The 144,179-nt window shown below is 29.0% G+C and overlaps 3 protein-coding genes across 5 annotated transcripts in view; 2 read left to right on the top strand and 1 right to left on the bottom strand.

Annotated features, from left to right (window-relative positions):
• The window catches only part of LOC136075454 (uncharacterized), a 78,826-nt gene extending 76,346 nt beyond the window's left edge, over positions 1 to 2,480 (top strand). For both annotated transcript variants that reach the window (XM_065788711.1, XM_065788710.1), the window contains exon 8: positions 2,247 to 2,480. In XM_065788711.1, the coding sequence (XP_065644783.1) occupies positions 2,247 to 2,420 (174 nt within the window). In that variant the 3' untranslated portion in view covers positions 2,421 to 2,480. The remainder of the gene's footprint in view (positions 1 to 2,246) is intronic.
• A 39,876-nt stretch (positions 2,481 to 42,356) lies between these two features.
• Positions 42,357 to 82,936, bottom strand: LOC136075453 (uncharacterized). Of its 2 annotated transcripts, none has more exons than XM_065788709.1 (3): positions 81,842 to 82,936; positions 75,132 to 76,245; positions 42,357 to 43,558 (listed from the first exon to the last, which is right to left on the bottom strand). In XM_065788709.1, exons 1-2 carry the CDS (start codon positions 82,814 to 82,816, stop codon positions 76,234 to 76,236), a joined length of 987 nt encoding a protein of 328 aa, XP_065644781.1. In that variant the 5' UTR covers positions 82,817 to 82,936; the 3' UTR covers positions 42,357 to 43,558; positions 75,132 to 76,233. The 2 variants fall into 2 exon arrangements, with proteins under 2 accessions (XP_065644781.1, XP_065644780.1); XM_065788708.1 differs by lacking the exon at positions 42,357 to 43,558 and adding an exon at positions 70,637 to 71,479.
• A 17,986-nt stretch (positions 82,937 to 100,922) lies between these two features.
• On the top strand, positions 100,923 to 143,028 carry LOC136075452 (uncharacterized). The gene is made up of 7 exons (XM_065788707.1): positions 100,923 to 100,999; positions 109,461 to 109,826; positions 110,089 to 110,370; positions 121,147 to 121,524; positions 128,734 to 128,824; positions 128,962 to 128,989; positions 142,789 to 143,028. Exons 1-7 carry the CDS (start codon positions 100,954 to 100,956, stop codon positions 142,966 to 142,968), a joined length of 1,371 nt encoding a protein of 456 aa, XP_065644779.1. The 5' UTR covers positions 100,923 to 100,953; the 3' UTR covers positions 142,969 to 143,028.
• The last annotated feature ends 1,151 nt before the right edge of the window (positions 143,029 to 144,179 follow it).

Raw genomic sequence — 144,179 nt, 5'->3', positions numbered from 1 at the left:
TGAATCTACGAAGTTATGTTAGATGCACATTTGTCAGCAGGAAGACGAAAGATTTCTACCCAAGTGTCATCACGAAGAAAATCACGGAAAGAGTCCCAGTCAGCTTTAAGGTATTTGTATGAGGTGCAATAATAGAGAGATTTTCATGATGAAGAAAAATAAGATATTAGTTTAAGAGAGATCAAAACGTGATCAAAAGCATCTCAGGGTAAATGTAGAGAATCTGAGAACTGACTAGGATCAGAAACAAGACATAAGTTGAGTAAAGAAGGTAAATGATTCGGGTTGTCTGGAAAGCGAGTTGGAAAATTGACTACATGAGACTGAGAAAGGCAAAAGTTTCGGGTCTTAAAACCAGCTGAGTCACTGACTCTAGAGCCAAGTCATTCAGTGTGATGAGCATTAAAGTCACAAACAACAACGGTATTGGTTGTTAGATAAAGAAAAAGTACTTGGCCAATTTGGTTAGAAATAACATCGTAAAGAGTTCAGTCTTTAGATGAAGGAGAGCGATTTAAAACAAAAAGGAAGGCGATCGAGTGAAGAGGTGCAAAAGGCAAGAACTTATGAGAATAGTCTGTGGATTCAAAATAGTTTCACGACAAATGGGTGAGTTCTTACGAATGTAAATGCCCAGGCCAAGCATGTAACTATTGGAGTCTTTACGAATTAAATAAAGATAACCATCAACACTAAGGTCATAAGATGAGACAGCTGAACTCAAATTAGTGACACAAAGAGCAATTAGGTCTGGTGAAACTTGCAAGTAAAAATACTCAACAGAAGAAAAGTTACTTCGAAGACCACGAATATTATTGAATGTTTTAGAGAATTTGGTGATGACGATGATTTTTTGTGTTTTATAGTTTTTAGTTATTTAGCCATTTTTTAATTTTTTAAAGAAATGACTCAAAGCATAGGTAATACTCAGTACACTATTTATTAGTCGAAGCAATCGCCTCATTACTTTCAATAAACTCTAAGCGGTAACAAAATGCTAAAAATGTGACCTCAACAATGTACACCAAAAGTACGAACAGGAACACTATCTATGCGCAAATGGCATTGTTAATCCTCTTATATTTTTTAGCTGTTGATAGAATCAGCCTCTCTGAGTGCTATGACAGAGTTTGGGAAACCTGACAACAAGCCGGCCTCAGAACTATAAAACTGAGTTTTAGAGCACATCTCATTAGGAGATAATAGAATGAGTTAAGAGACACAAATCCATGCATTGAGTCAAAAAGATCCAGCATTGAGTCAAGAAGATCCATGCATTGAGTCAAGAAGATCTAGCATTGAGTCAAGAAGATCCGTGCATTGAGTCAAGAAGATCCAGCGTTCAATATACTAAACTGGAAACAATTTAATAAAAATACATCTGCGCTAGCCTAATAGATGAAGGTGTGCGAGACTAGTCAACAGATAGAACCTGTTTACCCTTCAAGTCTTTTCATAGGAGGCCTTCTACAAGACAATAGCCGAATGTATTTAACATCTGCCCAAGATGAGTACTTTTATCGAGACACCATCTCAAGCCTTTACTTAACCAAGAGCCCCAAGGCAGTGGGTGCTTTAAATTGTAGTTGATTTCTCCTAGTCTGTGCCTTAAAAAGCGTATCCTACAAAGCAGCAGGACATGATACAGGTTATTCTGGGTTACATGTTACCAGTAGCAGAATAACCTTAGCTGACATTAATAGTTATTGAGAAAGACAGTCGGCACCTGACTGGCTTTTTCCATAACTATTACCGAGGTTTAAGTCCAGCTTTTAACTGTTGCTAGTAAAAACTTTCAAAATTTCTGTTTTTCTTACAGTCAATTATATATCGCTTGCTCCACAGTTGGAACACAAAAAAAATTTATGTTTACATACATACCAAAAAAATTAAAAACATTATTTATCTAGCATTAAGATGAAAAAGTGTCAACAAATAAACAAGATTTAATTTTTAATCAATAAACAAACAAAATGTATTTCTTTTTCTAGTATAGTAACCAGTGCTTTGAATTTGCCAGTTACAATTTAATAAAATGAAAAAAATATTTTACACCATTTTCAAAACTTTTGTTACTTTTTTGTTGTCAATATATTAGTTCAAATAATTTTTCATTTTTACAAAAGTATAAATATATAATTTACGGTAAATAAATTATTTAGCTTAAAACTATCAAAAATACTTTTAAATATTTTAATACAAGAACTATATAACTTTATAAATATTTTATAAATATTTTAATATAGGAGGTGAATAAAGACAATGGTTATCAAGAACTAGTAACTAGTAATATGGGTTATCAAAAGTCGGATGCAGTTAATTCAGTTAACGAAAATAATACAAGTCTGCCCAATATTGATTATCAAAATATTGCTGTTTCGGAATCAAACTATAATTATGTCGACCCTAAATTTAGTTGAGGCTTGTTATTTGTATTTGGATGCTGTTGATACTGATAAATATGATGTTTATTTATTTAATTTGAAGTTTATATAACTTGCATTTTTGAAATGATATTAAAAATACCACAAATAGAGGGCATAAGACGTATATTAGACAACTTTAAACAAATTGAAACGTTTTAAGACGTGTTTTAGACGCTTTAAATACGTCTAGCACCTACTAGAGAAATAAGGTTGTTAATTGGGTTTATGGCCGACTTAAACTACATGGCATGATTTGTTATATTTTCCGGAAAAAATCAAGATTTTTTTTAGTGTGTTTGTTATACTAGATTTTGGCCATACAAGGTTTTCTCTACCCACCCACCCCCTACCTCCTTACCTCGTTTTTGTTATTATTAATGATGAAATACATAATAATGAATTTTATCATTATCAATCATAAAAGCGTATATTTGCATGTATCAGCATAATTATGCCGATTAAGAATCGTATAAAAGCATAGATCTGATAATATAAAGAAATAACTCTGAAAAAATTACAAATATTTAATTTTTTTTATTCTCGCTTTGATTAAATTCTTTATCTAAGTTATTACCTTATAATCACTTTGGCTTCTATTGACACTAAAAAGAAAAACCGTTTTAAGTAAAATGCATCCCCCTCTAATTGATCTCTGATCTTAATATAAACCTAACCAAAACAGCCTACTTTTGTTTACCCCAATCCTTGTTTATCAGCTGATGTATGTACGTTTAATTGCGTTAATCCTTATTCGGATGCTTTAAACGGAATGGGACCAAACGCCATCTGTATGGTTTTGAGAAAAAAGTTTTCTTTCTGTTTGTTACCGTGTACTCGATACAGCTTATCCATTTTTTTAAATTCTCTTCCTGCTTATTGAAAACACTATACTTAAAGCAGGTTTTTAATACTATATAAATTTGACGATTCTTTACAAGATAGCGCATATAATTCAATTTAGTTAAAAATGGCGCCTGGTTACTTTCCGTTTAAAGACGTCCATTGGTTAGTGGATGTATGTGACTCTTAAAATGTACATTGAACATAAATATATTTTATTTTTGACTACAATAAAAGCCTGATTGCATAATCAATATTTTAAATGACTGATTTCTTAATGAAAGTATTGTTAAATAATATTTTATTAAAGTAAATATTAGCGTTTTCAATGTAATTAAAGTACTTTCCTTATCTAATATTTTTATAAGATTCCGAATCAGCATAATGCATTTTAAAATATTCATTCATAAAAGCAGGAGAGGGAGAGAGATTTGAATAGTTTTTTCAAATAACACAGAATACTAAAAAAAGATTTCAGATAGCCAAATATCAACATGCTACTTAAAATAACCTTACATGGTGCTAAAACTAGGAGCAACTCTCCCGTGGAATTAAAATCAAAGGGTTTATATTTTGTTTTCATTATAATTGCAATTAACTAGGATAAAAAGACACCATTTTATTAAGATTATTTAAACTGCGAAACATGCAGCAAAAATAAAAAAGCAATAAATTAAGCCATGTAAACTACATGGTCTGATTCGTTTCATTTTATTTGTTGATGATTTCTTTTATAATTATGTCTAATGTTTCATTTTATAAATCAATCGTAGTTATAGTTACCAACTATGGTTGATTCAATAACTGTTAAACTTTTCATTTCATGTCTTATAATGACTTTCATTTTTCTTTACCTAAATAGTTTTGCAATGGCAAAATAACAAACTGTAGTATGTTAAAAAAAGTAAATATACATATATACATACAAATATATATATATATATATATATATATATATATATATATATATATATATATATATATATATATATATATATATATCAGGCCTTGTTACGAGATTTCGCTGCGTAGCGAAAACGCGTAACGCATTTTTAAGTAACTCAACTCAGCAAATATATTTTGCATCGTTAGAAGTTATATTGTGTCACTAGGGTCTTTACAAGTACCGCATTGTAATTAAAGTTATTTTATTAACGCGTTAAAAATCATACAAAAAGTTTTTTTTTTCTCACTATAACAAAAGTTACAAATAAAATCAAAGTTCTTATTAAAAAAATCATTTTTATTATTTTTTTCAAATATAAACTAAATTTTATTTTGAAAAAAATATTTTTTTCATGAAACGTAAAATATTTGTTTATTTTATTATGATTTTAATTTGGTTTTTGGTTATTTTATCAATTGTTAATAAATTTTTTCTTATTTAATTTGTGAACTCTTTTTTATAATGTTTTTAAACAATAGAGTTTTTTTTTGTTATTTATCAGTTACCGATACCATATTCGTGATCGTAATTTATTTTCATAAATTAGATGAACGTCATTAAAACTTTACGTTATTGAATTAACAATAAACAAAATATGTTATTAATAAAATTTTTACATCAAAATAAATCGTGTATTTTTTAAACTATTATGACTAAAAATAATTTTTATATTTAAAAGGAATTTATATATTTAATTCCTTAAGATAAAACTTAAACACTTTATTTTTTTTAACTAATTTTTAATTAAAAAAAAAAAAAAAAATGAAACAAACTGTTTCTTTAACAAAAAAATCTATTAGTTTACCATTGCGGTTAAATGCTTTTACTTACGACTATTTCTTCTGAATAAACGTCACGTTAACGATAATCAAAAGATAATTTAAATATTCTAAAAGATATAAGTTTTTGCGTAGCGCAAAACTGCTGAGCGCGTTTTCGCAAGCAAAATGCGAGCTGCGTAACGCTTCTTAACAAGGCCTGATATATATATATACATATATTAAAAAGAATTGTGAGAATTGAAGATAATTATACATATATATATATATATATATATATATATATATATATATATATATATATATATATATATATTAAAAAGAATTGTGAGAATTGAAGATAATTATACATATATATATTTATATATATATATATATATATATATATATATATATATATATATATATATATATATATATTCCAAATTTTATGAATTTGAATTTTTGATTTTATTATCCAATTTAATCAAAAAATAATTGGGGTTATTTTTGTTAAAACTGCTGGTAGCGAAAGCCTTAATTAAACATGCTTCATCTATTCTCGTCCCTCCGGGCGAGGTTGAATGGATTGCGCGATAAAGTATTAATTCTGTCGGCGAGATTTATTTGGTCAATCGAGCAAAAAGTAATTTTATACATTTTCTACCATTTCAAACAGTTGTAAATAATTAAAGAATAAACTGTGCAGAGCAAAATAAAATTAAATACTAAAATGCGCAATAATTAGTTTACTTGGTAGAGGTGCATTATAAATCATTTCTAACTTGCTAATATTAGGCTAAGTTAAGTAGCAAAAAACATACCAAAAACGAAAAAATTTTCTCTAAAAGACTTTTCTTGATTTGCAATTCTTTTAAGGTCAAAGTTGTATTGATCTTGAAAAGGCTATTTTTCTGCTCTAAATGAAACTCTTTTCAATGGTGCAACCCGTGAATTAACTGACATAAAATCATTAGAAGATAGTGGGCGAGATTAAGTGATGGGGAAAAGTATGTTATATTACCCTACACTAATGGTAATAAATGTATTGTAAAAATTTGTTGCATTTTTTTTGTTTTAGATTTGAGTTACTTTCAAATTTGCGATCAATAAACTACTTATACATCACATGAAATTATTTCTCAATAAATATAGAATTTATTTTAAATAAAGGCTTTATTTCATTTTCGTTATAGAGTTTTCACGATCATTAATTGTTTTCATTTTAGCGGATCATTATAATACAACTTGATGAATCATTGGATATAAATAAACGGCCATAATACTTTTTAGCATTTCACTCACTAAATAGCATAAAGTTGCCTTTCAATATAAAATTTCAATTTTGAACTAAAAAAAATGATATGTTAACTCTAATTGTTCAAAATATCGGACGAATCTTATTAATAGAATTTGGCGTATTGTTTAGTACAACTTATTGAGGCGGATCTCTTGATTATAACATACATATATATATATATATATATATATATATATATATATATATATATATATATATATATATATATATATATATATATATATATATATATATATATATATATATATATAGAGCGGAGAAAATAGAATTAGCCTCACCTTTTTTTTTTGTTGTATTTTAACAAAAATTGCTGGTAAACAATTATGAAATCTACTTTATTTCTTGTTACTTCTACTACAACTAAAAAGTTTATAAATTGGTATGCTTAATTAATTCCAAATGGAAAAAAAAATTAAAAATATTCAATTTGTGGAGAAAATAGAATTAGCCTCATTAGCGTTATATACAAAAAATAAAGAAAATATTTTGTTTTTTCGCTCATTTAGTATTTAGTATAGCTTCCTGAATTTTTAATGACTTCAAATATGCGGTTTGACATACTAGTCACAAGATTTTGGATAGTTTCTATAGATATTTCATTCCAAGCTTCTCTGATACGAGTTTTCAGCTCCAAAGTGCATTCAAATTGCTTACCATTTTCATAAACCTTTCTAGAAAGTATTCCCCATAGATTTTCAATTGGGTTAAGGTCTGGACTACGTGCGGGCCATTCCATTACGTGAATATTTTTTTCTCTAAACCAAGCTTTTGTAAGCTTTGAATTATGGATAGTAGCATTATCTTGTTGGAAAGTGAAAGTTTCACCCATCAATTCCTCACCATGTTCAAGTAAACTTATTTCTAATAAGTCAATGTAGTCCTGTGAATTCATTTTTGTTGAAATCCATGCCAGTGGAAGTTTTCCAGCAAAGGAAAAAGCCCCCCAAACCATAACATTTCCACCCCCAAAGTTACGACTCATCCGAGTTTCTTTCTCTTTTCGAAGATCGTGCCAGTAATATTGATAGCCATCAGGACCATCTAGATTGAACTTTTTTTCATCACTGAAGAGAACTTGATGCCACTCTTCTTGCCAAGACATGTGTTCTTTCGCAAATTGTAATCTAACTTTTTTATGACGAGCAGTAAGTTTTGGTTTTGGTTTACGCTTTTTCCAAACTGTGTTTGGATCTTCATGTAAGATTTGTCTCACACGTTGAACAGATACAGGTAATTGTAAATTAGCACGAATTTGAGATGCAGTCATGTGCTGAGCAGCAGCACGACGTACAATAACTCGTTTAGTACGATTATCAATTTTACGTTTGCCACCACTTCCCTTATAGGCTCCATAATTAACGCCAATCTTGAAGTAATTGTTAACCACTTTTGGAGATCTTTTAATTTTCTTTGCAATTTCCCGATTAGATAAGCCTGTATCTTTGTATGCTTTGATTACTGCTAATTCTTCATTCGTTAAACGCTTACCACGTCCCATTTCAAATAAAGGTATCAAAAACCAAATGTTAAAAACTTTATGAGCACTGATTTCACAGTCTTTGTTTAACTTACAAATAATAATAAAAAACTAACTCACAAATGCGTATCACCAGATCAAAATATACAAGTAAACTGAAAATAATTATTGATGAGGCTAATTCTATTTGTTACCGCAAATATCAAGTATTATACATTTTATGGTTTTATCAAATGTTCCGCAATTTAATTATGCTATATTATAATCTAAAAAGTTGTTGTTTGTAACAGTAATTATATGTGTGTGGATACAAAAGTTGTACCGCACAAACTTGTTTACAGATTTACAAAATATTGGATCAGCACATGGTGAGGCTAATTCTATTTTCTCCGCTGTATATATATATATATATATATATATAGATATATATATATATACATATAAATATATATACATATATATTTATACATATATATATATATATATATATATATATATATATATATATATATATATATATATATATATATATATATATATATATATACACATATATACAAATTTATTTATTTAGTACCAAGATAATAAATATGCGTTTAATTGTCAATAGTTTTCGAATTAACATGTCAGATTTCAAAAAATAAATTATAAGGTTTTCACTTCTTTGTAACAATAACAATGAGAAGTATTGTTACTTACGAATTACCACAGAAGTAAATAAGTTCCATGTTTCACAAATAGCTTGCGAGCACTGGTACATATGGATAATCTAAATACAGATAAAATGTAATCCTATGTGAACCCTGTGTTAAGGCCGACGATGGGCCTAGCTCGGGCCGAGCTAGTAACATCGGTTCAACATCGGCTACACTGTTTTCAACAAAACAATATCGGCTGAACGTCGGTTATATGTCTGTTCGCCGACGAATAGCCTAACAGACATTCAGCCGAAGTTCAGCCGACGTTCAGCCGATTTGGTTCTGTTTTTTATTTCAATGATACAAAAAAATACAAATAAAAATCCGAAAATGTTTCTATTAAATTTTAAAAATGGCAGCATCTAAATATTAATACGCTGATTTAATAGTACACACTAAAAAAAAAAGGTAGAAATTTCTACCTTAGGGTAGGATATGTGATATACCCTTAGTAAGGTATAATTTTCTACCTTTTAGGGTAGAAAATTATATTAAAAACAATTATTTGTCATACAAATTTCTAACTTAAAGGTATAATTTTTTACCTTATAAGGTAGAAATTGTACCTTACTAAGGGTATATCACATGTCCTACCTTAACTAAAAATTTCTACCTTTAATTTTTAGTGTGTAGTAGTTTTCTACTGCTTTTCTACACGCGGATCAGTACTACACGCGGTCTTTCAAGCGAGGTCTGCAAGTGAATAAGAGCTGATAAATTTTTAGTTTCAACAGGAATTGATGTTGTTCATTGTTTAATTTTACTATAAAATTAAAAATAAATGTTTGTTTGTTGTTGGTGGTTTGTATTTTTCTAATTTCTATAGCCTGTTCCTTTTCTTTAAATAAAATAAGACTGTTATTTGTGGACATGTAAGCGTATTTACATAAGTTTATAATGCGTATATTTCAGTATATTTTATATTTCTCTGTATCTATATGTATATTTTCTTTTAGATTAAAAAACAAGGTATAGAAAATGATAAAATAGAAAATAGAGAAAAGCAGTAGAAAATAAAAAAAAATTATGTTGGAAGTTATTAAAAGAATGTTGTGTTATCCTTCTTTTTAAGGTATCTAAATATATATTTAGATTTTTAAATTTGTTCTTAAATGGCGTTATCTTTTTTTTTACTTTAGATAAAAATATACTAACTGAAATTGCCAAAAAAATATAAATATTAATAAATCATAAATTAAATTGTTAGAGGTTTTTATTTTGAATAATAATTGTAATAAATTGTTTTAATTTTTGTTTATTAATTTTTGATCCAATGGTTAAGCTAATGAGTTAAATTGTAGAGGTTTATATATCATATATATTCTGAACTAATTGCATTTGATTCTTTTTTTAAAATACATTGCTTAACATTAGGCATTTTAATTTTTTTTCTTTTAAATAGTTAAATAAAATTGTTTTATAGATGAGAAACCAAGTAAGGTTCAACATTGTGTATTTGTTTTTGTTATCAAATAATATCTTTTTGTAGATATTATCTATCTTTTTTATATTATTTATCTTTTTGTAGATATGTTTAACTTTAGACTATTAATATTTGGATATTTTTATTTAATTTCTTTTCTCTTTTTTTTTTTGGATGGTTGATATTAGGCTTAAATAAGTTGTTGAAATGATTAGAACTAGGCAAGCTGATATTAATTGTTGTCAAAATATAAAAAATGCTGCTTGGTAAGAAGAAATTAATTTATACCTAAATTAGAACATCATGGTTAGATGAGTTGAAAGTAATTATCACATAAATGAAAGAGATAGCCTAGGCAAGATTAATCATTCTCAAAATGTACGAAATGCTCCTAGACAATCAGAATATATTGTATAGCAAGAAATGATACTATTCTAGATTATAATTATTAAGGAGAAATGAGTCAGATCTGTCAGCATTGCTGTGCTTAAAATTTTCTTGATGAAACACATTTTTTATATTGCCATAATAGAAGGGTAGTTTTGCTTCCATTTTCACTATTTCTGCAAGATTTTCAGGAAGTTATATATAATTCCAATATCAATTTTTTAAAATATATTAGAATTTATTATGCCTGTCTTTATTTTGCTTTATTTACTGATAATGTGGTTTAACTTATAAATCATAGGCTGCCATGTTTTAAAATGTGCGTCAAGTTTTTTGTGTAGGTAATCTTAGACCAGATCAAGATATTCCGCCAACATTATCAACTGTATATCTCTGACCCACTTGTAGCAGTTAATTTTAGAAAGTAATAACATCGCAATCAACTTTGCTTACATAATTTAATGTTTCAGTTGCAAACTATAGTTAGTGAAGTTGCTGTTGTACTTGTTGGAGATGGTTCACCTGCTTCCAGGGAGGTTATTTACCCAAAAAGTCATTTAAAAGTTTTATTGAGAATGTCAGGTAATTTAGATCCTACGGTTTATAATAAATTTTAAGTTGAAATATAGTCTTTGATTAGAAAAGATTGCAATTTTTATGATTGTTTTATGTTTATTTATTATTCAGTTGTAACAATAGTAATTTTTCTTAGCCTTTAAGGAGAATTGATGTTGTTCTTTGTTTAATTTAATTTGTTTAAATATATTCGTTTTAATAAATAAATGTTTGTTTGTTCTTGGTTTTTTACTTTCAGATTCTTAAGAACTAGGCAACTTAGCTAAGCAAGTTTTGTTTTATTTTTTAGTGCAATTAGAAAGAGCTGAAAGCTATTTTTTAGTGCAATTGGAAAGAACAGAAGTGTTTTTTAGTTACTTCACACAGTATAACTGGTACTGATTTGAGTAAATTTATTAATTTTTTTTTCTTTTATATTGGATTTATTTTATATTAGATATATATTTTATGTATTTAACACAAAAAACTGACTGTAATTTGTTGACACGAAAGTGATCAACAAATTACAGTCAGTAATTTATTGATCACTTACTTAAATAATTTTGTGCATTGTAGTCTAGATTATTTGTTAAATTAAAAATAATTGATGTAAATAAATATTGTTTAATATTTTTGAAAAGCGACTTATGTATATAAACATAAAAAGATATGGATTTCAATAAATGTCAAGTTTAAATATAGTCTTTGATTAGAAAAGATCACAATTTGTAAGATTCTTTTACATTTTTTTATTATTCAGTTGTAACAATTGTAATATTGCTGGTAATATGTTTAATGATAATAGTGAAATTGAAATGGATAATATTAGGCTCAAAGAAGTTATTAATGTAAATGCTAATAGGCAACTTGAAAATAGTTGTTGTCAAGTAAAAGAGATAGATCTAGGCAAGATGAAATTAATCGTTGTTGAAATATAAGAAATGCTGCTCAGCGAGCAGAAAACTTACTTGTCAGAATTCAGTGTCAAGCAGTGTTAACAAAGCAAAGTATGAATTTTACTATTTATAGTAACAATTAATAACAGTTTTAAATTTAAATGATTTTAAATTTTTTTATAATTTCAAACATAATTATGTTCTTTTTTTTTTTAGTTGCCTTTGTCATTACTTGATTAGTTTGCTTACTGTTGAAACATGGTTTTAATTATGTAAATTTAATATGATGTGAAATTTACTCTATTAATCATTAGTCAACAGTTAGAGAGAAGATGGAGCTTAATTAAGAAATACTGGAAACTAAATCAAGGTAAATATAATTTTGCTTACTGGTAACATAATAAAACCAGTCACTACAATTTATTGCATGTTTTTTTTTACTTTTTTAACATGCTGCTTTGGAAACACTTCCTTTCTCTCCCTCTCTCTCTCTCTCTTAGATGAGAGGGGGAATTAATAAAATTTATGTAATTACTGAGCTCTTAAGTATTTCTTAATACCGCAATTGATAATGACCATTTATAAAAAACATTTTTTGAGTTTCTTGAAATTTAATGGTATAATTGTTTAAATTGTTCAACTATAATTATCAGTAGTGAAATTGAAATGGATAATAGACTCGATGTTATTAGTGTAAATGGTAATAGGCAACATAAAAATAGTTGTTGTCAAATAAAAGAGATAGATCTAGATAGGATAAAATTAATCGTTGTTGAAATGCAAGAAATGCTGCTCAGCAAGCAGATAACTTACTTGCGAGAATTCAGTGTCAAGCAATGTTAATGTCTGTTAATTCCATTTTACTTTAGACATTTGAGAACAAAGCAATGTATGAATTTTTCTATTTATAGTAATATTATTTATATATTTATAGTAATATATTGAGTGATTTATAGTATATATATTTATAATAATATTTAGATTAATAACAGTTTATAACAACAATTTATGAACAAACAGTTAATAAAATAAATGGTTTTAATTTTTCTTCATAATTTCAAACATAATTGTTCTTTTTTTTTTATAGTTTCTTTTTTTTAAAACATCTTCACTTCCAACAAGGCTGCAAGCAACCACTAATTAGAGTTGGAAGTTGTCTTTGTCATTACTTGATTAGTTTGCTTACTGTTGAAACATGGTTTTAATTTTGTAAATTTAATATGATTTTAAGTTTACTCTATTAATCATTAGTCAACAGTCAGAGAGAAGCCGGAACTTAATTAAGAAATGCTGGAAGTTTTAATCAAATGCTGGGATCTTTTAATCAAGGTAAAAATAATTTTGTTTTCTGGTAGCATAATAAACCAGTTACTATTATCTATTGTGTGTTTTTTTACTTTTTTTAACATTCTGCTTCGAAAACATTTTCTTTCTCTCCCTCTTTCTCTTAGATTAGAGGGAGAATTAATAAAACTTATTACATATTTTCTAATATAACAATTGATAATGACCATTTATAAGAAATATCTTACAAGTTGGTTGCTATTTTCTGATATAATTGATAACAAATTAATAACTAAAATTGTCCCTTGATTGTTCAAATATTGTAGCAAATGAAATCCTTTCAGTTCAAGTATTTTAGTTAATAAAATATCTTATTAAGTTGTGGTGTTATTTTTACGTTGTATTGTCTATCCTTTACATAATATTTTCTTTTTTAATTATTCTGGAGACACAGTAATGTGTGCTTACAAATATCTTATGCTATGCGCTATTGTTACTGTGTTTTGTGTTGATAGAACTAGGCTGTTATAGCTATTTTTTTAATTATTTATTATTTCTGTAATATTATCCTAATTCTACTAACAATAAAATGCAATGAATACTTTTGTATTAAAAATTGTAGTTTTTTTTGCATTTCTTTTTTAAGGTATTTGCAGGCTTTACTTGACGTTCCTTTACTGGTACCTGCTGTGTTGTGACATATTTTAAAAAGAACTTAACTGATGTTAATGCAGTTTTTATGTTGATAACTATAGGCAATAACATTGCTGATCAGGAGTCAAACTTAAGATGTTATTTATAGATAAATTTGTCTTTAATTTTTCATATCAAGTTATTAATGTGTTTGTTGTTATAAATGATTTAATTATTAATATCCTGTATTACGGGTTGCTTACTGCTAGTACTTCAATGAATGGCGAAATTCTGAAATAATGAAATTTTTTAATGCATAGAAAAGTTGATACTTTTATTTTGTAAAATAATTTTATTTGATAATATCAGTTAGTATTTATAAGTAATAATTTTTTTTTCTTTATTTATAAATAGATGTTTAAATCAAAGTTTATATACCATTAATTTGATGGTATATAAATCAAGATTATTTATAACACTTAAATTTTAATGATTAAAATTAAAGAGTGTTAATAATAATCTTGATTTTATTAATACTATTAATATGAAGAATTGTTGTCAAAATAAATCTAAGTATATTGATAATTAAAGTTAAAAAGTTTGGTGCACAGAGATTAGAAGTACATAAAGTTCAGGTATTTATAAAATCTGATTTTTTAAATTTATTTTTAAAAAAATTTAATAATAAATTCTGTTAATAATTTATTTAGAGTTCGTCCTAATAAACGCACACCTTTGCAGCCGTTGGAAAACCTAACCAGTGGAACTGACTCTTGGACTCTTTGGAATGCTTTTACAGCACTGTTTCTTTAACCGCTGAATGTTAAAAGTAGTGAGCCACTATCGCCACTTTGTTCTCCACCATTAGTTCCAATGCATATATCTACCCCGGTTTCTTCTAAACAACATGTTGATAAAAACCAATCACAAATTTCACCTCCTAACATTTCAAATTTTTGTAAACCTTTGAAAGACAAAGTGTTCGCATCAGCTTCAGTTGGTCCAAAAAAAGCACAAGCAAATAGTAATTGCATTTAACAGGTGTTAAGCAATGCTAAGGATGCAAATGCTTATGACAGTGCACATTCTGATCCAAAATGCCAAAGTAACTTTTTATTTAATTAACATAAGTTTAACTTTCAACTTACAAACAAATTTTTGACAAACTGATTTCAGTTGCTTACTTATGTCACTATTTATAAATAAAAAATTAACATTACCTATTATAAAAAACAATTTCAAAATGTTATTACTTAAGTAATAAGTTTTAAAATTGATTTTTATAACAGAAAACAATGGAAATATTCATACTTAAGTAATAATATTTTATATTACTAAAGTAATAATATTTTTAAATTATTTTTTATAATAGGTAATATGTTAATTTTTTATTTATAAATAGTTATTAATAAAAATATCTAAGTTTAGGAATTGAAATATAAAAGGGAAGAGACAGGATTGCAAGGCGAAATTCTAAAGATCCTAAAGGTTTAAGTATTTTGTGAAATGTTGTTTTAATTGTTATTTGAAGTCATTACTATTTTTTAAAATGCTTTTTACAACAATGTCCCTATGTAGTTATGTAGGAATCCTTGGTATGAATATTTCCAATATTTTATGTAAATTCTTGATGGGTGCATTTAGCAATTAAGGATGCATTAGGCCAATTTATTTAGGTGCTTTTGAACGTGATAATTCAAAACAATTGTAAGTATTATATTTCTAAGTAAAACAATTTTTGTTAATAAAGTAAAAATGTTTTTAAATTTTTTTTTTATAATAGGTTATATGCTATTTTTTTATTTATAAATAGTTATTAATTTAGATGTAAAAAAACTTAGGGATTTGAATAAAAGAGAAGAGGCAGGGTTGCAAGGCGAATTTCTAAAGATCCTAAAGGTATAATTATTTCGTGAAATGTTGTTTCAATTGTTTATTTGAAATCATTATTATTTTTTAAAATGCTATATATAACAATATCCCTATGTATTTATGTATTTGTATTTAAGAATCCTTGGTAATAATATTTCCAATGTTTTCTATAAATTCTTGATGGGTGCATTTAGCCATTAAAGCTGCATAAAGTCAACTTATTTAGGTGTTTTGAATGTGATAATTCAAAACAAAAATCCATGGGAAAAAAAGGATGCAACCTGATCCAATACATTTTAAAAGCTTGTATTTTTTCCATAAGTAATAAAATTGGTAATGCATATATAGTTTGTAATATATATATATATATATATATATGTATATATATATATATATACATACATATATACATAGATATATATTTAATTTTTATAGGTTTAATTATAAAAATAAATATTATATATTATATAATATTTATTTTTATAATTAAACAATGCCAAAGATATATTTTGAACGGTGCACATCCTGATCCAAAAATCCCAAGTAACTTTTTAATTAATTAGAAATGTATTAATTTTTATATTAGAAATATAAAATAATTGCTTTGTTCTCTGAAATCGAAAGTAGAAACTACGTTGATTTCTACGTTTCTAAGTTGAAATCTACTTTGTGAATTATATTATTTTAGTATAACACATATCAATAATACATTTACATATATTATTGATATGTGAAAATTTAATTTTATACCATTTTTTAGATGTACACAGTGAATTGTCAGTAAACAAAAAATGTTGGAAGTTCACCGATCAAATTTATTTGATGATTCAACTGATCCAGATTTATTTATTTAAATAGAATATATAATTTTATTTTATATTTGTGCTTTAAATATACATCAGTTAGTTTATCCTTTTTTCCGTAGTTATCTTACATGATATATTAACTCTTACATTAAACTGATTTTGGTTGCTGATATTATTCCGATTTATGTTTTTGTGTAAAGATTTGTTTACGATAGTTCATCGTCTGGTCGAGCATTTGTGGCTTTTTTTAATCCTCGGGCCTAGATCAGCTGCTGACATTAGACCGCCATCCTTCGTTTCCTTACTAAATCGCGTCGGGGCGAGATCGGCCAGCCGATGATATAGGCGGTATCGCGTCAGCTTAATATCGGTCAACCTATGCATCGCGATAGTTTAGGGGGCTAGTCGATGTCGGACCGACATCGATCCGTACGGACAAAAACGATGGCGGTCCGATGTCGGCAGCCGAGCTCGGCCCGACATCGGCTTTAACACAGGGAACTAAATAGAAATATAGATCATGAAACGAGTCTTTTTTAAAAAAATACGGTATCTGTTAACCATGTAAAACAATTATCTGATCTAAGTAGTAGAAAATCACTTAACAAAATTTTTTTTCATTTAACACTTTCTATCAATAAAGAGTCATCAGAAATAAATGATCAAATTAATAAAAATTCCATTTATTCCAAAAAGTAAATTACAGGAAGTTGCAAATGACTTAACTACTGCAAATTTTCACATATTTGTGAAATATGCTGACACTATTATAAAAAGAATTCTATAGAATTGATTACTTCTGCCTTATCAAAAATATATTTTTTAAAATGGGGGAGTTAATGTAATTATGATTTGAGCTCACTTATTTTTATAATATTTTAGGAAAAACTCATTTTCGTGCCTGCATTTAGAAATCAATTTCTATTTTTTGTTCAATAAACATTCTTGGTTTGCATGTGTAATAATTTCTAATTTTTCTTGTTGGCATAGTATGCATTTTTTGGAAATATTGTTATATGCAGGAACTTTTTTAAGGATGGACCAATTCTAAATAAAATCATCCATAGTTTTATCTTTTAATTCCCATATATATTTTGACAGCATGGTTTCTTTTGAATAGTTTTTATTTTTAAAGGATTGCTTATGATTGGCAAAACGATTTCCATTTACCCTCTGTTATGCCAATATATTGTTTATCAGGTACATTCTTAGAGGAAACAACACATTTATATACCACATTTTTTGATAAACAACTTCCACTCATTGGACAATTGATTTTTTGTTTACAAGTACAATTTTCTGTAGCTTTTTCATTTAGGATTTCTTTTTTGTTTACTAAAGCATTATTGTAATCTTTTATAATTTTTTCCATATTTTTGTGCACTGTAGCTAACTTTAATTGTATTTTGATTAAAAATTTTATGTAATTTATAAGAGGGCGGGAAATGCATATTGACCAATTTTAAAAACACTTTTCCTATGTTAGTGGAAACATTTCTGCTATATGGGGAGGGGGGGGGGGTTGCACCAAATTAATTTTCTAGTTCTATTTTGCTTTTTTGTATTCTTTTTTTCAGGGTCAAATTTTAGTTCAAAATTTTTAGAACCACTTTTTTTAAGTGCATCCTTAAATATTAGTTTAAAGGAATTGAATACATTTTCATTAAAGGAGTTTTGGTTTAACCGGTTATTAACTGAAATCGAGATTTGTTATAGAATTTGGGATGGACAATTTGAGTTAACATTAATATAGAATAATTCATCGTTTGGTTTTTTGAAAGGCTTATATGAATTTTCAGAGAGATTAGATGTGACGTTAAGGAAGATGTAACAATAAAAAATTGATATATCAATGGGTAGTTATGATGGCCATCATAACTGCCCATTGCTATATCAATTGTTATATCAATAACAAAAACCAAATGTTATATCTTAACAAAATATGGATTGGATGGGCAACAAAAGTTTCTATATGCTCTAATACAAAGCCCTTTAGAGGTCACATTGAACTTTCTCTGTTGAAACCATACCAAGCATAATTAGAAGATTTTGGGCACATTTTGTTACAAAAATATCCTTGTTTTTTTGTGTGTAGTACTTCAAACTAAACGTAATTTAAGAGTTAATTTTAGATATTTTTGAAATATTGTTAATTTTTTTTTGGTTTTTAGAGAATATCTAAACATTATCATTAAACACTTGAATAACGCTTTTTTTATGTTTTCTACTAAAGAGTCATTTTAGTCTAAGAAAAGTTCTTAAACCTTCTTTTTTAACGTAACCCTTCAAACTTCATCTTTAATCAAAGAAAAGTTTATTTTAGCCTAAGATAAGTTCAATTTAAAATATTTTTTCATTCATTTTGATGTCAATTTCTTAAACAAAAATAGCATAGTAAAAGGCACAAAGTGACAAAACTCATTTAGGAATTAATATACAGTTTAAACAATAGGAGAGAAAAACCTCCACTTTGGTGCAATAAAGAAGATTGTAAATTCTTGAAATGTGTCACAATAAAAGTACTCGGTTTTAATATTTGGATCCGTTAGCAAAAATCGAAGAAAATAGAGTTATGAGAAAATGTGATATTTAAAAGAGATGAAGAGGCATAAACACAAAATTTAAAAAAACTAAGTGGTAAATAGATACAAACTCTTTAAATTTTTTGTATTGTAGCGTGTTTTAATTAAATTTAAAGAATCATTCAGCAACCATTATTTAAAAAATATGCTTATTGCCAAACAAAAAAAATCATCATTTGTTGGCATTGAAACGTTAAGATACGGTGACAAAAACAGAACGAAAAATAGTTAACGGAGCTGGCTAATGGAGGAGTTTTAACTGAAAAATTTATCAAAGCGGACTTCTAAGATTTTTTTTAGATTTGCTAAATATGGTAATAACTTTATATATTTCTTACATTCGAGTTCAATACTTTAATTTTTCCCGTTGGATTAATTCAACAAAGTTAGCAAATTATTATAACAATACTATAAACTTAAGCATTAATATTGAGCTCTTTTCACATAATAATAGTAAAACTTTTTAAAATAATTATTTATTAGTCATTATTTCTTGACTACGTACAAAACAACAAATGTTGAGTTTCAAGAAAAAAATATTTTGGCTCTAAATGCAAAAAAGTAAACAAATGCTTTTATTTGAACTTTGAAGAAGTTATTTCTGCTGCCAACAAGAAGTTAAGAAAAGTATATATTTAGGTTAGAGTTCTCAAAATGAATTTATTAAAGAGTGCGGACAAATTGCCAATGTTAACATAATTATGATGTTTAAACGGCTATTTACTATTCCATTCTCGTTAACTGAGCAGTTCTTTTTTGTTCGAAAAAAAAAAAAGACGAATAGTTAAGGAAAGTTTTCTCAAGTTGAAGAATCTCAAGGCAAGGTAATAATAGACATCTTGGATCAAAATGAGATCAAATTAAAAAGCTGCGGAAGTCATAGGTACGATAGTGGAACCAACATGTCTGATGTTTACAAAAGAGTAGAAACGGGTATACTTCAGAAGAACCCTCAAGCTCTTTACATGACATGCAATGCTTATAACTTTAATCTTGCCGGTGTTTATTCCGCTGAAACTTCCGTTGAAGTTTATTTTATTTTTTTTTACCATTCTTTATAATCCATTTTTTATAATACATTCTTTATATATCATTCTTTTATTATCCATTTATCATAAATAAAAGAATAATGGAAGGAGTTCAGGAAGATTTAGGGGCGGGGTTTAAGGGGGGGGGGGGCTTAGGGGTAGTAGCTCCCCCCTCCTCCCCTTGGGAATCTGTTATATTATTTTTTAAAGCGAGTAATAAAATATATCAATGATCTTTATATGCATAAGTTATGCATAAATGCATATACATAAGTTATGCAGCATAACTTAGTTATTTTTATTGCATAAACGCTAGAATGCTTCATGCATTTTTAAGTTAATAAGTTTTTAAACCATAATACATTGATTACTTAGATTGATATTATAAAGCGGATGGTCATAAAGTTTGCATTGTAGTTTATTCTTCTGTATTTGTTTAATTTAAATAATCTGTCATTTATAATCATATATTTAATTTTATTAATTTTAAATTTAATTTTTTAAGTTATAAGTGATATTTTAAAGTTTTATGTGTTGAATGTCCAGTGTTATCTTAAAGTTTTACTCAAAATTTTTAACAAATGAGCAATGCCAATGGAGATGGTAAAAAACCAGTTACTGCAAAAAGAAAACAAGTCAATATTTCTACATATTTTAACAAGAAACATGTTTTATTAGAACGGGTTAATAAAACAGAAAACTCAATCATTCCGATACCGTACACTTCTCAATTATCTGAAAATAAAAAAAAACTGCTTCCAGTATCGAAAAAGATATTTTAAAACCTTCAACTTTTATTGAGGATATTGGATATTATATAAACTTAAAGTCTTTAAATCAGAATAAGAGATATGGATTAGTTAAAAAAAATTGGTTGCTTGTATCTGATTTGTATCTGATTGAGAAATAAAACGATACATAAATCAATCTCACTTAACGAAATTTCCTTGGTTAGCATATTTATCAATAAAATCTGGGTTATTCTGTAAACTTTGTGTACTTTTCCTTGTTAATAATACTGGAGGATTAAGAAATACTAAACCTCTAAAAATATTAGTCACTCTACCATTAAGTATATTTGCTTAACTACTAGGAAAAGTTGGCGATCTAGAATCCCACCAAAACAATTTATATCACAAAAATGCAATTTTACAAGCTAATGAGTTTTTAATCCGTTTTGAGCAGCCAGCAAAAGAAGTTCTTAACTTGCTTGAAAGTGAAAGAAAAAGACAAATAATTGAAAATATTAGAAAATCATCTTAACACAACTCATGCTAAAGCTACGTATACAAGTTATACTATTTAAGAAGAATAAATAGAATGCTGTAAAGAAGAAATTATTTATCAAATATTGGCAGATATTCAATGTAATAAGTTTTATAGTATTTTATTTGATAAAACTACAGATGTATCACATTCATCTCAAATGACACTAATTTAAAGATATATTTTTGATTTGAAAAATAAAATTTGATTTGAAAAATAAAAGAAGATTTTGTTTTATTCATAAATTGTCACACACACTTTTATAATAAGCAAAGTCAAACCAGGCGGAACATATCACCCATAGTGAAGAATCTGTAGAAAATTATGAAAGCACTATTGTTGAACCAAAACTCACAGGTGAAGTTCTTGGAAAAATAGTTTTTAATATTCTAAAAGGTTTAAATTTAAACTTGAAACACTGTGTTTGAATTGCAACAGATGGTTGCTTTATAATGACATCCACAGTTCGTGGTGCTGTTAAATGTATTCAATCAAATGCAGCTCCAAATGCAGTTTATATTCCATGTACAAATCATTGTTTAAATTTATCAATTTCTAAATCATCTAGTGTCATGGAAATTAGAGACTCTGCCGGTATTATAAAAGAAACTGCTAAATTTTTTAATATGTCAGCCAAAAAAAATCATGTTCCTAAAGTAGTTTTTAATGAAGAAAAAAATTTAATAAGTTTATGTGAAACAAGATGGATTGAAAGACACGATAGTGTTTTCATATTTAAGAATTCTCTACACAATATCATTAAATCTCTGAACCTTATAACTGAATGGCAAGATAATGATTCATCAGTAAAAGATTATTTTCTTTTAAATTCATTAACTACATGTCAATTCATAATATCATTATTTATGCTATCAGATTTACTCAACTTAACGTCACCTGCATTTAAACTACTTCAAAGTGTTCAAAAAGGCCTACATTTTGTAGAAGATTGCTTTGAGGATATTATAAACATTATGGAAAATAGGCGGTCTATTTGTTATATAAATTTAAAACAATATTTATAGAAAGTAAACAACTTATGAAAAAATTATATGTGGAAGTAAAGTTTCCTCGTATTACTAAGTATCAAATACACAGACCAAATATAAAAACTTTATTTGTTGAAGAATACTTTAGAATTTCTATTTATAATCCACTTTATGATCATGTCTTTGCTGATTTAAAAGTTAGATATTTAAGTAAAAAAAATTTAACTGTTTATAAATTATTACTTCTTATACCAAGCCTCGTTGTTGTTATTAAGTTGCATGGTATGAATAATATTGCAGACATTGTTGCTAAAGAATACTCATTTATTTGCATAGAAAAATGACAGATTTATTCGGAACTTGATTTGTGGATTACAAATCGGACCAGAGTTAAAAATGAAGCTAAATATAAAATCTATTAAAAACTTTTTTCAGGCTAAATTATCTAAATTATAAGAAGTTAATCTCTTAATTTCAAGGAGATTATTGTTGCTAAAGAATACTCATTTATTTGCATAGAAAAATGACAGATTTATTCGGAACTTGATTTGTGGATTACAAATCGGACCAGAGTTAAAAATGAAGCTAAATATAAAATCTATTAAAAACTTTTTTCAGGCTAAATTATCTAAATTATAAGAAGTTAATCTCTTAATTTCAAGGAGATTATCTACCATCTACAGTAATTGATCGTTTGGATTATTGTTCAGATATATTATTCCCAAGTATTAAAACAATACTTTTAATTATTGGTTGTCTTCCCATTAGCATTGCATCAGCTGAAAGAAGTTTTTGTACTTTGCGAAGGTATATCTACATTAAAAATTACAATATCAAATTAATAACCAAATAATCTTATTTTTAACTAAAATAATTTGAGTCTAGATTAAAAGATTGGTTATTATACCCTATAAGTCAAGATAGATTGAATGGTTTAGCTTTAATTTATGTTCATCGGGAAAAAGAAGTATCAACAGGCAGCGTTATTGAAAGGTTTTCAAAAGTTAAAAAAAGAAACATTGAATTTATAATCTAATGTTCAGAAAAACGACTCATTTTAGTTATTATGCTTCTTTTTTAAAGATAGTTTCCGATAAAAATTGAAATCACTTAAACTTTTGTTGATAATAAATAACAAATCAATAAACAGGTGGTCTTAATAAGCTTGGCGTGGGTAAGAAAAGTTAGTAAGCACGTATTTAAGTTCTTCCCTATATTAAGCACGCGAGAGAATGAGCAAAACCATTAAGGGTACTACATAAATTACGTCAACCAACATTGACCAATTTTACCCCCATCGTAATTCTTTTGTAACAGGATCCGTAGGAGTCGTCACAAAACCACTAAACCCTTCCCCTTGAGTGTGGCGTAGTTTAAAGACGACCCTTTATGTGAATTAATATGTTAGAGTTAAATACGACAAGATAGATAAGCCCCCTCCCTCCTTCCTTGGTAAGTGACCAAACCCGCCCCTGAGAAGATTATATAGATCTTATCACAAAACCCTGCATAATTTATAGTTTTCGCAATATTTAAATGATATAATTTTACAACTTTTGTGAAGTTATAGACATTTCAGTTAAATACATTAACAAAGTTAAAATAAAAACTAATAATAGGTTGTCGTTAGAAATAGATAAAGATGTTTTGTTAGTAAAAAATTAATGCTTTTTAACTTTTTTTTGAAACAAATATACGTAAAATAAATAGAAAAAATGATATTTGATATGAATGTTTTTATTCTATAGATATGGACCACGATAAGAAATACAAAATTAATCATACTTATTTCGACAAAAATTGGCATTGAGATAGTCACCAGAACTTAAATCAACTTTTTGTTTTGATTTATGACGCACTAAGGTTTTGGAATATACAAAGAAATATGTTTTCTTTACACTTAAATATAAAGTATAAAATGTTACAAACGTTTTGGAAGTGAAAAATTATTTTGACTCGCTTCATTTACCTTAGAATCTTTTTAGAGGAAACCCTATTTAATGAAAAGTCTTGGCTGAGAAAACTGATATGTCTTTTTATCAAACCTTGCAAACACAATATAGTGCACACATTGAGGTTGTGAAACCGTTGGTTAACCTTATATCTTTGCAGAAGCTTTTTGACGTTATTCTAAATGATAAAGTATTGAATAAAGTAAAATCTCAAAAAAAATGAAATCAGTCATTTAAATTCATCAAGCTATGGTTTAACCTTTTGGTTAAAATATTTTCAAGCAATAAACTATATTAGTGTCTCAATTCAATCAAAAATTATTTTCTCAGATGATGAGATGGATATTATGAAAACTTTTGTTAAGAATCTTGGTCTTTTAGGTCCAAACTCATTAATAAAGCACATTTGATTATCTCCTGTTTACTCGTGGTTTTCAATCAGACTTTTTTTCAAAAGAGGAAAAAAAGGGTAAAGATCTGTAAGAAAAAGCCACAAACGAAGTTTAATTCTAAAAAAATGAAGAGAAGCAGTTTGAGGTTAACGTATTCAATACCGCTCTCAAAACTCTAGTTCAACAAGTCTTTACGGTCTTATCACAGAGCACCGCGGGAGAGTATTTAACTAGAAGATCACGCCTCCTTCCTTACCAATGTCGCTTATTGGGCTAAAGCCGGGATCGAACCCGGGACTTCTGGGTTCTGAGCCAGAACTCTAACCACTGCGCCACGGTTGCTCAAAATCAAGAGATAGCATTTAAGCTGCAGAAATTCAACGAACAGATTTTAGTTCATATGGCTCTTTGAATTTGATAATACGTTAATTGAAGAAGTTGAATCAAATAGACTAGAGAAGAGGTGCAAAACTTAGATGTAAATGAAAAGAGCTATGCAGATGAAAAGTCACTTATTGGGGTAGTTTGTCATCAGAATACTCTGAAACGTGTCAATTTTTTTCGGCTAAAAATACTCTTAATACAATGAATCTATTGAATAAGATCTACCAAAAAGGTCTATGCTCTCTATTCGAATCAATATGCATTTGCATATTTAACACGATTCCGGTTTCCATCACCGAAGAAGAGCTTTTGTTTAGTAAGCATCGTTTAGTCAAGACAGCGTTTTGATCTACAATGACCCAAGACCGACTTACCAATCTGCTAGTAAGTAAAATCTCATCAAACTTCTGCGCTTCAACACAGTTATTGCAAATTTTGATATGAATCAAGTTTGGACAGTTAGTTTCTCATGATTGTACAATAGCTATTACACTTTAGGCTTACAGTTACTAGCAAATATAAGTTACTTGTCAGATCTCATCGGGCTCAGGAAACTTAAAAGAGTGCAAATTATATGAATTGAGAAAACAAGAATAAGGGAGCAAATTCCAAAGACCTGATGTTCGAGAAAAAAAAGGCTCAGGCCCACAAGCTGTTGAAGAATGAGTGATACAAAAACCAAGCGATGGATAAACCATTTATATCAGGTACGATATGATTATTGGAACCAAGAGGTAATATTGATAAAAAGTTCTTAGCAAACAGTTCGATTTTGTCTCTAGCTGAGGAAACAAAATCTGAACCACGGAAAAGAGGAAGAATAAAAGATTTACACTTTTTTAATTTTAGCTCAGTAAAATTGGTAATTTATTCATATCAAAATCATCATCTTTTATTGCAAATGTACCCTTGGCCATAGGTGTAGGTTGATTATCTGAAACAAAAACTTCTGTTTCTAAAATAGAAGTGTTATTAGGATGCAAAGAGTGATTTGTACCATATTCTTCAATGTTGTTTTATAATGCTCCAGAAGATAAGCAACCAGAACCCAACAAAACAATCAAGTCCGTATTAAATGTATTGGAACTTTCAGTTTTTAATTAATATCGTTTCTAAAATACTAATTTTTTGAAAAATTAATGATTAATATCTAAAGCTTGATTCAGAATTCAGCATTAAAAAGAACACATAAAATGAGTATCAAAGTTGCTTATTGAAATAAAAGTTGTATATTTTATTTTTAATTAGTATTAACAGCAGTGACGATTCCCGGTAGTTTAGAAAACACTTCTGTCAAATTAAGGATTTTTTTTTATTTTTTTATTTTTTTTATTTAGCTTTGGTATCAACCTATTCCATACCCCCTTTTCTCCTACCATCAAAAATGTCTGCATCCGTCACTGATTACCAAAAACACAAATTAATACTAACCGTAGAACAATTGACTTAACTAGTTTCATTTTCTCCAGCCAATACTTTATTTTGTTGTTCAGATAGGTTTTTGGGCATGCTGGTTTTAACTAAAATTTCAGTTCACATCAGCTCACAAACCCATTGTTGCAAAAAAAAATCAAAGCCGTTTTTAAACAGATATTTTAGCTCATCAACTAAGCAGGATTCATTTTAGATTCTATTACTTGTAAAGATTGTAATGGAGTTGGAATCATTACATTATTCACGTTGATAAAAAAACTTCTTTCAATTGCATTCTCATGTAGTTCAAATTTTCATTCTCATTTATGCTAATCAATGACTCATCAGTACCATTAGTTACTGATATGTCTTCAACGGTTGAATTAGCTAAAATATTAGAGTGGGCGCATTTATGCATATTACATGTTATTCTACTGGCTTGTTTTTGTTTAATATATATATATTTCAATCCTGAAGGAAAAGTACTTGTCCAAGCAATACTACAATAGCTTATGTAGCTTTGAATAAATGAGTAATATAAATATATTAAACATTATTAACTTAGTAGGTGTTTTTTTTTTATGCATAACGCCTATAGTTTTAGAAATTTTGTTTTCAATTAGTTTAATACGATTTTTCCAGTTACGATTTTGGCTGAGGAAGTTGCAGAGGCAAGTTATCGGATTTCGATTGGTGACGAAACAAAATATACTCAGTTTATGACATACAGAACATGTTTAATAATAAGAGAGTCCTTGTTTCCTATTTTTAAGGTAACTTTATAGCCGTTTTAAGTTGCTATTTATTACTCCATATGTTTCTAGTTTGTGCAAGAGAATTTCATGATTGACAGGGTCAAAAGCTTTTGACAAGTTGATGAACATGCCAAAAGTATAGTGTTTTTTTTGGCTAACTTATCTAGAATTTAACTGGCTAAATCAGTTATTGAATGATGAGTTGGTAGCCCTTTTTCAGAAACCGAATTGTTTGCTGAATAAAATGTTATGTTTTTTAAGATAACTCTATAGTCTGTTATAAATAATACGGTCAAGCTACTTTGAAAAACAAGAAAGATCCGAACCGATTATATGTATAGAGCGATAATAATCTTTTAGTGGTTGAACATAGGTGCAATTGCACGGGAGAAGCCAGCTTAATGTGTTTGAAGGCATTTCAATGATATAAATTTGGTTCTCAGTAGCAGTATCAATTAGGTCAAGGAAGTTATAAAAACCGTGCTCATCCCAAATCAACAACTGAGGATGTTGTTTGCTTTTATTTTCAAAAAATGTTTTGGTGAACCATAACTTTGCTAAGCCCTGTTTTGTGCAACCATTGGTCGTGCAGACTCTGTCTTAAAACCCATAAAATATCTGGATGTTTTTCCTTTTACTATCACCTGAGGTTGAATGAACTTAGCGAGTGCATTCACACAGTCGAAAGCAGTAATTGACTCTCGATTTTCATTTAATTGATTATTTAATTGATATTTTATATATTCAATTAAGTGGAAATCGGTTTTTGTACTTACTCAATATACTTAAATACTCAATACTTAATCAAGTTTGTGCCTTTGGTGCAGCCACGGAAAAAAATTTAATTTAAATGTTCAAAGTAAGTGAAATTTAGACTTTATAGTGCGACATTAAAACATCTGTAAAATGAGAACAGCTTTTCATAATTTGATAAAAATGAGTGCAAATGTAGCATATGGCTGCACCAAACTCAGAATAAAATTTCAGTCGGATTGGTTAACTGGCTAGGAATTTATGGCAGTTTTAAATTATATTTTGTTAGTTTTTAGCTACTTATACCTCAAAGCCTTACCGATTACTGTGATATTTGGTCACTATGATCAAAATAACGTTAATTACGTGAGTGTTAATTACGTGAGTGTTCTAATACCAACAATTTTTGTTATATTTTTTTTATTGCTACAACTACTTTTTTCATTCTATAGACCAAAATATTGATTTGATTTATATTGGTTTGACTTTACTCATGCATTGCATGAAAATATCAGCATTTTTAAAAGTAGAAACTGCTGTCAAAACCCATGAAAATGTTAAAAAATGGTTGAAAAGCTTTTATAAAGATAGTTACATAAAAAAATGTATAAACATTTAAATAAGATAACTAAAATAATTGACAAATAAAAAGTTTGGAGGTAAGAAAGAAAATCTTATGAAAGGGAGAATAGTCTTTTGAAGAGCAGTGAAAATCTTTTGAAGGAATGCGTCATGAAATAAAATATTTTCTAAACTTTCAATAAGTATAAGAACTGTCATTAATTTAAATTATAATTTCCTTTAAAGATAAGAATAATGTAAGCAATATATTTTTGTAATTTAAGTAACCATTCACTTGATTTTAACTTTTTGTAATGGATAATATTTGAGGTATGTTAATCTATTGTTATCCTTATAAACTCAGGGTAAATTTTGTAAAAGGGTTAGTTTGATTTAGTAAAGTTGGATTTTGTGAAATGCTACAATGCCAAATAAAGCAAAGGTTTAAAATAAAATAAAAAAATTTGTGTGCTTGCTCTGTCTGAAAAAATGTTTAAGACAGCTTACTACTTCCCAAACAGATGTCAACTGTATGAAACAAAGATTAAAACCAGTGATTCTCGGGTACCACAAGGACTCTGCGAATTGTATAGAACAATTTTACGCAGAAAACAAGAGGGGAAAGAAGTTATTTCCCCTCCTTTATTTAATTTTAATTCAATACAAGTGAGACTTGAAACAAAAGGAACGATGTGTTATTGCCTAATTTGCCAAATTTGTCGTTTAAAGCAGAAAGAAAAACGTCCTCTTGAAGAGCAAATCACCATTGATGCGGAACAAAATGTATGTTGCAGCACATGCCTTTGCCCTTTAGGAAAAGATTTTCTCTACTAATTCTTTCAAATACAGTTCAGGAAAAACCTTCAACTTTGGCAGCAAAAGGTACCAGAACAGCTGAACAAATTGCCTTTCGATTTATTTCCAACATTGAATTATCCCCTGAAGGAACTTTTCGACTTACTAAAGCATCTGGCGGGCCTCCACTTACAAATACCCAGGTAAATGTTTATGTTTAAATAAGTTTTACATGTATTCAAAAAAGAGTTTTAAATAAAGAGACAAGATAGGTTTTGCGAAGTATATTTTTAACAAGTTTTTAATGACTACAAAAACGATTAGTTTGAATGTTTTAAGCAAACTTTCTGAACAAAGTTTAATACAAGGATAAAATATGCATGTTTTGGTTTCAAGTCAAGGTCGTGCCCAGCCTCTATTAAGCGCTCTAAAATTGACCTCTCTAGCTCTTTTATATGTACTAATAAATATGGGACTATCAAACAAAGAATTAAAGAAACTGGTTAGAACTGTAATCCAAACATCAAGCAGCAAGATGGTTGAGACAAATTTTTATAAGAACTCCTTTAAAGCAGGTCAACACTTAAAAAAAATCTATAAATAATAGTATTATATATCTATAAATATAAAAATAATGATATAAAAAAATCTAAATTAATGATATTAGTATTTCATCATTAAAACTATTCTCAATAACGTATGCAGAAGATACAAACTCATTTCTTACCAATAGTCATATATAACATCTATATGCGGATATAAAAATGAAATTAATCAAAGTAAATAGTTGGTTTTGGACAAACAAACTCTCACTTATTCTTGAGGAAACAAACTATAATCCCCATGAAGAAAAATTACGTTAGCATTACGTCTTCCGTATCGTTGGAAAGCCGTTGGTATGATGTTAAAAATGAAACAGCCGGAAAATGTCATTTTGCCAACGTTATTGCAACGAAGAAAAAATTATGTTGTAACAACGTTACATTTGAGCTAACTGACTTCGAAAAGAATGTTAATTTGACGACGTTGGCTAAACATTTTAGGAAAAACGGCCTCAAACGTTTTTCTAACAATTTCACGATGTTATTTCTACACTGCTAAGAACAAAAAAGCACAATGTTACACTGTATAACATCGCGCTGTAAATTTCTTTTTTTTTTTTTTTTTTTTATTAAGATCATACACGGTAATTATATTAGTACAGGCAAAAAATTGAATACGGAAAAATAAATATTGAAAAAAAAAAATTAATTAAAAGACTAAAAATAAATAAACTTTGCTATACTCCTATTTTGAAATTTTAAAATTATATACAATAATTTAGAGTGAAACTAATTTAATTTTTATTATCTTTTTAAATTTTAGCCATATCTCAAATATTCGCGTATTTTTTGTTTGACACTAAAAGAGCAAAATATATAAAGAAACATTAAGTTACAAACAAATCCAATTATAAGCATTTTCAAGAACGACATAAAAAAACATTCGGAATGAACCAATAGAAAACGATGAATGCCAGAAACTGGGCTATTTGATGCTCACTTGAGTTTTTTCTGCTTTCCAAAGATTATTGACTACAAATTGTTAAGCAACATCATCTGAATTAGAAAAAACAATTCCTCAATAAACTTCAAAACTATTGAAACTGCCCCCAAAATATTTTTAATTGAATAAATAAACAAAATTTATTTAAAACACGCAATCATGACATAATGAAAAAAAAAAACATTTATTGTTTTACCCTTAAAACAAATATTTTGTGTTTGAGTTCAGATATGTGTAAATTTTTTTTTTTTTTTTGTATAGGGGTTTCGCAAAGACAATATATTTTTATATAACTTGAATGTACTATTACTTAAAGAACAATCAATAAAATTTTTAGGTGTGGTTCTGGATGAAAATTTAACCTGGAGGGACCACATAGGTCTAATTGAAAATAAAATATCAAAAAATATAGGTGTTTTGTATAAAGCCAAGCAGTTTTTAAATCTATCTTGTTTAAAAAACTTATATTTTTCTTTAATTCATTGCTACTTAAATTATGCAAACGTTGCTTGGTGCAGCACAAACGCAACAAAAGTAAAAAAACTGTTTAGTAAACAAAAACAGGCTATAAGGATAATTACAAACGTAGACCGTTTCTCTCACACTCAAACATTATTTAATAAACTTAATATTCTAAATGTATATAAGCTAAACCTTTACCATATTCTTATCTTCATGTTTAAACTTGATAAAAAAATATCACCAATGTTATTTAATTCACTTTTTGAAAAAATAAACCACATATACCCTACCAGATTTTCAAAAAACAATTACATTCAATCCAAAACACATTATTCAGCAACCAAATTCTCAATTGCTAACCGAGGTCCTAAGCTGTGGAATACAATATTAAATAATGAGCTGAAATCTAATTATTCTTTAAACCAGTTTAAAACAAAACTTAAGCAATTACTGATGATACATGAAAATGAATTAAAGTTCTTCTAAAAAGCTTTTTAAACTAGCAAACAAAAACAAAAATTAACCTACTAATTACTCTTTAATATTATATTTAATATTCTAAACAATAGTCTGCTATTGTAAATGTATTTCTTATCTTATAAGTTTTGAATTTACAAACGATTTTTTTAAGTTTTATTATTTGAAATACTAATTACTAAAAATATTGTAAAATTTTATAATTTCAATTTTTATTAAAAAAAGTTATTGTAAATTCTTTTTGTAATATTAATACTTATATATCATCTTATTTTACTAATCAGTTCTTAAATATAAATACTCTTTGAATTACTAAATATTTTAAACGTTATATATTTTACTTTTTGCATTTTTTAAAACATTTTATTTGATGAATATGCATTTTTTTGGGGGGGGCTTAATGATAAGATGAATTTTGTCTTCTTCAAGCCCCAGTCATGTAAAGATTTGTTTTTATAAATTACGAGTGTAAATTATTTTCAATCGGCAAATACAATACTAAAAAAAAAAAAACAATAAAGGAGCTGAAATATTTTCATAAAGTGGAGAATCAAAAGCCGTTTTAATAAATAGCACTCCATAACACCAGTGATTACTTTGTTGGATGTCTTCCAATCCGAGCTACTAATATTTCACGTAAAAGCTTGATGGTTTGAGCATGAGGCATTATTTTACCAAAAACAAATAATTTCAGATTCAACAATTTTTAAATGAAAAGGCAGACATTTTAAGAAGCGGTCATTCAAAAATTTTTAATAAATTAATGAGTTTATGTTATGAACCATTGTATTTTGTGAGTGTTGGACCATAATAATCCACAGCCTCAATCATTGAGCCATCCAAATTCAATAGCCTTAATTGCATAACCAATGCATTGATGCTGTTAATTAAGTTAGTATCTTCAGTACGAAGAAACAAGTAAAAAACATAAATTAACTGTGTAGCTTTTTATCTTTTAAACTCTACCAGTAATCTAGACTGACTGACAAAATGAGATAGCTTTTTACCGGATAAGTCATTTGACTTCTCAAAAATATGATTAATCTAAACATATGACAAATGAAATATCTTTGGTTTCTTTTTCAAAATAGCCATAATTGACCGACAACCTCAAAACAAATTAAGTACATAAAGTCCAAAACGAATCTAGAAATGCAAAGTAAATCAATCAAAAGACTATTAAATACTTCATATTCTGTATTAACACATCTTAGCAAACAGTGTGTTTGCTAAGATGTGTTAATTATAAAGATTATGAAGTATCTATAAGTAAGAAAAAAATTAGCCTGATTGAGAACAACTCTTTCTTTTTACACATTTAATATTTTGCTTGTGCTTGAGTATTACTTAAATTTTTAACATTGTTATATTTCAAAAAATAGTCTTTGCAATCAAGACTCTTTTCTGAAAGCATATGGAACTTTCCAAACAGATACAAACATAATATTGATCTAAAATCATCGTGTATTTCATTTTTCTTAGATGTTTTATAAAATTATGTGTAATGATAATTATTTCCTTCTAATTGATTTGTAGGCAATATTTCTTGTCCAAGACTAAAAACCATCAAACATTTTTTTCAAGTTTTTATCATTTTAATAATCGTAATGTTTAAAAAATAGATGATGCTCGAATGCCTCTTTTTCCTGATGTAAACGACGCTTTAGTGGGTTTCTTATTTTTTAAGTTTTTTTTTCAATAATTTACCTGGAAAATTGAATTGCTTATGAAATTTTGCCTTCAGATGTTTCTTCAGGATCTGTACCATGGCTAGTTATTTTTCGAAAGATTTAAAAAAGCCAAAAATGTTTTGAAAAAAAAACTTGAATAGCATTTGAGCGATAATTTAAATTGCTTTTAACGTTATCGACAATTTTTTTTTTAAACAATGCAAATATGTCTAAAAAAAAAATTTTATAACGTTTTATCTTCAGTGCTCCCATTTTAGATGATTTTACAACTTGTTAGTAATAGTATTTTTATTTCAAAGCGAAATAAATTTTTTATTAATTTTTAAGAGTCATTACGCAGCCAGTACTGTTTCCGCTAAATCTGATGATAAAAAACCTCTTACCCAGCAGTATGCAGAACTTGGTCAAGGTGGTGGACGCGATGGTCCAAAACCTAAACACACTCCTTCGCATTATTCTGATGTGAAAACAGACGATGTTGGATATCCCGCGAAAGGTCCAACTGCTCAGTCAAAACCAAACAATTACACTGATGACGAACCTAACGTAGATGATGCTATTATTGTGTAACTGATCTTAGTAGTTCTTATTTGAGTTGTTTTGCTTTTCTTTTTTTCTTTTTTTTGATGATTTTTACATGATTTTTAATATTTTTATACGAAAATAATATGATAATTTGGTTTTTATTTCGCTTTTTATTTAATTTGGTTTTATTTTTATTTTCAATAAGGGATCGTCCAAAAATTACGCAACGCTAAATTTCTCTAATAAACCAAACAAAAAAGATCAAAAGTTTTCCCTCTCATAACCGTAATTTAAATAAAAACTCCAAGTATCTTATTACGCAACGCTTAATATAAAATAAATTAAGCGTTGCGTAATTTATGGACAATCCCTAAAGTGATTTTTTATTAAATAATTAAATTTTTCATTATTCATATTTAAAATTATTGTTTTGCTTTTTAAAGTGTGATTTTTAAAATATTTCTAAGTATTTTTTTAAGTTGTATATTTTTAAAGCACCAAAAAAATATTACTTTTATGTCTTTATTTTCAAATTTATTTTAAAAGATGGTGGGCATGAAGTTATTCAAGTTCTATTAACGTTTTTTGGATTTAGTAGTCAGGGATCGTCCACAAATTACGCTACGCTAAATTTCACTAAGGAATCGTCCATAAATTAGCCAACGCCAAATATATTTAAAAAACAGAAATAGGAGATCTTTACCTCTTATGCGGCGATTTTAATTAAACCTAATAATCTATTTTGATTCATTATTTAAACTAAGGGTCTGCGAAATAAAAACTTTTGATTTTTTTTGTTTTATTTATTAGTAAAATTTAGCGTTAGCGTTGTTTATGGACGATCTCTAATAAAACAAAAAAGATCAAAAGTTTGATCTTTTTAAACTCTAACTTGCTCATTAAGTTGAATGAAAATCGCCGCACAAGGGGTCGTCCATCAAGTACGTACGCTCAAAGGGGAAGGGGTCTTCAAATAGCATATAAAAGCGTATGGGGGAAGGGTTTAATTTAAAAGTACGTACTTCACTTTTCTAATTTATCACAATTAACCAGCATTAACCAATAGTATAGTTCAAATTCTGACTAAAGATCCGTCGGTTGCAGCTCTATAACTGCCATTTTAGTTAGGCCTAATATTTTTTAAAGATTTTACTAGGGGCCCTCGACCAACCATTTAGCTATATGTTTAAAAATTTTGAGGCTTAAATCTCAAATATTACTCAAGTTATTTATGTTCTTGTAACTGGACGTTTTTTGCTTTTTTACGCTGACTCAGCATCTTTTGACAACAATTTTTTATTTTAATTATGTTTTTTATATTTATAAAAATCTCCCGATTGCCAGTTTGCGCATGTTTTCCCACTTACAGTCATAGTGGAAACCATGTAAAAATAACAGTAAAATTTTACTAGTCCGTTCAATATCAAAAGTTATTGCGATTAGTTTCTATCGGTACAGACATTTTGCGCTAAATTGAATTTAATTTATAAGAAAACAAAACGTATGTTCATGTACCTCATCCTACCATTTTTTAAATTATATCTTGAGATTATACTTTTACATTAATAACATAATATCAAATCGATATTTGCAGAAAAAATGTTACAAAAATTGGACACTAATTATAATTGTACTTCTGAATAAAAATTAATTATTAAAAAATTAAAAATCTAGGGCAAAGTAAGGTTTTTCAAAAACAGTGGTTTTGAAAAAACAGCTGTTACTGTTTTTTAATTTAAAAAAAACAGCTGTTTTTACTGTTTTTTAAAATTTTATAAGAAATTAAAATAATGACACAAGTTAAGGAGCAAAAAATGTCAATGTCCTTATATTTGTCAATGTCGTTTACAAAAATAAGTTTAGAAGCTTTACTTGAAGAAGACTAAATAAATAAAGCTATTAAAAAACGCAATTTTTGAATTTTATTAATTTATGAAAAACTATTATTTATTATTATTAATTGATGAAAAACTTTAACTATTTATTCAGCTATTCGAATACAAACTACAATTTTTTCTTCATTTTTTATAATAAAATTTTAAAAAGACAAGAGCTTTAAGTGACTCGTCGGACCAACGCGATCTAATTTTTGTGCAAAAATTTGTGCAAACTGAAAAAACACGCTCAAAGTTAGTTGATGTTGGTTTAATACTAAAAGTGCATTGAATAATTTTTGAAGGTTTTCTGTACGTTGTCCAGTGTTCTTATAAAGAGTGAATTCCGATTTTAACCATTTGAAACCTGATCCAGTTGTTGTTGTTGTATGTTCTTTACGAAGAAGCAAGTTTAATTCGTCGTTTAGTGATAGACTAACATTTTCAGATTCGGATTGTATCGACTCATCTATTTCAGTTTCTTCATCAAATCCAAACAATCGAGAAGCAAGACGACCGGCAAATATCAATGCTTTTGTTGAAGTGTTTGAAGGATCTTTTAAACTCTTTAAAAGATTCATAACATCCTTGTTCAATCTTTCATGAGTACGGATTTTCAAGTTATTGTACAATTCTTCACTGATTTTGCTGTTGATCATTGACAATTTTTTAAACATAAACTCCAAAATTATTTCAGCACTTGCTAATGTTGCATCTTCCTGACTTAAACGTTGAACTGCAAGTTTTATCGGTTCCATAGCATCATAAAGATTACGAAGAGCAATAAAATCAATTGAATCCAAAATGTGTGTCGCATTGAACTCAAATAAAGTCTCTCGAATTGCCATTTCAGTCTTAATAATCGAGTCCAACATGGTTGAAATTGAATTCCAGCGAGTTTTTACATCAAGATGTAGTTCAATTTCACGTCCTGTTAAAGCTTTCATTTTACTCAAAAAAATGTTGTTGCGAACTGTTGAATTTTTTATGAATTTGACAAGCTTTCGAGAACTTTTAAGCAATTCGTGATAACTAATTTCAGATTGTTCAATGTCGTCATCATTTAGCAAATCAAGGCAATCATCAAAGCAATCACTTTCATCAGATTCATCGCTATCAAAATAGTGTTCCTCAATTTCATTCTCTTTCTTATATAAAGTATCGCAGACACCCAAATGTAGAGCATGGTTTAGGCAAAACTGGCCAATTATATCCACAAGTCTAATGAATTTTTTATTCACTGCTGCTCTATCCTGAGTTGAGCCAACAATATCTTTGTTCATGTCAATTCCAAATTCAGTTAAATGTTGTTTCATAGCGACAACCATGTCTTCAGCAGAACAAGATCCAACAATGCGAACAAGACCAGTTTTAATAGTGACTTTATCATCGCTGCTGTATATTAATTCCAAAGAATCGTCTTCCTCTTATTGTTGTATATTCGTCTACGCACATACTGAATTTTGCTCCATTAGCAAGTTTTTCCTTAATTATTTCAACAACTTTTGCTTTCTTCTCGTTAAAATCTTCAATTATTAATTTTATGACATCACGTTCATTAGCTGGAAGTTTGTAACCATCTCGTGATATAGATTGACGAATATAATTGTTTCTAGTTATTGCTCTAATTGAAATACCATCAGTTGCCATATCTGTAACTATTTCTTTGAGGGATTTTCGATTGAAAAATTCAAAAACTGATTTTGTTCTTTTCTCTGCTGTTGGTTCTTCGTTGGATGTGCCAGCTGCTGACCTTTCAAAATCAATTCGATGTGTCTTAAGATGTGCTTTCAATGTAGTTGTAGAATTTCCAGAACAGACAATGATTTTGTTGCATCGCGAGCATTGTCCTTCGAGAGATTTTGTTTTTGGATTTTTTCGTTTTGTAGCAAAATCCCATACTGACGACATTGCTGAAATATATAAGCATTGTTATTGTATTCTTAAATCAAATTAAAATGATTTAATACGTACTGTTAAATGTGTTACTTTTAAAAACACCCAAGATTTTACTTTCTTCTCTCTGAAAAACACAAGGAAAAACACTAACTTATCACCAATACGTAATATTTTTTAAACATGAAAAAGTCGTTAAAAACAGTAAAAACAGTTCTGAAAAAAAAACTGATTACTGTTTTTCATTTTTGACCAAAAAACAGCTGTTTTACTGTTACTGTTAAACAGTAATGAAAAACCGAGTCTACTCTTTTCTTGTTGAAAATAAAATTTTATACGAAAACCAATTTAGTCTCAAAAAAAATAATTCAACCGAGCATGCCATTCTTCAACTTACGCGCAATATAACTGACTCTTTTAAAGACTCTTGTTTTACACTAGGAGTGTTTATTGATTTGTGTAAGGCATTTGATACCGTTAATCATCAAATCCTGTTAAAAAAACTAATATCATATGGTATTAAAGATAAAACCCTGTTATGGTTTGAAAGTTATCTTATTAACCGTAAACAGTTTGTTTACAATAAAGATTCTATATCTCATCTATTAATGAATATAACATGTGGTGTTCCACAAGGATCCATACTTGGTCCACTTATTTTTTAATATACATAAATGATCTTCATAAATCATCAAACTTAACAACAATAAATTTTGCAGATGGCACTAACTTGTTTTTGTCTCATAAAGATATTAATATGCTTTTTACTAATATGACATATGAATTAAAAAAAGTATCTGTTTGGTTTAAGCAAAATAGATTGTCTCAAAATATAGAAAAAACTAAATGGACACTTTTTTATCCACCTTCAAAAAAACAAAATCTATCTTGGAGAAATTATATTGATAATACCTCCAATAAAATTGCTAAATGCATCGGAATTCTCTATAAAGCAAGAAATATATTATGTAAACACCAGTTAACACAATTATATTGTTCATTTATACATTGTCATATAAACTACGCGAATATTATATGGGGAAGCACTCATAGAACAAAACTAAAATCTCTTTACCTTCATCAGAAACACGCAGCTTGCGCATTAAATTTTAAAAATCGGTTTTTTTATACGAAACAACTTTTTAAAGAAAAGAATATTTTAAATGTATATCAACAAAATGTCTTTAATATTTTGTTTCATGTTTAAATGTAGAGAAAATTTGTTGCCAAACGTATTACAAAATCTTTATTGTATGAAACCTAAAAACAAATATAATCTTCGAATTAATAACAATCTTATTGCCCCTTTTGGCAACAAAGTCAAATTTGTTGCCAAACGTATTACCAAATTTTGATTTTTCTACCCAACTGACTTTTGCTTCATTCAAACAAAAACTTAAAAAAATTATATTTTTAATTGAAAATATTTTGATTTATTTTTAATTGTTTTTTTGTTTTGTTTTTTTGTTTTTTTGTTTGTTGTTCGTTGTTGTTCTATTTTGTATATATATTTATATTTTTTTTTAATATTGGCTTATTAAAATTTTATCTTGGTATTTACATGTTTTTGCATAAAGTTGTATTATTATTTCACTAAAGACATTGTATTTTTATCAAAAATTAACCATATATTGTAAAGGGCTTCATGACAAGATCCACATGATCTTCTAGAAGTCCTGTCGTTACTAATGTAAAAATTGTAAAATATAATTGGTTATTGTAATATTTTTAAACGGCAAAATATTAAAGAAAAGAAAAAAAAGAAAACTTCACTTTTTGAAGGTACTAGTAGCCTACAAGAGATTTTCAAAATTTGGTTTATGATCTTTTAGTGTGATAAACGCTTGCGCTGGTGCGACTGATTTAATTCTAGCTTCTAAATTAATTATTTTAGCAATGTTTTGGCCTTCTAAGTTAATTGACCTTCTAAGTTTTTCGGGGCTTTTGCGTAATTATTAGAAATATTATCGCAGTTGTTTATAGTGATTTTCTGGGGCAATTTGGTATATGTTGTTTGTTTTATCAGCAAAAACTAAAAAATTAGAGTTCGATTTTATATTATTAATGTCTAATTTGAATTCTTTTTGGAAAATATTGTTAATATTTCGAAATTTTACTGTTTTAATCAAGTGTAATAAATCGTTTTCAAAGTTTTCAAGGTTGGGAATAAATGGTGGGTTTTTTTTTGTTTTGAATCAAAAATTTTCTATTTGGTTATTTTCAATTATAGGATTTTTATTGTTATAGACTCTAAGAAAAAATGGGCTTTCCAACGAGTTTTTTTAAAAAAGTGTTCTATTTTTTCAATTAAATAAATAGTATAACTTTTTTGTCTATTTAAGGCAAACAACTTATAATAGCCTTGCTGTGTCGTCTCTTAATAAAAATGATATTGAAAAATTTATAAATAATTTTTTTTTCATGCAAATAAAAAAAACAAAATAAAACTCACGTTAAATTGTCATTTCTTGAACTAAAACTCTACTTTCACTAGTTTTACTTAACTTCTCAACGCATTTACAACTTTTTTTTATTATCATCTCAATAATTTCACAATTACATTTTTACAAAAAATAGCTACTTTCTCTTTTTCTTTAACTTTCAACTTGTTTAAACCTAAATTCATTATATATATATATATATATATATATATATATATATATATATATATATATATATATATATATATATATATATATATATATATATATATATATATATATATATATATATATATATATATATATATATATATATATATATATATATATATATATATATATATATATATATATATATATATATATATAGGTAAAGCTAATGTTAAGCAACCTAAAGTTTATTTTTTCGCTTACTGCGCTCTCGTGTAAAGACTTGCTCAAAGTAGTGACTTTTTAATATAAACGTAAGGATTATTTATTGACTTCAGCACATACATCAACTATCTTATAGCCTGCTGCTACAAGAGAGTGTTGCTACATCGATCATCTTATCCCAGATGGTAACAATACGCGCTATTGAAGTTTTGCAATACCACGTGATTTTCCGACTGCGAGGGTGTTTACAAAATTTTTTAACGTCATCTTCTATCCCTTTTCAGTAATACCTCTCTGAGAGTTTTGCCAACGTTTTGTCTCGGCTAAAGTGACCACCTCCAAGTTTTTCCTAATGACAACCTTCAAGAATCATAGTTATATGACTTGTTAGAATGACTTGCAGATCAATTTTTTTTTTATCATATTAAAAAAGAAACCCATCTTTTACTACAAAAATCTTTAGACTTTCTTCTCAAGCTATCTTTGAAAACTTTATCTATGCCTTGAGGGTATATTCCTTTGACAATTAAATCAATAAGTTTGTTGTACTCTTGGTCATCCATACTTTTTTTAGTTTAAAAATAAAAGCGGCATAATATCCTGCCAACGGCATTTTTCCTAGGAAATTATGTAGCGGGGTAGCAAATTATCCTAGGAAATAATGCCGTGGCGGCAAAATTTCCTCTGACACCGCCACCATCTTTATAATTATAATATTTGTATATGACACTACGCTAGCGTATAATAACTTTCCATTTTATCTAAACGACTATGTAATACATAATTGATTTTTTTTTTGCACAAAATATAAATTTAAAAAATAAATTGAACTTGATAGAAAAATATTCCCTAGTTTTTTTTAACTATGTTTGATTGAATCATAGGCGATGCATACTGCAGGGGTTGCCATCGTAAAAACGGTATATCTGAGGAGGAGGGGAAAAGGCCAGGTCTATTTATAACTATCCTTAGTTATAGATGTTATTTTAGTGGTATTTAGATATAAATATTAGATATTTTATGATTGTACCTCACTTATTTGTTAAAAAGTAAATCATATAATTAAAAGCTCTCAGTTAATTAATTTTCTAAAAAAAAAAAAAAAATTCTCTGCGGAATCTTTTTAGAAAAAATATTTGCGAAAAATGCTAATACAGGGTACTTGCATTTTTTGCAGTTCAATTTAATTTCATGGGAAAGATACAACTTTGATTAACAATTAAAACATTTATTTCAAACTAAATCAACAATTATATTTAATAGAACTATATAATAAATATTTAACTAAAATATAACGTTAATAGTTATCTATCCTTTCATTTCTGATTAGTAAATCTAACTGTAGCTTTTTAGATAAAACAATTATTATTTTTGAACTTTTTATAAAATTTCACTTCTTCTGAGTACCAGGCTGACCTACTTTTGAAGAATTTTTTTTCCTAGAATATTAAGGGCCTTATGAATGTTCATGGGACTTAGGGCACCTCTAAAAATATTTTTTTTTGAAATTTTTTGTTAATCCAGTGATATTTTATTATATCGCATATATTTAGAGCTATTACAAGATAATTTAAAAAAATTTCTGTTTTTCAATGCACCCTACTACCGTAGATCATTTTTTGTGAAATTTATGTCAGGGAAAATATTGTTGCTAAAGGCGTTGCTGTAAATAAAATAATAAACTACTTGTATTAAATTCTAATTTTGAAGACTTTACCTAGGGTTTTGCTAAAAATTATTACGAAAAAGTGAATCTAGTGTGATTTTAAAATCAAATAAGCATTGTTTTTAAGAGTTGCTTTTTTAAATGTTATTTACTATTGGAACCTCTTAAAAAATTAAAACAAAACTTTGTTTCAAAAAAAAAAGACAAAAAAATTAATTTGGCTTCGAATATAAAAAGTTTAAAACTTAATCTCCGCTGTATAAATACATCATGTTATATAATAATTGATATAAAAGTTATTTTAAATAATTTTGCGCCTGATGTTTACAACAATGTAAAATTATCATAATTAACTCTTAGTGTAAAATTATCACAAATTAAATCCAGTCTTCTTCTTTTAAAAGAAGAAAATTGGATTAAAGCTTATCCATGACGTGTAGACTGGATTGAAACAATCCATAACAAAATCCACTTTCTAGTTCGATCCAATAAAGAGAAGGGAAAAGTATACTAAAGTATATAAACGAGGATCTTTATAAATATTATCATCTACGATATAGATCCTGATAACTATACTGAGAAATAAATTATGACACCAAACCACCTAATAATAAGTCTACTGTTTCTAAATATTTTCAACACAATATTTTTAAAGCAGAATTTTAAACTTTGTCAATTAATACAGTACTTGACTTAATTGAAGCATTAAACAAACTTAACTTGAACGACGTAAACAATTTTCATACCAAAATCTAACATCAGATAAACAAAATAATTTTTTTTCAGGCTTATCTTAAATGATAATGTACCTCTTTAAAAAAAGTAAAAACTTACTATACTTATGCTTGATGTTGGAGGACCATCTTTATTTTGCACTTATAAAGCACAATATAATAAAAAATTTAACTTTATGATAGTAAACTTGGTTTAAATATAAACATATCAGTACCATTGAATGTCTAATTGGTATATAATTTAAACCAGCTGGGGCAGCTAGTTTTTTATCTCCTGATTGCGTATCAGACAGATCGTTGCGTTGGTTTGACAAGGTTTTAACTGACATTTTTTCCAAAATGGAGATTATGACTTTATTGTACTATTAGTATCACAACAAACAATATAAACTAAAATTTATTGCGATCCAGCGTAAAATAAGCAAACTACCAATAACAGGTTAGGGTAAATCCTAACTGCAGACTCTTCCAAATTTTTTTTAGTTAAATATATTATGATAGAGAATTTCATGCTCATCAAAAATCATATAAACACATTGATCTCAATATCAACGTATATTATTCCAGTTAGACGTTGATGTAAAAATAAAAATATCAAACAAACGCTAATATTCGCTATTTCTTATAACGTTACATTGCACAACAAATTGTACTGGTTTCTATCAGAGTTGAAATAACTACTAAAAACAAAAATTAATGGCTTTTATTAGGTAAAACTCTTTTTTAAATTTAATAATGACAATTCAGTCTTCTCTTATACTTACCGTTGATCTAAGTAAATTTTGCTCCGCATATCCTTAACTGTCAGTCAATGTAAGGACATTTAACAACAGTCAGTCATGCATGTTTATTACCTGTCGCTTATTGTTTTTTAAGTTATGATTTTGTAAGGAAAAATATTTTGCAATCTTATTTTGATTGTCAATTCAAATTATAACTTATAGTTTGAAACTTAATCAATAAGAATTCCCTGAGTTTTGCATAATTTATTTAATTTCCTGACTTAAGAAGGATGTTCAAGTTGCTGGTCACCCTGATTATTTATAAATAATAAAAGTAAATTTATTGAAAAGCATTATATTATTATTTACAGATTAAAAATCTAAATAGGGTGGGGAGGAGTAATATTTCAGTGTAGGTTGACTTGGGCTAGGTGTAAGTACAGAATCGATTGCTCTCTGAAGGTTTTTACAACATTTTCTTTTTTGTTAGACTCATCTACTTCCTCGTGCTTTGGTTGCATATTGACTATCTTTTTTATAGGTTTTGTTTTGTCAACAGGATAAAGACCACTACCATTAAAACCACTTTTTAGGAGTTTGTTATCTATCTTACTGACAAGAGCTTTTAGTGAAGTTGGAAATACAGATTTGTCAACATTTTCATGTCTGCTTCTCTTAACCAATTTTTAAGGATTTTCTTCCAATGGGATTTCAATGGAGCAAAAAAACCAAAATCAAGAGGTTGTAATGCATGACTTGTGATCGGAGGTAAGCAAAGTAAAATTATATGATTGTCCAGAGCCTTTTTTTCAGTAGAATTTGTTATATGGCTATTGTGTCCATCACACAGCAGCAACACAGGCTTTTCATAATCCTTCACATGTATAATAAACATGTCGATCCAACTTTCAAAAATATAGTCTCCATCCAACTGTATTTTGTTACACCATACATTGCATTTTCTGGTTCATTTTGACACCATGCATCATAAAGGTGGATGGCTTTGTTGACGACAAAGGGAGGTAGACACTGACCATTTGCTGACCCACAAAACAGTACAGTATGCATGGATTTACCACATGATGGAGCAACGTAATAAGCTGTTTTCGATGTTTTACGAACAAAGATTTTTCCTGCTGTAGGATCTGTACGTAAACCTGTTTCATCTAAATTAAATATGCAATGTGGTCTATCAAATAAATTATTATCGTTTAATGTCTTCTCATATAGCTCAAAAAAATCTGTCAATGTTTTTAGAGAAAGATTATTAGCTTTTTCTTTTGTCAAAAGTTCAGGTTTTCTTTTTCCAAGAACTACATTCCATCTTTTTTCAAAAGACATGCACCAGTCTTGCCCTGGCTTGTCATCTTTGAATGGAGTTTTTTTGCCAGTAAATGTTATATAGGATTTAATCATCAGTTAGATATCTTCTCTATCTTGCGGAAAACCCTTATCAGCTAAGTACCTCAGGGCTTCTACTAGAAGATTTTATTTAAAACAAACCCACGACGCTTCCAATTCTTTTGTCTGTATAATGTCCCATAAGGAATTCCGGAAGACTTTGATACACTCTATACTGACTCTCCTTCTTTAATAAGCTGCACGGCAGCCATAAATTTGCTGTGATCATATGTACCAATAGTCTTGCGTTGGTATTCACAAGACATAAAAATTTATTTCAGTCTTATTATTTTATCTAAAATATTTTGAAACAAACTTTAATTATATAAAGTCTATAATTTAGTTATAAAGTAAAGAGGAATACAAAAATAAAATATAAAACATTTAGATAGGAGTTTAAATTTTACCTTAGCCGTTCAGGGAAAACAAATTTGAACTATGATCTTAATATAAATATTTCAGAAGCATTATATAAAATTATTATATATAACTGAAAAATGTATAATACTATATTAAAAAGCAAAAGTGAGCATTAGTGTATATTTGAATGTCGTGTAGCTTATGATTTTGTAATAAAATACTATAATGTTAGTAAGATTTTATATATTTTATATATAATATATATATAATATATAAAATCCTACTGACGTTATAGTATTTTATTACAAAATCATATAATAATAGTGGGGTAAAATGGATATGTAATATATCCATTTTACCCCACTATTATTTTACCAGTATATCCATTTTACCCCGTTTTAGATTTTTGTTTGTTTATATATATGGGTTAAAGAACTTATAAATTAAATTTTACATATTGTTACATCATGGTCCAACTAATAAATATACATCATCAAACTTCCATAAGTAATATACTGAAGTCTGCAGACAAAAGTTTTAAAACATAGTGTTTTTTATATTTTTTTTCAAAACAACATGCTTTACATATTACCTATTCATTTAAATCAAATATAAAGATTGTTAACGCAAAAAAAATAGAAGCCAATTATGTGTAGAAACTGTTATTAATTTTCAAGTTTTAGAATTATGTATAAATAACTTACTCCATGGATACTTATTGAATATATCCATACTACCCCAACAATCCATATTACCCCACCCTGCCCTACATTTCAAAGGAGGGTATAAGTTTTAATTCGTCTAATGTCTGGTTGAAAAAGCTTTTAAGAATTTTTATTGTTGTTTTACGCGATGAATCTGAATATATAACTTACAGAAGAACATAAAATATATACGTAAATGTTTTTAATTGCAATCAAAGTTTTTAAAAATAATAAAGTAAGTTTTATTTTTATAGTGTAAAAAAAATGTAACTATTTATGTAATTGGTTACATTTTTTATGTAACTAATTCTTTCAATCATTTTTCAAAAAGACCACAAAGCTTAAATGTAACTAGGTATTTCACTCATTTTTCAAAAAGAAGACAAAATTTTGCCTAATGTTATAAAAGAAATGCAAAATACACTTATAAAGCGTATTTATTATTATGAACTTAAAATAAAGAGTGTTCATGTTCCGAGACCTGCTCACTCCGTTTTTGGTAATGTAATGACGTTTTCTTTCAACGCACCAAAATAAATACCATTTTGTAAACAAACCTAGCAATTTTGTTTGCCAGAAGTAAAATCTGAGTGTGACCAATGTGTTGTAAAGTAAGTAGTTTTATTATTCTCTAGAGACAAAGTTTACATAAGTTAACTTTGTCTTTAGTTTAGAGAAATTTTTTGTTAATCAAATAAGCTTTTATAAGGTCAAATTTTTTTTTTTTTTTTTTAATTTAAGTTTACAATGTTAGTCGTGTTACATAATTCATAAGCCGTAATACATAAACATAAGTCGTAATACAATTACGCAAATAATACAATTCAGCGTACTGACAATATAAAGCTAGGTTTCCAAAAGAAGATCATAAGGATCTTATCATCGGAACCTTAAAAAGTAATGTTTATAACGTATATATATAAAATAAAATATATACATATATATATATATACGCACATACACATACATATATATATATATACATATATATATATATATATATATATATATATATATATATATATATATATATATATATATATATATATATATATATATATATATATGTAAAACATATATATATATTTATATATGTAAAACATATATATATATACATATATATACACACACACACACATACAGTATTGGACAAAACATTTGCAACCAACATCGAACAATGCTAAAAAGTGTTCCTAATTTTACATGTCTTAAAAACAGAAACGAACTTTACTACCACAACAAAAATTTCAGGAGTCAAGAGTCATAGCATGCCATCACATGAGCAATCAGCTGTCAGGTGACAGCACACAGGCAGAATTTCGTTGACAAGTGCCATTTTGCAGCGGACAAAACAAGTGCAACTTTTTTGGTTTGTTTCATTTTCTTAAGTCTGATCAGTGTCAACGTCACAGAAGTTTATTAATAATTAAAGCAAGTATCCAGAAGTTTCCAGAAGCATGCAGAAGCTTCCAGAAGTTTCCAGAAGAAGCATCTGGAAGCATCAAGTAGCATCCAGAAATATCCAGAAACATTCAGAAGCATCCAGACGCATCCAGAAGCTTCCAGAAGCATCAAAAAGAAGCATCTAGAATCTTTCAGAACAGGTTCACACAGGTTCATTTTACTTTATAAGAGACATGTAAATCGACATGTAATTCAGTCAGTATATGGAAATCAATCAGTCAGTCTTTTCAAGACGGTTTATCGAAGTGAGTTTTATCAAAGTGTTTTATCGAAGAACATTAATACAAGAAGTGAAATACAACAAGTGTTTCATTACATCAATACAGTCCACATCCAACCAAGACGTTGTGTTCCACAGAGCATTATTGTATCATCACAAGGTAAATGTAATACGGTAAGCTTTGAGAAGCGTGATTATTTATTTTTATTATTTTTATAACTTCAAGAGCAAAAATGGCTCCCGACAGTCTTGGATTGAATCTAAGAAAGAAAACTATTGGCGATTACGTAAGTGGAATGTCACAAAAAAGTATTTGTGATAAATATCGCGTGAAAAAATGGACCGTATCAAGACTATGTTCCAAATATTGTTCTACGGGCAAGTTGGCAGCAGATAACAAAGGTGGAAGACCGCGTTCCACCACTTCTAAAGAGGATTCTATGATCGCCAGATTCGTCTAGAAAGATCCATGGATATCATCAGTCAAGATACAAAAGCAATTAGAGCTGCCTGTATAGGACCGAACAATCATACGACGTGCTGTTGAAGCCGGATTGTTTTCTCGACGCCCTGCAAAGAAACCGCTGATTTCACTAAAAAACCAGAAGAAAAGACTCCTGTTTGCGACATCTCATATTGACTGGAATATGCAGAAATGGCGAACTGTCCTGTTCAGTGATGAATCGAAGTTTAACATCATTGGGAGCGATGACATTTGTCGTGTACGTCGACCGGCCGGAACACGCCTCGATTTACGTTGCTGCCATAAGACCGTGAAGCAATGTAATGGTCTGGGGTGTTTTTCTGCTAACGGTCTAGGTCCAATACATCGAAACGATGGAATAATGGACCGTTTCATGTATAAAAATATCCTGAATGATGTTATGTTACCTCATGCTAAATGGAATCTGCCAATAAAATCGGTTTTTCAGCAGGACAACGATCCGAAACACACTGCAAAAGTAGTCAAGCAGTGGTTTCAAGACAACCACTTGTCGGTGATGGATTGGCTGCCTCAATCTCCGGATCTCAACCCTATCGAGAACCTGTGGGAGATCGTCAACCGCAGAATTAATCGTGAAGGTGTTCGTAATAAGGATCAACTGTTTGAACAAATCCAAAAGACCTGGGCAGTGATTTCACAAATTTTTATTGATCACCTGATCGAATCTATGCCTCGAAGATGTAAAGCTGTGATCAACAACAAAGGATTCGCCACAAAATATTGATAGCGAAATACAGCTTGGTCAACATTTTGTCGAGTTGCACTTGTTTTGTCCAGAAAGAAATCAACTTTTTTAAATACTTTTGATTAATTTATTAGGTTTCGTGTACAATTAATGAACTTTGTGATGAATAAAACTTAAAGAACTTTGTCCCAAACAGTTACATAGTTATTTCTCTAAATTGAAAAAGTGCAGCACTTTTAAACAAAGGAACTAAATTAGCATTATTTGGTTGCACTCGTTTTGTCCGATACTGTATATATATATATATATATATATATATATATATATATATATATATATATATATATATATATATATATATATATATATATATATATATATATATATATATATATATATACATATAAGATTTAACGTATTTACATTATGCAAAGATGCAACACATTTTAATATATAATAAGCTGAAGATTTAACAAATACATTTTACATTTATTTTTAGTAGAATTTTAGAATGTTGTCCATAGAGAGAATTAATTTTTTTAACTGAATTTTAAAAACAGGAAGAGTAATGGAAGGATCAAAGTTTTGGTAATACTATTTTATTCCAAAGATGGGGTGCACGATATTAAATACAAAATTGATTGAACTTAGTTCTACGAAAAGGTTCACTTAAAAAACTAAAATTTCCTAATGTGTATTTATTTATTGGTTTTAAAAAAAAAAGGTCGTTAAAAACAAATAAAGATAAATCGTTTTTCCATATATATAAAAGTAAAACATAAGACATTAAATACGTTCAGTTTATAAACATCTAAAACCTTCATATAATCAAAAAAATATATTTGAATGTGAAAAGCGATCCGCATAATTAACTACGCGGATTGCATGTTTCTGACGGCGATAAAGATGTTGTAATTTACTTTTATCCGTACTTCCCCAGGCGATGATTGCATAATTTATATAATTGTGTATAAATGAATAATAGAGTTGGGTTAGGTTTTTTTTGTTTAGATAATTTCGGGCTTTGTATAAAATGCCAATGTTTTTAGAAATTTTTGTGTTTATATGATCAATATGTTTTCTCCAAGTAATATTCTCATCAAAATAAACACCTAAGAATTTTATAACGGTATCTCTTTTTATTATCGTTTCATCAATATAAATTTGAGGCATATTACTTGGTAAAAAACGTTTTTTTGCGCAGGAGTGAAAGATAATCCATTTTGTTTTGTTAATATTTAAAGTTAATTTATTAGCTTTGAACCAATTAGAAATGAGATTAAGTTCTTTGTTTGTAGTTGAAAAGAGTTCGTAAACATCAGTATGGGATAAGAAAAGATTAGTATCATCAGCGAACATTATATTTTTCAATTTGGAAGCATTGTTTAAGTCGTTTACATAGATTAAAAATAGTAGTGGTCCGAGAATAGAACCTTGTGGAACACCACAGGTTATGCTCAGGGGTTCACTTTGCTGAACATCATTACTATACACAAGTTGTTTTCGATTTGTTAAATAGCTTTTAAACCATTTTAAAATTTTATTGTTTAAACCATAATGTTTAATTTTTTTGATTAAAATTCGGTGATCGACCGTATCAAAAGCTTTTGATAGGTCAATAAAAACACCTAGTGTATATTGAGATTTTTCAAAAGATTCAGAGATGTTATGTATAAATTGAATAATGGCATGTTCAGTTAAAGGTGTTAGGTGTTACGTTAACATGTGATTACATTTTATTTCTAACTTTTGCATTTAAAAAATGATTTAAGATTTTTTCTTGTCTGTTTACATTACCTTGCAAATATAAAGTGCAAATTTTCTAAACTAGATAGAAGACCATAAAATTATATAATTGCATACATACATATTATTAAGCATAATCCCTTATAACATTTTAAAGTTACGTTATGTATTGTTACGTAAACGGAATTCCTTACGTTACGTGCAAAATGTCCGTTATTTTTACGTAACCGAAACGTAACATTGTAACGTAACGCTACGTGAAAAGTGTTACGTAACAACAAGTAACATTTTGACCTAATGATACGTAACATTGTAATCTAATGTATTCATCTATATAATTTTTTTTTTCATGTTTGCAAAAATAGATGTATAGAGAGAACGCTACTATATATAGAGAGATGTTTAGAGAGAAAGAGAAAAGTGAAGTGAAGTCAGAGAGTGTAGACAGATATTTCTCAGAAAGTGCAAGTATACACATAATTGGGTATTGTGATTTATCCTCCTCCGGCTAATTGCCATATAGAGGCCATATACCCGGGCCAGCGAAGACAAGTTCAGCTCACCAAGTATCATCACCAGCATTGCTGACCAAGAGTAAGTGAATTTAGGAAGAACGAAGTAAGTTAGAGTGAAAGTCACACGAAGTCGAGTTAGAAAGATCGCATAGAGCAAGTGGACAGATATTGCACGAGGTGTTAGAATGTGCAATTTAAACTGTACACATAATTGGCATAAGCTAATTATTGTACATAATATTTTAATTAACATCATAAAAAAGCACACTTGATATTTCTGGGGATAATGCCCTACTAGCTAATCCGAGAAAGCCACCTACATGGGGTGATAGTGGACACATGTAGGTGTCCAGAAATGGGAGTTTTGAAATCCATTTATTACGTCCGAGAAAAAAAAATCAACTTTAAGTTGAAAATTTTCCAATTTTTTTACTGTTCGATTATTTACTAAACAAGCCATAAAATTGAAATGGATCATTGGAACTTCATGAAATATTATCGTGTTGTACCTATATAGTATGGCTATCAATGTATAAAGTTTCATGCAGATATCTTGCTTGGTTATAAAGTTATAAGCCAAAACGTTTTACAAAATCATACATTTTGACAGTGTTGGTACCAAAAGTTTTTAGTTTTGGTAAAAAAGTTTTATCTGATTGCCCTAAATTTTTGTGTGCATACTCTACAGGTTATAAGCAACAAGTTTTATTAACACTGTTTTGGAATTAGGACCATTGCTGAAAAACTGTGACCACAAAATCATTTAAAACCACAAAATCTCCTAATAATATGGATTATTAAATTTTTGAGTGAAATGACCAACTCTGGGGAAAATTTTTGAAGTATTTGCTACCCTGAGCAGTTATCTATGTAAAATATAAGGAAATGCATGTACACATAACACAATTTGGGGGTTTAGCAAAATAAGTAGATTTTAAAATAGTAGATCTTTTAAGTAATTCGCTCTTTTCATTATGTCCGTATGAATTTCATTTAGAAAAAGCATTTACAGAGGCCATAAAAATTGAGCTATCGAGTTTAAAAATGAACCCAATGTGAGCAATAGACTAAGGAACATTTGTGTAAATTTTGGTTGAAATCTGACGGGTAGTTTTTGAGACAGACAACTTTTACCGAAAAAAGAAATGTGCGGCATTCCCTACTTTTTTGTTTAAGCGATTTTACAGGTTAATCCATAAAAAAATCATTTGTTATTGTTTTCAAAACTTGCATTTTATTGCATTTGGAATTAATTTCTTTCTTCAACAAAACTACAATTATCAAGGTAAGATTCTTTTTTTACATTTTCAACTGCTGAGGAAAGTTTTTGGTCTATGATGTTTAAGATGGAAATGTTTTTTAGCGGAAAAAGTAGGAAGTGGTAAAATGTATTGTATTTAATTGAGTGTCGTGTGCACTTTTATTAAAAAAAAAATGATATCAAAGAAAAAGGTGCACACTTTAAAAATAATATTTATTTAATAGATGTATTCCATATTTGTTGTTAAAAAAGTAGAGTGTGCACTATACTCATATGCAAACTATACTATATAAAATACTGTAAGATGACAAGTGGGTAAATGAACTAAAGGGAGAGTAGATATGAAAATAGTTTACTTTTATATCAAAACTATTTTAATCCTAATAAATATATTTTAAAGCTCTGAAATTAAATTAATTTATTTTAAATATTGTGACAAAGCATTGCTTAAGTTTTAGACCAACCTCCAAATAAAAGATTCACCCTCACTTTTGTGACCGTTCATATTTCTGCATTCAGGTAAAGTTTCGATTCGTTTCAATTGCATATATTGTCAATAACATCAATTATATTATGGCTTATAAGTCTAAAAACTTTTGCCTGTTTTTTTTTTAATTCTTTTCATTTGCACAACTAAGTTTAAATTTCAAGACTGATAAAAATATTTGAATAATGTTGCATTTCCAGGAGACTAAGCAATTTCTCAGAATGCCAAATCATGCAAGAGGTCACGAGGAGAACAAAAAAATTGTCTGTCTAACTTGCCTTAAAAAGTGCACCAGGCAAATAACTTCATTCCAAGCGGAGCGTTTGTCAAAAATCTATGGCAACTTTGACTTGGGTGATGCAAGAGTGCCTAAAGGAATATGTGATACATGCCGGGCAATCATGAAGAAGCGAGATGAAGGCAAAGAAGTTATTCTACCATCACTGTATGAATTCAAGTATATCCGTGTCAGATTGGAAAATCGTGGCGAAAACTGTGACTATCTCATCTGCAGGATTGGGCTTCTAAAGCTGAATGAGAAACATCCGCTAGATGTTTCTTGAGCTGATGAGAAAGGGCCCACTGTGCGCTGCAACGATTGTCTGAGTCCAATCGGGAAAGGCCTTCCACACAATTGTAACCAATCCATATTTCGTGAAAACTTCAAAGGACTAGCTGCTTAAGATGAGAAAGTTGCAGAACAGATTGCTGCAAAGGTGATTGCAAGCAAAACAGCTTCATCAAAAGGCACTGTAAGGCTATTAAAACCATCTGGAGGACCACCTCTTCCTGTGACTCCAGGTGCTTCATTTATTAATGAATACCTCAAGTAATGTTACATTGACACGGCAAATATTTTTATTCAAGAAGAATTTTTCTTCTCAATAATTTAGTAATTGGAAAAATGTTTCATAAGTCAATTTGTAATTTAAGGGCCAAGTGGAGCTATACCAAAAACCATCCCTCCTGCTTTGAAGACACAAGACATGGTTAATGTTCAGCTCAACACAGGTTTATCTAACGTGGGAATGATGAAATTGGCAAGAGTAGTAAACCAGACTTCAGGCACAAAGCTTGTTGAGCCGAATTTCAACAAACATTTTCTGGCTGCTGGTCGAAAACTGAGTGATTTTTTTACCCACTCAAATATAAAGGCTTCTGAAGCAAAAGGTGAAATTGGTTCAGATCACACTGTTGCCCACAGTAAAAACATAACTGGCCTTATTGGCATAATCAGCACACCTCAAAATGTATCAACTGAGTGAATTATAAAAATTGGAATCGATGGTGGCAAGGAATTTCTGAAGTTTTGTTTGGGAGTCATCGACAGAGCAACAAAAGAGTCCCCACCTCAAAAGTGTCTCTTGACTGACAGGCTTGCAAAAGAAACGGGTGTAAAGCGCCAGATGCTTTTGGCAGTTGCAGAAGAGCTTCCCAAGACTTATGAGAATGTCCGCCAAATTTGGTTGCTCATTCAAGTCGATAGAGTGAAGGTCATTGTTGCTTGTGACTTGAAACTGGCCAACACTCTTTGTGGGCTTCAAGCTCACTCAAGCTCTCACCCTTGCTCTTGGTGTGACATTGATTTCACAAATCTAGAGAACGCTTGGATCACTCAGAGAGAGCTATAAAATGGCCATTTCCTCTTAACATGAAACTGAGTCTCTATCATGGAGGCATGTTTGAAGAAAACGATTGTCGCAAACTTCTTCGGAATGTGGGTAGGCTTCAACAGTTGGCAGAAGCTAAGTCGGCTTTCCAAGTTTTTGGATTCATCGAAGCGCTAAGGAAGTTTGATGCTGTAATGAAAAGCTGCTTTAGATCAGACCTTGAGGATGACTTTTTAGACAAAATCCAACAATTTCAAGACTCATAACTTGCCATTCCGAATGCTAGTGTTACACCCAAGATCCATGTGTTATTTCACCACATCAAAGACTTTGTGAACCGCTACATAGCACCGCTTGGAATTTACAGCGAACAGATAGTTGAAGCAGCTCATCAAGACTTTTCTCATCATTGGCAACAATACAAACGACTCCCATCTCATCCAGAATACGCTCTTAGACTTAAAAACCGCCTTGTGGACTACAGCAGCAAGCACCTTTAATAGTCTTGCTCTGCCGAAAATGCCACATTTTATAATTCTAAATTTGTGCAGCCTATTTTAGAACTGTTTAATTAAATTAGAAAGTAGGTGTTTCTTGAATCAAGAAAAAAAAGCTAAATTGTGATTTAGAGTAAATTGTTAAGTTATCAATTTAATAAGAAAATAAAATTTTTGAGTTAAAAGCTTTCGCCTCTAATATTTGAGTTTTCTTCAACTCTTCAATTCAACTATTTCAGGTGACTTACCTGATTAAAATTCAAGTTTTATTGCATCTAAAAGTTTTTTTCTGCTTTGAACCTTTACTAAAACCCCAAGGTGCATGAAGAGAAAGCCTTAAAATTAACTTATTAGGCAAAACCCCCCAATTTGTGTTATGTGCACATGTATTCCATGATATTTTACAATCTAATTTTATTTTTTAGTTTTTCATGCAAAAAAAGCCATGGTTACTTATTGATTTTCCATTTTGAACCTATACTGCATAGAAAATGTACACAAAAAAGGCCTATTTGATGAAAATCTAAAAACTGACCTAAAAGTTGCAATTTTTTGATATTTTTCAATGGGCTCTATAATTTTTTATATTGATTGGTGCTCAGGGTAGTAAAAAATGAAAAATGGACCCCTCAGTTGGTCATTTTCATTGAAAATTGATTTGCCAATTTTATAAGGAAATTTTGGGGCTCGAAATGATTTTGTGGCTACAGTTTTTTAGCAAATGGTCTAATTCCAAAACTCTAATAACAAAAGTTGTTGCCTATCGCCTATAGAGTATACATACAAAAATTCACGGCAATCAGACAAAATTTTTTACCAAAACTAAAAAACTTTTGGTACTAACACTGTCAAAATGTATGATTTTGCAAAACGTTTTGGCCTATAACTTTATAACCAAGCGAGATATCTGCATAAAACTTTATATATTGATAGCCATACTATATAGGAACAACACAATAAAATTTCATGAAGTTCCAATGATTTCAATTTTATGGCTTGTTTAGTAAATAATCGAACAGTAAAAAAATTGGGAAATTTTCAACTTAAAATTGATTTTTTTTTCTCGGACGTAATAGATGGATTTCAAAACTCCCATTTCTGTACACCTACATGTGTCCATTTTTTTTTTTTTTTATTACAAAAAATATCCACTCTTATATATCCAATCTTATTTTTTTTTTTTTTTCTTTTATTACAAAATAATAAATATTTACAATTTTTTCTTTAAAATTACATTAACTCGGGTTTTCAATAGTTTTACAATATATAGTTTTTACAAATGTTCGTAAATATATACATTTTCTATTTGTTATTTATTTTATTATATATTTTTTGTATTTTTGATTTTTTTGTGTTTTTTGGTTTTATATTTTTTTGTATTTTTTGTTTTTTATTTTTTTGACGTTGTGCGGAAAGAAATCGAGAGTTTAGATTAGGTTAAAAAAAGGAGAAATTCCAAAATACGTTAAAGAAAGATTCATAAGGAAAAAAAGATTTATATCAAAACAAATTAAAAGGAATTAGAGGTCTTTTACACAAACATGACGTTACGAACACTATAGATAAACACTTATGTGTTAAAATAATATTTCATAAAATAAGGGCTGGCACTGATTTTCTAATCATATATAATAATAAGTTTGTTGTATAACAGGGAAGGAAATCTTTACTAAACATACAAGGAGCTGTAGTTTTATTTTAGCTCATATGTTTAGTTTCAGATTTCCTTTCTCAACATGATAGAAAACATTTTTAATACAAAAATACTCACAGAAAATGTCCGCGGTGTTTCTACGGACATGATAATTATATTTTAAGGTAATAATATTCCTGATGTTCCTGATTATTACCCTGATCACTGCCATTGGGTCAATTTTTATGTTACTAAACATGTAGTGGCATCTACTGTTCCGTATTGCACTCATAATGGTTTCAGTGAGTGTCAACAGCAGCTGCAAAGTGGGGTTTTTCTCCAATAAATTCGCTGTTTCAATCGAGAAAATCGAATTTATCGGAGAAAAATTGTTTCAGAATGTCAAGGAGTTATATACATGTTTAAAATACTCCCAAATTTCAACAGAAGGAGGACAGTAGGCAAAGATATGGATGCTGTCCTCGATTTTACCACAAGTTTTGCATTTGTTATTTTTGACGATCTGTTACTGTGTGCTTTGGCTAGCAAGGCCGCAGAAGATAAACTATTGTATAAAAAACGAAAGAGGATGTTTTGAGTCGGTCCGCAAGCGTGGGAGGTGTATTTTTTTTTCCAAATTTGGGTCCACGGCATTGTTGTTTTTGTTGAACCGTTCCAGAAAAGTTCTGCTGGCACGACTGTCTTTTTGTTTTTTGCCACTTCTAAGTAAAAATTTTTTGTTGTTTTTAGGAGGATGTTAAAAAGGGACTCGTTTTTGCCTAATATTTCGATTGTTGTTTTGTAGTACTGAGAAAAAACCGGAATACATAACAATCTAAAAAAAATTTGGGTCATTATCACATAAGAAATTTTGTTTTCAGAAAATATTGAGATTTACCTTGCACTCAAAGCCAAGTAATTGTTGTCCCAGTGTTTTGGAAAATTGTTCTGCTTTAAAAAGTTCCAGCTTTGGTTTTGGTTCGTAAGTTTTATAAGTGAACTCGCCACCCAATACTTTGAAAAGTAGTAATAGTCGTGAGCTTTGTCCTCTTCGTATTCTTTCAGTTGAAAGAGTGTTTTGAGGCGAAGTGCAAGACTTTGATCCTTCGGTGATAAAATTCCGAGACCCCCGCTTTTGACGGGTAAAAAAAGTGTCTCTCTTTTGACCGGATTGAAATTGGTCTTTTGCCACAGATTTTCGAAAATGGCTCTGTGCAGTCGTTTTATTGCCCATTCGGGAACGGGCAGCACGTTTGCCAGAAACCACACTTTTGACATTGCTAACTGAACCACTTGCTTTTTCAAACAGTTTTATTTTTTCGAAAAAAAAGCGGACTGATTTTACGTTCCTGGCAAAAAAGTTTAAATCGTCTGCGAACTGCTGCAATTAAAGGGGTTTCGGTGTTCCTGGTAGTGAGAAACCCTCTATTCTGCTATTCGCTCTGACCACCAAAGCAAGAGCTTCGGCAACAAAAACGTACAGCGGAAGAGTGAGGGGTCACCTTGTCTGACTCCTCTTTCCATAGGAAAGAAGACCGACAAAAAACCGCAATTCAAAACAGATGCCGAAACTTCTGAATACAGGGTGTTAACAAAGGATACAAAATTTTCTTCGAGATTGAATTTTTGGAGAATTTGCAATAGAAACGCACGATCGACTTTGTCAAACGTTTTTTCTTGGTCTATAGATAAGATGAAACTAGATAGATTTTTAAATTCTGCGTAATCTATAAGATCACGGACTAAATGTAAATTTGAGAATATTGTTCTACCTGGGGTTCCGCAAGTTTGATTTGGTTCTATAATTTTCCCCATTACTTTTGCAAGTCTTAGGGTCAGCGCTTTTGTGATTATTTTGTAATCAGCGCCAATTAAGGATATGGGCCTCCAGTTTTTGCATTCGGTAAGATCTCCTTGTTTGGGAATCAGTGAATCAATTGATTTTTTCATAGAGTGGCTGGTATTTTTTTCTACGAATAATATTTCGGTGGCAAGTTCTTCAAACTCTTTTTCTGAAGTGTGCCAAAAGGTTTTTTTAAAATTCAGCTGGAAGTCCGTCATAGACCGGAGATTTTCTGTTTCCACTATCACCCCATGTAGGTGGCTATTTTGGGTTAGCTAGAAGGGTACTATCCCCTAAAATGTCAAGTGGTAACATTTGAAATTTTAGGGGATTACATTTAATATAATATGCAAGAAGCATGAGATTGTCAAAATTGATATTATAAACACATTTTGGATTGTGGGGTAATAAAAACATAAGAATTGTTGCACTTGTATATATGTCCGTATATATATTTATATGTATATATATATATATATATATATATATATATATATATATATATATATATATATATATATATATATATATATATATATATATATATATATATATATATATATATATATATATATATATATATATATATATATATATATACGGACCCGTAACGTGAAAACTTTTAGAAAAAAGGCAGATTATAATTGTAAATATAAATTTTTCTTATTTTTACATTTAAAAGTTGTTTGAAATAAAGAGAATTTGCAAATAAAGGGGGATCAATCGCACCTGATTACCCTCCTTCCTCCTCCTCATATATATTTCAAATTTCATATAAAATTTATTGATGACGATCAGAAAAAAGCATTTAATTCAGAAGTTTATTATAACGAAAAAAATAATTAACATAGTAATAATATAATCTGTGTACATTTTGCCTCTAATTACTGTCTTTGGTAAACGAAATATCATCGTTGCAAATATCATCAAAGGCGTTACTGTCAGAATTATCATTATCAATAGATTCAGGTGCAATAATAGCCTTCTTTGGTGTTGACTAGGTATGCCTATTAGTCTGGCTTCTGCCTTGATTACTGCGCGTTTTGCATGCATTGGCATTCGTTTTAATTGATCCCCGAGCGCCTCTGCCACCTTATGGACGTTAATGCGTTTTTGCGATCTTAGCTGCAGAGAATCTTCAAAATATAAAAATAAAATCTACATCTTTAAAGGAATAGAATCGATAAAAAAAAAAAAAAACATTTATCCAATTATATAATTATTGAAATCACATTAGCACAACAATATAACTTTTTTTGACAAAATAAACAAATTTAGCGGCAAAACACCTTGAAAAATGCCCCAAATTGTCCCCAAATTATTTGACTTTGAGCGCAAGGTAAATCTCAATATTTTGTAAAAAAAAAATTTTAATGTGATTATAATGTTCCAATTTCTTTTTTAGATTAGATTATTGTGTATTCTGGTTTTTTCGTATTTGTTGTTTAAAATAAAATAAAGTTTCGCAAAATTTAGTCAAAAAAATAAAACTTTATTGCGTATTTGCCCATAGTTATTTTTTTCTTAAATCTTTTTTTTTAAAACAACATTTATGAAAAAACCGGAATACATAACAATCTAAAAAAAATTTGGGTCATTATCACATAAGAAATTTTGTTTTCAGAAAATATTGAGATTTACCTTGCACTCAAAGCCAAGTAATTTGGAAACAATTTAGCGCATTTTCCGGGGTTTTTTCTGCTTGAGCACAAGTTAAATGTCAATATTTTTAGAATTTTTTTTTTGTAATCGTATTTTTTTCATATTTGCTCCATATTGGCTTTCTTGTGTATTTTCGTTTTATAATAAAAAATTTTTTGAACACCCCTAATGTCTAGTTTAAAACCGAAAAATTCAAGCATAATTTTAACTATCATTGCTAATTGTATATGTATAAATGTATTTCTAATTAGGAGTCGTTCATTAAGTACGTACGCTTTTATTTCAATCCTTCTTCCCCTCCCCCTTTTTAGTACCCTCCACCTCAATAAAAGAATCTACGCTTTTAACGTACCTACCTTTTTTTTAGTTAAGTGTCTTCTTTTATAATTTTGATATACGCTTGTTTTAGTACCCTCCACCTCAATAAAAGAACCTACGCTCTTAACGTACCTACCTTTTTTTTAGTTTAGTGTCTTCTTTTATAATTTTGATATACGCTTTTTTTAGTACCCTCCACCTCAATAAAAGAACCTACACTCTTAACGTACCTACCTTTTTTTTAGTTTAGTGTCTTCTTTCTTTTATAATTGATCCCCTCCCCCCCCCCCCCAAATCGTATTTACACCATTTACAGATATAAATATATGGTACAGGCGCAATGGAGTATTCATACATCAACTGTGTATTGTTTCATGTACCTCAAAATAATACTTTTCTACCGCATTAAAATCTAAGTTTTAATCAAAGAAGTTGCATAAAAAACGTGAGTATTAAAAATGTTATATGCCGTCTTCGAATTTATTAACGATTTACGGCGTTTATAAGACTTAAAAAAAGTTTCCTTTTAAATCAAACCCACTAGCAATCTGATTTTGCTATTTTATAACAAACAGAAATTATTTGAGATTTTTAAATAAAAATAAAATAAGTACAAATATAGTAACTAGATGTTACGTATTAATTAAAATTAATTTGTACGTAAAATTGCTGTCATTAGGTTAACCTAATTTCAGCATGTTTTCCACCGATTGCACCCTCTAACATCGTGTGCAATTTCTGTCCGCTTTTCTTTATTCTATCTTTCTAACCCGACTTCTTCTATCTTTCATTCTAACATATCTTCGTTCTTCCAAAACTCACTCTACTCTTGGCCGTAGAGCGGTAATGACGCTCCCCTACTAGGGGCTGAACATGTCTCTGCGTGCCATGGTATAGTGGTCTCCGTATGGCAATTAGCTGGAGGAGAATAAACCACCATACCAATATAGTAACTAGATTAGTTCTTTTTGAATATGTCTTATGCTAGTGTTACAAGTAAAGTAGAGGTGCTACGTACTAATCTGATAAATACGCTAGCAATGTCAAAAGTGTGGTTTCTAGCAAACGTTTTGCCCACTCCCGAGTGGGTAATAGTAGTGTGCATCGAGCCATTTTCGAAAATCTGTGGCAAAAGACCAATTTCAACCCGGTCAAACGAGAGACACTTTTCTTACCCGTCAAAAGCGGGGGTCTCGGAATTTTATCACCGAAGGAGCAAAGTCTTGCGATCCGCCTCAAAACGCTCTTTCAAATAAAAGAACGCGAAGAGGACAAAACTCACAATTCTTACTACTTTTCAAAGTATTGGGTGGCAAGTTCACTTGTTAAATATACTAAGCAAAACGAAAGCTGGAATTTTTTAAGGCAAAACACGTTTCCAAAACACTGGGACAACAAAATGTCTCAGTACTACAAAACTACAATTGATATCGTAGATAAATACGGGTCCCTCTTTAACATCCCCCTAAAATCAACAAAAAATTTTTACTTAGAAGTGGCAAAACACAAAAAGACAGTCGTGCCAGCAGAACTTTTCTGGAACAGTTCAACAAAAACAACAATGCCGTGGACCCAAATTTGGAAAAGAAATTTTACCTCCCACGCATACGGACCGACTCAAAACATCCTCTTACGATTTCTCCATAACAGCTTACCCTCTGCTGCCTTGCTTGTCAAAAGCACAAGGCAACAGATCGTTAAAAACAACAAATGTAAAACTTGCGGTAAAATTGAGGACAACCTGCACATCTTTGCCTACTGTCCTCCTTCTGTTACAATATGGGAATACTTTAAACATGTATATAACTCCTTGACATCCCAAAACAACTTTTCTCCAATAAATTGCATCTTCTCGATTGAGACTGCGAATTTATCGGAGAAAAACCCTACCTCGCAGCTGCTGTTGACAGTCACTCAAACCATTATGAGTGAAATATGGAACAGCAGATGCCACCATATGTATAAAAATTCAAATATTGACCCAACGGCAGTGATCAGGATAATTACCAAAAACATCAGGAATATTATTACTTTAAAATATAATTATCATGTCCGTAGAAACACCACGGACATTTTCTGTCAACTTTTTTGTATTAAAAACGTTTTTTGTGAAATAGAGAACGGGAACCTGAAACTAAACATATGAGCCAAACAAACACACTGGCTCGTAGAAAGAACTAAATGTTTAGTTGAGTGTTCCCGGGTCCATTAGACATAGAATTTTTTTACAACAAAAGTATTGTTATTTATGATTAAACAATCACTGCCAGCCCTTAGGTTTTTTAGATATATTTTATTATTTGCATTTTTTTTCTGTAGATTTCGTAACGTGATGATTTGTGTTAAAGTCCCGTAGTTTTTTTAGTATTAATCAATAAAATCTTTCTTTACTAAATATACTTAAATAATCTTTACCAACTTCATTATTAAAATTCTTCCATATTCTCTATTTCTTTCCGCACATAGGCTCAAAAAAACAAAACAAAAAACACAAAAAAATATAAAAATAAAAATACAAAAAAATAAAAAACTTAAAAACACAAAAAAATAAAAATACAAAAAACCAAACAAAAATTAAAAAATGTATGTATATATATATATAAACACGACTTTGTTTTTAAAATATTGGCATATTAACTAATAACCTTTTTAAAATAGATCAAAGTAAATTAAATGTAAAAAGCCTGTTTTTTTCTTTTGCTTTCTTGTAATATAAAAGAGAAATATAGAAGTGTATCATAAAAATATTTATAAAAGGAAAAATATATAACGTTAAACGATTTGTAAACTTATTGTAAATATGCGTATTTATTATGCAGAGATAGTAAAGACAATTGTAAATATTTATTATTTTGTAATAAAAAAAAAAAAAAAAAAGATGTGCTACGTGAACGCGTTGTTGAGTTTCGAACTCGTTTGGAATTTTCTAGAGTCAGCAATTTAAAATTTATCTCAGAGAAAGCCAAGGAACTTAGCGAGAAAATAGCAGCAAAGATTGGAAGGAGCAAAACTGACAATACCACTTACCACAGAGATGGTAGAAGGATCGCGGTTCTTAAATCAATCAATGATGCTAATAACCTTTCGATGGAGCAGATTGAAATAAATGAATGTGAGAAACCCGTTATATACAAGCGAAGAGAAGAACAAGGTTTTTTAATAACAATTAAGTGCGACCTTACTGTCACCGATGCTGAACTTTCCGATAAACTTGCTACTTACACTGATACAATTTACTCAATCAAACATACAACATACGACTTTGATCAAACTATCGAGGATGGTCGGAGACTGTTTCGAGTGAAGCTAAACACAATGGTAAAGTTTTTACCACACTATATCGAAATCAATGGTATGAGAATTATTCTAAACTTTGCCGGAAAAGAATTTTATTGTAACAACTGCCAAAGCAAACATATACCAAGGAATGCATGTGTTCCACCAACTAACAAAGATGAAATAAAAAAGATAACAACAGTAGAAAACCCTATCGAATTCACGTTCGGTCAGAGTGTCATTGATAATAAAGGCAAAGCACCCGTATTTAATTTTATTTCACCATTACATAAACCAACACCAGTTATGACAACGCCAAGAGGTGAGGTAAAAAACTCAATTTATTCTTTAAATAAAAATAACTCTATTATTAATTTAGAAAAGCAACTTAACTTGAGCTTACCGGATGATATGAAAAAAAAAATTAAAAATATACAACACGAAAACGAAAACGCCTTCGACGAAGCAAGACGTTTGGAAAAAGAAAAGTTAAAACGTTTGCATCCGATCGAAAATCTTGTTATAGTTGATGATCAGTTTATGGAATTTAAATCAAAAACGAGTCGGAGAAAGGTGAAAGAAAAAGACGATTTAATTGAGAAAAGTGATGTTGAGGAGGGAGAAATATCTAGCGATGATAATTTTGAAAACAACGACGAGGACGATGTTTCAATGGACCAAACAAACGATAAGGCAAATAGCTAGATGACGTAATAAAATACAATACATACACATATAATAATTACATATATAATAATTACATATCTATAAGCCGATATCTCAAACTGGCGACCCATATCACTTCTCAACACCGACTACAAAATACTTACCAAAATAATCTCAAACCGTTTAGCAAATATATTACCGTCAATCATCAAAGAAGATCAAACCGCATGCATCCCCCACAGATCCATTTACGAAAACCTTGCATACACTAGAGACGTTATTTACATCGCCAACAAAAACAATTTAGATGCTTTCATCGTATCCATCGATCAAATAAAAGCTTTTGACCGCGTCGACAGAAATTTCTTGTATGACTGCCTATTTAATTTTGGTTTTAGCATGCAATTTATAAACCTAATCAAAACACTGTACTATGACATAAGTTCACATCTAAAAATAAACGGTTTCCTATCAGAAAAAATAGACATACACAGGGGAGTACGACAAGGATGTCCTCTTTCAATAACACTCTACGTTCTGCGAGGTTTTTGCAGGATACATCCGTAAAAATACCGAAATAAAGGGAATAACTCTACACAACAAAGAGACAAAGCTCCAACAATACGCCGACGACACAAACTTTTACCTCTCTTCAGACAACTCTATAAAAGCTCTAGACAACGCCCTAAATGTATACAAACTAGCCACAGGAGCAAAACTAAATACTACCAAATGCCAAGGCCTTTGGCTCGGAATGAACAGATCTCGGATAAAAGAAAATTTCCTCAATTTTTCCTGGCACAGCAACACTCTCCTCTAGGTATAACCTTCTCAAACACAAGTAACTACATAAACCGTCAATGGGATGAGAGTATTAACATCATTAGCAAAAAAATTGTTAGCTGGAAGCGTTTCAAGTTATCCATAAAAGGTAAAGCTATCATAATAAATCAAACTCTTTTATACAGCTTATGGCATTTAGCCTTCACAATACCCATTCCTTCTGACAAAAAAATCGAAATAATTGAAGGTAAAATAGAAAGTTTTCTATGGAATAACAGCACCGTAAAAACCCCTAAGCAAACATCAAAACTTCCGATAGACCAGGGAGGTTTAAATATAGTCGACGTCAAGAAAAAACTCGAATCTTTACAGCTGAGCTGGATCTCAAAGTTGTGTAACAAAAACAAAAACGGTGCCTGGAAAGACTCAGCTTCCTACATACTTAATCAATACCGAAACGCTAATCAAGGAAACCTTGTCCTTCTCACATCACACTCATATGATTCTTTAAAAACTCTACCTCCGTATTACCAACAAACAATGAAAAGTTGGAAGAAATTCTACTTAAAACACAATAACCATAAGAATCTCACCATCGAAGAAGTGCTAATGCAACCAATATTTTTTAACCCATACATACGCAACAAAAACCAAACTATGAAACTAACTCCAGAATCCATAAATAATAACATAATCATGCTAGGGGACATATCAAAAGTATTTGTCCAGGGCTTTCTGGAAAGCCAAGTTATTGGTATACAACAACGCCTCTTAACAACCATAATAAATTCATTACCACCCCAATGGAAAAACATCATAAACACCCAAAGTCAAAGCTTCGACTACAACAAAACGTCGTTGTGCATTAGCACCAAAAACAACCGTCGAATACGATTCCTTGACTTAACTCCTAAAGCAATTTACAACAGTTCCCTAAATAACAACGATAAAAGTACACCCAATAATTTTTACAGATGGAAGGACATTTTCAACAGTATGAATAATACCTCAACAAAAGAATGGGCCCATTTGTTTATATCCATACACAAAAATGAAAGCAACAGTAAAGCCGATGAAATAAAGTATAAACTAATACATTTTGCACTGCCCACCAATACACTGTTTAAAAAAAGAGGCCATATAACAGACGATCTCTGCCCACAATGTATGAAAGAATCAGAAAACATACAACACATGATGTTTAAGTGTGAAAAAGTTCAACCCTTAGTAAAATACACTTTAGCCCTCATTCACAAAATATACCCATACCTAATACCTCTTAAAAACACTTTCAAATCACTACTTTTCTTTTCATCAACTTTTATAAATAAATTTTATATTGGAAAACTAATAACTAACGAACTATTATACATAATATATTGCAATAGAATGAGGTCGTTCCACGACAAAAAAATTTACCCCAGAAGGACGCTCATGCTGGAATTCCAAGGCAAAATTAAAAGAATTTTGTCAGACGAATTCCAAATTTCTATTATTAATAATGAAAAGATTTCTTTTCTACAAGAATGCAAAAGTTTTTTTTTTTTTTCTTTTTTTTCGTAAGTTTTTGTTTACATTTGACGTAATATATATAAATTACATATTTTTTTCAAATACAAACAAGGCTTCTAAAAGAAGATCAAATGATCTTATCGTCAGAAGCCTTTTACAAAACAGAGTACATAAAGTATTATAAAAACGCCTTTTTACAATAAGAGAACGTAAAAAATTAACATAAAAATATTAAAATAGTACTTAGATAAATAGAAACAAATTGTCAACAAGTATAAAACAAAGATTGAACATACATTTCAAAATTATTATATATCATAAGACAAATTAAAAATATTCTAAGATATTTTCAATAGAGAGAATGAGATCTTTTAATTTAATTTTAAAAACAGAATAAGTTAGGGGTAAGCCGAAGTTAGGCAAAATAATTTTGTTCCAGAGATGAGCTGCACGATAAGTGATACAGAATTGATTGAACTTTGTTCGACAGAGTGGTTTATTTAAATAGTTATTATTCCTCATGTTAAACTTGCTTAAAGGTTTCAAAATAAAAAGGTCTTTAAAAATTAAAGGAGATAAATCATACTTCCACATATAAACAAAAGATAAATTTTTATATACGTTTAGTTTATAAACATTGAGGATTTTCATTTGATTGAAAAATATTGAGGAATTTGAGAACCGATCCGCAAAATTAATTACACGGATCGCATGTTTCTGACGGCGATGGAGACATTGTAACTTGCTTTGATCAGTACTACCCCAGGCAATAATTCCATAACTTATATAACTATGAATAAAAGAATAATAAAGTTTAGTTAAATTATTTTTATCTAAATGAGTACGCGCCTTATATAGAATTCCAATACTTTTTGAAACTTTCGAGCAGACATAGTTAATATGATGTTTCCATGTGATGTTCTCGTCAATGAAAACCCCCAGGTATTTAGTTACAGAATCTCTTTTTATTTCATTATGGTCGTTAAAAATTTTTGGTAAATTTTGGGGTAGAGAACGTTTTTTGGAGAGCGGGTGGAAAAAAATCCATTTTGTTTTGTTTACATTTAATGTTAATTTGTTACTTTTAAACCATTTAGATATGTTTTGAAGTTCTTTGTTCATAACGGAGAATAGTAGGTAGATGTCACTGTTAGATAGAAATAAGTTTATGTCATCAGCAAACATAATACTTAGAAGATTTGATGCTTTATGCAAGTCGTTGATATATATTAAGAACAAAAGAGGGCCTAAGATGGAACCTTGCGGAACACCACAGGAAACATTTAAAAACTGTGTATGATTAAGATCATTACAAGAAACAAATTGTTTTCTGTTGGATAAATAACTTTGAAACCATTTACTAACTCTTTCATTTATTCCGTAATAATTAAGTTTATAAAGTAAAATATCATGATCCACAGTATCAAATGCTTTTGAAAGATCGATAAAAATTCCTAATGTAAATTGAGATTTTTCAAAAGAATTGGAAATCTCACGTACCAACTGAATAATTGCATGCTCGGTTGAGTTATTCTTCTTAAAGCCAAACTGATTGTTGTTTAATAAATTATTTAAACTAAAATAATTAAATACTCTATTGAACATGATTCTTTCTAGTATTTTTGAAAATATAGATAAGATAGAAATAGGCCGGTAATTACTAATGTCAGATTTGTCACCACCTTTAAAAATATCTGGAGCGATGAAAATAATTTTAATCTAGAAATTAACAAAGTTCTTGTAAATTAAAATGCCCAGATATATTTTTTTAGTGAAAATCTTTTTTTTTTTGAAATTTTCTTTTTCGCTTTTTCGTTTTATTTTCTTCGAATTTTAATTTTTTTCGTTTTTTCGTTTTTTCGTTTTCGTTTTCGATTTTTTATTTTTTATATAGTGGGTTTTTTATTTTCTTAAACGTGAGCCCCCTGGGAGTCTGTCTTTATGTATTTAAATAGTGGAACAGTAGACCACCTTGTATTTTTATTTCTTAACTTTTTTTTTTTTTTTTTTTTTATTACAAAATAATAAATATTTAGAATTTTTTTACTATCTCTGCATAATAAATACTCATATTTACAATAAGTTTACAAATCGTTTAACTTTATATATTTTTCCATTTATAAATGTTTTATTGATACACTTTTATATAATAAGAAAACAACAGAAAAAAAACAAGCTTTTTTATTTTACATTTTATTAACTTTGATCTATTCTAAAATATTCTTTAGTTTATATGCCAATATTTTAAAAATAAAGTCGTGTTCATATATATATACATTTTTTAATTTTTGTTTGTTTTTTGTATTTTTATTTTTTTGTGTTTTTAAGTTTTTTATTTTTTTGTATTTTTATTTTTATATTTTTTTGTGTTTTTTGTTTTGTTTTTTTAAGCCTTTGTGCGGAAAGAAATCCAGAATATGGAAAAAGGTTGATAATGAAGTTGGTAAAGATTATTTAAGTATTTTAGTAAAGAAAGATTTTGTTAATTAATACTAAAAAAAAAATACAGGACTTTTTCACAAATCATCACGTTACGAAATCTACAGAAAAAAAAAGCAAATAATAAAATATATATCAAAAACTAAGGGCTGGCAATGATTGTCTAATCATATATAACAATATTTTTGTTGTAAAAAAATATATGTTTAAAGGACACGGGAACACTCAACTAAACATTTAGTTCTTTCTACGAGCCAGCGTGTTAGTTTGGCTCATATGTTTAGTTTCGGTTCCCGTTCTCTATTTGACATAAAACGTTTTTAATACAAAAGAGTTGACAGAAAATGTCGGTGGTATTTCTACGGACATGATAATTATATTTTAAAGTAATGATATTCCTGATGTTTCTGGTAATTATCCTGATCACTGCCATTGGGTCAATATTTGAATTGTTAAACATATGGTGGCATCTGCTGTTCCATATTTCACTCATGATGGTTTGAGTGACTGTCAACAGCAGCTGCGAGGTAGGGTTTTTCTCCGATAAATTCGCAGTCTCATTCGAGAATATGGAATTTATTGGAGAAAAGTTGTTTTGGGATATCAAGGAGTTATACACATGTTTAAAGTATTCCCATATTGTAACAGAAGGAGGACAGTAGGCAAAGATGTGCAGATTGTCCTCAATTTTACCGCAAGTTTTACATTTGTTGTTTTTAACAATCTGTTGCCTTGTGCTTTTGGCAAGCAAGGCAGCAGAAGGTAAGCTGTTATGGAGAAATCGAAAGAGGATGTTTTGCGTCGGTCCGTATGCGTGGGAGGTAAAATTTCTTTTCCAAATCTGGGTCCACGGCATTGTTGTTTTTGTTGAACTGTTCCAGAAAAGTTCTGCTGGCACGACTGCAGAACTTTTCTTTTTGTTTTTTGCCACTTCTAAGTAAAAATTTTTTGTTGTTTTTAAGGGGATGTCAAAAAGGGACCCGTTTTTGCCTAATATTTCTATTGTTGTTTTGTAGTACTGAGACGTTTTGTTGTCCCAGTGTTTTGGAAAATTGTTCTGCTTTAAAAAGTTCCAGCTTTGGTTTTGGTTCGTAAATTTTATAAGTGAACTCGCCACCCAATACTTTGAAAAGTAGTAATAATCGTGAGCTTTGTCCTCTTCGTATTCTTTCAGTTGAAAGAGTGTTTTGAGGCGAAGTGCAAGACTTTGCTCCTTCGGTGATAAAATCCCGAGACCCCCGCTTTTGACGGGTAAAAAAAGTGTCTCTCTTTTGACCGGATTGAAATTGGTCTTTTGCCACAGATTTTCGAAAATGGCTCTATGCAGACGTTCTATTGCCCATTCGGAAATGGACAGGACGTTTGCCAGAAACCACACTTTTGACATAACGTATTTATCAACATAGTCTTTCCCCTAAGTGACAAAGTACGTAGTCCCAGAAACTTGAGTTTTTTCTCTATTTTGTTTAGAGTTACTAACCAGTTGAAATTGGTAGTATCGCTCAGTCTGGTGTAAAAAGTAACACCTAATATTTTGAAACCGGTGTTGTTGTTCCACTCTATGTCGTCCAATTCCGGGTACATTTTAGGATCAAAACCCCCAAGAGCGAGACCCTTGGTTTTTGAGGCGTTGATCACTGAACCACTTGCTTTTTCAAACAGTTTTATTTTTTCGAAAAAAAAGCGGACTGATTTTACGTCCGTGGCAAAAAAGTTCGAATCGTCTGCGTACTGCTGTATTTTGGCAACAAAAACGTACAGCAAGAGAGAGAGGGGGTCACCCTGTCTAACTCCTCTTTCCGTAGGAAAGGAGGCTGACAGGAAACCGCAATTCAGAACAGATGCCGAAACTTCTGAATATAAGGTGTTGACAAAAGATACAAAATTTTCTCCGAGATTGAATTTTCGAAGAATCTGAAGCAGAAACACACGATCGACTTTGTCTAACGCCTTTTCTTGATCTATTGACAAAATGAAACTAGGTAGATATTTAAATTGCGCGTAATCGATAAGATCACGGACTAGATTTTCACCTGGCACGGTTATAGAAAAGTCTGGATAAGATTCAAATTTATTATTGTTATCAAATAACTCAGTATCCAGATTGGAATCACATTGAATTTCCGGAGCAGGCAACTTAATACATCTTTTTATCTGCTCGTTAGTTTCTCTCTCTTGCTTTCTTTTTTCTCTGGCAGCTGTTTATTTATCTACTGTACCAATTTGAAATCTTCCTGTTATTCCAATTTTAGATTTTTGATCTTTTAAATATTCTCTATCCAATGGTGGTACCTAAAACAATTTTAAACTTTTTTAACAAGGCGTTTACTCAGTTCAATAATAAACTTGTTAAAGTAACTTTAGAATAGAATAAATACAATAAAATAGTCTCAAATATATTTTACAATTCAATTTACAAGACATGGGTTTAAAAATCCCAAGATTAATTCTATCACCTTCAACGCCAGTTACAGGTGTAGCCACGCTGGCATAACTTTTAGTCATTCCAAAAAACAAAATATAACAACAATGCACTAAGCTATCCAAAACTAATTAAAGCTTAAATCTCCTTAAAGCAACAAAAATTTTTACTAATAAATGGAACTATTAACACAATTTTTTTTTTTTTTCTTTTTCATTTATTACAAAATAATAATTATTAACAATTATTCTTTATAATTTACATTAACTCAAGTTTTTTAAACTTCTACTAAGTATAGATTTCACAAGTGTTAGTAAATATGTACATTTTCTATTTCGTATTTATTTTATAATATATATTTTTATATTTTTTATTTTTTTATTTTTTCGTGATTTTTGATTTTATATTTTTTTGTGTTTTTTGATTTATATTTTTTTGTATTTTTTTGTTTTTTATTTTTTTGCTGTTGTGCGGAAAGAAATCGAGAGTTTAGATTAGGTTACAAAAAAAGGAGAAATTCTAAAGTAGATTGAAAGAAGATTTATAAGGTAAAAGGGTTTAGATCAAAAGAAATTATAAAGAATTACAGGACTTTTACACAAACATTACGTGACGAACAATATAGAAAAACACTTATGTGTTAAAATTATAGTTTATAAAATAAGGGCTGGCAGTGATTTGCTAATCATATATAATAATAATTTTGTTGTATAACATAGGAAAAATTGCAAGAGGGAAGGAAATCTTTACTAAACATACAAGGAGCTGTAGTTTTATTTTAGCTCATATGTTTAGTTTCAGATTTCCTTTCTCTACTTGACAGAAAACATTTTTTATACAAAATACTCACAGAAAATGTCCGCGGTGTTTCTACCGACATGATAATTATATTTTATGGTAATAATATTCCTGGTGTTCCTGATTATTACCCTAATCACTGCCATTGGGTCAATTTTTTTGTTACTGAACATGTGGTGGCATCTACTGTTCCATATTGCACTCATGATGGTTTGAGTGAGTGTCAACAGCAGCTGCGAAGTGGGGTTTTTCTCCGATAAATTCGCTGTTTTAATCAAGAAAATCGAATTTATCGGAGAAAAGTTGTTTCGGGATGTCAAGGAGTTATATACGTGTTTAAAATACTCCCAAATTTCAACAGAAGGAGAACAGTAATTTAAACCTTATACTTCTAATGGGTAGAGAACGTGTGAAATTTGCTACTCAATACAATAATGTGGATTCAATCATGGGTTTTTTACATCCAAGAAGTGTGGTTCTGAAAGTTGTAGAGCCTTTGATATTAACCAAAGGTCAATTTATGCAATGCGTTCATGTGGACAAGGCCATACTGGCCTTAAAAGATTCTGTTATCTTATGAATCTTCCACCGCCAATGACTAAAAACACTTACATTAAAATTGTTCGAAAAATTGCTATTGAAGTTGAAGCAATTGCAGTAGAAACCATGTCTGATGCTGCACTTGAAATTATAAAAGCATCCCAACATACTACTGATGAATTCAAATTAATAAATACCAGTGTTTCTTGTGATGGTACTTGGCAACGTCGAGGTTTTTCCTCATACAACGGTGTTTATACTGCAATATCAATGAGTACAGGAAAAGTTTTGGATTGTGAAGTATTATCCAAATATTGCAAACAATGTTTTTTGATTATAAAAAAAAAAAAAATACAGACCCTGATGCATATAAAATGCTAAAAAATACTCATTTTTGTAATCTCAACTATACTGGCCCATCCACCGGTATAGAGGTCGCTGGAGCAAAATCAATTTTTGAACGATCTATTGAAAAATATAAACTTCGCTATACTGAATTTTGTGGTGACGGAGATAGTAAGGCATTTTCATCTGTTGAAAGAGTGTATGGTGATACAATAGTTTCAAAATTAGAATGCGTTGGTCATGTGCAAAAAAGAGTTGGCACACGATTAAGAAAATTGAAAAAGGAAAGGTGTCTAGGTGGTAAAGGAAGACTTACTGACGCAACAATTGACAGATTGCAAAACTATTATGGAATTGCAGTAAGAACCAAAAATCAGTCTGTTCATGAAATGCGCAGTGCTATACTTGCTTCATTGTTTAATGTTGCTTCCTCAAAAGAAAATAATTATCACACCTATTGTCCAAACGGTGAAAATAGTTGGTGCTAGCACAATATTGATCGAAAACATCCCAATCAACCTTCTCTCTATAAACCTGGCCCTGGTTTGCCACGTGATATTATTGAGTTACTAAAGCCAATTTATAAAGAACTTAGCTCTAATGAATTACTTGCAAAATGTATGCATGGAAAAACTCAGAACCAAAATGAGAGTCTTAACATGATGATATGGGAACGAGTACCGAAAACTAAATTCTGTTCATTTTTACATTTGAAATTTGCAACATATGATGCTATTGCAAACTTTAATATTGGAAGAAAAACATCAGTGATGACTTATGAAAAACTCAATATGATTCCAGGAACATTTATGATAGATGGCTGCAATAGAAAATAAAATACGCTTGTATCAATCGTCTTACAAAAATAAATCCAATGTTAAGTTGCGTAGAAAAACAATCAGGGGCAATAAAAAGAACAAAAATGATAAGGAAAAGCAAAAACAAGGAACTCTTTATGCTGCTGGTAGCTTTTAAACATTTTGCTTTAAAATTTACAGACATTGTTTATTTTAAAAATATTTTATTGCATTTTTTTCTCTTTTTTAATTTTTAAAGTGTTTTTTTGCTAACTTCTATTTTTCAATCTCCCGTCACAGTTATTTCATTTTCTAGTAATCAGTTTTTAATCAAATTTTCAGCAATGATGTGTTTTTATATGATGTATGCAATCTGGCAAAATTTAATTATAAAACATTTCAGAGTTTGAGATATTGCTGTTTTAGCACTAAAAATTGGCTTATTTAAAAATCTTCATAATCCGTGTAGTGCTACATGGAAACTAATAGTCAGATTTAAAAACTTTTGGCAGATTGCATAGATCAAACTGTTTTTTATCATTGGGGCAAGTTTTACTTTGAATACTCTATTAGAATCTGAGATATTTTTGACAGTGCGACGTGCATATTTTCCTATATCCGCCATTTTAGGTGATTGTCATGACAACATAACCACCTGTAATTTTATAAATCGATTTCGTTTAATAAGATCTTTCATAGGCTTAGTTTTAATTTTGACTATAATATTTCACTTCCAAGATAATTTTGAAGGGGGTATACCACCTTAAAGCACGAGTTTTCGTTTGAGCTGACGTAATACGAACAATAGGACGCACTGGACCATAACATTCCACAAAAAAGCGCGAACTACAACAATACAATTTACGACAGCTTAAGCGCTTTGTTAATAATAGAACATGCATTTCAGAATAGAATGTAAAAGAATTGAAAAAATTAACAAATTTGAGGTAGAGAGAAAATAAAAGAGTTTTATTGAAAATTAAAATAAACAACAGAAAAAAAAAAAAAAACTAGAAAAATTAAAATGAAAGAAAAATCTTACGACATCTTCTCCGCACAATTTAAGGCATCGTATTTATCAAAGTTAAAATTTAAATTTTGGTCGTCATCGATAATGCCATCAGTGTCTATCTTTTCTTTTTCCAACAAAACCGCGGTGTTTAATTCCTCAGTGTTTACTGCACATGTCACTTCGCTGCTGCTTTTTTTAGAATTAAAAGAGTATTCTGATTTATTTTTTGCCCTTTTCCTTCTCGATACTTTTGTTTCCTCGCTTGACTCCTTTTGATGTATTGCGATTTCATTTTTAGTTTCGTTGATTTCAACGTTAGTTTCCACAATTTCAGCTGTTTCACTTGACAAAGTGTGCTCTTTGTGCTCAAGTATACTTTTTTCAGTAGAGATTTTTCCCGCAACTTTTACATTTGTCAATGCAGTTGACTTTTCAATTCTTTGAGATAATTGTGGTTGACCGTTGTGTTTATACCTCAACGTGTACCCGTCGACGTTTTGGTATCTTGGTAAAGGGTTAAGATGGGGGTTTTGCCAGTTCTTTATAACAATAACGACGTTTCCGGTAAATATATTTTCGCCATGGACATTTACTTTTTGGCAACTAAACGAATCAAACACACCTCTCCCAGCAGCGAGAAATTTCCCCAACGTAGTTAAGGCAGTAGTACCTCAATTAACTAACATACCAATTGGTATGTTTTGAACTAAAACATTTCTAACATATTTCTGTGTTATTGACAAAGTTACGTTTTTGATAACTATTTCTGCGGCAAGAAATTCACTCACTTTGTTTGGATTGTTAACTACAAACTCGAAGAAGCGGTTATTGTAATGTCTAGTAACACCCCACACATAGCACAAAAGATTTTTTTTCGCGAGAACTTCTAGAAATTCTTCGACACTACAATTAAGATCGCCATATCTACAGAGAAGTACAGGGTAAGCATCGTTAGAAAGTGAGGGTTTGAAAATTCCAAGGTTAACTTTATCAGTTTCACCACTGACTCCAGGTGCCACCACGCTGGCATAACTTTTAGCCATCTCGAAGCAATAAAGGGCAGCCGATACAAAACCACAAGGAAAACAGGAACAACAAAACTATTATCAATCCAATTCGCAAGAATTAATTCTTAATAACCATCCTACAATAAAAATAGACAAATAATCACAATTATGTAAAAAGTTTAGATGTGATTTCTTCCGACGACGATTTCCGACGCGTTAAAATGGAGAATTAATTTTCAATTACTACGTAACTAGCGGTTACAGGAATACCCTTATTTATAAGGAATTAGATTCCTTATATATACCCTTATATATAAGGAATTAGATTCCTTATATATAAGGGTATTGCTTGTGGGTTAGTTTTATTAAAAATATTTTTTTTATTACAATGGTCTGGACAAATGTATTCAGTGCGTTTACAATATTGTTAATTCAACAAATTTGTTAAATACTGTAATTCATTTATGAGTTATGGTATTAAACGATATATTTGTCAAGACATAAGTAACTAAAAAAAGTTTTAGAAAAAAATATTTTTTTGTTAAAAAATTTAAATCGCAAAGTTGCAATTAGTTAATTGCAACTTTGCGAATCGAAACGCTGTTTTCGTGACAAATTTATTAAAAGTAAGTTAGAACTAATTTTTCATATATTGTTAAAAGTTTAAAAAAATACCAGTATGGTTTTTTTAACTTATAAATATAAGTTAAAAAAAAAACCATGACTCTTATAATTACAACAGTGCACTTTTAATAAGTGTAAACTAAGACGCAACATAACGTCAAAAAAATCTATATGTATTTTAATTGCGTCTCACATTTAGATTATATCAAGTCACATCAGGTTTTATTTGATCAAAAGCTATTAAATTTATAAGTTTAGAAAATAATGTTTATTAAATAAAACCCACAAGCAATCCAATCTAATTATTATAGGTATTGTGGTTTATTCCCCTTCGGTTAGTTGCCATACAGAAACCACCATACCAAGGCACGCCAAGATATGTTCAGCCCCCCAAGAAGGAGCGACATAACCTCTTTACGGTCGAGAGTAAAGTGAGTTTTGGAAGACCGAGGTTATTAAAGAACAAAAGATGGAAGTAATCGTGTTAGAAAGATAGCATAGAGTAAGCGGACAGGATTGCATATGATGTTAGATTGTGCAAATATAATTCAGCTATTTCAAAAGAAACAGGGATTATTTGAGATCTCAATCTCATTATTATAGGTATTGTGGTTTATTCTCCTCCGGCTAGTTGCCATACAGAGACCACCATACCAAGGCACGCAAAGATATGTTCAGCCCCCCAAGAAGGAGCGTCATAACCGCTTTACGGCCGAGAGTAAAGTGAGTTTTGGAAGAACGAAGTTATCTTAGAGTTAAAGATGGAAGTAATAATGTTAGAAAGATAGCATAGAGAAAGCGGACAGGATTGCACGTGATGTCAGATTGTGCAAATATAAATTAGCTATTTCTTAAGAATCAGGAATTATTTGAGATCTCATTATTATATATATTTAATCTCTATATATCATATTGTTGTTTATTTCTCTCCTCCGGCGTCTGCCTTGTAGAGATATTAATAATGAATACAATGGCATTAATTACAAGACGGTCCACTGTTCCACTACTAAGTCACATATAAAACTCACAAGAGATAAATACTTAATATAAAAAAAATGAAGACCTCACAAACACAAAAAAGAAGAAACGAAAATGAAATAAAATCAAAAAACAAAACAAACAAAAAAAAACAAGAAAAACATGAAAAGCAAGATTCGAAAATAATCGAAAAAGTTCCACAAATAATCTGGGCATTTTAGTTTAGAAAAAAAGATTGTTGTTTATATCTATTTTAATTTTGTTATCTTCGCTCCAGATTTTTTCACATTGTAAAAGAAAAAACTCTTTACTGTTTGATATTTTAGAAATTTCGAATTCTTCAAACAAAATCTTTTTGATTTTGTTTTGGAATTCCTCTAACAAACTCACTTTAGCAAACATCAACTTTTCATGGAACGACCTCATTCTATTACAATATAATTTATATAAAAGTTCGTTAAGAAGTAAATTTCCAATATAAAAACTATTTACAGGTGTTAAAGGAAAAAGTAAAGTTTTGAATGTATTTTTAAGAGGTGGATGATGTGGATAGATTTTATGAATAAGAGCGAGTGTGTATTTTATGAGTGGTTGTGCTTTTTCACATCTAAACATCATATGGGGAAGGTTTTCCGTTTTTTTCATACATTGAGGGCAGAGATCGTCTGTTACAAAGCCTCTTTTTTTAAAAATCGAGTTGGTTAGAATTGCAAAGTGTATTAGTTTGTATTTAATTTCGTCTGCTTTATTGTTGATGTTACTTTTGTGGATGTAGTTAAATAATTGGGACCAGTCTTTTGTTGTTATGTTTCTCATGCTATATTTATAGTAGTCTGCCCATCTGTAAAATTTTCCTGTTAGGTTTATTTCTGCATCATTTTTGAAGATAGTGTATACATTTTTTGGTTTGAGGTTTATAAATTTGAGAGAGGGTGAGTTTTTTAGATAAATAGATGTTAGTGCTTTGTTGTGGTCGTAATTTTGGCTTTGAGAATTTATGAGGTGTTTCCATTTCGGTGGTAGTGAATTTATTATTTTTTTTAGAAGGTGTTGCTTTATATCGAGGAGTTGACTCTCAAGAAAGCCGTTAGCAAATACTTTTGAAATGTCGCCTATCTTGATTATGCTGTTGTTTGTGGATTCTGGTGATGGTTTAAGGATTTTACGCTCGTGTCTTATATATGGATTGTAGAATATGGGTTTAGTACTTCCTCGATGGTAAGATTTTTGTGGTTGTTGAATTTTCTATAGAGATGACTCCATGTTTTTATTGTTTGACGGTAGTAGGGGGGGTAGAGTTTTTAATGAGTTTGAAGAATGCGTGGTGAGAAATATAAGATTTCCTTGATTTGCATGTCGGTAATTATTAAAAATATGAAGGGCTGAATCTTTCCACGCTTCCTGTTTGTTGTCATCAAAATATTTGGAAATCCAACTTAGTTGAATCGATTGCAGTTTTTTTTTCACGTCGATAATGTTTAAACCGCCTTTATTGATAGGGAGTTTGGAAATTTGTTTAGGTGTTTTTATGGAGCTATTATTCCAAAGGAAGTTGTCGTTTTTTCGTTCTAATAGTTTTATGGTTTTGTCACATGGTATAGGTAGGGTGAAAGCAAGATGCCATAGGCCACTTAGTAGTGTTTGGTTGATTATTAGAGCTTTTCCTTTAATCGATAATTTAAATCTTTCCCACTTTTCTATCTTTTTGTCCAATTTTTCTATGCTTTCGTTCCATTGTCGGTTGATATATTGATTAGAATTAGAGAAATTAACACCTAGACTCTTAAGAGTAGTATCATGCCATACGAAATTTAGAAAACTGTCTTTTATTATAGATCTGTATCGTCCAAGCCACAGACCTTGGCATTTGGAAATGTTCAACTTTGTTCCTGTACCTCGTTTGTATATGTTTAGAGCGTTGCCTAAAGCTATTATTGAGTTGTCAGTCGATAGGAAAAAGACAGTGTCATCCGCATACTGTTGCAGTTTAGTTTCTTTATTGTCGATTGTGATTCCTTTAATTTCTGGATTTCTCCTAATAAATCCTGCAAAAACCTCTGCCTGAAATATATAATGTATCATGGAGAGGGGACATCCTTGCCTAACTCCTCTGTATATATTTATTTTGTTTGATAAATAACCGTTTATTTTAAGATATGCACTGATGTCATAATATAATGTTTTAATTACATTGATAAAGACAACACTAAAACCAAATTTAGATAAGCAATCATATAAAAAATTCCTGTCCACACGGTCAAAGGCTTTTATTTGGTCTATTGACACAATGGAGGCATCTAAATTAATTTTGTTAGCTATATAAATTATGTCTCTTGTTTATCAAAAGAAACAGGATAATAATGATATCATAAAAAAACACGAGATGTTCCGACATCTCGTGTTTTTTTATGACATCATTTAGAATATTAACTAAAATTTCACCAATATTATCAAAGTTTGATTTGTAAAATTCGACTGTTAAACCATCATTCCCGGGTGATTTGTTATTTTTCATATTCGTTAATGCGTTTTTGACTTCAGATAATGTTATTGGTTCGTCCAATGATCGTTGTTGTTGTTTAGATTTTTTTTTAATATCCGAATTATCTAGTATGAATTTTTGGAGTGTGATATCATTTTTAGTGTCTTTGTATAGTTTTTGGTAGAAATGTTCAAAAGCTTTAGTGATGTCTTTGGTGTTATTTTTTTCAATTCCGTCTTTGTCTTTTATTAATGTTATGACTTGTTTAGGAACTTTTGATTTTTCCAGGTGGAAGAAGAATTTGCTCGATTTTTCACACTATGTTCGCCATTTAACCTTTGCTCGGATTTCAGCACCTTTGGCTCTATTTTTTTCATACATTTCAAGTTTTGTTTTTAATGCATCACTCAAGTTTTTCATTTTTGGGTTGTTATGGGCTTTTTTTAACGAGTTTTTTAATTGTTTTTTTAGTCTGTATTCTTGAATTCGAGTTACTTTAGCTTCCGTTTTGCTGAATTTTTGTGAAAATATTTTTATTTGTTTTTTTAGATGGTCCTAGTCAGTAGTTTTATTTTTGGATTGATCAATTATAGAGGCGTGTGTTTTAATAATTTGGGAAATGTTTTCAATGTATTCTATTTTTTTTAAATTTTTATTATTTAAAATCCAAATTTCTTTTCCAATATCAATGTTATTTATAGAAATCGCCGCACATACGGCATTGTGATGATCAGTAAATGTCATTGGTTCGTGTTTAATGGAGGTAAATTGGCGCATGTGTTTACTTATATATATCCTGTCAAGTCGAGAGAATGTTATGTTGTTTGTTGATTTACAGGTTTATTCTTGGGCATGTGGATTAAAAATACGCCAAGTGTCTTCGATGTTTAAAGTTTTTAATAAAGTTTTAAAATCATTTGTTGACAAACATATTTTTCTGTTTATTTGTGGATATCGATCAATATCATCTAGGACCATATCAAAATCACCTCCAAATATGATAGACATATTTATTTAAATTTTTTGTTTTGATTGTTTTTGTTATTTCTTTAAATAAATTTTTCCTTTTGATTTGGTCAGCATAACTTGAACCGGATTTTCCGTAAACATTTATTATTAAAAAACTGTGATAATCGTTTCCTACAAGTATGTAATTAAAGTGACTTTCGTGGTCTTCGTAATGGTCAATTATTTTTAGATTATGCTTTGTTTTATTAATTAATGTTATAGTACCTCCTGTGTGTGACGTACCGTTAGAATAGTAGCCAGGATTATTCCAAAGTTTTATAAAATTTTCTGCGTTTTGTGCATTAAGATGCGTTTCTTGCAATAAGAAAAAATCAAAATTCATTTTTTTTAATTTTTCTATAATTATGTTTTGCTTGTTTATGTCAGCAAGTCCACAAATATTTACGGAGAATATTTTAACGGTTTCCATTTTTGTTTTATTACGTTTTATGATATGTTTGTGGTTTGTGGTGATATAATTATTGGTATGACAGTAAGAGTAATTAAATGCGTAAAGGAATGGAATGTCAGATGTTTTACATTTACAAAAAAGTTTTCTCGTAAAAAAATAAAATAAAAAGATTGAACCAGATAAATTAGAGAAAAAAATAACAATAATATAGTATAAAAATATCTCATACCGCTTTTTTTCTTGGTAATCTCTTCGGGTCAATTTTTTGAGGAGTCGGTGGTGGGGCATTTTTTTTATAAATGTTTTTATCGTTTTGCCGTATTTCGCCTTCTTCCATTTCTGATTCTATATCGCTAAACTCATTTTGTTTGTTTATGGTCTTCTTTATCTTTCTTTCCTCTTTTTTTTGACTTTTACTTTTCACAATTTCAAATGCTGGTTCAGTAGGAGCAATTTTGGTTACTTTGCTTTCGGATAATTTTAATGTCAATTCATTATTATTTTCAGCTAGTTGATAACTAGATACGAAATCATTCGATTCGTTTTTGTATTTATTATGGTGTTTATTTGGAATAGTTTCTGCTGTTGGTTTTTCCGTAGGTTTTCGAGCAATACACTGTTGTTGAGGCGGATGAGAATACTGGCATGTAGAACAAAGAAAGGATTTACCTGCATAGTGTAAAGCTATTTTGATACCACCAATTTCAATGGTATGAGGGATCTCCTCTAATTTTACTTTTGGATTAACTCGAAATAGTCGTCGGCCGTCTTTTAAATTACGGTCAAATTTATATGTTGTGTGTGTTATTGAATATACTTCCCTAATAAATGGATCCAATTCTGAAAGAATATCATGGTCTTCGACTAATGGGTCGCATTTAACCGTAATTAGTAGCCCTATGTCAGAACGTATTTTTAAATTGATGTTTTGGTTACTTCCAGATAATTGAATGGTTGATTCGCTAACATGTATAGCGTCTTCTTTTCTTTTTAGTTCCATCACCCAATTTCCTTTTTTGTTGTAAGTTAAACTATTGATTTTATTTTTCCCGATAATTAATGATTCTTTCTCGTATTTTTCTTGAGCTCTGTTTTCTTGATATTTTTTATTGAAGCTTTCGGTCGGATCCATATAAACATGTAAGTCTAAAATGCATTTAAGTCGATTAGATTTTGAAGATGTAACACTCGCGTAACTTGCCATATTACGACAACAATAAGCAAAACTAGCAGTGTCTTAATAAATTTTCACGATCTCTAAATAAACTTCAGCCAAACAGATCAGGTGCATACCTTATTAACACAAATACTGAAGTAGTTTAGATGTGTTTTTTTCCGTATGGTAACGTAAAATAAACTAAATTTGTGACGCGTTAAATTCGCGAATTAATTTTTAATTAATACGTCGCATTATATATTAATTATTTTACATTATATATTAATTAATACATCTCTATATATATTCTCTTATATATATTCAATCTCATTATTATAGGTATTGTGGTTTATTCTCCTCCGGCTAGTTGCCATACAGAGACCACCATACCAAGGCACGCAAAGACATGTTCAGCCCCCCAAGAAGGAGCGTCATAACCGCTTTACGACCGAGAGTAAAGTGAGTTTTGGAAGAACGAAGTTATCATAGAGCTAAAGATGGAAGTAATCGTGTTAGAAAGATGGCTTAGAGAAAGCGGACAGGGTTGCACATGATGTTAGATAGTGCATTTATAATTCAGCTATTTCATAAGAAACAGGAATTATTTGAGATTTTATCTCATTATTATATGTCTCATTATTCTAATCTCATTGTTCTAATCTCATTATTATATTTATTTATTGTAATTTATTCCGTCATCCAGCTAATTGCCATACTGACGTCCTCATAAATAATTTACAAGGTTTTTAAAAAAAAAAACGAAAAAAACGAAAAAAAAACAATTACAAAGATGTCCTTCGGACCCGTAAATATAATAAAAATAACTAACACCAAAAAAATAAAAAATTTAATTTCCGAAGAAAAAAAGAAAAAATAAGAATTAATCGAAATAGTCACGAATATCTGAAATCAAATTTAATCTTCCATTTATAAAAATGTTTCTTATTTCATTTATGTGTTTTTCTTGTTTATTTTGTTGTTTCAGCATTAAAAATTCATTTGAAAACATTTTTTTAACTTTTTTTTCGAACTTTTCTAACAAATATTTTTTCGTAAAAACTTTGTTTTCATATTGACTTTTCATTCTGTTAAAATAAATTTCACATATAAAAATCTCCAACAACAAAGCCCCAAAACATCTCTGGGCTTGATTTTTTTCGTATCCAAAAAATATAAACTTAAAATTGTTAATATGAGGATATTCGCTAGGGTAGAGCTGATCTAAAATATCTAGTACAAAAAATATTAAAGGCTGTACTTTTTCACATTGATACATCATGTGTGCAGTATTTTCATCTTTTAGTTTGCATTGTGGACAAAGTTTGTCTTTTCTTACTTTAAGGTCAAGCATTTTTTCATTAGTTGGCAATATGAAATGTGCAGTTTTAAATAGAATTTCACTCGCCTTATTGTTTGTATTTCTTTTCTGAAGTTTTATAAAAAAACGTTTCCAATCTTTTTCTTTATATCTTTCATGCTTTCAAAAGTATTTTTCCATTCATAAAATTTATAATTTAACTTTTTCGTTGGTTTATTTAATAATTTGTATAAAGTTAAAACAGTTAGATTTTTATATTCGTATTTTGGTTTTCTTTTAGCTACATACAATGGAGACTTTTTAAAATCATAGTTTTGACATTCTGATAAGATTTTTTTATTCCATCTTCTTGGCAATGCTTTTGTAATAAATTCTAATTCTTTCTCACTCAAGCCAATACTTTTGTAATTTAAAAAACCCGGTTGAAATGTTTTGGTAATGTCAGCTACAAGGATTATATCATTTTTAATATGGATTTCGCTTGGAGTTAAATACTTATTCGAAGATGTTTCTATCATTAAATTGAAAAAGAGAGGCTGATTTAAAATTTGTTCTATATCGGTTACAGGTACAATATGCTTTTGTTTTAGTTTATGCCAATTAACTAAGAGTTGAGAATAAAACGGGGGTAATAATTTGATTTTAGTAGGGATTGTTTCGAAAATGTGTTTACCTTGGTTTGCATTTCTATAATTATTAAAAATGCAAAACATTGCATCTTTCCAAGGGCCGCATAAGTTTTCGTTAAAAAGTTTGCTGACCCTTTGCAGTTGAATTGCTTTAAGTTTATTTATTAAGCAGTTAACTCCTGCGCCACCCTCATTTATTTTTTGTTGTGTTTTTGTCTTGCTTAATCTACAAATTTTGCCTCCCCAATAAAAGTTACTAATTTTTGTTTCAATTTTATTTAAAATGGCTTTGCCAGGTAAGGGCGCTATAAAGGCAAAATGCAGAGCTTGTGGGATAATCAATGAATTTATTATTGTTTTTCTGCCCTTAAGCGACAAGTTGTACTTTTGCCATTTTTGAAGAGAGTTTTCCATTTTGTAAAAACGCTCCTTCCAGTATGTTTCGTACTGGAAGTTTGCGTTATTTGAGAAAAATACGCCTAAACTTTTAAAGACGTTTTCTTCCCAATTGAAATTTAAATGTTCGCTTTTATCTTTAAAAATGTTTTTGCCTAGCCATATGCCTTGGCATTGGGCAATGTTTATTTTCTTAATAAAATAAGTCTTAATAAAATTTTATTAATAAAATTTTATTAATAAAATAAGTCTTAATAAAATTTCTCATTATTATATGTATTTAAATTGTTTAATAATTGACATCTTAAATAATTCTAGTTTTCTATAAAATAGCTAAATCAGATTGCTAGTGGGTTTGATTTAAAAAGAAACTTCTTTTGGAAAAAACGGAAAAAAACACATACTGAAACTTTTTAGTCTTCCTTGTGGTTTTTACTGTTAAAATATTGTTTTGAAGAATTTATCGTCAAGTTTTGTATCGAGTGGAATTTGATTTTTATTGAGTGGAACTCATGGCCAAGAGTTATGCTGGCGTTTTGTCTACTGGGAATTCATCTGTGCTGCCGAAAAGCAATCTTGGAATTTTTGGTGCGAAAGCTGAAATTGATAACTCAAACGTCTTGGTGTGCCGGTACGGTGATTTAAATTGTAGTATAAACGATTTTCTTTCTGCCCTGGCTTGTAAAAAGTTGCTCGGAAATGTTTGGGGTGTGACGAGACACTGCGCCAACAAACTTTTAGAATTTGCTGTGATTAACAATTCCTCGTTGTCATCATTTCTTGACACTGACATTGAAGTTAAAGGATGTGTTTTAACCTTTTAACAGAAGTTCGTTCGAAAGGTCCACGTGCTAGTACAGAACATTCCGATTGGCACGCTAAGGAATGGCTGTCAAAGCGCCATCATCCTGCTTGGCAAACACCTCGCTATAGGAAGAGGGGAGTTCGACTCCTTTTATTTGCAGAAGTGTAAGGCGCACGGTGAGGATATTTTCACTGGTAACGTAATTATCATTTTAAGAAACTGGAGGAACCCTTCTCAAAACCCTCTACCTCGATATCAAAATGTTGATGGACTCACCCTAAGGTACAAACATCAAGGCCAGCCCAAACCAAATACTCCAAAATCATCAAACCATTTCACCCACAGTTTCAACCCAACCAACTATATCACAGATCGACTGGGCCAGTGTAGACATTGATGTTAATAGTGGCAATGTTGACATCAGTGTCGATATGGATACTGATAAGGAAAAGCCTAATGAGAAAGAACAGCTTTCAAAAACTCCAAAACTAAAAATCTGCCCAGCCGACAAGAAAACGACTGGGAAAATCCGAATGTGAAACACTAAAGAAACTAACAAATACAATAGAGAAAAAAGAAACCGTGAATTTGGAGGAATTTTTGTTTTCAAAAGAAAAAGAAGGGACGTGTTTCGACGACGAGACGGATTCACTAATAATCTAATAATTTTATTACAACAATTATCAAAGTTACTATGGAAAATCAGCCATTTCCCAAAATAATTAAAAATTTGGTTATTAAAATGAGCCAACTCCAATTATTCCTCCTAAGTAATCAATTAAATTAAACATCCATAAAACTTCATTGTAAACCTATTTCTGAATTAAATCTACCAAAGCGTGTTTTGAAACTAAAAAAATGAGAAGTTGTTGGTGAAAATGCAAAAGAGACACTTGATCAATTTGTATATCCAATTGTAAAAAAACTAATTGTCAAACTTAAATAGTGGCACATGCGTTAAATAACTGATTAGGCATAGTTTAAGAGTTTTGAAAAAAACAAATTGAAAATATTAGTCTGTTTTGAGTTCGATCGCGATCAGACAGAAGACCTAAAAAAAAAAAAAGGTCGTCATGCAAAATTTTTACTAAAGACAATTGATATTTTTTTTGAAAAAAATTTTTTAAATTGGAGCATGCTGAAAGTTTTTTAATTCCAAATGACAATAGGCGGGTGAATAAAAAAAAGCAATTGCTTTTACTCAGCGTTTCGGAGTAATTGTTAAGCTTTGATCATTTTCACTTAAGAATTTTTTCTCCAGAATTTGTTTAAAAATTCTTCTTTGTTCTTTTGCATTCCAGCACTCTATTGCATACCTCAAAGTTTGTTCAACTTCGGAGGGAATTTTACTTTTAGTGCTATTTTTACCTTCTTTTTATTTTGAATTAAATTTCAAAATTTAATCAGTTTTTTCGGCATTTACTTTAATACAATTTAAATTACTGTAAATATTGCATGTTTTTGTCAGCTTTTTAAGACCAGAGAGGGTAGAGCTTAAAAGTATGATATCATCCGCATATGCTACCACACTAGTAAAGTTACCGTATACAGATACAGATACAGTATACAAAGTACCGACTGTACCTTGATTTTTAATAGATTCACGATGACTTTTAGTATAAATGTTATAGAGTTGAGGTGAAAGAATTGATCCCTGTCTTACTCCTTGCTTTAGAAGAAAAGAGTTTGATTTACAACCTTGATGTGAGACTGGTGCACTACTATTGTTATATAACGAAGAGATTGTGTTAACTATACAGAGTGGTAATTTTTTATCGAAATATAATTTATCCAATAGGATATCCCAGTTACAGCCATCAAAAGCTTTTTCTGAATCTAAAGAGCATATGTACACAGAGGAATTGTTGCTGTAATTGTTTCCCTAATTAAAAATTTAGCATGTAGCGTTGAACAGTTAGCATCGAATCCAAATTGTAGAGAGTGAGTATCTCTAATATCCGGAAGTAAAACAAGGATTAGGTATTCTTGAAACTTTGTAAATATTGGTGCAATGCTAATACCGCGATAGTAGCTCGGGCTATCTAAAGATTTTTTGTTCGATTTAACAAGGGGTACAATAATTGACGTCGACATTGATAATAATGTCCATCCATAATTAATGGAGTAATTAAATTTTATTAAAGTATCACAATTTGCGTATTTCAAATGTTCTGCTGAGATACTGAAAGAGTCAGGAGATTTTCTTAATTTTAGGTTCAAAACAGCCCTAATTATATTCTCTTCAGTTATTGTAAGTTACAATAACTGAATGATGATGTTACAATTTGTAACATCATCATGTTTTGCACACGGGGTAATTCTCCGATGATTTTCATTACAATGTGTTATTTTTGAAGTATTCAGTGCTCTTTTGAAGTGGTTTGCGAATTCTGAATTGATTCTTTGTCTTTTTTATTATTTATGGTAAATAATCTAGAGCTTATATCTTAGTTTAAACATCTAAAAGCATTCCATAAGTTTTTTTGGCCTAATATTTTTTAACTTTTCAATTTTAAAACAGCGTGCGCAAATTTTAATATTTTGAGCCAACTTGACGGCTTTGCAAAAGCTTTTACGAGCCATTAGGTAACGATTGAAAAATACAGAGTGTAAATCTTTTAAAAAATCAGAATCTCTCCATTTGTTAAAATGAATTGAAAGAATAGTTTTAGAGCAACTTTATTCAGGTGTCCACCAAGATTTTGAATACTGACATTGCTTTTTATTTTTAAAGTTTCCTTAAAAGATATATGAGCGCTGCCAGCAATTATTTTTATAGATTTGAACAAAGTTGTATTGATAATTATCTGTAAAATTAAGATTGTTAAAGCAATTGGTTTAATGATCGTTATATAAGTTTATAAAGTTAGAATCGTTCCAAGCGTACCTAGGAATATTAATATCTTTTGCTATTTCAATGGCATTGTACTTAGTGTGCTTACCTCTAACTTCAACTGATATGGATAGTGGTGGATAATCCCTTAAATTATTTGAGCACTCAGGATAAACAATACATTTAATACGTAAAAAATTTGTAAATTTCGGTATGGCGACGTGATCAATATATGACGAACTCGGTAGTGTCTGGTGTCGATATGTATAAGTAGGGCCAGAACCTTTAGTTACATCTACTAGTTTTAATTGATTTATTTTTTTAAAATTCAGATAAGTGCACAGAATAATTATTTTTTTTAAAATTCGATCTTTCAAATAAATTATATATTTTGTGTAGAAAAGATTGGTCACTGGCTATAACTATATTACCGTTATATTTGTAACTATTAATTAGACCTTTGACGATCTCTAGTTGACGTCTGTATTCTTCCAGTGATGAGAGACTGTTCCGCAATGAGGAGAGGTATATTCCAATATCTAAAATATTAAATTCAATTTTTTTGAAATTCAGTGCTAAAATATGGTCATCCTCGTAAATTACTGTAATATTTTGGAATTGAGTTCTTCGCATAAAAAACGCATTTCCGCAAAATGGTCGACTTTTTTCATGTTTTGTCGACTGATGAACATAAATGGAGTGTGTTTTATTAGATAAGTCTCTTATTATGGAGTATTAAAGTTTAGTCATCCAATATTCACATAAAAATATTATATAATGAGATTGTCTATGTGACTTTGTAAAATCAATGTTTGACTTGAGTCCCTGACAGTTAAAAGTACATATATCGAAAGTTGTTGAAGGTTTTTTTTTCTCTTATGCTGCTTGGATCTATTTTCAATTAAAAATTGTTTATCCTGGCTCCCGTTATACAACAGATTTTGTTCACTGTTTTTGAAAAAGCATTTTATCCTAAAAGGTTTTACAATTATGTTATTGTGCCATAACTCAGGGTTGAAATTTTTCATTTTTTCCTAACTGTTTATTGTAACTCAAAACAATCTATTATACTAATTTATTTTGTTTGGCGTAATGTCCATTTTACTATATAATTTTGAAAAATCTTCTTTAGCAACATGATTGCATATGTCTCCCACAAAAACGCAACCGTTCTTCATCTATTAGGGTGGCGCAGATGTATTTTTTATACATTGTTTCCAGTTTAGGATGTTAAATGCTGGATCTTCTTGACTCAATGCATGGGTTTTGCTTGTGTCTCTGTTTTTATGACAAGGCAACTCATTCTATTATCTCCTAATGAGGGTATAGCTCTAAAAACTCAGTTTTATGGTTCTGAGGCCGGCTGGTAGTCAGGTTTCCCAAACTCTGTGGTAGCTCTCAGAGAGGCTGATTCCATCAACAGCTGAAAAATATCAAAGTATTAACAGTGCCATGTTGCGCATGGATGGTGTCCCTGTTTGTACTTTTTGAGTTGTCAGTCGATAGGAAAAAGACAGTGTCATCCGCATACTGTTGCAGTTTAGTTTCTTTATTGTCGATTGTGATTCCTTTAATTTCTGGAATTCTCCTTATAATTCCTGCAAAAACTTCTGCCTAAAATATATATAGTATCATGGAGAGGGGACATCCTTGCCTAACTCCTCTGTATATATTTATTTTGTTTGATACATAACCGTTTATTTTAAGATATGCACTGATGTCATAATATAATGTTTTAATTACATTGATAAAGACAACACTAAAACCAAATTTAGATAAGCAATCATATAAAAAATTCCTGTCCACACGGTCAAACGCTTTTATTTGGTCTATTGACACAATGGAGGCATCTAAATTAATTTTGTTAGCTATATAAATTATGTCTCTTGTAAAAAATTTTTTAAATTGGAGCATGCTGAAAGTTTTTTAATTCCAAATGACAATAGGCGGGTGAATAAAAAAAAGCAATTGCTTTTACTCAGCGTTTCGGAGTAATTGTTAAGCTTTGATCATTTTCACTTAAGAATTTTTTCTCCAGAATTTGTTTAAAAATTCTTCTTTGTTCTTTTGCATTCCAGCACTCTATTGCATACCTCAAAGTTTGTTCAACTTCGGAGGGAATTTTACTTTTAGTGCTATTTTTACCTTCTTTTTATTTTGAATTAAATTTCAAAATTTAATCAGTTTTTTCGGCATTTACTTTAATACAATTTAAATTACTGTAAATATTGCATGTTTTTGTCAGCTTTTTAAGACCAGAGAGGGTAGAGCTTAAAAGTATGATATCATCCGCATATGCTACCACACTAGTAAAGTTACCGTATACAGATACAGATACAGTATACAAAGTACCGACTGTACCTTGATTTTTAATAGATTCACGATGACTTTTAGTATAAATGTTATAGAGTTGAGGTGAAAGAATTGATCCCTGTCTTACTCCTTGCTTTAGAAGAAAAGAGTTTGATTTACAACCTTGATGTGAGACTGGTGCACTACTATTGTTATATAACGAAGAGATTGTGTTAACTATACAGAGTGGTAATTTTTTATCGAAATATAATTTATCCAATAGGATATCCCAGTTACAGCCATCAAAAGCTTTTTCTGAATCTAAAGAGCATATGTACACAGGGGAATTGTTGCTGTAATTGTTTCGCTAATTAAAAATTTAGCATGTAGCGTTGAACAGTTAGCATCGAATCCAAATTGTAGAGAGTGAGTATCTCTAATATCCGGAAGTAAAACAAGGATTAGGTATTCTTGAAACTTTGTAAAAATTGGTGCAATGCTAATACCGCGATAGTAGCTCGGGCTATCTAAAGATTTTTTGTTCGATTTAACAAGGGGTACAATAATTGACGTCGACATTGATAATGATGTCCATCCATAATTAATGGATTAATTAAATTTTATTAAAGTATCACAATTTGCGTATTTCAAATGTTCTGCTGAGATACTGAAAGATTCAGGAGATTTTTTTAATTTTAGGTTCAAAACAGCCCTAATTATATTCTCTTCAGTTATTGTAACATCATCATGTTTTGCACACGGGGTAATTCTCCGATGATTTTCATTACAATGTGTTATTTTTGAAGTATTCAGTGCTCTTTTGAAGTGGTTTGCGAATTCTGAATTGATTCTTTGTCTTTTTTATTATTTATGGTAAATAATCTAGAGCTTATATCTTAGTTTAAACATCTAAAAGCATTCCATAAGTTTTTTTGGCCTAATATTTTTTAACTTTTCAATTTTAAAACAGCGTGCGCAAATTTTAATATTTTGAGCCAACTTGACGGCTTTGCAAAAGCTTTTACGAGCCATTAGGTAACGATTGAAAAATACAGAGTGTAAATCTTTTAAAAAACCAGAATCTCTCCATTTGTTAAAATGAATTGAAAGAATAGTTTTAGAGCAACTTTATTCAGGTGTCCACCAAGATTTTGAATACTGACATTGCTTTTTATTTTTAAAGTTTCCTTAAAAGATATATGAGCGCTGCCAGCAATTATTTTTATAGATTTGAACAAAATCGTATTGATAATTATCTGTAAAATTAAGATTGTTAAAGCAATTGGTTTAATGATCGTTATATAAGTTTATAAAGTTAGAATCGTTCCAAGCGTACCTAGGAATATTAATATCTTTTGCTATTTCAATGGCATTGTATTTAGTGTGCTTACCTCTAACTTCAACTGATATGGATAGTGGTGGATAGTCGCTTAAATTATTTGAGCACTCAGGATAAACAATACATTTAATACGTAAAAAATTTGTAAATTTTGGTATGGCGACGTGATCAATATATGACGAACTCGGTAGTGTCTGGTGTCGCTATGTATAAGTAGGGCCAGAACCTTTAGTTACATCTACTAGTTTTAATTGATTTATTTTTTTAAAATTCAGATAAGTGCACAGAATAATTATTTTTTTTAAAATTCGATCTTTCAAATAAATTATATATTTTGTGTAGAAAAGATTGGTCACTGGCTATAACTATATTACCGTTATATTTGTAACTATTAATTAGACCTTTGACGATCTCTAGTTGACGTCTGTATTCTTCCAGTGATGAGAGACTGTTCCGCAATGAGGAGAGGTATATTCCAATATCTAAAATATTAAATTCAATTTTTTTGAAATTCAGTGCTAAAATATGGTCATCCTCGTAAATTACTGTAATATTTTGGAATTGAGTTCTTCGCATAAAAAACGCATTTCCGCAAAATGGTCGACTTTTTTCATGTTTTGTCGACTGATGAACATAAATGGAGTGTGTTTTATTAGATAAGTCTCTTATTATGGAGTATTAAAGTTTAGTCATCCAATATTCACATAAAAATATTATATAATGAGATTGTCTATGTGACTTTGTAAAATCAATGTTTGACTTGAGTCCCTGACAGTTAAAAGTACATATATCGAAAGTTGTTGAAGGTTTTTTTTTCTCTTATGCTGCTTGGATCTATTTTCAATTAAAAATTGTTTATCCTGGCTCCCGTTATACAACAGATTTTGTTCACTGTTTTTGAAAAAGCATTTTATCCTAAAAGGTTTTACAATTATGTTATTGTGCCATAACTCAGGGTTGAAATTTTTCATTTTTTCCTAACTGTTTATTGTAACTCAAAACAATCTATTATACTAATTTATTTTGTTTGGCGTAATGTCCATTTTACTATATAATTTTGAAAAATCTTCTTTAGCAACATGATTGCATATGTCTCCCACAAAAACGCAACCGTTCTTCATCTATTAGGGTGGCGCAGATGTATTTTTTATACATTGTTTCCAGTTTAGGATGTTAAATGCTGGATCTTCTTGACTCAATGCATGGGTTTTGCTTGTGTCTCTGTTTTTATGACAAGGCAACTCATTCTATTATCTCCTAATGAGGGTATAGCTCTAAAAACTCAGTTTTATGGTTCTGAGGCCGGCTGGTAGTCAGGTTTCCCAAACTCTGTGGTAGCTCTCAGAGAGGCTGATTCCATCAACAGCTGAAAAATATCAAAGTATTAACAGTGCCATGTTGCGCATGGATGGTGTCCCTGTTTGTACTTTTTGAGTTGTCAGTCGATAGGAAAAAGACAGTGTCATCCGCATACTGTTGCAGTTTAGTTTCTTTATTGTCGATTGTGATTCCTTTAATTTCTGGAATTCTCCTTATAATTCCTGCAAAAACTTCTGCCTAAAATATATATAGTATCATGGAGAGGGGACATCCTTGCCTAACTCCTCTGTATATATTTATTTTGTTTGATACATAACCGTTTATTTTAAGATATGCACTGATGTCATAATATAATGTTTTAATTACATTGATAAAGACAACACTAAAACCAAATTTAGATAAGCAATCATATAAAAAATTCCTGTCCACACGGTCAAACGCTTTTATTTGGTCTATTGACACAATGGAGGCATCTAAATTAATTTTGTTAGCTATATAAATTATGTCTCTTGTAAAAAATTTTTTAAATTGGAGCATGCTGAAAGTTTTTTAATTCCAAATGACAATAGGCGGGTGAATAAAAAAAAGCAATTGCTTTTACTCAGCGTTTCGGAGTAATTGTTAAGCTTTGATCATTTTCACTTAAGAATTTTTTCTCCAGAATTTGTTTAAAAATTCTTCTTTGTTCTTTTGCATTCCAGCACTCTATTGCATACCTCAAAGTTTGTTCAACTTCGGAGGGAATTTTACTTTTAGTGCTATTTTTACCTTCTTTTTATTTTGAATTAAATTTCAAAATTTAATCAGTTTTTTCGGCATTTACTTTAATACAATTTAAATTACTGTAAATATTGCATGTTTTTGTCAGCTTTTTAAGACCAGAGAGGGTAGAGCTTAAAAGTATGATATCATCCGCATATGCTACCACACTAGTAAAGTTACCGTATACAGATACAGATACAGTATACAAAGTACCGACTGTACCTTGATTTTTAATAGATTCACGATGACTTTTAGTATAAATGTTATAGAGTTGAGGTGAAAGAATTGATCCCTGTCTTACTCCTTGCTTTAGAAGAAAAGAGTTTGATTTACAACCTTGATGTGAGACTGGTGCACTACTATTGTTATATAACGAAGAGATTGTGTTAACTATACAGAGTGGTAATTTTTTATCGAAATATAATTTATCCAATAGGATATCCCAGTTACAGCCATCAAAAGCTTTTTCTGAATCTAAAGAGCATATGTACACAGGGGAATTGTTGCTGTAATTGTTTCGCTAATTAAAAATTTAGCATGTAGCGTTGAACAGTTAGCATCGAATCCAAATTGTAGAGAGTGAGTATCTCTAATATCCGGAAGTAAAACAAGGATTAGGTATTCTTGAAACTTTGTAAAAATTGGTGCAATGCTAATACCGCGATAGTAGCTCGGGCTATCTAAAGATTTTTTGTTCGATTTAACAAGGGGTACAATAATTGACGTCGACATTGATAATGATGTCCATCCATAATTAATGGATTAATTAAATTTTATTAAAGTATCACAATTTGCGTATTTCAAATGTTCTGCTGAGATACTGAAAGATTCAGGAGATTTTTTTAATTTTAGGTTCAAAACAGCCCTAATTATATTCTCTTCAGTTATTGTAACATCATCATGTTTTGCACACGGGGTAATTCTCCGATGATTTTCATTACAATGTGTTATTTTTGAAGTATTCAGTGCTCTTTTGAAGTGGTTTGCGAATTCTGAATTGATTCTTTGTCTTTTTTATTATTTATGGTAAATAATCTAGAGCTTATATCTTAGTTTAAACATCTAAAAGCATTCCATAAGTTTTTTTGGCCTAATATTTTTTAACTTTTCAATTTTAAAACAGCGTGCGCAAATTTTAATATTTTGAGCCAACTTGACGGCTTTGCAAAAGCTTTTACGAGCCATTAGGTAACGATTGAAAAATACAGAGTGTAAATCTTTTAAAAAACCAGAATCTCTCCATTTGTTAAAATGAATTGAAAGAATAGTTTTAGAGCAACTTTATTCAGGTGTCCACCAAGATTTTGAATACTGACATTGCTTTTTATTTTTAAAGTTTCCTTAAAAGATATATGAGCGCTGCCAGCAATTATTTTTATAGATTTGAACAAAATCGTATTGATAATTATCTGTAAAATTAAGATTGTTAAAGCAATTGGTTTAATGATCGTTATATAAGTTTATAAAGTTAGAATCGTTCCAAGCGTACCTAGGAATATTAATATCTTTTGCTATTTCAATGGCATTGTATTTAGTGTGCTTACCTCTAACTTCAACTGATATGGATAGTGGTGGATAGTCGCTTAAATTATTTGAGCACTCAGGATAAACAATACATTTAATACGTAAAAAATTTGTAAATTTTGGTATGGCGACGTGATCAATATATGACGAACTCGGTAGTGTCTGGTGTCGCTATGTATAAGTAGGGCCAGAACCTTTAGTTACATCTACTAGTTTTAATTGATTTATTTTTTTAAAATTCAGATAAGTGCACAGAATAATTATTTTTTTTAAAATTCGATCTTTCAAATAAATTATATATTTTGTGTAGAAAAGATTGGTCACTGGCTATAACTATATTACCGTTATATTTGTAACTATTAATTAGACCTTTGACGATCTCTAGTTGACGTCTGTATTCTTCCAGTGATGAGAGACTGTTCCGCAATGAGGAGAGGTATATTCCAATATCTAAAATATTAAATTCAATTTTTTTGAAATTCAGTGCTAAAATATGGTCATCCTCGTAAATTACTGTAATATTTTGGAATTGAGTTCTTCGCATAAAAAACGCATTTCCGCAAAATGGTCGACTTTTTTCATGTTTTGTCGACTGATGAACATAAATGGAGTGTGTTTTATTAGATAAGTCTCTTATTATGGAGTATTAAAGTTTAGTCATCCAATATTCACATAAAAATATTATATAATGAGATTGTCTATGTGACTTTGTAAAATCAATGTTTGACTTGAGTCCCTGACAGTTAAAAGTACATATATCGAAAGTTGTTGAAGGTTTTTTTTTCTCTTATGCTGCTTGGATCTATTTTCAATTAAAAATTGTTTATCCTGGCTCCCGTTATACAACAGATTTTGTTCACTGTTTTTGAAAAAGCATTTTATCCTAAAAGGTTTTACAATTATGTTATTGTGCCATAACTCAGGGTTGAAATTTTTCATTTTTTCCTAACTGTTTATTGTAACTCAAAACAATCTATTATACTAATTTATTTTGTTTGGCGTAATGTCCATTTTACTATATAATTTTGAAAAATCTTCTTTAGCAACATGATTGCATATGTCTCCCACAAAAACGCAACCGTTCTTCATCTATTAGGGTGGCGCAGATGTATTTTTTATACATTGTTTCCAGTTTAGGATGTTAAATGCTGGATCTTCTTGACTCAATGCATGGGTTTTGCTTGTGTCTCTGTTTTTATGACAAGGCAACTCATTCTATTATCTCCTAATGAGGGTATAGCTCTAAAAACTCAGTTTTATGGTTCTGAGGCCGGCTGGTAGTCAGGTTTCCCAAACTCTGTGGTAGCTCTCAGAGAGGCTGATTCCATCAACAGCTGAAAAATATCAAAGTATTAACAGAGCCATGTTGCGCATGGATGGTGTCCCTGTTTGTACTTTTGGTGTGCATTGCCGAGGCCACATTTGGAGCCCTTTGTTATGGCTTAGGGTTTATTAATAGTAATGTGGCAATTGGTTGGGCTATTAAACAGTGTTCTGAGTACTATCTATGCTTTAAGTCAAGTTCTTCAACAAATTTAAAAATGAATAAAGTACCAAAAACTATAAAACACAAAAAAACCATCACCATCACTAAGTTCTCTATACCTATCATTCACTAATATTTGTCTTCGAAGTAACTTTTCTTCAGTTGAGCCTTATCTCTTGCAAAGTTCACCCAACCTACTTGCTCTTTGTGAGACTAATTTGAGTTCAGCTGTCTCATTCTGGGATCTTAGTGTTGATGGTTATCTTCCTTTAATTCTTAAAGACTCCAATAGTCACATGCTTGGCCTGGGCATTTACATTTGTAAGAATTCACCCATTTGTCGTGAAACTAGGAATCCACAGACTATTCTTTGAAACTGTGAATGAAAAATGAAACTTTGAATCCACAGACTATTCTTTCATGTGCTTTTTGTTTAGCACCACTTCACTCTATCGCCTTTCTCTTTACTCTATATTGCTCTCCTTCATCTCAATACTACACTCTTTTTGATGTTATTTCTGATCATATTGACCAAGCCCTCTCTCTTTATCTATCAGCCTATATTGTTGTTGTCGGTGACTTTAATGCTTATCACACTAAATCTAGTGTCAGTGATTCTGCACACATTAAAGTCCACAACTTTTGCCTTTCTCAATCCCTAACTCAAATAGTCAACTTTCTAACTCGCTTTCCTGACAACCCGAATCATTTATCTTCTCTACTCGACTTATGTCTTGTTTCTGATCCTAGTCAGTGCTCAGTTTCTCTACATTAACCCTTAGGTGCTTCTTATCACAGTTTGATCCCTCTAAAACTAATATCTCATTCTTCTCCATCACCTAAATCCCCCTATTATCGTACCTCTTACAACTACCTTAAAGCTGACTTGGACTCTTTCCGTGATTTTCTTTGTGATGGCCCATGGGTAGAAATTTTTTGTCTTCCTGTCGACAAATGTGCTTCTTATAACTTCGTGGATTCAGGCTGGTATGAAACCTTTTGTTCTCTCTCGAGGATTCAAGGTCAAGCCTCACTCTCCTCCATGGTTTTCCACACACTGTGCTCCTGCGATTGCCAATCGAAACCATTACTTTTATACCTATAAGCAAAACAGTTCTCCAGAAAACAGACGTTTATTACTGCTAGAAACCATTGTAAAAAGGCTTTGTCTAACGCCCAAAGCACGCTATTCTCAGGTCATGAAATCTCGTATCTCATCTCAAAAATTAGGCTCTCGTGACTTCTGGAGAATATTTAATAGTATTAACAATAAGGGCAAAGCTTTAATTCCACCTCTCTTGTATGGTTCTTGTATGGTTGTATTTCTTCAGACTTTGTCAATTTACGTAAAGACAAAGCTGAGTTGTTTGCTAAAAACTTTTTATCAGTATCATCTCTTGATTCCACTAGTTGCATTCTACCTGATATTGCCAACAAACAGGTTGAACCATTTCTTGACATTCGTATCACTCCAGCTTCTGTATCTCATAATTGGTTCGAAATAAATACACTAGTTTATAAAATGTACAGATTTAGGTTGCTGCAAACTTTTTCAAAATCCTCTGTTAAGAAAATATGTTTAATATATAAAACCTTTAATAAAATATGTCTTTGCTATTTTTTTAAAGGTTTTATATTGAATAAGTTGGTTTTTTTTTTGTTTTCATAAAGAGTACTAATTAGTCTTAGGAAAAAGGTGCGAAAAGCAATATATCTTAATTTTCTGATATTAATAGTTACATTAAAATTTTTTTTTTTCTAAGCGGTTTTTTTTTGGGTTTGTTTTTTTTCTTTTGACACACTTATACAGCGCTAGTTAAAATAATTAAACGTAATTATTATTGATTACAAAGTTTTTGAATAAATCAATCATGATAAAACAAGAAGTTTTTAGTTTTTATATTTAAATAATATAAAAAATAAAAAAAATTTTGTTTTAAAATTTTAAAATTTTTGATAAAAAGGTTATAAACAAAATAAAATGATTTTTTTTTAAATTAATTCACCTCCCCCAGGACACTACAGATGAGGAGGCTACTTGTGGTTATAGTTCTCTCTCAACTCTATAACTCCGAAACACGAACCTTTAAGAACAAGGCCACAGAGCGGAGAAACAACCTGAGCGCAGTACTATCAGGGACGTGGTGGGAATCGAACTCGTAACCTCTCGCTTATAAAGCGAGCGCTCTACCACCACACCGCAACCGCATTAACAGTAGTTTTTGAAATTTACACTATATTGTTTTCTTTACACTTAGTTTGCTAATTTAGCTTTATTTATTTTCATTAATGTCTCTCATATTATAAAAAAGTTTTAGAGATTTGAAAATGGTAGTAATATTATGAAATATACATTCATGTACCAGTGACGGATCAAGGGGGATCGGGTTAAGCACCCCTTCCCCCTACCAAATATGAAAGTCCTAAAGGACTTTCAGATTTGGTAAGGAGGACTATTTTTAAATGTAATACAAAATACAAAAATTTTTTTTAAATATGATACAAAATGTAAAAAAATTTTAACATCCCCCCTCCCCCTCCTCCACAACCACCACCAAAAATTCCCGAATCTATCACTGTCATGCACAAGTCAATGTTTGTAAACATAACTCTAATTACTTTTGCATAATCCAAATTAAACATTGATTTTACAAAGGTTTACTTATCTCAAACAAAATCCTCAAATATCAAATTACAAAAAAAATTTTTAAATGGGTTTTGTTTTATAAATAGTTTGTACAGAGCCTAAAACTAATTGATCTGCAAGCATAATAGAATTAGCAATGTGTTAAAAAAAAAACTTTATATTATGTATAAATCATAATTAAAACTATGTTTTTACTTATTATATTATATACAAATTATAATTAAAAGTAAATTAGTTACTGTTTTATAGACTTTATTATTATAAACTTATATATATATATTCATATATAGGTTTTAGATACCATATTAGTTACTGTTTCTCGCAGTACCAGGAATTAGCCAAATGCTAATAATCATAATAAAATACTGTATTATAGAGTTTTATGTGTTAGTACAATCATCAGACAAGTAGTAAAAAGTTTATTTTGTTACGATTTGTTTAGTAGAAGTTCCGGTCTATATGTGTGTTTTAGATCGGAAAATGTAAATAATCTCTAACAAATTAATATTTTATTTATTGCATCTCTAAGCTAATTAAAAAACTATCCACATACATAGCTTATGTAATATATTTCAAAATTAAATTAATATCTTTATTTTTTTATATCTATATATATTTTTGTATGTTTGTATATGTGTGTAGTATTTATATATATATATATATATATATATATATATATATATATATATATATATATATATATATATATATATATATATATATATATATATATATATATATATATATATATATATATATATATATATATATATATATATATATATATATATATATATATATATATGTATATATATATATTAGCTTAAAACAAGCATGAGATTTTTTCATCTTGCAATATCTCTCTCATTGTTTGCTTCAGGTAAGTAAACAACTGTTGATTTTATGAAAAAAAAAATTATATCTAATCATAAAAACAATTATTATATACATATATATACACACACGCAAGCTATGCTTTGAAATTTCCTTGATACGTTGAATTTTAGCCATACTCAACAATGATACCAAGTAACTAAAAACACTTTTGAACGCAAGTCATTTAAGGATTGATGTTAGGACAAATACATTCAGGACAACCCTCCAAACATACATTATAACACCACCAAAACGTGAGCTATACTGAGAAAGTACGCTATGGATGAAAAAATATTCTCCAATTGAGAAAAACTACCAATGTTCTCCTGAGACGGTCGTGACGTGACGTTTTTGTTGAGCATATGTATTGATGTGATTGCTGAGCATATGTATTGATGTATCATTTCAATGTGTGTCCCCTGAAGACTGCTGAATCTTTTAAGAACTGTTAGGTTTCCACCAATCAAAATTGGTTATAGTTATATTTTAAATACAAGCAATAAAAGCAACAAAACAATAAAATAAATACAACAACACACACGACCTACACCTTAATAAAAACTTAAAACTTTTTTTTATTTTAATTATTTTGTATACATTAACAAAACTTTTCTTAACAAAAAGAAAATCAAAACCAAATTTAAAAAGTAAATATAAGTTTAAAAATAAATTTATATTCATTATGACCTAATTCTGCTTTTTTTAAATTAATCTGCTTGATTTTAATTAATCTGCTTGATTTTAATAACTGTCAGGCACTTTGAAACGTTCCCATGATTTCTTTTATGGGTTATGACTTTTTGACTTTTTTTAAAAAAAAAAATTTCCTGTATCATAAATCGATGAACTTTTGTTAGAAAACATTGAAAACATTCAATTCCTCTATGTTGTAAAAAAAGGTCACCTCGCAATTAAAATTACGAATCGTCATTTATTTAATCTTGTTACTGCTACTACTAATACGTGTGGCTTTGCTGAAAACCATTTAAAACTTGTATAGATTAGAAGTGTTTAGAACTTTAGAACATTTTGGAAAATTCCAGTTTATTTTAGACGAATTTAGAACATTCTGGAACAATTTAGAACATTCTGGACCAATTTAGAATATTCTAGAACAATTTAGACTGTGTATATACAGCTGCTTATCTAATTTTATAGTTATTACAGAAGCAATACATAGCAACATACAAGCCTAGCAATAGTAGCATTCAGAAGCCTTGTTCTTCTGAATGTCTGGACCAATTATCAGGTAAAATTTGAAGACTCTCATAAAAGAAGAAAAATGTCCCTTTGGAAGAATATTCACTGGAAGAAAAGTGCAGAATGCCTCTTCAAATACATATATTTGGACGCTACCATTTCCTTGAACCAAAAATCAAAGGAAGAAAGGAGCGAATAGCGGAAATTTTCAAAGAAGTCACCAAATTGTGGAAAAATAAACTAAATTTTCCTCATGTATCTGATCAAGTTATTCGAGCATAACTTAATAAAATACTGAAATGTTATGATGAATATGTCAAGCGAACCCCTTGATGAAAGTTTTGATGTTACTAAAGTGGATAGAACATCTTCTGAGGACAAACGTGGATAGTTATCTTCCGAGCACAAACAATTGTACCATTTCCAAGTGGAAAGCAAAGGAACAGTGGGATACTCTACAGGCCAAGCCGCCAATAAAGAAACAATGCATCCCTCTAAAAGATTAAAAATTTCTAATAAATCATTCAACTCATCATCAAATTATCCTGGTTTTAATGATTCTGACTCTGAGGCTGACGACATTGAATATGAAAACAATAAAGAAGAAGATGAGACTCCTTCACCAAGCAGAAAACATTATAAAAGCAAAATTGCAGTCAACTAAGTAACCTACACACGAGTATCAACAAACAAAGCTGCTAAAATATTCAAGCAATTGGCTCGTGAAGACATTGACATCCCAACTTCATGTCAATCATCTATTTACAAGTCAACAATCAAAGAGATAATTAAGCTGAAAAAAGAAATGATTGAAAAGTTGCATATGGAAAGTCATATGCAACTTTCAATATGGAGAGCCATCCATACTACAGATCCCCAGACGTAATCAATGCGCAGAGCGCGCAATCAAATTAATAAAGGAAATGTATTCGTCATGCAAAAATAAAGATAACTTGCACCTTCTATTCCTTCTATGCAACAAGCAAGAGCAAGAGCAAAATTAACGGTCTGAGTCAGTTTTGGATTGAAAACTTATTGTATTACATGACGATGACATTTTAAATACATTTGAAAACATAGTAGTACTTATGTCAAAATCAATTTTTCAATGGCGGGGTGAACTTTTTTCATAAGATATGCAAATAATAGTTTATTTCATGCTTTTTATGTAAAAGTTCATCAAACTAAAGGACAGGAGCATGAGGTTAAAAGTAATGTCATAACCCTAATATATATATATATATATATATATATATATATATATATATATATATATATATATATATAAATATATATATATATATATATATATATATATATATATATATATATATATATATATATATATATATATATATATATTAGGGTTATGACATTACTTTTAACCTCATGCTCCTGTCCTTTAGTTTGATGAACTTTTATATATATATATACATACATATATATATATATATATATATATATATATATATATATATATATATATATATATATATATATATATATATATATATATATATATATATATATATATATATATATATATATGTATGTATATATTCATGTACTTGTTTATTTGAACCGATGAAAAGAAGAACAGTATTAGTCCAATTCTTTCATTTCGAGATATTTGAGTATTAGATGTTTGAGTATTAGATAGATGAGTATTTGAGTATTAGATAGATGAGTATTAGATATTTGAGTATTAGATATTTGAGTATTAGATAGATGTTTGAGTATTGTTTCTTGACTAGTTCAAATCTACTTTATGGCAAAAAATATTAAAAGAAAGATGGACTAGTACTATTTTTGTAGTACATAGAGAGATCGACCTAAGTTTAATGAAATTATTAAAAAAAGGTGCAAATAACAAAAAATGGACTAGTACTGTTCTTCTTTTCACCGAGTCATTTATGAACCGAAGTACTTGTATATTTGCTTTTATACATAAATAAACACATAAATGCTCAACAGATTATCATGTATCTAACATACATATATGGTCGTTTGCCATTCCAGACAATTTTTTTATAATTTAAATAATCATATATAAATGACATCATTATATAGAGCTTGACTTGACTTAAAAAATGAGGGGTCATTTGGCGTTCGAAGTTAGGCGGATCTAAAGTTATTGAGTTTTTACCATAAATATGGCAAATTTGCTATATTTATGGTAAAAACGAAAAATATTTTTGAACCGTTATTTCATTTGATTTGAAATTTTCTTTAATAATTAAACTTTTTTTTTAAACGGGATTGACCAGAATCCTCTATTTTACAAACTGAGGATTTTACCTTATTCACTTTGTTTAGGAAAATAAATTTGAGGTTATTTATAATTACACCATGCAAATATGCATAAACGAATCATGGAATCCAAATAATCAATTTCTTATCGCGGCCCCTATTTATATAACAAATTAATTCCAAAATACACCTTAATTACTCTTTCTGACAATATATTTTCTTTAAAGTCAAAACTTTAAAATCTTGTTTTTAATATAGATAATTACATAAAATTGTTCTAATTCACATGATAAATCAAAGTTTGAACTAAATTTAACTTTAATTTAAATACAACATGAGAAAAGTCGGATTTATATATATATATATATATATATATATATATATATATATATATATATATATATATATATACATATATCTAAAAAACATTAAAAAAAAATTAAAAAATAAAAAAAATACTCACACACAAATCATAATACAACTAGAAAAAAACAAAACAAAATTTTATCACAATATTTAAAGTATTTGTGCATAAGAATCACAATGTTTATGTGTATCTTACGTAATACCCCAAGGTTCTCAATGATAAGATTTATTCAGTCTTCTACGAGTTCCCTGTAACAATATAATCTATCTTAACAAGTCCTTCATAATATATTCAACTAATGCTTCCTAAATTAATTTTTTAAATTGTTTTTTCTTTTTTAACTAAGTGATATTTTTTCTGTTAAATGTATTTTAGCAGTATTTGATTAAATATATTATTTTGTAACGGAAGTATATTTTGCCTATATTACGATGTGAAAAAGTTGTAACTAATATGTAGTCGTGAAAATATAAAAAAAAAAATAAATAATACATTTTATAGTTATTGCTAAATTTATCGACAATCAGTAAATTACTGCGTAAACCTATTGAAATCTGTTAAAATTATTCAGAATGACCTATTTAACAGACGGAAAATTCTTCAATAATGTTAAAATTTAATTTTTAATGAAAATAACTTACAGCAAATGAACTTTCTAAAATTCGGAGTACATACAACAGCATTAGACGGATATAATAACAGAAACTCTAATAATGTAAAAAAATTATTTTAAGAAACACAGATACACAATAACTTACTCTTTGAGATTGTTTATGCAAACCTTAAAAAATGCGTAAGATAAATGAAAATATTGTTAAAAAATATTTTTATTCTAAAACTTATTTCTTGGCTTTTAGTAAATGATTAGAAGAAGCAAGTTTCAGTAACGTTTGGTTACTCAACCTAATAATTATTTTTAACAATAGACACCATTGAGAAGGTAAGCCAAATTCAACACAAAACATCACAACAATAACACGATCATAAAAAACACAGATAATGTGGCACTAAACGCTCCTAATTCACACAAGTGTCATTTAGTGATGGGTTATTTTCTAACCAAAACTAATGATCATCCTGAAAAGCTCAAAGATAGTTTTATTTGCGGATGACATAAGAAACATATGGATTATAATCACCTTGTTTTAGAACTGACTTGCTTAATGTTGTTACAGAAAGGTAATAACCTAGCATCACCTTTTAATCAGACCTTTTGTTTTAATGTTAACAACATATCTAGTCTGTCATAGTTCTGTCTAATAACTGAACATTTTATTGTATTTGCTCATTGTTCTGGAGCGTCTTTTAAAGATTTAAAAACTGATAGCAGGTTGGTTTTAAATGTCTCTATACCAAATTTTTTGTAATTTTCACCTTTTTCATTTTCCTTATCTGTAACTGCTTTTTTGGAAATTTTTGCTGTAATAATTTTTTTCGAAATTTAGTTTGTCTTTATGACTTCATTACAATTTTATTTTCAGTACCTAAAATTTGTTTCAAATTGTCTTTACACAAATTAAACCAACATTCTTTCCAACTTCTGTTATCAAAAACTCATTTTCTTCGCTTGCCTTTTGTCGTATTATACAGAGCGAATTTCATCATTATACCTACCTCCTTTAAAAACGTCAATTACATTTTTTCTCTAGTCAAATTAATTTCTTTTTCCAATCTTAATTTTATTTGCAACAATTGGTTAATCCAACAATCTTTTGTAACATTTGTTTTGTTGACATTTCTGACATTTTTATTTTAACAAAATCGCTTGATATTTTCTTTTATATTCATTACATCTTCTAATAATTTGTCTATTTTGCAATTTAAGATGATTAATTCTCTGTTTGCATTTTTTATTTGATAGGTCAAACCACCAGATATTAAAGGTAGTTTTTTATCCAAAGTTTTTTGGAAACTAGGAGATTCTTTTCATTAACTAGCGTTTCAAGAAAAAAATTTTCAGAACCATTTCCAAAAGGGATGTATAAAATAGAAGTTGGGGTAACAGAGCACGAAAAATCATCATTAGCAATTTGCAAGTTTAAATCAGAGATACAAAAACAGTAACTTAATTTGAAATAATTTGCAAGTTTAAATCAGAGATACAAAATCAGTAACTCAATTTGAAATAATTTGCAAGTTTAAATCAGATACAAAAACAGTAACTTAATTTGAAGCAATTTGCAAGTTTAAATCAGAGATACAAAAACAGCAACTTGATTTGAAGCAATTTGCAAGTCTAAATCAGAGATACAAAAACAGTAACTTAATTTGAAAGAATTTCAATATTGTGGACAATAGTAGAACAAGCATTAAAGTTAAATCAATCTTTAAGTTCAGGTTGTTGTGAAAATATCATTTTAAATACATTTGGAATTTTTTTGCTATATCTATCTACAGCTGATTATTTTTGTAATTTTTTTTGAATTGTTTAAAAAGTATGATTTATATATAACTATAGTTAAAACAATTTGATGTAACACTCGTGCTGTGACACCACCTAGTCATAAGTGAAATAAAAACGCCCGCAACGTAGTTAACATATGCACTTTAATGAAGCAGGTCGGAACCATCAAAATAACAAAGTGTCGCCAAATGTCCAGGAGCCGAATTTTTGGTATTCGGTATTCAGCAAAATCACTATTTGTGACATTTCTAATCAAGGCGTAATATTTCAGGAAACCTGAGTGTTGAAAAATACCTTTTTGTGTTGGTTTTTGCCTCTTCAGACGTAGGCATGGATTTTTGAATACGGATGCGAGAGCAGTGAATTGAGGTTTTTCATGCAGGTTATATGACTTTTGAATTTTAGGGTGACGACTGGACCTGAAAAATGAGCCTGCAGCCTAGCAATCCACACATTTATTTATTGTCATTTACTTTAATTGTAATATAGTCCCATACATCACTTTCTTTCCATTTCGGCATCGTAATTAATCAATGCATATGTATATATTGTGAATTAAGAGTACCATTTATAACTATGAAATAATTATTATAATATATATATCAGAGCCGTAACCACAATTTTGATATTGAGGGGGGGGGGGGGGCCTGGGGTTTCTTTGATTAAAAAAAAAGAGGCGGAAGGAGTTATGATGAAAAAAAAATTTAAAAATAATAACTTATAATAAGTAAAACAAGCCTTTTTAAATTAGTTTTAATAATAGAATGCTGATAATAATTCGAAAAAATGTTGATAATAACACTATTCGATTTGACAATCGAATTGTGATGTGTAAAAACCTCACGTGTATTACAATAAATACTTCATTTTTTGCAATAAAATTCAGTATTTAGAAAATAAAAGGTTTTCGCAGATTTTAAGTTTATCGCAAGAATATAAATGCTATAGAAATAAAGCCATTCTATATATTTTACAATAGGTTTCTTATAAAAGGAATATTTTAAAAAAATTATTGGGGGCCTAGACCCCCTGGTTCCCCCGGTGGTTAGGGCTTTGTATATATATATATATATGTATATATATATATATGCATATATATATGTATATATATACATATATATATACATATATATATATATACATATATATATATATATATATATATATATATATATATATATATATATATATAAATATATATATATATATATATATATTTATATTTATATATGAAGGAAGTCTAACAATATACTCTTTCGGAAATTAAAGAAAAACTGCATTTTTCCCCGTAATAAACTTTTGTAAATGGTTTAATAATTTTTTTTTTGAAGGTTAAAAACATTATTCTTCCTCAGAAAAAAAAAATCATTAAACCATTAACAAAAGTTTACTATGGTGAAAACTGCAGTTTTTCTTTAGTTTCCGAATGAGTACATTGTTAAACTTCCTTCAAATATATATATATATTATATATATATATATATATATATATATATATATATATATATATATATATATATATATATATATATATATATAAATATATATATATATATATATATATAAATAAATATATATATATATATATATATATATATATAAATATATATATATATATATATAAATATATATATATATATATATATATATATATATATATATATATATATATATATATATATATATTTGAAGGAAGTTTAACAATGTACTCATTCGGAAACTAAAGAAAAACTGAAGTTTTCACCATAGTAAACTTTTGTTAATGGTTTAATGATTTTTTTTTAAATCATTCATTCAACGACATTCTACATATAATAATAAACATATAACAACAGCATTTTATTTTTGTTTTATATAACAGTGTAATAAATGTTTTTTAAGTTTTTTCCGTAAATTCACGTTTCGATATGCTCCTTTTGTATTCTTTTGAAATGAGTCGTTTCGCAAGTTTTTACTACCAAATTTATATTTTTTAATTTTTCGTATAAAACGCATTTCGAAAGGTGAATTTTTGCATGTTTAAATTCCATAATGGGATTTTTAAATCCATATCTTCTTTGAGTCCTTGTCAGTTTATATAAGTTCTTTTCTTTTATGAAAACGTTTTACCATTTTATTTTTCAGTCGTAAAAACAATAAAAATGATATTAGAAAAAAAAATTTAATTTGAGTTTAGTAAGTGTAATAATAATTCTTTCAAAAAAGGTTTTGAATATAAATTTTGTTTATTTTTGTTTATTTTAGTGAAGAGTGCTTCTTTGAGTATTTTTGCTAGCAAGACTGATTTAAAAGAAGGAGATAATGTTACTATAACAACTCAAGTTACATTTTTACCAGGTGAAGAATTAACTTTTATAAAATGGGTGAATAATCAAAATGTAGCATTAGCTAGTGCTTTAACTGCAGATTGGTTTGCAGTATTGCCAAATGGCAAAAGTATTTTTAGTGATAGAATTTCAGCTAGTTATCAATCAAGCGCTGGCTATCTAATAAAATTGACTAATTTGCGAGCCAATGATTCTATGAACTTAACTATTGTGCTTGAATATAGAAAACCTACCGAAAAAACATATGGTGAAGTTTACCAAAGTTTATTTATTGATGTAAAAGGTTTGTATCAAATTTTTTTATGTTGATGATGATGATTTTATGTTGATGATGATGATGATTAATTAATTAAATTATACAATAAAATCGATGTTCACATTGTCTGGCAGTTGTAAAAATAAGTTTCCAGTGTAAAAAAGTTAACAAAACAGTAAACATTAGGCTTTTATCCGAACTTCACAATTTACTTAAATTTTAAGTCTAAGTTTTGAATGTTTAAAGTTAAAAAATTCTTTATTTTATTTGAGATATTGTTATTTATTAGCTGACCCAGTAATTTTGAGTTTTCCTGAAGTGCTGTTTGTAAACGAAGGTAATGAACTGTTTGTAGAATCAACAATATATGGTAGACCAAAACCTAGTAGCAATATAGTGTATGGAGACCAAGCATTTAATGCCTATAATTTCTTTGACTTTTCTAACAATACCTATAAATATTTTTACAATTTGAGTGCTTTTTATGCCAACAGCTGTGGAAGTGTCTTACTGCTGAATGTTTTTGGAAATGGAGTTGCACGTAGCAGAAGTGTAACAGTTCTTGTTCAATGTAAGTTGTTTAATGTAATTCTTTATACTTGAATAAGACATTGCTAAAAAAAAAGTATTTAAATATTTCCATTGTAACTTAATTGTTTTTTTCTTTTGTTTAAGTTAATACGAAAATATGTATAAAGTTTTTAAAATTTGTTAACTAAACAAAGCATGAAAATTAATTTAAATACTGATTAACTTTTTCATTTATTAAATAATTTAACTAGTTTTTGTTTTATGAGGATCGTGTTGAAATAAAACTTAAGTGCATAAATAAAATTATATTAAAATACTATAAGTTGAATAACTTTTGTTTCCTTATTAAACGATTATTTAAAGTTGTTAATATAAAAGAGTGTTGCTTAATTTTATGGAAGCAATACAATATATCAAACTTTCAAAGCTGTTAATTCTAAACATAATTGTGAACGTAATTTATTATTTTATTTTTTTTGGTTTTCCAAACATCATTTGTTCTGTTTGTACTTCTGTGACAACAGATAAGATTAAAGGGTGACATTACAGGCTTCTTGTAAGGAAACTAAAAGCCCTACATTCAGTTTTAAGGTTAAAGTAGTAGGTTTAACTGTTTTGATAATTTATATATGTTCTCATGGTTGGAACATTTTTTTTTTTCATAAAGTTTGTTACTACATTTCGATTTGAAAAATTAAAAAACATCATATTTTATTGGGATTCTTATAAGACATTTAGCAAAAAAAAGTCTGCGCAAATATTTTAAAGTATATTTATTCAACTAATGTATTTCGATATCGAATGTTACATATATTTGGAAAATACATGCATTAATATTCTTAAATTTCACTTAAGTAAGTTTGTGGAGTTGTGTACCTGAGAATGCATGCACTTTGCGTTTTATACTCAACATAAGGTTTCGCACAATCGCCAGCTGAACTTTTTTGGTAGCTCTAATCCATTCATTTTTGAAGTCTTGTATGTTTTAGCTTCTTTTACATTGAACCTTAGTTTTCCTTTGACAATAGTCAAAAATACCTTTCGCTAGAATGTAAATCTGAATAATTTGGTAGATGGCAATCTTTTTGATCTAAATCTAATATATTCTCAAAGCCAGTTTAAAGTTGTCCCAGAGTAATGACATAATGCTAAATGGGGCCAAAATAACGGATTACCTGGATGAAAAAAGGCAAAAGACACTTCTTTGATGTACAAGTGTAACAGTTCTAGTTCAATGTAAGTTATTTAATGTATACACTTCATCTATATTTTAATGTTTACACTTCATCTATATTTTAATGTTTACACTTCATCTATATTTTATTGTATACACTTTATCTATATTTTAATGTTTACACTTCATCTATATTTTAATGTTTACACTTCATCTATATTTTAATATTTACACTTCATCTATATTTTAATGTTTACACTTCATCTATATTTTAATGTTTACACTTCATCTATATTTTAATGTTTACACTTCATCTATATTTTAATGTATACACTTCATCTATATTTTAATGTATACACTTCATCTATATTTTATTGTTTACACTTCATCTATATTTTAATGTATACACTTCATCTATCTTTTAATGTTTACACTTCATCTTTATTTTAATGTATACACTTCATCTATATTTTAATGTTGACACTTCATCTATATTTTAATGTTTACACTTCATCTATATTTTAATGTATACACTTCATCTATATTTTAATGTATACACTTTTACTATATTTTAATGTATACACTTCATCTATATTTTAATGTATACACTTCATCTATATTTTAATGTATACACTTCATCTATATTTTAATGTATACACTTTTACTATATTTTAATGTATACACTTCATCTATATTTTATTGTTTACACTTTATCTATATTTTAGTGTTTACACTTCATCTATATTTTAATGTTTACACTTCATCTGTATTTTAATGTTTACACTTCATCTATATTTTAATGTTTACACTTCATCTTTATTTTAATGTATACACTTCATCTATATTTTAATGTTTACACTTCATCTATATTTTAATGTTTACACTTCATCTATATTTTATTGTATACACTTCATCTATATTTTAATGTTTACACTTCATCTATACTTTAATGATACACTTCATCTATATTTCAATGTTTACACTTCCTCTATATTTTAATGTTTACACTTCATCTATTTTTTAATGTATACACTTCATCTATATTTTAATGTATACACTTCATCTATATTTTAATGTATACACTTCATCTATATTTTAATGTTTACACTTCATCTATATTTTAATGTATACACTTCATCTAAATTTTAATGTATACACTTTATCTATATTTTAATGTATACACTTTATCTATATTTTAATGTATACACTTTATCTATATTTTAATGTATACACTTCATCTATATTTTAATATATACACTTTATCTATATTTTAATGTATACACTTCATCTATATTTTAATGTATACATATCATCTATATTTTAATGTATACACTTCATCTATATTTTAATGTATACACTTCATCTTTATTTTAATGTTTACACTTCATCTATATTTTAATGTATACACTTCATCTATATTTTAATGTATACACTTCATCTATATTTTAATGTATACACTTCATCTATATTTTAATGTTTACACTTCATCTATATTTTAATGTTTACACTTTTTATAAAGTTTTTATAAAGTTTTTTTTTGCTTATTAAGTAATGCTTTAAATTCTAGTAACTATACTTTAAAGGCCGAAGTGGTTAGCCGCTTCGCTTCTGAGGTGAAACTTCTGAGGTGATTTTATATTTTAAACTATTTCCATTTTACATCATTTTTTATTATTTTAATAATTCTATTCATTTTATAATCTCGCCGTTTTACAAAAAGAAAAATATTTTAACGAAAAACACGCTGAAAAGTATAGTTATTGTACATTTTTTTGTTTATTAAAATTGTATGCAAAAAATATTGGACACAAAGAAAACTTGGACATAGAAAAGTTGGACATAGAAAAAATTATTGAAGAGTCGAATTATCTAATTGTTTAATCATTGAAAAGCGTTATATAAATTGTTCCTAGGAAAATTCTTCATTTATTCTGTTCTATTCATATTGGCTTCTTTTTAACATATTGAAAAAATAACATGCTGAAAAAATACAAAAAATTAGTTAACGGAAACATAAAATTTAGTTACTGGACACTGTGTCAATAACTGTCCATTAACAATGAGATAAAGAATAATGCATATAAATTTATGCCCATTAATAAGCAAAAACATAGTAACAAAAACATACCAATAAAACTTTTAAAAAAAAATACTTTTATATATTAGACACTTGTCCATTAACTGTCAATTTAATAAAAAATGTGATGCAGTTACTTGACACCCCCCACTATGCTTAACCTTACGGTAAAGAAGGGATTAATCGCATGATTTGCAAAATTATTTACGGAGACATCTCTGACAGTATTGTACAAGTTTTTTCAAATCTGTTCTTATTTTTAAAAAATAAGTTCTGTAAGGTCCAATGACTGTTCCTGTCCAATAGCTGTACAGTTTACCTTACTTATGCTATTAAAGTTCTAAGGCAATTAGTTAAGCATGCACGTTAAACACACATGAAAGAGACATCTTTTTTTGTTATATCAAAAAAGATTTTACATTAAAACTTTCGTTTTCTTCAAAACTATTTAACGGGGCAAGGATCCTAATAAATTGCAGGTGGTCTGAAACAAATCTTAATTAAAAACTTAAAAAAAAACTTAATAAAGAAAAAAAATTACGAAGCCCGTCCCCGTTTTTTTATAGAAATTTACAATTTTTTATAAAGTCTAAAGAGGTTATAAAGTATTGAACATTATTCATAAACTCAAAACAAAGATGTTAAAGCTTTTTATATTCTTCCACTTGCTACCTATTTTCTACTACCTGCTAAAAATTATTGAATAAAATGATTATATAAGGAATAAGTACAGAGATGCTCGGTATGGAATAGACTTGTAATGACCCGTATTATGCGGGTCATGGTAAGTCCATTATTTCTTATATTTTTAAGTTTAATTCCATATGTTTTTTAAACTTTTTATACCCATTGTAATTATTCAAAACAATTCAAGCGGGTATTCTAAATACTATTTAAATTGGTACTTAAACCGCTGATAAATAGCGGTTACAAAACGGCTACTGAAGCGTTAAAAATTTTTAAAAGTAAGTTATGTTGTATATATATATATATATATATATATATATAAAAACTATATATATTATCTATCTTTTAAAATTATTATTATTATATATATATATATATATATATATATATATATATATATATATATATATATATATATATATATATATATATATATATATATGCATATATATATATATATACATATATATATATATATATATATATATATATATATATATATATATATATATATATATATATATATATATATATATATATATATATATATATATATATATATAATAATTTTAAAAGATAGATAATATATATAGTTTTTTTATATATGGAATAAACTTGAGACTTATAATTTACTGGTCTGGACAGCTAGTAACAAAATATTGACATTATTATTGACAAATATTGATAACTTACGATTGAAATATTGATTGAAAAATGATGTATTAAAATAGAATAGTATTTAAGAATAAATTGTATCAAAAATAGTTCGTTATTAAAAAGTTAAACAGTTATTAGAAAAAAAGTTTCTGCAATTCCCAATATCCACAAAACTAACATGAACTTGACAGTAGATTCAAAACTTTTACTAGTTCAGGAATATTCTTGAAGAATACTTTGTATTTAATACAAAATGAGAACTTTCTCGAAAAGAAATCATCTTTAAAAATACAATTCTTCCACTCAAATAAGGAAATTTTTTGTGAAACAGAACAGTTATTTTCTATTTGTTTATAACAAATTGGGTTTTAACAAACTTTCAGCCTAAGGTTCAAACTTTCAACCTGAGGTTCAAACTTTAAACCTAGGCTAGGAACACGTTTTCATCGAAAAACCATGGGTTATCCATGGAAAAACAATTGGTTTTCCATGGGAAACCTGTGAGTTTACCATGGAAATGTGTTCCAAATACTCATGGAAATTCCATGGTTTTTCCATCTATGGAAAAACCATGAAATTTTTATGTGTATTTGGAACACCTCTCCAAGGAAAACTTATGGATTTTCTATGGTAAAGTAGCATGTTTTTTTTTCAAGTTTTATTTGATCTAATGTTATTTGAATTGCATATAAAACCATAAAAAGCAAATTTTATTGCACAATTTGCTAATATTATTGAGTTCTTTTGATCTATGGGATCGCCTTCACCGAATAAAACCAATAAACAAATATAAATCTTGTTGAATCCTATAAATCTTTGAAAAAAAATAGCTTTAATGCACCTAAAACATTAAAACTTGACTTGACAACAATATTTAATGCAAGCAAATGTATAAACATACTGAAAATACTTAAAACAAAAAATTACAAGTAATATCATACCACAAGTCGTATGTATAGAGTGATAAACAATTTAAATTGATTAAGAAAACAATTTTTACAGAAAATATACCAATTTACATGTTTATTATTTTATATTAACTATTTAATAAAAATAGTATTAATAAATTTGATAATAACAACTTCAAGTTTCAACAAAATAGAAAGAATCATTGGTACAACAAATTAAATAAAAAAAAAACATCAAGACCATTTATAAGTGCGATTGTACCACCAACTGTGTCTATATAACCAGGTAAATGTCAAACAAAGTACCATTCACATTTTGATATTCATTATTTTTTCAACACAGTTAGTATCATTGTCTATTTCACCAAGCACATTACATTATACAATTCACCAAAGACATAACATCATACAATTAAAATATACATACTAATTTTCTTTATTTACTCACTTATTTATACTTATAATTAATATCTATTATAACTTACAAAATTTTTGAATGTTCAGTATAAATGTTGCCAAATGTTGGGTAACATTTTTATTGAAAAAAGTAGCAATGAATATATCATTATTTATAAATAACAATTATAAGATTATTACCTCTTTTTCGCCTTACCTATCTGCATGATGTACAACATCGTTTATATTTCCAGTCAAACATTTCTGCCTGTAATATAATTTAAATAAAACGATGGAGTTAAAATGAAAAGATTTGTTACTTGCATGTTAGTAACATTTACATAGAATAAAGCCGCATTAAATATAGTATTACTTATAAATTGTAATTTAAAAAAGAACTTACTTCTTAGCTGAGCTATCTGCATGATGTACAACATCATTTACAAATCCGTTTTCTTCACGTCCTTGCCATCTATATATATATTATAAAACACGGAATTTGTTAATGCACGGCTAAATAAATGAATTAAAAATTTATATTGCTAGCAAACCTGCCTGCTTATAATGGAGTAATTTAAATAAAATGATTAAGTCAAAATAAAAAGGTTTATGCACAAATATAAATGTTACCTGTATATTGGTAACATTTATATAGAACGAGGCAGCAACAAATATATTATTACTTAATCGTAATTTAAAAAATGATTTCTTCTTTGTTCGATCTATTTGAAAGACTTGAAGCATTATTTCTATCCCCAGTCAAACTTACCTGCTTATAATGTAGTAATTAAAATAAAATGATAAAGTTAAAATAAATAAGCTTATGCACACACTATTAAATTCAAAAATTTATTATTTTTTAAAAATTTCTATTTCAAACATAACAAATATAATAAATATGTAACTTATTAAGTGTAGAAACATAATAAGTATTAAAGCGTGTACATAAATTAATTTATTTTTACTTAAGACAAGCACTTCACATTAGTTAAATATAAACAAATAAAAAAAAATAGTATTATAATAAAAAGTACTGTATTATTTATAAACATATAAATTGCTTTTATATGCTTATACTTAACTGAGAAGTAAAATTTTTTGCATTAATTAACTTTCCTTTCTGATATATTTAAAAAATTACCTTAGTTTTCCTTCTCTAATTAAGTTGTTCTTGGAACATCATTACTAGCTGAATCCTAAAGATTATCCTTATATCTTTTCTCGTCAAACTCAATTCACCATTTTATTTAGACAGCTTTTGAACTAACTTTTTAAAATATTAAATGCATATAAAAACTGACAATGTTATAAATGACATAAATGATGAACAACATTATTTATATCGCCAGTCAAACCTGTCGGCTTAAAATGTAGTAATTTAAATAAATCAATAAAGTAAAAATAAAAGGATTTATACACAAAATATTTAATTATTTAAATATTCTAACAACATTACTACTCAATAGTAAAGAAAAAAATAAATATCCCAGCTAAATCTAGTTGCTAACTAATTGCCAACTTAAATGGTCGCGTCAACAAAAAGACAAAAACAACTTAACAAAACTAAAATTGAGTAAAACATTCATTATAAAATAAAGTGTTTTATTACTTAATAAACATTTACTAAACAATAAAGTGTTTTAAATTAAAACATTTTACGCTAACTAAAGCCATTAAAAAAAAGTTAAAAAATATAGTACTAGTTATCTTTTGTACATTTGTTATCTAATCTTATCTTATCATTAGTAATTTACCTTATCATTAGTTATCTAATCTTATCTTATCATTGGTAATTTAACCTTATCATTAGTTATCTAATCTTATCCAATACACTGCTTATCTAAGCTTATCTAATATATTAGATATGTTTTATAATAATAATTATATTAGTTATTTAATTATCTAAATGTTGTAAACCAAATCAACATTAAAAATCAAACTGATTCACTTGACATACTTGCTATACTATTGCAAGTTATGCAAATTAAGCAAAGCTATTGGCATTTGCTAGAATAAGTATATGCATAAATAATGCATTTTAAAATGCATTATAGTATGATAATATACAGAGACGTAAAGACAGTATAGGCCAAGACTAAGACCAAGACATTTTGATTCAACACCTAGACTAAGAACAAGACAGTTAAATGAGTCTTGAGACCTCTCAGGACCAAGATTTAAGTCTCGAGACCAACATCTCTGATAATATCATATTATGATGCATTATATAATGCAAACATTTATTATATTCTAGCTATTGCAAACAGGTCTATTTTTTTAGTTTGATTCATATTAAATGTGATGCATTATAAAAAACTTATAATTTGTAGTCTTATTAAATACCGAAAAATAGAAGAATGCATAAAATATTGCTTACTCAAGTTAGAAATAATTGTAACTCTACGAGTTATGATAGCATCTTTAAAAGCACATTTGTAAAACTCATGGTGCAACATTAGCTGTGAAAAAAAACATGGTTCACCTATGGAAAATTCCATTGGATTTCAATTTTCATGGAAACTCATCCATGAAAATTCCATAGAATTTCCGTTTTCCATGGGAAAACCATGGTTTACTCAAAGAATTCAATGGGTCTTCCATGGAGTACCTATTGAATATTTCCGTAAGGGTATCTATTCTAAAATCTCTCATAGCTACAACATTCTTAAGATTTTTTCATAGCTAAAATCATAAACCAAAAAGTCCTGAAGAATTTTTTTAAAACATCAGATTTAACACACATTCAATTAAAAAAAGTATGTCTTTAAAATTTGAACCAAATTTGCATACAGCAAGCTGTATGTTTGATTAGTTTAATCAAAAACAATTTACATTTTTATTGAAAAAAAACAACTCAAATGAGAAAAATAAAATGGTTAAATGGTTGCAATGAATAAACCAAGTTAAAACTTTATCCTGACAAGTTTTCAGTGAATACCCTTTATTTCGTTACTAAAAAACTTGTGATACAAGTAAGTATAACCAATTTACGGACCTTGAAGAAATAACATAGGCCAGCAAAGAATTCCATTTTTTAATTATTCTATTGCTGTAAATGTTTTTTTTGAGGAACACTTAAATTTTTCACGTTCAATTCTTTTACTGTGTCCATGTATGCTTGATAAAAGACCGTCGCTTGTTTGTGAAGAAACTAGTTTGGGATTTTTGAACCAATTCACTAATTGTAAGCCATTTGAAATTTTGTATTGGTATATCAAATCCTCCCTAGTTCTGCGAGTTTCTAATGTCGTTAAATTTAGTTTCCGTAGTCTATTTTTATATGAAAGATTTTTGAGATCTGAAATGAGTTTTGCGGCTTTTCTTTGAACCTTTCAAGTTCTACTATATCATTGGATTTCAAGTTGGTGCTGAATATTTAAGATGAGGTCTCACTAATTTAAAATATAATGACTTAACTATGTCCGAATTTAAATAAGTATAAGTTCCTTTTATCAAACCCAGTGATCTTTGCGCATTTGCAACTGCTAATTTTACTTGCTCATAGCATTTTAGATCAGCTGACATTAATATATCTTGGTTTCTTTCAAACTTTGATTCTTTTATTTCTTAATTTCTATCTGTGTTGTTAATAGTATACTTTTATGGTACTTTTTTAGTACAAATGTGCATGATTTTACATTTTTCTTTATTGAGTTTGATTACCCAGATATTGCAACAGTTTATTACTTTATTAGTGTCAGTTTGAAGTTGATTTGCTGCTTTTTAAATGATTTCATCGTTATCAATAATTGAAATTAATTTGCTGTCATCAGAAAACAATTTTCATTCAGAAGTTAACAGTTTAGGTAAAATGTTTATGTATATATTAAAAAGAAGTGGGCCCAGTACAGAGTCTTGTGACACTCCAATAAATCCTTCACACTAATTAAATTTAATTTCACCTAAAATTACCATTTGTTTCGTTCCGATTAAAAATTGTTTGATCCAAGCTCTCAACTTCCCTTTAATGCTATAGTCTGCTAATTTTTTAATTAATTGATTATGCGGGACTTAATCAAGTGCTTTTTCAAAATCCATGTATAATACGTCAACTTCCTTACCATCATAAGCAGCACTTGTAATGATGTTCCATGATTCTACTATATTTGTGGCACATGATTTTTGTTTCCCAAATCCATACTGTAGTTCAGAAATCAAATCATTTTTGTTCAGTTGATTTAATATAATTTTGTGAATTAATCTTTATAAAAGATTACAGAAAACTGTTGTCAGAGACACAGGTCTATAATTGAAGGGATATTTGTATTTTTAAATATTGGTATTATATTAGCAGTTTTCCACATAGTAATGAAGATTTTAATTGATCAGAAATTTATTAGATTATTATTGATAAGATAATATTGCTACAAAATTTGCCATTTGTTTAAATTGGAAAAGCTTTTGATTAATATTGAAAAAATCAAATAGACATTTAAACTTTTGATATGCTTCAATTTTTGTTGACAGTATGTAAATAAAAAAAATTAAAACTTCCAATTTTTTTCATTAGCTTTTTGTATCTAAACATTATATTTCTTGCTGAAATCATTAAAGCAAAGTTTTTTTTAAAAATATTTTATGAAGGTCTTGATATGATCTAGCATCTTCTAAACATTCTTTTAATAATATTATGTGTAATAATTTTCGTTTTTAAATATTTACTTTTTTTTTTTGTTTATTACTTTTATCTTCATTTATTTATTGTTATACAGTTCATCATGCAAAAAAAGTTTAAAAAAAAAAAAGTACATTTAATAACTCTTTATTGAAAAAATTTTTCAAGATTTTTACATCAAAAAATTATGCGCTTTGTTTCGTTTTTGAATCGTGAAGATATTTGTTAACTATTTAGTTATTTTTTATTATCATTTTTTTTACTGTTTTTATTTTAATTGTTGTAATACTTTAACTTTATAGTTATACCAGGATTCGTACGCCTTTCATCGCCAGTGGTGCAGTTAGAGAACTATTTCATTTACTTGAATTGGAATTCCATTCCTTCTGGAACATGTCCTGTAACGTATAACATAGAGTTTTTAAGCAACACCAATCAGATAGTCAATCAGTTTTATGGGATTAATACAACATCATTTTCAGCAGCTAACAATGCTAATGCAACTGTTTTTAGAATATATGCTGTTTACAATGGTACACCAGGGCCTGCACTTAATCTAACCATACCTCCTCCACGACCAACTACTACTACTATAACTAAGACAACAACAGCAGTTAAAACAACCAGTTCTACAGTTACTATGACAACAACAGCAGTTAAAACAACAAGTTCTAATCCAGGTTATATTTTTAGTCTAAATTTTTACGTTTTCTAATTTATTTTGTGACAACTAAATATTAAATGCACATTTCTATCATATGGTCACATTATGTATTAAAATAATGATTAGTAGCACTTTGAGTTGTTTACCTAGAAAACATAGAGCATAGAGATAGACAATTGGCAGTACCACAAAGATGTTGTTTTTGCATATTTTTGATAGGCGACTGCTCATCGGCAGGACATAAACAAAGACGTCAAAATAAGATTGGCGCGACATCCGCATTCGATCAAATAAAGACGGCAATTTTTCATAATTTGATAAGCGGCTGCTTATCGGCAGTATGTAAACGAAGAAGTCAAAAGAACATTGGCGCGACGTCCGTATTTATATGTTTTGTTTACGTTCTGCTAAAGAGCAGCCGACTATCAAAAGTACATATATGTACTTTTGATAGTCTTTTGATATATTTCAAACACAAATTTCATAAGTAAAATGTTGTAAATCAATTTTAAAGTTTTAAAAAATGCACAATAAATAATCTTAGCCATCTTTTTTCGCATAACAACTATTTATCGTGGTTTTTGAAACTTTTTAGACTCTGAACCAAAACATTGAACAAAATCTTCACAATAGGCCATGCAATAGCGCAATCAAACGGAAAGTCCAGAATTTGATATTTTAGCGTAAATTTGGAAGCAAGTTGCCTGAGATATATGTAATATGCCACTAAAATGTTGTATCACTTTATACTCGTCTAACTTTGACAAAAAGAATAAAAAATATGTCTCCGTTTATTGTTAACAAGGATAAACATGCTGTAGTATGCTTTAAACCAGGTCTTTTAAGAGTTTAAGAAGCTTTGTTCTATTATTTTATTTGACATTATTTTAAATGTGACATTTTCCTTTAATGATATTTTATTGTCATGTTGATAAAGCCAAATTTTAGATTTTCAGTACTTAAAAAACCAATTATTAATAAAGTTAATTTTTAAGAAATATTTTATGATTTAGATTTTGTAGAAAGGTAAAATCCTCAAGCATATAATTATTAGATTTTTGGTATAGAGTTTTAGGTGAAATTATTATTTCAAACCTTTTCAAATTAATATTTGCCTAAAGCTTTCTTGGAAATGAGTTTGTATATTTAAAAAAATTGCAGTTTACCCTTACTACAAGCTTTTTGTTTGTTATTGAATGTATTTCCTTCCAATTAAAAAAAATATTTGTAGTTGTGGGTGTAGAAATTAGGCCTAAAATTGTTAATTTGAAAATGATATAATGATATAATATTGATAATGAATGGTAAGAAACGACCATATGTACTTCCAAAAATATTTCATAACATTAATTTTAGTCGAATTCCAATAGCACCAGCAAAACACACGAAAAAGTTTATCATTAAGAAACATTCAAGAGGATAATATTAATAGTTTTAATAATGCTGACAACTTAGAATTCAGTGACATTATAATAAAGGTTGAAACTGAACTATTACCATTGTAATGATGACACTATTTTACAATCAAAAGACTTTATTCAAGGAACTGGAGTGCCACTGTTAGGAACATTTTAGTTATCTAACCTTTAAGTTTTTATTATAAAATACTTGGTGCAGGTATGATAATGTTTGATGCAGGCATGATAATGTATTCTAATTTTTATGATAATATATTCTACTGATTGGGATTAAAAACATTACTTTTCATGCCATTTAGCAGAATGACATAGAAAGTATTTATTTCATGAAAATATATCCAAATAATAATAATAACATTAACATAGCAATCGTTGTTATTAAAGTATTATATTTTCATAAATTAAAGACTTTTTATTTTATTTTATTTAATGTTGTAAAAATGCAGAATTGTTGGTCCAGACTATGGCCTTAGCCTCGGCCTTGCCTTAAGGTCAACAATTAGGGCCCTGGTCTTGGCCTTGGCCTTGAACGTTTTGGCCTTGGTTATTTTAGCCTTAGCCTTGCACCATTTCTTTAAGAACGCAGAACTTTCTTTCATGTAAATTTTACTAAATTTGATATTTAAACAAGAGTTGCTTTTTTTTACTTGAAAGCTTTAGAACATAAATTTGTGTTTTATGTCACATTTTAAATTGCCATTTGTGACTAGCCATTTTAAAGCAACAATCAATGACATGATTGGTTAATAGGAATTTATTACATCTATATGTTAAGTCATATGATAAACCTTAACGTTTTTTATTAGTTATTAGTTAAAACATTTCAAAATTAAAAAAAAAGATTTGAGCACATGATTTTTTTTTTAAATTTATAATAGAACTTTAAAGGTTTTTTGAATAAAAATAGTTTTTATTATATTTAAATTATAATTTATTATAAAGTTTTTTAAAATTTATTTACATTGTAATATTCAACTTATCTAAATCTGTTTAAAAAAGTAGTTAGCAATGTATATTTAATAGATTTTTTTAAAATAATTTTATTCATAAAATCCATATTTAAACCAATAAGCAATAATTTAATTTGACAGTTCGGTCCCAAGAACAACACCAGAAACAACTTTGACAATTACTAAAAAAAGTGTTACATCTCAGAATATAAAGCTCTTTACCAAAAAACAAAATTAGAAGTTTTAATTGTTTGCGATGTAAAGTGCCACTGCTACATTTTTACTCACCAGATATTATTCTAAATAATATAGAATAATCCCTAGCGAGTCTTTGAGTATATGGCTGTATCTCGAGCATTATACAATCATTTAAGAAATTCTTTTCAGCTACCTAGTGCACAATTTTTAACAAAATTGACCTCAATATCAAATTAACTTGAGACTATATCTATAATTTCCAAAATTTTTCATAGTTTGGAAGACAGATAGCGCTGACGCATTGTAATATTTGATGAAGTATACATTAAAGCAACTGTCATATTTTAAGGTGGAAAAGTACATGGTCATGCTCAGGATAACCCAGAAAAGTTTGCCAGAACACTCCTTGCTGTAATGTTTAGATGCTCATTTGCAAGACTTACATTTATTTTCAGTATGGTACCGGTTTCTAATGTTGATTCTGATTTCCAATAAAGTTTTGTTTTTAATGTAATTGAATTTATTGAACAATCCAGTGGATTTCCTTAATTTGCGTAACAATCAAGTAAACAGGCATTTTTTTTACTTTTTTTGATACCATTCCTAATAAACCTCGGACAAATATATTTTTGTTATATGATTATGTCCATTCATGGATATACGTAACAATTACCGAAAAGACTAAAGATATTAAATTTCACTTTGGTGAAGCTGAGAAGTTAGTTGCAAACGGATCCAGGAGTTTTTAGTCGTGGTGGTGGTGGAGGAGGGGGAGGAGATGTTTAAATACTTTTACATTTTGTGTCAAATTCGCGTCTCTTAAAAAAAAAAAAACGTCCTTAATATTACTTACTATTGTTTTTCTGCAAATTTTTATTGATGCATGGCAAATTATAAATGTACAAAGAAAGCCTGATGATGTAAGATTGCAAGATTCATTGCAAGCTGTCATTTGAAGTGCTAAACATAATCATCTACAACATTTATCAAAAGTAGCAAAAATGTGCAAAAATTTTGGTACAAAAAATGATTAAAACTTTTTAAAAAAAGACTTAACTAGCTTTTTACTTGAAACTACCCAAGATTATTAATTCATAATGCTTATACAGAAATATACATCTTTTAGAGAAAACCTTTGTTAACTAAGACAAGGTGCTGGTGGATCATACTTTATTTCTGCTCAACAAGCTGTAGATTCCTATAATTTCCTATTTACCATGCTTTATTACTACTAAGATTTAATGCAGAATTTTATGTCTGCTCAGAGCAACATTCTTGTGATGGATGTTTTCGACGGTTAACTGAAGAAGAGAGTAAGATTTTAGACATACTGAATGACTTAAAAGAGTCTATGAAAACAAGACAGCAAAACGGGTGTTTATATTGCTGGATACATTGTTCAAAAAAACAAAATGAATAATGTTGAAGATGCTTTTATTTATTATAAAATTTATAACAGTTATTTAAAAAAATAGGTGAGGTTAAAAACATCTTCGTGATAATAACATTTTACTTATGAAACCAGATTTTTCTGTTTTGGTTTGTCAAAATTAGTCTCTAAATATTTTAATTCGATTAATCGAACTTATTTTTATATTCTTCCAAACATAAACATTTGTTCCAGAATCTTATCTAATATACTTTTAAATATTTTTATACAAAACTGGCTACTCCGCGTTCTAAAAAAGAACCTTCACAAATAGTTTTAAAGCCTCAATCAGAATAAAGAAATAAAATTTATTTTTTAATTGAGTAGAAAAATTATATTATACACTTATTTTGTATTTTTTATTTTTGGAATAAGTAGTATTTTTAATCAGTCTCCAGTTTTTCTGTTTGGTTGCGCGATTGCAAGATCTATTGTTAAGATAACCTTACTTTAAACCGGTTTCTATCAGATTACCGGTTCTAATTAGATTATTAAACAGACTCTCATCAATTTAAAATTTATTTTTTAACTTACTTTCATATTAGAAGGATTTTTAAAATTAAGAGCTAACATAAATTGAATTTTTTAATTTTCAATTTTAATAATTAAATGCTATTTAAAAAGTTGATTTATTTTAGCAAAAACAAAGTTAATGATTTATGACTAACAACTTGACAACAGTTAGTTAGCAAAATAACAATAAAAACCAGCAGCTGTATTCGCATCTCTCCGTTAAACCCTGCGAAAAGCTATTGGCTGGTTAAAAGTGAAACAGCAGTTTTTTAATGTCAGTGCATTGACGTTAAAAGCTTCCGTTTTACTTTAACGGAGAAATGTGAGTACGGGTTCAGATGTCTAAAATACTTCAGATAAAAATTGACAAGCCTAGTTTAGAGAACCTTAATTAAGATTTTCAACTATTACAATACTATTTCAATTACTATAATTACCAACTAAAATTTCGAAGACCAATTTAATTTCAGATACTAGCAATGTGTATTGACCCAGCTAACACAAAAGTTCAAGTACGTTCGACAAACGTTGCTAACGTTTAAGCATGTTCTATAAACGTTTAAAGAACATTCTTGAACGCTTACAACGTTTGTTGAACGTTTTGTGTTAGCTGGCGAGGTGTTTCATATACTTAAGTATTTGAAATGCGTCAATAACTTATTATTTTAAGAATCGCATTTAAAATTAAATTTTAATTCAAATTTATACTAAAGTTTAATAAATGAGTTATTTATACACGAGCGAATCCATGTAAAAAAAATCCAGGGCATGCAACTCTAATTCTCATATTTTGATGACTTTTACATCACTCAACAGTTTTTATTAGTTATGAACATCCCCAAAATTTCATCATCTAGTTCCAAACGGTTTCAATGATATAACTATATTTATTTTGTCTTGAACCAACATAAATTCGTCATTTTAAAAATTGTTTTCGGTATTTGTTTTTGTGCAATGAAAAGCTGAAATTACGTACACTTAAATATTTTAGGTATGGACTCCAATAAAACAACTTTAAGTATTTTGAAATAAAGATAACACCAGATTTTTTGATAGTTATTGCAATTTTACTTGAGCAAGTTTAATTACAAAAATACCAAATTAACTCGATTTTTTTTAGATGTCGTCCTAAAGAGTTTAGTTAGAGTTGTTACGAAGAATTGGAGAAGGGTCTAAAAATAAATATAAATATTTAGCTCAGTTTTTTTTTTTATAGATATTGCATGGAAAATTTATATTGACTCATGAAAAAGTTATTAATAAAGTTTTTTTGTGCAAAAATTATGATTTTAAAAAAAATAACTATATCCAGAAGATAAATACGCATGAAACATGTATTTTAGGCCGAGCGTTTGCTAAAACTTATTCTACCATGGGTACGTATAATGTTTCGTTTAGCAACAACGCTTTTTCTATCAACAGGAACTTGTTTACCATCCACAACTCTTTTAAAACCATATGAGATTTGATTCAAGCTCAAATGAAAATAAAGTGTTAACCAAAACATTACAAATACGATTTTAAAATACTTAAAGCCGATACATAGCAAATTTATGCTTAGAGTATCTTCAGTGACTGATCCAGGGTTTTTTGGTGTTTGAGAAAACTTCCTGAAATGAGTAAACAGCAAACATTTGTGTCTTTATACTTATATCAAATAATGAGGCTTTAGAAAAAATCGCAATGATTTGGAGGCTGGGAGCACAAACACCTCTTAACTTGATAAAAAACGCAAGGGACAACAAGTTGATAAAATATTTTTTGTACTATTTTCAACTAGACTGATATTCATTGATAAATTTCAAGCTTTATGTTATTATCTTTCTGAGTTCAAAACTTATTATTATATAAAGTTTAAACCCCCTCAATTTGAGAGGGTTACAAATGATGTTTTATCAAGTTGTTGCCCTTCACGTTTCGGGTAGGAGTTAGGATGAAGTTAAAAGGCGTTTTAGCTCCCAGCCTCCAATCATCGCACTTTTTTTGCAAAGGCTTATTATTTGACATAAGTGTAAACAAATTTTTGGAGTTGACTACATGTCTGGAAGTGAGATCAAACACTAAAAAATCCTGGATCAGTCACTGAGGCAACCAGAAACAAATAAAAGAGCAAAGTGTACTGTTCAGAAGATAAAAATAATGTCAGGTAAAGACGAATAAGTTTAGGAAAAAGCACAGAACGTTTACTCAAACGAGCCTAAGAATAAACAGTTTAAAAAGGATAGTTAAAAACGAGATGCTAATAGAGAATAAAACAAATTGCTTAAATAATTCAGCGCAGAGTAGAGAAAAGACAAAGCAAGGTCATTTCTAACAACATTTGAAGTTGTCGCCACAACACCAAGATAAAAATGAAGAGGAATCATGTCTATCCTGTTCCTGTTCGTGTTTTGTTCTATCACGTTATTTTTTCTTTCTTTGTTATTTTTTTTATGACAATTTAAAGCTTAAAGTATTTATATATATATTCTAAACTTCATTTTCATGTTTACAAAGTTTAAATAAAACATAGTTTTACAAGTTAGTTTTATAAATCCCTCTTACAAAAATATTAACATCTGTTTATGCATTTTTAAACTTATTTTATATAAATAATTTTGATTTTACTATTGTAAATATATAAAAAAGCACTTATCTAATAATAAATGAATGGAAAACAAATTTCTTTTTTTTAAAAACTTGATATTTTAATGACAAATATTTTATTTTAAATGCAGCAAATGTATCAACAATAGTTGGAATAGCTGTCGGAGTTTCTGCAATTTTTGTTGGATTGTTAGTTGCTAGTTATTTTTTGGGTTTTTACAGGTATTAAATTATTATTTTACAAGAAAAGTTAAATTTTGATATCAATTTAATATTTATTTAAAATGAAGAACTAAAAAAATATTTTCAATTTCTTTGTTTGTTTATTTGTTTATAATCAAGTTTTATTTACTTTCAAGGCATAAGAAGCTGTCTAAAGTAAAAAAGGTAAGTTAACTAAATTATTAAATTTTTTACCTTTGCTCACATTTTCATAATTCCTATCACAAATAAATATGGAAATAGGACTTTTTTTATTATTAAAAAACTATATTGTAAAACAATGATAAAGTTTAGAAAGAAAAAAAGTAAATGAATAGAAAAAACAGTAAAGTTGTTATGTATCATAATATGATATATATGTACATAATATATATTATATACATTTTATCTTTTAACAACTGCATTTAACAATTGTTAAATTCAATAAAAGTTGTTATAAAAGCGTTTGGAGCACTTGCTTCAGAATCAAGTGGTCCAACGTAAGATGTTAACTTTGTTCATGATTGCGACAAACCAAAAACAAATCAAAATCAAAAGTTTTTTTATCTAACAACATAAAAGTAAATTTGATAGTGTAATAACCAGTTAAACTATTTGTATTTATTGATTAACTTTAGTTTCATTCATTATTGATTAACTTTAGTTTCATTTATTCAGAGTTTTAATCCAAAATACCTGTCTTCGACACAAAAACATCTAAAATAAAGCCTATATCAGCTTTGAGGCAGCTTTTTTCTAAATTCAGTGCTTTACCTTTAAATTTAAACTAATAATGTCACTACTTTACCAAAAATATGGCGGATTTGCACAATGCATTCCACTTTCATATTTTATTATCGTTTAGATAAAATTGTTCATAAAATCTTATCTAAAATTATTCTTAAACTCAGATCATATTCTATTTTTTTATGTAAAGTTTCTTCAATTATATTGAAAGTAAAACCTCTAGGCATTTTAAGTATGTATTTATTTTAAAATAAAAACAGGATAGTAATGTTTAAAAATTAAAGAAAAGCAGACAAACTGATGACAAGACATTTTCGCAGAATTTTGGAGGATAGCACGGTAAATAGGAACTGTAATAGACTTAAGCTTGCAATTGGCCCCCAAAAAATCAGAATACAACTTTATTCCATTTGTTTCTATATTTTCTACGCGCTCAAAATTATTTATAGCTCAACAGGTTTTACTTACATTTTTTAACTTTGAATCAATTTATGACGTTTTATGATCCCCATAGAACCCAAGTAAAATTTCTATCCCTAGATCATGCAAGACCAATCATTGACGCTTTTACTGGTTTGTAATTGCTCATTTCAACCAGCATTTATATTTGGTTACAAAATGCGTCTTTGTTTACTATGTTGATGACTAAATTTGACTTTTTTAAACAATTTTTCAAAAAAAGAGCATGCACTGTTTAAATACTTGTTCTACAGGTATTCACACAATACCTATGAAAATTTCATAAATCATATCACATATTTTAAAAAATTAGACTTCTAAGGTACAGGTAAATGAAGTTTTTTAATAATCCTAATATTCATAATTTTTTACTAATATATACTAACAAACATATTTAAGAAATTATCGTTTTTTTTGTTTAACTTTTGTATTTTCATATTTACATAAGTTTGTATTTGAGTTGATTAAGCAACAAAGTTTTACGTCGTGGCCTTACTACTATTTTTTTTATCAATTTTAACTTAAAGTTTGTTTAATTGTTTATTTATTTGAACTTTGCTAGATCTTTTTGATAAATGTTCTTTAAAGCCTGTTTTTGATTCATCAAACAAACACCAGAACGTTTTGTCTCCGATCCTCAGGGTGTAATTTTTGGAAATTATTAGACTTGAACAAAGGTCACAAACTTTTCTACAAGTCCAATGTTCCTTTTAGCACAATCTTCTGTGACACAGAGATGTTTTTAAAAATCACAATTTTCTTGCAAAAGACTTTAAATTGTAAATCTTCTCTATTCTGACAAGTTTTCAATAATATTTTTGTTTGATTTACTAAACCCAAAACAACAAAAATAAACCAGTTTTCACTGGTAAAAGGTCAGTAATATTGGTTTCACATAAGTTAGTATTTTTATCTACTAAATAGGAAATGATTTTTCTTTAATAATTTTAATAATGTTAAAAGTCTCGCGTTAAAAGTCGAAAATTCTTTTAAAAGGATTGGATTAGCAAAAGACATAGCGTCACGGGTGAAAGTGATCAGGAACGAGATTTTAAGCTTTTTATGAGTTTTTTTTTTTTTAAGTTTTTATATTAGTATCGCATTACTTTTTTATGATTATTGAATGAGTTGAACTCATTAATAGTGAATATTCACGGAGACTACACTTTACAACACACCCTGATGCATAAAATGAAGCAATCATCAAACTCTTTAAATAGGGGAGCGTTCGTGAAGTATGTACAAAGTAAAAACACTGACTTAGGACTCACCTTTCCTCTTCGACGCACCTGTATGGTTTCAACAACCAAACCCCCTTCCTTTCTCTCTTTTTTTTCGTACGAACTCATTATTTATTACAAAATCAACCGTTCCCCCACCTTCCTAAAACCTCAAACTTTTTAAATCATTACTAACGAAATTTAAATTTAATTTGATTTTTTTTCTTAAAGTTTCGTATTACTTTGTTACATATTTCCTCTCTACATCCTTTCTTAACATTAATTTTTTTAAATCTCAAAATACAATATTTTTTTAAAAACTATTCTAGGAGAGATAGAGAACAAGAACTGCTCAAACATTTTTACTCACTGATATCAACATACCCTCCTCCTTGTAAGCATTCGTACGTTTTTGGATGACCTCTCTTCTCCGCATAACTACGAACGTACTTTATTAAGGACCCCTTATTAGTTTCTTGTGATGTTTAAGCTATGTGATAAAAAGCCTCTGCCATAAGTCTAGTTTCATACCAGGTACCTGGTCAATGATTCCTAATCTTTTTTAGACGATCAGACCCTTTATTAATGCAGAAAGCTAACATTTGCATGTTTTTATACGTCTTGGTGGTAAAACTTCAATTCTAAAACTAGTTGATATAGGTTTTTGCTTTTAAATACAGCTTTGGATCCAAGAACTAATTTAATTTATTTAAATTAGTTCTGGAAGATTGTTTTTTATCAATTTTTCTCAGTGTATAAAAAAGTTTTTCTATACACTGAGAGAAATTGTAGCCCCAATAAGACAACCTTGAGTGTTTTTTTATAGAAAAAGATTTAGTTGGATCAAAGCGCAATTAGTACATTTTTTTAAAGTCATTGTATGATGTCTTGAGATTCATCCTCAGCAGAAATATATCCTGTATTGCTTACCATTAAAGTTAGATTTGAATACATTTATTCAAATCTGACTTTAATGGTAAGCAATACAGGATATATTTCTGATTATCATTATTATAAATTTATAAAAAAACTGGCAGTTATCAAAAAATAAAAATACACGACTATTTGCCATCTTAATACTGAAATAATTACCGTAATAAAAAATAAAAGACATTGCGTTATATACATTGCATAACTTTATATAATTAAGTAATATTTGTTTACGACACTTCTACTGAGTTCTCATTTGTGCTGGTTGTTGTTTATATACAAGAATGGCAACCAACTTGTCAGATAAACTTTATTTTGTAGCTCTAAGTACTTTTTGAAAATATATTAAACAAATTTACCGGTAAAAATGCATCAATCATTACTCAAAAATCTATGCTAAAAATACTACTTATGACATATGAACCATGATTTATCTCAAGTAACAGCTTCAAAATTGTCTTGCCTTAAGGTTAAAAAAAGAGTTTTGCTATGTCCTTAGGTGTTATATTTCCAAAACTCTAAAATCACTGATCTTATCTCCAACCGCTTTTAAAGATAATGACCTTGTAAAGTAGATAAACTCTAGATATGGAAGTGTATCACTACGTTTGCATTGCTTTAATGCTATAACTGATGCAATAATCGGCCTCTACCTACAATAAAAGTCTGCGGTGTCCAAGAATGGTTTACTGCAGTGGTTCTAAAATGCGTAAAACAACACAAGTATTTACACATAGCTGGCCTTTACAACCAAACTTACAGCTTTATATATATTATTGCTCAATATATTGTTATTTGGAAAAATTGCAATACAGAAATAATAACGAATATGCCAATAGTAAAAAAAGTATGTGATCACATGCACGCCAACTACTACCCTAAACCCAGAGCTTAATCACAGATACTAAATTTGTTTCAAAATTAAATGCGCATTTAATGCTTAGATATAGTTTGGCAAGGAATATTTAATCTAGACATATCACCTTAACTCAAGCCATTTTCTCTTATGTTAGTGAACAACTCGAACATATCAAATTTAAAACTAATGCATTAGTAATAAAATTACCAAATTAGTTACTTCTGCTATACATTCTCTTTGATGCTACAACTCATTTTCTTTTATTAATATTCTTAATTTTACTTTTTTGTTCTGTTGAAAAGCTGTTTACTTTTATTATTTTTATTATTGTTATTACTGTAGTTACTGTTATTGTCTTTAATATATTATTTTGTATTTTAACAAGTGTTATTAAAAGTCAAAAGATCAAATAATCGTCATGCTTATCATTCTTGATTGTAAATTTGCTTTCAAACAAGTCATATTTAACAACAAACCTCCTGAATATAAAGTTTATAAGAACTAATAAAAAAAGCTTAACTGATCTCATTCTTTTTTTTGTTCTATGTAATAGACGTAAACAATAATCTCGCGACTTACAAAAGAAGAGTGCAGATTATATCCTAGCTTACATACTGGGTAAAAAACTTATCCCTTCAAATAGAAGGAGCAGATGATGGTGGAATGATAATAAAATATATCTCAACAAACTATATATAATGGCCTAGGTGCAAAACCAGTAATAACGTCAAAAGACGAAGTTCTTAAAAGCTCATACTAAAACCTTGTCATCTCAATTCAACAAATAATGATAATATAAGATTATACTATAAATATGTTCTTAACAAAAAATCTCTTGTAGTTCTCAACCGCCTTCTGAAAGCAGCTTGTAATGATCTTTGTAATTCAACCTACCATGGTATCCTTCACATTGGTTAAATTCTTGATGCTGAATACCTCATTACACTCAAACAAATTTTAAACAAACCAAACCATTCAAATAAACTTTGCCTGCATTGCAACAATCATTAGCATTTTTGTTTCAAATTCAACTCAAGTTCCGCAAAATCAATGTTTTTAAATATACATATACAAAAACATATTTGCCACCAACTTAAAAACGCAAAATAAACCTGCTGCTAATTCTACTTTTAACATTATTTGAAAACATTCAATCCTTTGTCAATAAATTTCATCAAAATATTGTACTGTTAGTTTTTTTAGTTCAACTCAATTCAATATTTATTTCAATAAAAGATTATATAAAACAAAATTATAATCAAGTACATAGGGTAATCAGTTCAACGTACCAAAAATGGGAGCAAGAATTTACTTCAAATAATAAAATCGAAAGTTCAAATAACTTGAAATCTTCTTTAAACTGACTTATTTTTAAGTTAATATCAAACTTAACGGAAGTAGGGAGTAAAAAAGAAAAACAAATTTGTACTAAAATGCTGTTTAATTCTTAATCTTCTAAAAAAATAAATATGACTTAAAATTTTCTTTACAATTAAAAAAATTCTTTACAATTAAAAAAATCTAAAAATTGTTAACATTTACTTTAGCACAATCGTTGATTAAAATAGAATTCAAAAATTCTCAATCTGTGATAGCTATAACTTCGCTTGTACAAAAATCAAAATCGATTTTTACGTAATATTCATTTGGAAATATTTGTCTACTAAACTACGTGATTTAAGCATGTTGGCATTCTCCTCAAGCATTTCGAAAGGATCATATTTACCATTTATACTTGCAACTTGTATTTCCTACGAGATGCCTGCCTTTCTAAAACAGTTCGTTACAGTGTTTGCTTATAAAGCATCCTATGACATGATCACCATGCTCATAGCCTAAAAAATGTAGAATCTTGGGGTCGTTATACCAGCATCGATGATTTTGATCTGGCGCCTCACAACATTTTTGCAATAAAAAAACTTTAAAACCCTATAGTCTTTCTTGTCCTATAGTTAAATTTTAGAGGTTTTGTTTGATGGAAAAAATACTTATTTAGCTGCTTTGAAATTGTCAACGTTAGGATGATAAGATAGCTCCCAGTTATCTATGATTGGAGCAACTTTCTACCCTTAGCATTTTTGCCTCAAGCGTATCTACATAATCAGTAAGGATTTAAGAGTTCATCCAGGATTTAGAGTTCATGCAGGCTGTTCTCTAAACCTATCATTCATTTTAAAAAAATTTGAGTTTTACAAAGCTGTTTGTCTGTTGTACTCGACTGTCTCATCCTGTAATCTTAGTGTTGATGGTTATTTTCCTTAAGTTCGTAAAGACGCAATAGTCACATGCACGGCATAATACATTTTTAAGAATTCAATTCTTACAAATGTAATTGCTAAGGCCTAATTTAATACCAAGCAACTACATTTGTATAAATTCAACACACACATTCGTTGGAAAAATATAATTGAACCCACTGACTATTATTTTATGTGCTTTCATTTAGCTCTACTTCACTCTATTGCCTTTCTCTTTGTTCTATATTGCTCTCCTTTATATTAAGACTGCACTCTTTTTGATTCTAATTCTGATCAAATTGACCAAGTCCTCTCTCTTTATTCATCAAGCAAATATCGTTGTTGTTGGTAACTTTAATACTCATTATACTGAATAACTTGGCTGTAATGTTTTTGTGATGGCCCTTAGATAGAATTCTTTCGTCTTCCTGAAGACAAACGTGCTTCTTACAAAACTTCTTGGGTTCAGGTTGGCATCGAATCTTTTATTCCATCTCGACAATTCCAAGTTAAGGCTCGCTCTTATTCATGGTTTTCCTCTCATTGTGCAGCTGCGAGTTCCCATCAAAACTATTACATTCATATCTTTCAGCAGAACAATTTTTCAGAAAACAGATGTCTGTTTACTAATGCTAGAAATCATTGTAAAAAGGTTTGTCTAACACCAAAGCCCGTCATAAAATTTCAAAAAATAGGCTCTTGTGATTTCTGGAGAATCTTTAACAGTATCAATAATAAGAATAAACCTGTTATTGAATCTAATAAGGTACTTTCTGATCTTCCTAATGGAATTTAATCTTCTCGTTCCACAGCTGATTTGCTAATAGTAATACCGATAGGTTTTATTGTGCGTTAGATAAAGGTGGAGAGGTTAATGATAAGGTTTTGTATGCTGGTCTTATCCATAAGCTTTCTTTTTATGATAAATAAGGAAACATCTTTTAAGATTATGGAATTCTTCCTTTCCCATCGTAGTATAAAAATTGTCTTCGATGGACAGCACTCTTCTTCATATCCTGTACCTTTCGGGGTTCCTCAAGGTTCTATTCTTGGCGCTATAGTATTTCTAATTTACATTAACGATCTTCCGGATATTCTTACATTTAAAGTTGCATTGTTCCTGACAATACTACCATTTATTCTTGTCTTGATAAGAAACCAACACTCTTTGATTGCATGGAGGAGGCATAAGCTCACAGTGGCTGGTGAACCTTAATTCAGATAAAAATCAATTTTTTTAGCCAATTGTTATTGCAATAATTTAGATCTTCTTTTATTTATGAACAATAATGCACTCAATGAGACATCTACCCTTCAGCTTGTAGGATTAACTCTTATTTCCGATCTTCTTTCGAAAATATATTTCAAATCCATTGCAAAATTAGCATCTGTTAAGAGTGCATCTCTTTATTGTGCTCACCACTTTCTAACTCCAGATTCTATTCTTTATCTCTTTAAATCTCGAATCCGTTCTTGTATGGAATACTGTTTCTATATTTGGGGCGGATCTTCTAATGATGCTCTTTCTCTCTTAGACAAGGTGCAAAAATGCATGCTAACATTGTTAGACCTGCTCTTGTAGCCAACCTCCAATCATTATAACATCATTAGAAAGTTGCTTCTTTTCTCTACAAATACTATATAGGCACTGCTCTAAAGAGCTTGCGTCTCTTGTGTTATCTATTAAAATTTATTCTCGTGTTACTCGTCACTCTATTAAGTCTCATCTTTTTACTGTAACTGTTTGTGAATTTTCTTAAAACTCTTATTCATATAGTTTTTTTCCTCAAACTTCAGTTCTTTGGAAATCACTTCTTTATCTTTCTTTCCTGTTTTATATAATTTGCAATCTTTTAAGTCGTCTGTCAATTGTTATCTCTATAAACATCATCTTCTAACTCTGATAGTTGTTGCTTGCAGCCTTGATTGAGCGAAGATTTTGGAAAAAAAAAATTTGGACTTGTACTTTTTTTACTTGTTTTAGGAATTGTACTGAAAAAGTAGAATTTTGACACTTTTAAAACATTACGTGATTTTTCTGCCGTTCTAATTATAATCATAGTTAGCTTTTCACCAATACCATTTTCTGCTTCTAAGCCTGTAAACTTAGTAAAGTTTTCCTCCTGCACATTGTTTACCTTTTAGATGAAAGGCTTTCGTCGGAGACTGCTTCCAAAATAAACCAAACTCGTTAGCGTTGTAAATATCCCTAAATTCATACCTTGTGATGATTGTGGGAAAAGAGATTTGCTCTTGACTTAATATCTTTTTTTCTGTACACGATCTTTGCTCTTCAGAAATAGTCAAAAAATAGCATTATGTTTAATGTCTTTTTCCACCAATCAAGCTACCCATTTGAAGACTTAAAATCCGCAATATTAATTTAGCAAAATCTAAACCTTTCTCCCTAATGATGTATCCACCAATTGGTACATTTTGTTTACGTGCATTCATAAACAACTTACATACAGCATCATCAACGGAATCTTGCTTTTATAAACTTAAATTTTGCCTTCTTTACTTTAAATTGATGAGACTTATACTTTCTGATTATTTCTTCTTTATGCTTAACCCAGTAAGTAAGAGGATTTTGTTGAACACTAAACTTTTAAGCAACGTTTTTTTTTAGTTATTTTTTCTAAATCTTGAAGAGCAAAATATTACTCTTTAATTTTTAGAACGGTGCTTTTTTGTATAGGTACCATGTTGATAATTCAACCGCACTCGATGATATATTATATAAACTAGATGTCTAACTTACGGGATTTTAATGGACAAAAAATAAACCGCTGTTTTTGTTTATGAATATTGTCTGCAATTTGTAAAAAAGGTAAAGCATTTTTAACATTAATTCAACACATCGGCTGAAGCCGATGTGAAGAATTAAAGTTAAAAATGCAAGTTAATAGCATCAAAAGTTCCAAATATATTAAAATTCAATAACACTTTTCAATAATTATCAAATACTTATAAAAGTTTTTTTATGAGCCAAGGTTTATTATAAAGGATTATAATTCATCAAAATGCTTCAATAGCGTCTGTCTTTTCACTTTTCTATTCAAAAGTTTAATATCCTTCTGATCGGAAAAGAATTTAGGAAACATGTATCATTATTTTAAAAGTATTCTAACTTCCTTTTAACACTTTTTAATAAGTAGCATTTATATTTAAAATATATTTACTTCATTTTTAAGAAAAGAAAAATTAGATAATATTTGTTTACAAATTTAATTCGCCATATGTAAAAAACGCAAAAGCGACATCACTTTACGAATCGATATTAGACATCCAGTATATACAAAATATTATTGACCGCACTACGTTGCAATGTGTTTGATTTTGTTTCATTATATTTAAGTAACCTTATTTATTTTATTATTTTTTGATAACGTTTCCTAATGTTACGCAACGGAATGGTGTCATTCGAAAAATACTTAGAAGAAGTGACGCGTTGTAATTCCTATGAAAAGAAATTTTAGTGTGACATACGTCATTAAAATGCTGTACTTATAGTTAGAAAAAAGTCTAATTAACGCTTTTACAACGTTGTACTTTTGATGAAAAATAACATCAATGTAAGCAAGGTTATTGCAACGTTTAGTTTATTTGGTACACATAACCCAACATAAATCCAACATTCGACCAACTTTGCGTGCCGATTGCGTTGTGATATGCCTTTGAAAGTTATTAATAACGTAAAGAAAATATCGTCCGATTGGTCTGCCTACCCACTCATTTAATTTATATTTAAACGTTAAAATATAATTTTACGTTAAACTCAGTGGCGCTGCGTGTGAAAATTCAGGGAGGGGAGAGATCTCATTTTTTCCAACTCCTTCAAACCCCACCTAAAGCGACGCCCCTGGTTAAACATACTTGAAAACATAATTAAAATCATAACTTATCATAATATTGATAAATTCAATTTTTCAAATTTATAAAAAGTTTTATATGAAAGTGGCGTTTAAAAATATAGATTTAAAGTATTGCGATAACGGTTGGCTGAAAATATTGAGTTTTATCTGAATTAAAGTTCACCAGCCACTGTGAGCCCTCATGCTGTAGCAGAAGTGAGATCGTTTTCAAGCTCAGATGCCTCCTAAAAGCAATCGGAGAGTATTGGCTTCTTATCCTGACAAGAAAAAAAGGTAGAGTAAATTAGCGAACAACGCAACTTTAGATGTGAGAATATCTGGAAGCTCATTAATGTAAATTAAAAAGAGTATAAAACTAAGAATTGAACATCGAGGAACCTCTGAAGTTACAGAATATAAGGAAGAGTACTGTCCGTCGAGGACAACATTTATACTACGATTGGAATGGGAGAACTTAATAATCTTAACAATGTTACCAGATACACCGTAAGAAGAAAACTTATTGAGAAGACCAGCATGCCAAACTCATCAAAGCATTAGAAATGTCAAGAGCAATAGCCTTAGTCTCTCCATCTCACTCCAATGCACGATAAAACCTATCGGTTATTACTGTTAGCAAATCAGCTGCACAACAAGAAGATCGAAATCCATATTGATGATTAGAAAGTAAATTATTAGATTCAAGAAAAGAGATCAAGTATTTGTTAATTAATGATTTAAAAACTTGCTTATGATATATGGAACACTAGTGGGACGGTAGTTAAATGAGTAAGATCGCTTTTAAAATTTTGAAAAATAGTAATAACAGCTGCCGCTTCCCAGCATTCCGTAAAACAAAACTCTGATAAGCACTTTTAAATAGTTTTAAAGTATAGACAGCAGCTCCGGAGAACACTTCTGCAAGAGTACAAAAGATACTTTTTCTGGATCACAAGCTGTAGAAGAGTCTAAGCAGGAAATCACTTTTGATACAGAATATGGAGTGATATGAATGTTATGCAATGGATCAACCTGTTTAACGGCTATATCAGGTAGAACGCAACTAGTGTAATTGATAAGTGATAATACAGAAAAGTTCCTAGTAAATAATTCAGCTTTGTCTTAATGTGAGGTGACAAAGTCTGAACCATACACGAGAGGTGGAATAACAGATTTGCCCTTACTATTGATACTGTTAAAGATTCTCCAGAAGTCACAAGTGCCTAGTTTTTGTGATAGAATACAAGATTTTATGACCTAAGAATAGAGAGCTTTAGCGTTAGATAAAACTTTTTTACAATGGTTTTCAGCAATACTAAACAGACGTCTGTTTTCTGGAGAATGGTTTTGCTGATAGATATGAAAGTAACGGTTTCGATTGGAAATTGAATTCGAATGGAAAAAATTCGATTGGAAAAACCCTGGAGAAATGTGAGGCTTGACCTGGAATTGTCGAGAGAGAATGAAAGATTTAATGATAGCCTGAATCCACGAAGTTATGTTAGATGCACATTTGTCAGCAGGAAGACGAAAGATTTCTACCCAAGTGTCATCACCAAGAAAATCACGGAAAGAGTCCCAGTCAGCTTTAAGGTAGTTGTAAGAGGTGCAATAATAGAGAGATTTTCATGATGAAGAAAAATAAGATATTAGTTTTAGAGAGATCAAAACGTGATCAAAAGCATCCCAGGGTAAATGTAGAGAATCTGAGCACTGACTAGGATCAGAAACAAGACATAAGTTGAGTAAAGAAGGTAAATGATTCGGGTTGTCTGGAAAGCGAGTTGGAAAATTGACTACATAAGTTAGAGACTGAGAAAGGCAAAAGTTAAAGCCAGCTGAGTCACTGACTCTAGAGCCAAGTCATTCAGTGTGATGAGCATTAAAGTCACAAACAACAACGATATTGGCTGTTAGATAAAGAAAAAGTACTTGGCCAATTTGGTCAGAAATAACATCGTAAAGAAAGTCTTTAGATGAAGAAGAGCGATATAAAACAAAAAGGAAGGCGATCGAGTGAAGAGGTGCAAAAGGAAAGATCTTATAAGAATAGTCTGTGGATTCAAACATAGTTTCACGACAAATGGGTGAGTTCTTACGAATGTAAATGCCCAGGCCAAGCATGTAACTATTGGAGTCTTTACGAATTAAATAAAGATAACCATCAACACTAAGATCATAAGATGAGACAGCTGAACTCAAATTAGTGACACAAAGAGTAATTAGGTCTGGTGAAACTTGCAAGTGAAAATACTCAACAGAAGAAAAGTTACTTCGAAGACCACGAATATTAGTGAATGTTTTAGAGAACTTGGTGATGACGATGATTTTTTGTATTTTATAGTTTTTGGTTATTTAGCCATTTTTAACTTTTTAAAGAATATGACTCAAAGCATAGGTAATACTCAGTACACTATTTATTAGTCGAAGCAATCGCCTCATTACTTTCAATAAACTCTAAGCGGTAACAAAATGTTAAAAATGTGACCTCAACAATGTACACCAAAAGTACGAACAGGAACACTATCTATGCGCAAATGGCATTGTTAATCCTCTTATATTTTTTAGCTGTTGATAGAATCAGCCTCTCTGAGTGCTATGACAGAGTTCGGGAAACCTGACAACAAGCCGGCCTCAGAACCATAAAACTGAGTTTTAGAGCACATCTCATTAGGAGATAATAGAATGAGTTAAGAGACACAAATCCATGCATTGAGTCAAGAAGATCCAGTATTGAGTCAAGAAGATCCATGCATTGAGTCAAGAAGATCCAGCGTTCAATATACTAAACTGGAAACAATTTAATAAAAATACATCTGCGCTAGCCTAATAGATGAAGGTGTGCGAGACTAGTCAACAGATAAAACCTGTTTACCCTTTAAGTCTTTTCATAGGAGGCCTTCTACAAGACAGTAGCCGAATGTATTTAACATCTGCCCAAGATGAGTACTTTTATCGAGACACCATCTCTAGCCTTTACTTAACCAAGAGCCCCAAGGCAGTGGGTGCTTTAAATTGTAGTTGATTTCTCCTAGTCTGTGCCTTAAAAAGCGTATTCTACAAAGCAGCAGGACATACAGGTTATCCTGCGTTACATGTTACCAGTAGCAGAAAAACCTTAGCTGACATTAACAGTTATTGAGAAAGACAGTCGGCACCTGACTGGCTTTCTCCATAACTATTACCTAGGTTTAAGTCCAGCTTTTAACTGTTGCTAGTAAGAACTTTCAAAATTTCTGTTTTTCTTACAGTCAATTATATATCGCTTGCTCCACAGTTGGAACACAAAAAAAATTTATGTTTACATACATACCAAAAAAATTAAAAACATTTATCTAGCATTAATATGAAAAAGTGTCAACAAATAATAACAACAAGATTTAATTTTTAATCAATAAACAAACAAAATGTATTTCTTTTTCTAGTATAGTAACCAGTGCTTTGAATTTGCCAGTTACATCTTAATAAAATGAAAAAAATATTTTACACCATTTTCAAAACTTTTGTTACTTTTTTGTTGTCAATATATTAGTTCAACTAATTTTTCATTTTTACAAAAGTATAAATATATATTTCCGGTAAATAAATTATTTAGCTTAAAACTATCAAAAATACTTTTAAATATTTTAATACAAGAACTATATAACTTTATAAATATTATATAAATATTTTAATATAGGAGGTGAATAAAGACAATGGTTATCAAGAACTAGTAATGCGTAACGGTAATATGGGTTATCAAAAGTCGGATGCAGTTAATTCAGTTAACGAAAATAATACAAGTCTGCCCAATATTGATTATCAAAATATTGCTGTTTCGGAATCAAACTATAATTATGTCGACCCTAAATTTAGTTGAGGCTTGTTATTTGTATATGGATGCTGTTGATACTGATAAATATGATGTTTATTTATTTAATTTAAAGTTTATATAACTTGCATTTTTGAAATGATATTAAAAATACCACAAATAGAGGGCATAATACGTAAATTAGACAACTTTAAACAAATTAAAACGTTTTAAGACGTGTTTTAGACGCTTTAAATACGTCTAGCACCTACTAGAAAAATAAGGTTGTTAATTGGGTTTATGGCCGACTTAAACTACACGGCATGATTTGTTATATTTTCCGGAAAAAATCAAGATTTTTTTTAGTGTCTTTGTTATACTAGATTTTGGCCATACAAGGTTTTCTCTACCCACCCACCCCCTACCTCCTTACCTCGTTTTTGTTATTATTAATGATGAAATACATTATAATGAATTTTATCATTATCAATCATAAAAGCGTATATTTGCATGTATCAGCATAATTATGCCGATTAAGAATCGTATAAAAGCATAGATTTGATAATATAAAGAAATAACTCTGAAAAAATTACAAATATTCAATTTTTTTTATTCTCGCTTTGATTAAATTCTTTATCTAAGTATTACCTGAAAATCACCTTGGCTTCTATTGACACTAAAAAGAAAAGCCGTTTTAAGTAAAATGCATCCCCCTCTAATTGATCTCTGATCTTAATATAAACCTAACCGAAACAGCCTACTTGTGTTTACCTTAATCCTTGTTTATCAGCTGATGTATGTACGTTTAATTGCGTTAATCCTTATTCGGATGCTATAAACGGAATGGGACCAAACGCCATCTGTATGGTTTTGAGAAAAAAGTTTTCTTTTTGTTTGTTACCGTGTACTCGATACAGCTTATCCATTTTTTTTTAATTCTCTTCCTGCTTATTAAAAACACTATAGTTAAAGCAGGTTTTTAATACTATATAAATTTGACAATTCTTTACAAGATAGCGCATTTAATTCAATTTAGTTAAAAATGGCGCTTGGTTACTTTCCGTTCAAAGACGTCCATTGGTTAGTGGATGTATGTGACTCTTAAAATGTACATTGAACATAAATATATTTATTTTTGACTACAATAAAAACCTGATTGCATAATCAATATTTTAAATGACTGACTTCTTAATGAAAGTATTGTTAAATAATATTTTATTAAAGTAAATATAAGCGTTTTCAATTTAATTAGACTACTCTCCTTATCCAATATTTTTATA

The sequence above is a fragment of the Hydra vulgaris genome, chromosome 01 (assembly GCF_038396675.1).
Source record: "Hydra vulgaris chromosome 01, alternate assembly HydraT2T_AEP".
In the NCBI taxonomy this organism is placed as follows: Eukaryota; Metazoa; Cnidaria; class Hydrozoa; order Anthoathecata; family Hydridae; genus Hydra; species Hydra vulgaris.
The sequence above is the reverse complement of the archived record's forward strand: the minus strand, read 5'-3'. Positions and strand labels throughout refer to the sequence as shown.

What these genes read in the sequence shown, in the direction of transcription:
- LOC136075453 (XM_065788709.1), bottom strand. Translation starts at nt 82,816, where the DNA reads ATGGCAAGTTACGCGAGTGTTACATCTTCAAAATCTAATCGACTTAAA.
- LOC136075452 (XM_065788707.1), top strand. Translation starts at nt 100,954, where the DNA reads ATGAGATTTTTTCATCTTGCAATATCTCTCTCATTGTTTGCTTCAG. An exon ending in TTTATTTATTGATGTAAAAG is followed by an intron (nt 109,827 to 110,088) that starts GTTTGTATCAAA and finishes GTTATTTATTAG; the next exon opens with CTGACCCAGTAATTTTGAGT. An exon ending in TATTTTTTGGGTTTTTACAG is followed by an intron (nt 128,825 to 128,961) that starts GTATTAAATTAT and finishes TTTACTTTCAAG; the next exon opens with GCATAAGAAGCTGTCTAAAG.